This window comes from Megalobrama amblycephala, linkage group LG19 (genome assembly GCF_018812025.1).
Source record: "Megalobrama amblycephala isolate DHTTF-2021 linkage group LG19, ASM1881202v1, whole genome shotgun sequence".
In the NCBI taxonomy this organism is placed as follows: Eukaryota; Metazoa; Chordata; class Actinopteri; order Cypriniformes; family Xenocyprididae; genus Megalobrama; species Megalobrama amblycephala.
This window is the reverse complement of record NC_063062.1, coordinates 32,239,216-32,383,394: the sequence shown is the minus strand read 5'-3', so window position 1 is coordinate 32,383,394 and position 144,179 is coordinate 32,239,216. Positions and strand designations below refer to the sequence as shown.

Below are 144,179 nucleotides of genomic sequence, written 5' to 3'. Positions count from 1 at the left end.
GCGATGCACTGTGTATTCTGACACCTTTCTATCAGAACCAGCATTAACTTCTTGAGCAATTTGAGCTACAGTAGCTCGTCTGTTGGATCGGACCACACGGACCAGCCTTCGCTGAGCCTTGTCCGCCCATGACCCTGTCGCCGGTTCACCACTCTTCCTTCCTTGGACCACTTTTGATAGATACTGACCACTGCAGACCGGGAACACCCCACAAGAGCTGCGGTTTTGGAGATGCTCTGACCCAGTCGTCTAGCCATCTCAATTTGGCCCCATGTCAAACTCGCTCAAATCCTTACGCTTACCCGTTTCTCCTGCTTCTAACACATCAACTTTGAGGACAAAATGTTCACTTGCTGGATATTATGTCCCACCCAAAAACAGGTGCCTTGATAAAGAGATAATCAGTGTTATTCACTTCACCTGTCAGTGCTCATAATGTTATGCCTGATTGGTGTATAGTTGTGCAATGGTATTTTTTACTTTTAGCCCATTTTTACTTTCTATATCTTTAACTCTAATGTTCAACCCCAAAACAATAGGAATGGCAAAATGCATGACTTTTGATTGCAATCGAACTGTGTGATCTATTAAGACACGATAAAACTGTACTACCCTACTGTGCACAACCCTAATTATGAAAATAAATGATATGCAAACAAATTTAAATAACAGGGTTATTGACAGAACATGCCTTAGGGTTACTCTAAGCTAGTAGCAATTAAAAACTTGTGCAAGACTGTAACCAAAAACTTTGGATTAGGGTAAAAGTTTAAGAATCTGCCATTGAAAAATATGTAATATTTGACCAATAGTCTTAATTTTGTGGCAGACTCATTGTATTATGGGCCTGAGGTGAAAAAATACACCTATTAACAAATAGAATGAAATAAAAATGCTGAAATCCCCAGACTCAAATCACACCATTTACTCACAATAACCCTTTTACAGAAAGAGAGAGGCAGAGAGGGCAAACACAGTTTCATCGCAGACACACATACTCTGTGTGGTTTTTCCCTAAAATTGATTCTCCTGTCCAGAAGTGCTTTTAAAATCAGACCAAAATAGTGTGTTTTGTTGTTAATATTTAATTGCTCCACTTACTTAGACTGTGATTAATTATTCACAAGAGAAGCGTATACAAATTAAGTCTCCTGCCAATCAGTGGGCTCCCTAGTGGGATGGGCGATGTTACGCTAAGAAAAAAAAAAAGATCTTCAACGCCCTTTGGCTGGCAGCTGTAGATCATATGTAAATAATAAGGACTCCAGGGCTGTCCTAAAGGAAGCACTGGAAATTTACACACCACCACAGCCATTTTTTATCAGAGCACAACACAATTCCTCTGAGATTGATGTTTCAATTCACTTTTTTATAATCCGCTTGGATGTATTATTTATACATCCAAAATGATTCATATGATACTCTCTCTAATTTAACAACTAGGGTACATGTACCTTGAGTCTGTCATAGCACACGATGAAAAACCACCACACAATGCAAGTGTATAACTGTGACAGCAAGTGACTAAAGAGGTCCTTTTCTGTGCGGATGTCTGATAGAAAGAACAGTGTACAATAGAGGGTATGAATTGATGTCAATTTCCCACCGGGACTGCAACATCCTGCAGCATGACTGGCTTTAATAAGGGAAACTGCGCAAATGGGAGAAAAACAAATGATTATCTTCTTAAATTAAAAGCAGTTGGACTCAACAGTGATCCTTACACTCTAAAAACTATTTCAGGGGACCTTTAGTCATTACTTAAATATATATATTGTTGTGAAATAAAAAAAAAATCAAGTTCTGAAATGCTGTTAGACTTTTTACTTGTAATTGTTATTTTATTGAGCTTGGATGACACAAATTATGCCTATTGATTCGATATACTATCATGACTTGTCATAGTTTAACATTTTCAGTTAATCAAAAAAATGTATTTAATTTTAAGTTCTGTTAATGTAAAATACAATCTGATGACGTGCAAACGTGTTTCATTGTTTTGAGTTGTATGAACACTTCTTTTAATTTAGACGAACTTAAGTTAAGTGAAACTGGGCTGGGATTTATATTTCCCATCATGCTTTGCCCATGGCACTTGAAAGGGAGAGTAAATGCTAAAATTAAGTGTTATATAATGTTTTTTGCACAAGATTAATGGTGAGGAAGATTTAGCAGTAATTAGTTTCTGTTAATGTGGGTTTTTGGAGATTTACCATCATGGTGACAAGCGGTGCATGGTAAGTTCATGTTACTTATATGCGTTTTATTGTGTCCAAAAAGCATCTTCACCTTACTTAAAATATTGTGTTGGATCAACTTAAATAGTTGCATTCATGTTGACAATTATTAAGTTCATGTTACTTAGAAATGTGTTTTTATTGTGGCAAAAAACGTCTTCACCTTACTTAAAACATTATGATGGATCAACTCAAAATATTGCTTTGAATTAATGTAATTCTCCCAATTGGCTTAAGTTAAAAATTCTAGTGGAAAACATTAACATATTTTTTTTTTTTTTTTTTGAACCAATGTTTTATTTTTTAGAGTGTACAACTCACCAACACTGACACTGACATGTGGCCAGGAAACGTGTTTTCTGACATTTTTATGTACCTTATTTCAATGCCGGAAAATGCATAAAGCAAAGCCTGAGAACACAATATCTGCTAGACAACACTATAAATACAATATAGGGAAATCTGGGAAATCAATCCGGATGATCTCTTATATATTTATTATATATCGTCATGTCGTCCAGCCCTAAAACTTGTTACAGCACTAAAGCATTATAGACAAAGTAACATTATGACTTTCTGTAAAGCTGCTTGGAAATGATGTGTATTGTGAAGCGCTAGGCTGTACAAATAAACTTGACGCTTGGTCATATTGACAGGATTTGTTGGTGAAATTAAAGTTACGAGGACATCAATGGATATTTTGATTGTTTCAATATATGTTGTAGAAATTTTTAAAGTTGTCCATAACTGTCAGCTGTTGCCGTCAGGCAGACGATACAGAGTTCGGCGATGTAAACGGAATCTATTTAAAAACTCATTAGCCTAAGTATTCCTGTCCAAACATCCCCCTTTGTAGAAAACAATTCTCATCATAATGGATGTTTTTTAATAAAAAGCTGACAAAAAATTTACAGTTACGCAGGATTGGGCTGTTTTAGAGAAGATGTTGTAGTAAAGTGTTGTTGCCATGCAGTCATTTTACACCTGCTTCACAAATGAGGGTCAATTCAATGCTGGATTTGTGGATATAGCTCTGATTTCTTGTTGAATCTATTTGTAGAGTTGATCCCACAGCTCTTTTCCATTTTAGATGTGTTTTGTGTTTTTTTGTGGCATTCATGCTGAACACCAACTCTGCCACTCAGTCTTTTTGCCACTCAGTGGGTGTAACCGTAGTGACTCCTGCCTACTGTTGTCACGGGTGCACAAGAACAAGATGTAACAGATCCAAGTGCAGCATAAGTATTTATTGGGGAGTCCAGAAACGTAATCCAAGGCAGGCAAGAGGTCAAAATCCAGGTAATCAGTCCACAAAACAACAAGCCAGAGATATAAACAGTGCACGTAACAAATACAACGAACCACAACCAGGGACAGACACAACTGAGATTAAATAGACAAACACTAATTAACAAACACAAAACAGCTGGGTGCAATGATGAATGGTAATTAGTCCAGGGAGTGTATATGGGAAATGTAGTTCATGAAATGAGTGAAACAATGAGTCCGGGAAGGAGTGCCCTCTAGAGGCTGAAGGCACTCTCACAGGTGATCGTGACATTACCCCCTCAAAGGAGCGGCTACCAGACGCTCCACCAGACAAAAAACAAAAACACAACAAAAAAAAAAAAAAAACTCAGGAGGGAGGTGGACAGGAGGAGGATCAGGGGGAGGGATGGTGGGCCAGATCCAGGGTCCCCAACTGATAGCCAGGGTGGTGCTGGAGGAACTGACCAGGCTGGTTCCAGCGGTTCTAGAGTCCTGGCTGGGTGCCAGGGTGGTGCTGGAGGAACTGACCAGGCTGGTGCCAGCGCCTCTGGAATCCTGGCTGAGTGCCAGGGCGGTGCTGGCGAACTGACCAGGCGGGTTCCAACGGTTCCAACGGCCGGGGCAGTGGCAGCAGGGCAGGAAGCCTGGACGACGGTGGCAGGACAGACGGCTTGGTTGACGGCGGCAGGACAGAAGATCTGGGCGGTGGCGGCAGAGCAGAAGGCTTGGACGGCGGCAGGGCAGTAGGCCAAGGGTGCTTCATGGCCATATCAGGGAGAGCGGACAGCTCGGTGACGGCCTCCGTGGCCGTATCAGAGAGAGCGGACAGCTCGGTGACGGCCTCCGTGGCCGTATCAAGGGGAGCGGACAGCTCGGTAACGGTCTCCGTGGCCGTATCAGGGAGAGCGGAGGACTCAGGGACGGCAGCGGGCTCAGACTGGGGCTGCTCTGGGACGGCAGCGTGCCCAGGCTGGGGCTGCTCTGGGACGGCAGCGTGCTCAGGCTGGGGCTGCTCTGGGACGGCAGCGTGCTCAAGCTGGGGCTGCTCTGGGACGGCAGCGTGCTCTGTAGTAGACTCACTGGCTGGAGCGGGCTCTGTAGTAGACTCACTGGCTGGAGCGGGCTCTGTAGTAGACTCACTGGCTGGAGCGGGCTCTGTAGTAGACTCACTGGCTGGAGCGGGCTCTGGAGTGGACTCACTGGCTGGAGCGGGCTCTGTAGTGGACTCACTGGCTGGAGCGGGCTCAGTAGTAGAGCCACTGGCTGGAGCGGGCTCAGTAGTAGAGCCACTGGCTGGAGCGGACTCACTGGCTGGAGCGGACTCACTGGCTGGAGCGGACTCACTGGCTGGAGCGGACTCACTGGCTGGAGCGGGCTCTGGAGTGGACTCACTGACTGGAGCGGGCTCTGGAGTGGACTCACTGACTGGAGCGGGCTCTGGAGTGGACTCACTGGCTGGAGCGGACTCACTGGCTGGAGCGGGCTCTGGAGTGGACTCACTGGCTGGAGCGGACTCACTGACTGAAGCGGGCTCTGGAATGGACTCACTGACTGAAGCGGGCTCTGGAATGGACTCACTGACTGAAGCGGGCTCTGGAGTGGACTCACTGGCTGGAGTGGACTCACTGGCTGGAGTGGACTCACTGGCTGGAGTGGACTCACTGGCTGGAGTGGACTCACTGGCTGGAGTGGACTCACTGGCTGGAGTGGACTCACTGGCTGGAGTGGACTCACTGGCTGGAGTGGACTCACTGGCTGGAGTGGACTCACTGGCTGGAGTGGACTCACTGGCTGGAGTGGACTCACTGGCTGAAGCGGGCTCGGGCTGTTCTGAGTGCATCCTCCAGGCACGCAAGACAGCCAAAATATAAAAAGTGAAGACAGCCCTCCTGGCCATCACGGGACTGACAGGGAGAGCATGCGAGACTGGAGTGGACTCACTGGCTGGAGTGGACTCACTGGCTGGAGTGGACTCACTGGCTGGAGTGGACTCACTGGCTGGAGTGGACTCACTGGCTGGAGTGGACTCACTGGCTGGAGTGGACTCACTGGCTGGAGTGGACTCACTGGCTGGAGTGGACTCACTGGCTGGAGTGGACTCACTGGCTGGAGTGGACTCACTGGCTGGAGTGGACTCACTGGCTGGAGTGGACTCACTGGCTGGAGTGGGCTCTGGAGTGGACTCACTGGCTGGAGCGGGCTCTGGAGTGGACTCACTGGCTGGAGCGGGCTCTGGAGTGGACTCACTGGCTGGAGCGGGCTCTGGAGTGGACTCACTGGCTGGAGCGGGCTCTGGAGTGGACTCACTGGCTGGAGCGGGCTCTGGAGTGGACTCACTGGCTGGAGCGGGCTCTGGAGTGGACTCACTGGCTGGAGCGGGCTCTGGAGTGGACTCACTGGCTGGAGCGGGCTCTGGAGTGGACTCACTGGCTGGAGCGGACTCACTGGCTGGAGTGGACTCACTGGCTGGAGTGGACTCACTGGCTGGAGTGGACTCACTGGCTGGAGTGGACTCACTGGCTGGAGTGGACTCACTGGCTGGAGTGGACTCACTGGCTGGAGCGGGCTCTGGAAAGGCCTCCGGGTTTTGGGGAATGGAAGCCTTCCTCCTCCTCTTCCTCCTTTTAGATGTGGGAAGCGGAGACTCAGTGCCAACCTCCTCTGAGGCCTCTGAAGCGGATTCACGGGCTGGGACGCACTCATGGACTGGAGCAGGCCTTGGAAAGGACACACGGGCTGGAGCGGGCACACGGGCTGGAGCGGGTGCTGGAGGTAGTCGAAGCGGCCCATTCCCACGCAGATGCAGGTAATTGGAGAAATTCCAAAAGTTTAACCCCTTACCAGCTCCATCTCCCACTGCGGCAGAGGTCTATCCAGACAGTTATTAATAGTGTCTTTGAGGACCGTATCAGAGAGACCATACCCCTCCGCCCGTGACCAGAACTTCTGGACGAATGCCCGCACTCCCATTCTCCTCTGGCGGAGAGTCGCCAAAAGGGCCTGAGCCTCCTCAGCCCCCACTGATGACCGGAGTCTCCTGCTGCTGGATCCTTGCATAGTGGTGGTTCGTTCTGTCACGGGTGCACAAGAACAAGATGTAACAGATCCAAGTGCAGCATAAGTATTTATTGGGGAGTCCAGAAACGTAATCCAAGGCAGGCAAGAGGTCAAAATCCAGGTAATCAGTCCACAAACAACAAGCCAGAGATATAAACAGTGCACGTAACAAATACAACGAACCACAACCAGGGACAGACACAACTGAGATTAAATAGACAAACACTAATTAACAAACACAAAACAGCTGGGTGCAATGATGAATGGTAATTAGTCCAGGGAGTGTATATGGGAAATGTAGTTCATGAAATGAGTGAAACAATGAGTCCGGGAAGGAGTGCCCTCTAGAGGCTGAAGGCACTCTCACAGGTGATCGTGACAACTGTCACATCATGTTCGTACATTCTATATAAAACTGTTGCTGCAAAAAGTGTTCCATTCACCAAAACATGTAACATTTCCCTACCCTTAGCCCGATTCACAACAGTAAGCTTGTAATAATGTTTTAATAATGTTACTGGTGGGTTTCTTCGGGAAATTTGAGCATGCAGCCGTTCGTCTTTGCGTCATTACGTCACATCTGTAAACAGAAAGAAGGAGTCCCAGCTAGTAGGCTATATGGCATGGGAGGATGCTGCTGGTAGCGGATCATTTTGAGCCTTTTCTCACAGCAGCTGGCATAATTAAATTTATCATTTTAATGGCAGATTGTAATCCAGAAAGGTCCAAATGACAATCATCAGTGGCAACTGGAGATTCAACCATAGTCAAAGGCAAAAGAATTCGGACTAGAAATTGAAATCTACAAATAACGCTAATACACACTAAATACACAGTCACACAATGTTGATGTTGTTAACATTAACAATTTGAGAACAAAGTATAACAATAATAATACTTTGCATGGTTTGATGTGATCTGAGCTAAGCGATCGTTAGATTTAATCACCATTGGCAGTGCGATTTATTATAATGCTTTTTTCCTCAGTTGGTCAGACATGTTACTTACTTGTTCAGATTATATTTTCCAGTGAAAATTCTTACTTTGGTCATACTTCCCAGATGTAGAATCTCTGATTCTGAAGTACAGTATCCACACCAATGTGGTGACTGACAGCAAAAATTAGATTCATCCGTGCTAAGGAGCCTTACCGATGCACAACCCACGTAAAGATGATAATTCCACAAATAACTGCAATTGCAGTTTTCAAACAGAGATGGCAACAAAGAGGAAAAGCTTATGGACTGCAGCTTTAAAACAGAGCGTTCAAATCAGAGGGCTAAAATCAGGGTAGAAAATTGCCTTTTATTTCTAAATTATGACAAATTTTGATTTGAATTTTTTTACAAACATTATAAGTGCGCCACATGAAACATTCTGAAACAATAAAACAATGCAGTTCATGACCCCTTTAAACATAGTCATTTGTCCAGCCATTTGAAAGACTGGCCCACAAGGACATCACTGGACCCTTGCTGGACCCCCTGTTGTTTGCTTATTGTGCAAACAGGCCTGTGGATGATGCAATCAACATGGTTCTGCACTACATCCTGCAACATCTTGACTTATGTGACGATTCTGTTTGTAGACTTCAGCTTGTCTTTCAACACCAGCATCCCAACACTCCTCCAGACCAAACTAACCCAGCTCTCTATTTCTAGCTCCATCTGTGAGTGGATCACCAGCTTTCCAACAGCTAGGCAACAGCTAGTGAAACTGGGAAAATTCATGTCCAACACCTGTACAATCAACACTGGCACCCCCCCAAGGGTGCGTTCTCTCCCCACTGCTCTTCTCCCTCTTCACCAGTGGTTCCTAACCAATGGTGTGTCAGACAAAGGAGACATGGAAAATGTGCAGTGTTGGGGGGCCTCCAGGAAAGTGGTTGGGATCCACTGCTCTACACCAACAACTGCACTGCAAAAGACCCCTTTGTCAAGCTCCTGAAGTTTGTGGATGACACTACACTCATTGGCCTCATCCAGGACGGTGACGAGTCTGCTTAAGGACAGGAGGTTAAAGAGCAGGCTGTTTGGTACAGTTACAACAACCTGGAGCTGAACACGCTCAAAACTGTGGAGATGATTGTGGTCTTTAGGAGAAACCCCCCAGCACTCCCCCCACTCACCATAATGAACAGCACTGTGGCAACAGTGGAGTCAATCAGGTCTCAGGACCTGAAATGGGACACTCAAATAGGCTCCACTGTGAAAAATGCTCAGCAGAGGTTGCATTTCATTTGCCAGCTGAGGAAGTTCAACCTGCCACAGGAGCAGCTGACACAGTTTTTTTCTGCAGTCACAGAGTCTGTCCTCTGCACTTCTGTAACTGTCTGGTTGGGCTCAGCTAACAAATCAGACCCCAGAAGACAAGAGAGGACAGTCTTAACTGCTGGGAAAATCATTGCCACACCCCTTCCCACTCTCCAAGAGCTGTACTCATTTAAAGAGAGTAGAAGGGCTGGCCAAATCACTCTGGACCCCTCACATCCAGGTCACTTCCTCTTTGAGCTGTTGCCGATTGGTCGGTGCTACAGAGCACCAGAACAGCCAGGCACAAGAATAGTTAATCTACCTCATAAACAGTTAAATGCCCCAATGGGCAATAAACGTGCAATTTTAGCATTGCATTATATAAAAAAATATATAATGTACATAAGCCATGTTTCCACCGCAGGAACTTTTCGGGAACTAGGAACTTTGGGTTTCAACCGCAGGAACCAAGATCTAAATGAAGTTCTGGGTAAAAAATTCCCCCTCGGAAAGCACCTGCTCACTAGGTAGTACTTTTTCAAAGTTCCAGGGGTGGGACTCGTATGCTGAACATGTTGATTGGCTGAGTTCACATTTTGATTAGTTGACTCCACGCAGCATTTTATTTCAACCACCTTTTTTTTAAAAGTTTGTTGCGGTGTGTGCAGTAAGAGTTGTTTGCTATTCGAATCAACAATGGAGTTTGAAAAATACGACAGATGGACTGACGACGAGGTTCAGGCTTTATTAAAGGTGCCCTAGAACTTCTTTTTAACACTCTGAGGTCTGAAAACGCGCCGGCGCGTTTTGCAGGTTTTTTTTCACATTGCAGCAAAACAGACTTAAAATAGTCATTTTTTGTCATAGAGACATAAGTAATATATCAATTGAAACTATAGAATATCTTCTTTTATTTCTATACACTCAGAGTAAAAACACAATGTTGTTCTTTTTGTAAAATAAAGAAAACTAACATGATGTGTGATTTCTCCTCTCCCTCTGAACGAAGTCCAATCTGATAGTTCTCAGAAAATGAACTGTAACTTAGTGAATACTAATCACAGAAAAATTAAACTTATGTCTTAAAAAACGTTAAGATGTCAGGTTTTAAATCATGTAAGCCAAATCGAAAACAAACTATCTGTGTTTATGTAATCTGTATGAAAAGAGAGCCATGTCAGAAGTCCGTGATTCAGCTCATTATCCGCTAATGCGGCCACGCCCACGGAGGGAGCACTATTCAGACGCAAATTCAGAGGCAATACATGCATTCATCGTCTCAATCGTGTATTTGTTGTCTTGAAAAGTGTTTATCTGTATGTAAAAGTCATGGTTAGCGAGCTCTAGAAGACATGCAGTTAGTTCCTGTTTTCTTTTCTTCTATAGATGAATTTTAGATGAGTTTTTGTTTCTTTAGCGCCCTCCGGCTGCAGTATGAATTGGAAACTCCATTCATGGAATAGCCTCTTCTTCTTTTAGATGAATTTGTGGACTAAAAATGCACAGAGAGCGCCCTCCGACTTCAAGGATGAATTGAAAACACCAGCGCTCATAGTAATGACAATGAATATTAAATAAATATAACTCCTCTGTATAGAAAATTGACATAAGCATATGAGAATCCAATGTGCATGCATTTAAACTAAAAGCCTATATTCAGACTCTTTGCATCACAGAAATACATTATATTTTAAAGTATAATATAAAACCATTACTTTATATTGTAATAATATTTTTCTGTATGTTTCATATATCATGATGAGCTTGAGACATCACAGAAGGTTTTTTTCACAGCCTACCTGACTGAAATGCCTCATTAATATGCAAGTCATTTCAGCTCATTACTATCCAATTCTTTTGTCTTCTCAGGTGAGAATGGCCCATTATTCAGTGGTGATTCACGCCTCCATGCATACTGTGTTTCTTGGCAAAAAGTGTCTTACAAAAACTAAATCAATATATTGTTTTATATGAAGGAGTAGGCAGCATAATTTTTACATAATTTTGAAGCAAAAACTCTAGTTTACAACCTCCAATACCCTAAAGTATTGTAAACACAGATTTACTATACTTTTTTTGGCCTTATTTCAGTGACTTAAGTTTTTTGTTTTTTCAGTAACCACGCATAAACATTATTCCTTCAAAAACACAAACATGTACATACATGTTCCTCATATATTATTGTAGCCTAGTTTGTGCTGAATACAGTGTAATGACACTTTTGTCATTTATATTTTTATGAACAACTGAAAAAAGCACAAATGTCAGGGCATGTCAAAACTTCTCCAGGCCTCAAATCAGCCTCAGACTCCAGAGGGTTAAAAGATGTAATATAAGTCTAAGGTGTCCTCTGAATGTGCTGATAGTGCTGCGTGGCTAAAGCTAACATTACACGCTGTTGGAGAGATTTATAAAGAATGAAGTTGTGTTTATGCATTATACAGACTGCAAGTGTTTAAAAATGAAAATAGCAACGACTCTTGTCTCTGTGAATACAGTAATAAACGATGGTAACTTTAACCACATTTAACAGTACATTAGCAACATGCTAACGAAACATTTAGAAAGACAATTCACAAATATCACTAAAAATATCATGTTATCATGTCAGTTATTATTGCTCCATCTGCAATTTTTCGGTATTGTTCTTGCTTGCTTACCTAGTCTGATTCTGCTGTGCACATCCAGACGTCCTGTCCTTGTCTAATGGCTTGATCATGGGCTGGCATATGCAAATATTGGGGGCGTACACCCCGACTGTTACGTAACAGTCGGTGTTATGTTGAGATTCGCCTGTTCTTCGGAGGTCTTTTAAACAAATGAGATTTATATAAGAAGGAGGAAACAATGGAGTTTGAAACTCAGTGTATGTCTTTTCCATGTACTGGACTCTTGTTATTCAACTATGCCAATATAAATTCAATATTTAATTCTAGGGCACCTTTAAGCTTACATGCGGAGGACGAAATCCAGTGGGAACTAGAAAGTTGTGCGCAGTCCTACGTCACCAGACTATCTTCATGGTACTTTGACTGCTATGGAAACGCAGCTAGCAATTGGTCTGGGGGAGAAAAAAAATTTCCTGGGACAAACTGCTATACATTGTCTATTTTTTTATATTGTGTTTTTTATATATTAACTTTTATTCACTTATTTTACTTTTATCTGTCTTGTCGCTGTCATTCTGTCTTTGCACTGGAAGCTTCTGTCACAGAGACAAATTCCTTGTATGTGTAAGCATACTTGGCAATAAAGCTCATTCTGAATTTGATTCTGATATTTAATACTCCAATATTCAATTAAAAACAAAATTTTCAATTTTGATTTCAAAGTGACTTTAAGTAGGCTAAGTTTGTTGTAAATTTTGGGACACTGATTTGCACTCTGATCTAAATGAGTGACCATGCAGTCTGTACAGGGCTAGAGAAAAACAACATAGGCCTACATATTTGATTTATTTTATGACTTCTGCTTTGAATTCACTGCTTGACAAAAAAGACTATGAATAAAGTAAAGAACCAGACTGACATTTTTTAAAGAAAATGTAAGGAGTGCTTGCCCACACCAAAACTGAAGAGAAAAGTTCCAGTAAAGCGTGGGGCATTGAGTGGAGAGAGGGATGTCTAATCCACACTCGTTCCCTTCATAAGCATCACTCATGTCTGACAAATGACCCTCAACGGAGCGCCGGTGGGACAGAGATGTCATCAAACTGCTGTGCTAAATCATGAGCACCATCGCTCACCTTCAAATCTGCAGACCACAGGCTAACGGGAGCTCCGGGGGGAAAGCCCTGGCTTCATGGCATTCACTATTTTAGATAAGAGAAATTAGATTTTTGACCCCTCTAATCTTCCAGGGAAGCGTCTGTTAAAGTGTATCCTTTCCCTCCTGGAGGTAATGATGAACCTGGTCCTTTCATGTGATCTAAAGATAAACTATAGTCATTTATTTCAACAGAGAAACAGAAAGCTCTTAGCTTTGAATCCGGTCTTTTCATTCGAAAATCAAGGGGTTGTATCATATATTTTATTATTTGATTTCTAACTTCTAATAAATGTTCTTTTTGGACTGGTAAAGCATGTAAAGTCAAGTCACATTAATGTATATAGCGCTTTATACACTACAGATTGTTTCAAAGCAGTGATAATGATCAGTGATGCAAATAGAATTCAATTCTGCTGTAAATCAGCTCTAAACAGACATTATTCAGCTGAAGTCAGTTCAGTGTTGATTCAGTTCAGTTCAATTCAGTTCTATCAATTATGAAATGAGTTCAGATCAGTTAAAGGGATAGTTCACTCAAAAATGAAAATTATGTCATCATTTACTCACCCGCTTGTTGTCCCAAAATTGTATGAATTTCTTTCTTCTGCTGAACACAAAAGAAGATACTTCAAAAAATTTTGGTAACCAGACAATTGATGGCACCCATTGACTTCCATTGTATTTTTTTCCTACTATGGAAGTCAATGGGTGCCATCAATTGTTTGGTTACCAACATTCTTTGAAGTATCTTCTTTTGTGTTCAGCAGAAGAAAGAAACTCATACAGGTTTGGAAAAACTTGAGGGTGAGTAAATGATGACAGAATTTTTATTTTTGAGCGAACTATCCCGATCTACAGAAGATATTGTCCTCATTCACTATGAGTCAGTTCAATGTTGATTCAATTCAGTACAATAAGAATCAAAATCAATTATAAAGCAAAAGAAGTTTTGACTTCTGACAGAGTAGATTTAGTTAAGATTTAGTTTAGTTTACTTAAGTTTTAGTTTTTAATATGTGTCGGCAATAAAAAAAATCTTGCCGATACTGCAATAGCTGACGATAATTATATGTTCTGGATGAAAAACAATAAATTCTGATAAATTTTGTAATAAATAGGATAAAAATATAGATAAATCAATTTAAATGCTGAATTTAGAAGAAATATTAAAAGTTAATGCATTAACTAATGAGGCATGCATTTGTTACAGTTTTTATTCATCTTTGTTACCATAGTTAATGCATTAACTAACATTAAATAACATGACCTTATTGTAAATGCACTTTCTTTATGTTCCTGGTCTTATTGTCCATGATTCATTGCTGCAGGTTATTCAAAAAGGAAAAGAAAAAAACTCTTCTCATCAGAATATTAATAATTTGCTCAGACTCTGAAATGACATTCCTTTCCAGCTGACATGAAAAAGTGAAAACATGTAAACCGTTGTTGTGGTTAGATTTTTACAATGACACTGTAAAATTATTAATAAAAAAACATCATCCTGAAAAAAATCTGCTTAAGCATTTAGAACGCCATCTTCATTCTCTCAGTATGCACAGGGGATATAGCAGAGGGATCAAATACAAAATTAAATCTGTGCTTTTGATTAAGACTGAATTAATCATCGCAGGACAGTGGTGAACCATGTGCCAATCAAATTTAAATTCCTTCAAGAGGATGCAAGATATTAAAATTTAATTCAGAAAGGAATGTGTATTTTAAAAACACACTCTGAACCCTACCTTGGAGGGAAAGAAAGAAAGAAAGAAAGAAAGAAAGAAAGAAAGAAAGAAAGAAAGAAAGCCTAAGTAAACAACAATATCATCACTGTACATGTGCAAAGTGAATCAGCCTCCTCTAACTGTGTCCTGTCACATCATGTTATCTCCCAGAATGCCTTCTATATATTGTCAACACTCATAATTAGCCTTGACATTAAGAAACAGGCGGTTCAAGAATCTGTTAAAGGACAAAGAATTGTGTCCTTTAGTAAATATAGCTTCAAACTATTTTTACACACAGAGACCTAATAAACAAGTCAAGACTTAAAGGCATAGGTCACCCACAAATTAATGTTCTGCATCATTTTCTCACCTTAACATAATTTGCATGCTTTCAATGTTACTACAGATTTTTTTTTTTTTTTTTTCAAAAAATCTTTGTGTGTGTGTGTGTGTGTGTTCTGTATGGTTTATGAGGACACAAATGTGTATAATGACATGGGTATTACAACTTAAACATGGTTTAAGAGGACACTTCATGTGTCCTTGTAAACTAAACGTTGTAAACTAATCTGTTTTTTTGTTGTTGTTTTTTTTTATTCAAAAAATGGCTAAAGTTTTCTGTGATGGGTAAGTTTTGGGTATAGGGTTAGTGTAAGAAGATAAAATATATAGTTTGTACAGTATAAAAAAAACATTACGCCTATGGAGAGTTCCCATAAACCACATAAACGTGTGTGTGTGTGTGTGTGTGTTTCAAGTATTCCCTATACTTCACAGGGACAAAATGTCATTTTGGACATTTTTTGTTCCCCGTGAGGAATACAGCCTATAAATCATACAAATGATGTTTAAAAATGTAAAAAATGCATAAAGTTTCTGAGATGGGTAGATTTAGGGGTATGGTTAGGGTTAGGGGATAGAAAATGCTGTGTGGGTCTCAGTTTTCAGTGATCGGCACATGACTAGTGACTGGTCTGTGTGTGTAATGCCACAAACCTGGAAGACCTTCTGAACGTGTATAAGCAGTAGTGTGTTGGTGCAATGTGCATGGTCTGTTTTGGTTTAATTTTTTACTGTTTTTCTGTGTTCTGTGTCCCGTTAGTTTCCTTGGTTTTTAATTAACCCCACACCTGTTCCTTTCTCTGTTAATTATCTCTCTACGTGTATTTAAACCGTGTTCGGTCTGTTCATTGCTCTGTGCCATCAAAATTAACGCGGTTGTGTTATTTCGCAAATTCCTGTGTTCTCCAGAGTATTTCTGAGTTGGATTTAATATTAAAGACTGCTTTTGTTTGATTCCTCGTCTTCATGCGCATCATTACAGCCACCTGTGACAGCTTTTTTTAGAAAGGAAAATTTTAGCTAGTTTAACTATATGAATATTAATGAGGTATTACGGTATGATGCGATAAAGTATATCCCTTTAAAATATCTTACCAGAATTATATTACTATATTATGTTATAACATACTAGAATTATATTATTATATATAAATTCAGATTTATATCAAGTCAGGGGGTAACGCAGATTCTATCTACATTCAAAATTAATCCATATGCCTATAAATAAGATGTGTTCTCATTCTCTCTACAGTGTGTGTATATTCATGTGTGCCCACTCTGCCCATCTCTAGATGCCCACCAGTGCCAGATGGCCAACAAACACAGGCCACACTCTGATGGTGATGCTTGAACTTACTTGTGAGATTTTGCAACCTCTAGTGTTCAGTTATTAACATAAAGCGAGAAATGGATCATTAACCTTTTAAAGAGATGAAAGTGGATTGCTTCTATAAACGCATATGCTCAATTAATTCTAGTTCATTTGAAAGCGCTGACGATGGTTGTGGGCTATATTCAATTTTGGGTCATGCATCAAGAGGTTTTCTAATCCCTGTCTGCGCTGTTGACCCGTAGATGAGGTTTTAGAAGATTACTGGTTCAAAGAGAGAAAATGTTTAGAACAGAAGACTACCAAACTGCTGTAAACACTGAAAAACTGCTGTACTCTTAAAAATAGAATGTGAAACAGTATGAGGTGCTAAAACTTTTACTGTTGTTGCATAAACTCAGTCTGATCATTCGTCACTCTAAAAACAATCAAGCTGAGCACATCATGCAGATTGTGATGGTACTCAGTGGTATAGGGAATGTTCTCAGAACGTTCTGGCAAAGGTTCTCTCAAAGTTATAAACAAACGTTCCTCCAGTAACATTATTAGAATGATCATTAAAAGTTATCTGGTCTTCAATAATGTTCTCAAAAACTTAGCACAAAAAAAATAAAAATATTTACACATTGTTCATGGAAACATTTTACATACTGTACAGAGTAATTATATATATATATATTAAGACTGTCAACGTTAACGTGTTTACGCATGCGAATCGCATTTAACACGAAAAAAAACATTCCACCGCTGTATGACCAGATGATATGAAAACATACAGTGCATTCCAAACAGGATATATCGCCCTCCGAAGTGTACTTAGGAGTGAAAACAATCATGGCCGCCATATTGAAGGGTCGTTCCAAACCGAAGTGCTCAAAACGGGCCACTTCAAAGGGCCCTTCAGAATGAAGGATTTCGAAGGGTACAACTGATGGACACTTCGGGCCCCCATGATCCTTTGCACAGGGAAGTTGTTTGACATCACAGGATAGGTAGCTACAGGAGGCTCAGAGTTCGATTTTACCTATAAATGTATATATAGTATTTTTCTATATTACTGTAATACAAGTTAGATTTGGTACATTATTATGGTCAAAATGACATTGTACTTTAACAAAAATACTTTACAGCTCCCTTTATCAGTCCATTCAAATGTTTCAAATGGTTTCAGCCACCCATTCTTTGTGTTATAATCGATCAGTTAAACATCACAGACCACAGTGCTGAAACTGCCCAATCTTGCAGATTTGCCCAGTACAGCATTGGGAAGATCAAGCCATTCCTATCGGAACATGCTACACAACAGAACAACAACTGGCTCTGCAAGCCTGTACCTAAACTCTCTGCTTCAGACTTATACGCCCTCCAGAAGCTTGCGCTCTGAAAGTGAACAGCATCTTGTGGTGCCATCCCAAAGGAGCACAAACTCACTTTAACTGACATTTACCTGGACTGTTCCCTGCTGGTGGAATAACCTGACTAACTTCAAACTATTAGACTGCTAAAGATGTATCTTTTTTGTGAACAATTGACCTGTTAATACTATCTTTCTGTTTAACTGAAAAAAGACAAGAAAAAGAAAATTACTATGCATACTGTGCTAGACTAAATGGAAATTGTCATTGTACTTATTGTTACTTCCATTGTATTCCTAATTTGTAGTCACTTTGCATAAAATGTAATCATATTTGTATAAAATAACAGCAATATTACAGTATAAATGTATACAGAAATTGTCTTTTAATGTAGATATTTTAATGTAGATGTTCTATATACTAAGCTTGTATTTCCTATAATTAAAGTAACTTGACATACAATGTCTTATGTACAATGACTAATACTGTACATGTGCATGTTCCTTTGATTAAATGTATTTGGTACTATATTTTGTTAATGAAGTTGTGAGTGGTTCTGTAAAAATAAAGATTAATACTGTAAAAATGCAAACATTTGTTTTTGAAATTATGTGCTAATTGCATTTTTATAAATCATTTCTTAGTTATTGTACATGGAAAATCTATATTTTAAAAGTAAATGACTGTAGATGGACAGAGCAGCTTGATAAAATAACTCATAAAAACCTTAAATTTGCAGAGATTAACCTGAAAGTTAGTTGTTTTCTATGTAATTTGACATGATTTATCAGTTTTTTTTCCACGGTTTAATAAATGATTATCAACAGTAATATACTGTAATTCAATTAAGTTTGACTGTAAAGTCTACTCTGTATTTTTACAGTTTTTGCATGTAATTTTGTGAAATGGTTATTTGCTGTAATTTAAGCTCTGCTGCCAGAATTTTTACCGTTTTTTTTTTGTTTTTGTTTTTTTTACAGGATTTTTTTTTTTTTTTACAATGTACCGCACATCCACACAGATACACAGGATTCACAGCTTCTTCAAGGCTGGAGTTGGTCTGAGGTTTGCTTTGAACAGGAAACTTTCCCAAAACATACTGATAACATGTTCTTTTCTCTCAGTGAGAGGTACAGACAGTATTCATCATTATTCTCTAGTGCTTGAAGATGACAAGGAAAATAAATGCTTTAACATACATTGAAGAAGTCATTCAAATAATTTAACAGAAAGATAATTGCTGATTAATAACTTAAAAGATATATACTGAAGCGGCAGTGGATTCCAGAATGCACCCTTCAATATACTGTATATATATATATATATATATATATATATATATATATATATATATATATATATATATATATATATATATATATATATGAGTTATAAAGTCAGAATTGCGAGATATAAACTCGCAATTCTAAAAAAAGTCACTTTTTTTTCTCAGAACTGGACTTTATAACTCACAATTATGAGTTTACAGTATATCTCACAATTCTGAGAAATTAACTCAGAATTGCAAGAAAAAAAATCACAATTGTGAGTTTATATCTCGCAATTCTGAGAAAAGTCAAAATTCTGAGATAAAAGCCACAACTACCTTCTCTTTTTTTTTCAGCGGTGGAAGCAAGCTTCAATATACATATATAATAATAATTATTATTAGACATATAGAGTACTGTGCAAAAGTCTAAAGGCACATTAGTATTTTCTCCCCAAAAAACTGGACATGAAGAATCTCAAAAAACGTACACAGACTAAATCCAGAAGAACTGCCGCAACGTCTCCAAGACACTTAAAGAAACCTGCAAAGCTACCTGAAATATGCAAGTGTACGTAGAACAAAAGCGGTGTTAAACACAAAGGGTGGTCACACCAAATATTGGTTTGATTTAGTTAATAAAAGTTCATTAATAAATGTGGATACAAAGACCTCACTGGATTGTTACAATTAATGGCAAAATAATGTTTAGAAATGTAAACTGATATTTTCTTCTGACACACTACAGCAAAATACATAACTGGCTTAAAACCAAATATATACCAACAAAATATATAACTGGCTTAAAACCTTTTGTGTGTGTGTGTGTGTGTGTGTGTGTGTGTGTGTGTGTGTGTGTGTGTGTGTGTGTGTGTGTGTGTGTGTGTGTGAAAATACTAACGTGCCTAAGACTTTTGCACAGTACTGTATATAAACTAAAGTTTATCCATTGTAAATACCTTTAGCTGGTGGGTGCAAAGTATTCAGTTTTTGGTAAATTCCATGACGATTTTTCTGTGACCAGCTCCAGAGTGACCAGCTCCATGGTTCAGGTAACTAACTGGCAACCTGCACAAGCAAAGATGCGAGATTTTAATAATTTATTTTGAGGGCTTCTGCCACTTAAGTACCTGCTATTGAGAATGTCTATAGACACACTTACGTCTGTGCATCATCAATAAATGTCTTTGTACAGCTGTATTACAGACGCATAGGCAAAATAGCCTTTTAAACAGGTTACTGCGTCTTTAAATGGCTCGAACAGGAAGTGGCGTCAAAGGAAAACGCTCTGCGGAAGTGTTCGTCTCCGTGTGTTTTCTGCGATGTGCGATGTGTGTGATTGAGAGTTTATTGCTTTGATTGTGATGTCGGTGCTCTACATGGATAAATTAAGTCGTGTTTATGCGCGTTATCAGGAGTATGTGAGGACGAACCCGGCGGCCGCGTCTCATCTGGAGAGCACAGTGCGCGCGCTGAGTTACCTGATCGCAGGTGAGAGACTGGATGTCTGTCAAAGTGAAAGTAAACATTCTCTCTGACATCGTGCTAAATTGAAGCTAGATGCATGTTTATTCAGTTTTTGTGGTTTATTCTGCAGTTGTTTGCATTGTGTTGTTATCTTCTGTATTTCTACTTGTTTTTTATTTCAAAAACATTAAAATTCATCGAACGTATGTGGGATGTATACTTTGCATGCGTCGTGCACATTTCTAAAAGTACAAATATTTAATTTTGCCTAATTACCATAAGATATATATTTTAAAAAAATGAGGAAATGTTGTTTAAATAGTTTTAGATTAAGTTTGTCATGCCACAATAGGATACAATAGGACTGATCATGCCAACTGCCCGTTTACTGTTTAATGTATTCTTTATTAGTCAGACGTTTGGACAGACCTACTCATTCTTTATTATTAGCTAATATGTTCCACATTTTATAAGTCATAAAAACTTAAATAACAGAAATTGGAGTATGGAAACTATGACTACAATGTTAAGCAAATCTATTTTTTATGCTTGAACTTCTTCAAAGTATCCAGCCTCTAGATTACAGGTCTAGACAGTTTTAGGTGAATTTCTTTGGTTGCACAGAATTATGACTTCAATGTATTGTTCTCATTACAGGTCGCTTCTCAGACTCTCATGAAATCTCAGAGTTGGGTAGGATTCACTGCTTTATATAATGCTTTTTGTTTTATATTTGTATTAATGTTGATGTATGAGCATGCCCTTCTATAAATTGTGTTGTGTTTTATGTGTTTCTCACTTTGATTTGCAGTCTACTCGGCGTCTAACCTGCTAGTGCTGCTGAATGATGGCATCTTACGGAAGAATCTCTCTCGGACATTGCCTGTGGTAATGCATGTTCCTTATTGAGGTCATATTATACATTAATATATAATTAAAGGTTGTTTTTTTTCTTTGAGGTCATCTTATAATGTTAGTAAAGGGTTTTTTGGTTTAATTTAGCACCTTATCTCTGACTCTAGAAATTAAATGGTCCATTTTTGTTGCTGTGCCTTTAGGAAGAGTCCCTTTCGCACATGATATGGTCCACTCATATTGATACATAAAACGATCCACCTTGAATGACGTTACACAAACATTTAGTCAGGCTGAAAAGTAAACTTCAACTTCTGTTTTACATCAGAATCTTTTAAATGCTCTTTTTGAACTAGAGAGTAAGTTTTGAGTTCTGACAGTAGGGGTGTGCGATACTGACAAAAAATTCTATCAATATTTTCTGGGATTTTGTTTATAAATCTTAAATTGATTTCCAGGGGCATTTGTTTTTTGTTCTAACCTTACTAGATGTATGCATCTTCTTTTATGTAAATTTCTTGCATTTAAAGATGCAATATGTAAGATTTTTGCAGTAAAATATCCAAAAACCACTAGGCCAGTGATATATATTTTATTCACTTGAGCACTTACAATATCCCAAATGTTTGCAACTATTTGTAAATCGTGAGAAAATTGCAATTTTAACCAAGGCTCCGGGACGTGTGAGGAGTTGCCTGTCAATTGTGTCATACCTGCGTTACCCTTGGTTTCCGGTTTTATATTTTATGTAGAAACCATATAAACACCAAAGAAACTTTAATATTTACATGTTTTAATAGACAAGGGAACAACTGGTTTGATATATTTATAGACAGAAAACTAATTATTGTTACAGTATCTCAAAAAAGTGAGTAAACCCTAAGTGATAACAGTTGTATGTTGTTTAACCATGCAAAGCCACATGTCCTATTCATCATGTTCATGTTTTTATCTGCTTGACAGGACCATACAAATGTGTGGATCTTGTATTAGAGCAGGTAAAATTTGGTGCTTTGAGTACAATTCTCTCATACTGACCACTAGATGTTCAACATGGCACCTCATGGCAAAGAACTCTCTGAGGATTTGAGAATTAGAATTGTTGCTCTCCACAAAGATGGCATTGGCTATAAGAAGATTGGTAACGCCATGAAACTGAGTTACAGTACAGTGGCCAGGGTCATAGAGAGAGGTTTTACAAGACGGGTTCCACTCGAAACAGGCCAAAGAAGTTGAATCAAAGAAGTTGAGTCCTTGTGCTGTGCGTCAGGTGCAGAAGCTGGCTTCAAAAAAATGATGCATGAGTGCTGCCAGGGCTGGGCGATACAGCTAAAAAAATTATCATGATATAATGTTTCATATTGATCGGTATCGATAATTATTGAAAAAAAATTAGTAGAAAAAAATGTTTGAATTTAACCAATGCATTTTTAATTAAAGGTGCCCTAGAACTTCTTTTTAAAAGATGTAATATAAGTCTAAGGTGTCCCCTGAATGTGTCTGTGAAGTTTCAGCTCAAAATACCCCATAGATTTTTTTTAAATTCATTTTTTTTTCACTGCCTATTTTGGGGCATAATTAACTATGCACCGATATATAGGTTGCGGCCCCTTTAATTCTTGTGCTCCCCCGCCCCCTGGAGCTCGTGCTTGCCTTGAACAGCATAAACACAGTTCACACAGCTAATATAACCCTCAAAATGGATCTTTACAAGATGTTCGTCATGCATGCTGCTTGCATACATCGGATCACGTAAGTATAGTATTTATTTGGATGTATTACATTTGATTCTGAATGAGTTTGAGGCCATGCTGCGTGGCTAAAGCTAACATTACACACTGTTGGAGAGATTTATAAAGAATGAAGTTGTGTTTATGCATTATACAGACTGCAAGTGTTTAAAAATGAAAATAGCGACGGCTCTCTTGTCTCTGTGAATACAGTAAGAAACGATGGTAACTTTAACCACATTTAACAGTACATTAGCAACATGCTAACGAAACATTTAGAAAGACAATTCACAAATATCACTAAAAATATCATGTTATCATGGATCATGTCAGTTATTATTGCTCCATCTGCCATTTTTCGCTATTGTTCTTGCTTGCTTACCTAGTCTGATGATTCAGCTGTGCACAGATCCAGACGTCCTGCCCTTGTCTAATGGCTTGATCATGGGCTGGCATATGCAAATATTGGGGGCGTACACCCTGACGGTTACGTAACAGTCGGTGTTATGTTGAGATTCGCCTGTTTTCCGGAGGTCTTTTAAACAAATGAGATTTATATAAGAAGGAGGAAACAATGGAGTTTGAAACTCAGTGTATGTCTTTTCCATGTACTGAACTCTTGTTATTCAACTATGCCAATATAAATTCAATATTTAATTCTAGGGCAACTTTAAGGCAAACAACAAATAATTTTTAAAACAAAGCTAAATGTAAGCAAATATTTCTTATTTTATATGAAGATTTAATAAATAAGTGTTAAAGAAACTTGAGGCTGCACAATTCTGGATAAATTGAGAATTTTTTTTCTTAGTTTTGTTTGTTTCAAACCGAGATCACAATTTTACTAGAGGTTCTGACAAAATATTAATTGCTGCAGTCTTTTTAAAAAAAATCTAAATATATTTGAATTCATTATTTAAAAAAAAATCTGTTTGGATGTACGATTCAGTGACGCCCATAAATACTCTTGTTTCATTACTGGATGTGTGTTGAATGAAGATTCAACGTCAAATACATTTTTAATAGTCGCTTATTGCCACCTGGTGGTAACAATGTAATCGACTAATGTGTCATTTCCAGCGCGTTCAAGTTTCTTTCAAACGCTGATTTGCTCTATTTTGATCGATAACATAGACATTAGTATTTATATCTGAACTATAAACTTTTATCTCAGTACTTCTGTGATAATTTGAATATTTGTAACACAGAAATAAAGATACTGTGTGGTTGAAAACACTGTTTGCTGCACATGACAGCTGCTCTCTCAAGACTATCAACTGTTAGACGTAAGAAAACCATGAAACTGCCACACTGACGAGCTGATATGTCCTTTTTTATTCACAATCTCCTCGTCGCCGGCAGGTACAGCACTCATTTTCTTGTGTTTGAGTGTTCTGATCTCACGTGGCGATTGCGCAACACAGTAACTTGTTTGCTGTCGCTCGTAGGGCGTCTGTTTCTGATCCAGCAGGGACGGAGCGAGAGTTGTTCATGCAACCGAACTTCATGTCTGTTTACATTTTAATGCATTTAAGTAAAACTATATCGAGAGTTATATAGAACATTTTTTCTATCATTATCGAATAAGATGTACCGTCGATAAATATCGATACCGTTTTATTGCCCAGGCCTAGCTGCCAGCATTGCTTTAGAGGTTGCAGAAGCGGAAGGTCAGCTTGTCAGTGCTCAGACCATATGCCGCACACTGCAACAAGTCGGTTTGCATGGCCGTCATCCCAGAAAGCCCGCAAACAGTTTGCTGAAGACAACCTGTCCAAGAGCATGAATTACTAGAACCATGTCCTGTGGTCTGATGAGACTAAGATAAACTTGTTTGGCTCAGATGGTGTCCAGCATGTGTGGCGACACCCTGGTGAGGAGTACCAAGAAAATTGTGTCTTGCCTACAGTCAAGCATGGTGGTGGTAGCATCATGGTCTGGGGCTGCCGGCTGTTTCGTTTAGGAACGAAGCAAGTGACACTGTATGAATGGATCATTGAATAACTGATTTGTTCAAAAACGCTGATTCATTCAGGAACTAAACACTGCTGTGTGTTGCTCGGTTTTTAGGCTTTGTATGGGACTATTTCCACGACCAAAATTGAGCAAAAAACAGACAACATTGACCATTTTGTTTCAAAAATCTAACTCGCAATATTATTTTCTTGTTTATGGAACTGTTTTATAAAGTATGATTACATTTGCGATCATATTGATATTCTGTAAAAAAAAAACAGCATGCTTGTGTGGTATTGCCTAACTATATTGAATAAAAATATAAGACAAAAACTCATACAGGAGCTTTTTTGCCCTCATATATTGAATTCTTAGGTCATTATGCATGTTCTTGTTTTTGCAAAGCGAGTGACATACTCGATAATGTCAGCTTCCACATCGTTAAAACAATATCACACACTCCTATCTGACAGTTACATTATGTTTTCATGGTACTTCAAGTTCTTCTATCTATTTAAAGATCCAAGAAACTTTGATTCCTCATAAAATGACTCTTCTAAGGCAGTTTTTTCTCTCAATCAAATCACACTTGCATAAGGGACTGATATGTGCATGTGCAGTTGGCATGGCAACCACCATAAAGTTATCTCCGAATGAGAGTTTTCTATTGTGAAACCTTAGAACAGCACCGTCTGTGTCTGCTTCAAGAGAGAAGATTCAAAGTTGCGGCAAGCTTTATGTGTTCAAAGTCACAGCCCACTGCTTTCTTTGACTACATATTGTCGAAAAATTTATTTCCCAAGTCTTTTGCCCCAACTCTGTCAATGTTCTGCAATAGACTTGTTGTTATACACATTTTCACCCCACTGATGACAGCCTCGTATTGCTCAAGGTGGCTTTGAAATGGGCAGCATGTGAAATACGCCTGACCCCTTCAACAAGCGCAGTCTGCAAAGATCCGTCATTGTTTTTTTCCCTTTATGTTTGTATTTGAGAGACATATTTGGCTTTGCGGGCTCCGTTGGCAGTTGCACAAGAATAAACACATTTAAAGACAGGTACTTTCAGAGCAGCTCAGCCACAGGGACAAGAAGAATGAGTTTGCATTTACAGCCTTGGGCATTTGAACCGTGACCTTAATGGACCTCCTTAGAGGCTGTTTGACTTTATATTGAGTTTGTGGTAGTCCAACTAGTCTCCAGCCAGAGTAAACGGAGTAAAAGTCTAGTCCTCATTCTCATTCTGGCTTATTCTAGTCAAGAACCACCACTTAGACAGGAAGAGAGCGTCTGACTGACATGTAAAGCGCCCAGCCACAGTTCATTTTGTTCCATTTATGGGTGGGTTAAATGTTCTGTAAGCCTTTCGTTCATCTTCGGAACACAATTGAAGATCTTTTTGATGAAATCTGAAAGATTTCTGTCCCTCCATAGACGGCTACGCAACTACCACTTTGACGCTTCAAAAGAGATCGTAAAACTAATCAATATGAATTAAGTGGTTAAGTCCAAATTTTCTGAACGGATTTAAGGCCTTTGCACACTGAGTCCGAAATTTTCGCATGCGTTTTTTCGTATTCGTAATCCTAAAAAATCGTCACGCACAGAGACCTTGCACATTGAGTCCGATGCGTATTAATGAATGCGTTGCGAAAAATATTGCAAAACAATACAAAATGAAGTCTTCAAGCAGTGAGCACGATTTAGTTGTCCTCTCTCTCCTTAAAAAGAGGAAATATTGGGTCCATCCAATTTCGAGATTGCATAGAGAGAAAGGAGATTTCACCTCATCAAGGAGCTGCGTGATTATCCCGAGCGTTTCAAAGTTTACTTCAGGATGTCAGTCGCTCAGTTTGATGCTTTACTACTGGCACAATCGGTCTTTATATTCGGTCTCTTTGTATTCCTCACGTTGTTTGTCTTTAAGTGCTGCTGTTTTGTGCGTAGGCAACGTGGATCAACTTGTCAGATGGCATTCGGGATTTTTGCGTTCGCGCACGGTGGCTCTGAATTGTCAAAACGTCTCTCAAAATGCGTGCCACGGATGCGAAAAACGCAGAAAATCGAACCTGATCCGAATATTTTTTTGACAGACGAAAGTTTCGGAGGCAGTGTGCAAACGTGATTGACATAACGTGACGTCGAATTTATTTTTTAACGTGCGAAAAATTTCGCATGCGAATTTCTGACTCAGTGTGCAAAGATCTTTAGGCTTTTACTCAAACACAAACATTCATCAACTCACACATAATTTATGGTAAACGGAAGCTCAAGCGTGTTCGGTTGACTTGTGTGAACCAGTGAGGTTCATTCTCACGTTATGCGGCACGTTTGAGCTTTCGCAAGATCCAATGAGGTTTGTTCTTGCGCGTCAAGCAGGTTCAGTTGAGCTTCTGTTTATGTTCACTGAACAATGCTTATGTGAATAAAAGTCTAAAATTTGGACTAAACTGCTCAATTCATGTTTTTATAGTTTAACGATCGCTTTATGAACTTTTTGAAGCGTCAAAGTCGTAGTTGCGTAGCTGTCAATGGAGGGACAGAAAGTTCTCAGATTTCATCAAAAATATCCGAAGATGAACAAAGGTCTTACGGGTTTGGAACGACATGAGGGTGAATAATTAATGACAGAATTTTTATTTTTGGGTGAACTAACCCTTTAAGACTTTCGAAACACAAACGATCTTCGAAACACAAATGAAGGTATTTTTAATGAAATCTGAGATTTCTGTCCCGCCACTGAATGTCAATCACCCATAACTCTGACACTTCAAAATGTTCATAAAGAGATTGTAAAAAAAAAAAAAAAAAATCCATACGAATCAAGTTGTTTAAATTCTTAAGTCTTAAGAGATACGATCACTTTATATAATGAACACATTTAATTTAGGCTTTTATTCACACATAAACATTAAGCAAACATGCATAGAGACGCACAACAACAAACCCCAAAACCCTCACGTTAACCAAATTTAAGTTTGCTAAAAAAAAAAAACAGTAAATTTAATGTGTTCATTATATAAAGAGATTGTTTGATTTGTGCCTCTTCAGAAGACTTGGATTAAACTGCTCAATTCATATGGATGTCTTTTACAATCTTTTTATGAATGTTTTGAAGTGCCAGAGTTTTGGGTGAACAGACTTTCAGTGGAAGAACAGAAATCTCTCAGATTTAGTTAAAAATATCTTCATTTGTGTTTCGAAGATGAATGAAAGTCTTATGGGTTTGGAACGACATGAGGGTGAGTAATTTTCATTTTTGGGTGAATTATCACTTTAATCTAAAATGGATTAAAACACAATAATAAAGAACTTTAATAATGAATTTTAATAATGACATGCTAAGGCTGAGACTACAGTACAGCTAACCTCTTTCCTTTTGGACCGTGTGTGTGTGTGTGTGTGTGTGTGTGTGTGTGTAGTCTCTTTCTCAACAGAAGCTGTTAACCTGGTTGTCAGTACTGGAGTATGTGGAGGTTTTCACTGAGATGGGGGCCACCAAGCTGTGGGGGGAGGCTGGACGTTGGCTTGTTATTGTTCTTATTCAGATTGCCAAGTAAGGACCCTGTTTCAGAGGTAGTATGCTTAAAGGAGTAGTTCACCAAAAGGACATATCATCATTTATGCACCGTCGTGTCATTTCATGTATGACTTTCTCTGTTCTGTGGGATGTAAAATGTTTAGCTGAATGTCCTGGGTGCTCTTTTCCATACAAAGAAAGTGAATGAAGACATGCACTCCAAATGAAACTCAAAAGAAGACACAAAAACACTATTAAAGTATCACAGTCCATATGATTCCTTAAGCCGTGCAAAACACAAATATTTAAGTTGTTATTTTATGAATATCCTTCTGCTGTAGCTCTTATTCAGGACAGAAATGTCATGTTCAGTTGAACTAACACTTAATCTGATAATTATCGCTGTGGCCTCATTTCTATTGTCCTATTTCGCCATTCTCTCATGTGTTTTCAGAGCGGTTCTGCGCTGTCTCCTGCTTTTCTGGTACAAATCAGGCATCCAGACATCACCACCTATAATTCCTCTGGACAGGGACTCTCAGCTCTGTAGTCAAGGTGAGATGTCATAGACAAGAACCACAAGCGTATTAATATTTGAAAAAATGTTTGCAAAAATAACTAGAAAACTTCAAGACAAACAATTGACTCAACAAAGGTTTAAAATCCTATTTAACATATTCCTCTGCGTTCAGTCCGGTAAATTCTATTCTTTAACGTCAACTCTGCATTCCGCTACCCGTTCCCAGGTCAAAGTGCCTCTCTTCCCCCGGTATATATGAAACTTTAAATATTACATGTTGAATTTTTAAAACTTTTTTTTTAGGATGGTATGAAACTTGATTATTTATGTGGCATCTGTTATATGAACACAAAAATGATAAATGGTCATTAAAAAAAGTCACTTTTCACTTGATCTTCATGGCCACAATTGACCGCCATAAGAAATTAATAGTAAATATGAAAAATATGAAAATACAATTCTAGTGAGAAGAAATTCAAAAGTAGAAATTTTTCTACAAATTAGCCACAGTGAAGGTCTTTGATCATGTCAATATACAGGGAGTGCAGAATTATTAGGCAAGTTGATTTTCTGATCATATTTTTTTCCCAAGCACATTTTACCAATTCCAATCCACATCAATCTTAATAACTACTATTAATATTGTTTTTAATCATTTATAAGTGATATATAATTGTTCATGAAGGCTGGAAATGAAAAATGCCTTATATTCAGGTGTGCAGAATTATTAGGCAAGTTTTCTTTTACAGGCAAAATGAGCCAAAAAAGAGATTTAACTCAGACTGAAAAGTCAAAAATTATTAAATACTCATGAGAAGGACGCAATACTAATGCAATACTAGAAATTGCAAAGTTAAAGCATGACCAAGGGACAGCAAAATGCTCATTGGGTCAGCGGGGTCAGACAAAAACAGGTGGAAAAGAAAAGACACATGTTAACTGCAAAATAATTAAGAATTAAGGTGAAGAATTAAGTGTGAAACCATCAGGAACCCTTTAGTCTCCAGCGCCACCATTTTCCAGAGCTGCAACCTACCTGGAGTCTCCAGAAGTGCAAGGTGTTAGGATCTCAGAGACTTAGGTTAGCTAAAGAATCCTAAAAAATGACCTGCACTTGATAAGAATCACAAACTGAAGTGTTATAAAATACATGAAGACTGGGTTTTAATAGGGCTTATAGACAGACAGCTTGAGAATGACTCCTGATGGACCAGCACCACATCCTCTTGTACCACTGTTTGAAGAATTTATCCAGAATCTGGCAGTAAGGTGTTTGAGTTCACTTTTAGTCCATCTCTTATCCTGAAATGTCTGTCTTGCAGAGATGGACTAAAAATGATCTTCCAAAACTTACTGCCAGATTCTGGAAGATAAATTCTTCAAACAGTGGTACAAGAGGATGTGGTGCTGGTCCTTCAGGAGTCACTCTCAAGCTGTCGGTTTATAAGGCCTATAAAAACCCAGTCTTCATGTATTTTATAACACTTCAGCTTGTGATTCTTATCAAGTGCGGGTCATTTTTTAGGATTCTTTAGCTATCCTAAGTCTCTGAGATCCTGAGACCTTGCACTTCTGGAGACTCCAGGTAGGTTGCAGTTCTGGAAAATGGTGGCGCTGGAGACTAAAGGGTTCCTGATGGTTTCACACATAATTCTTAATTATTTTGCAGTTAACGTGTCTTTTCTTTTCCACCTGTTTTTGTCTGACCCCGCTGACCCAATGAGCATTTTGCTGTCCCTTGGTCATGCTTTAACTTTGCAATTTCTAGTATTGCATTAGTATTGCGTCCTTCTCATGAGTATTTAATAATTTTTGACTTTTCAGTCTGAGTTAAATCTCTTTTTTGGCTCATTTTGCCTGTAAAAGAAAACTTGCCTAATAATTCTGCACACCTGAATATAAGGCATTTTTCATTTCCAGCCTTCATGAACAATTATATATCACTTATAAATGATTAAAAACAATATTAATAGTAGTTATTAAGATTGATGTGGATTGGAATTGGTAAAATGTGCTTGGGAAAAAAATATGATCAGAAAATCAACTTGCCTAATAATTCTGCACTCCCTGTATATCCAAATGAAAACTTAATAAAAGTAAGTAATTAAGTCTTAAAAATCTCTTATAAGCAACTAGGGAATAGAGTCGGTACTGAAATTTTAAAAATGTGATGCTTTGAGTGCTGTTGAGTGGATTCATAAACACCTGATTGGCCATTGTGTTGACGCGCTCATCAGATATGTCTGTGATTGGCTACAATGATCAAAACTTCAAAAATAAATAAATATAAATATCAAAACATATACAGTACAGTGCAAAAGTTTGGAACCACTAAGATTTTTAATGTTTTTAAAAGAAGTTTCGTCTGCTCACCAAGGCTACATTTATTTAATTAAAAATACAGTAAAAACAGTAATATTGTGAAATATTATTACAATTTAAAATAACTGTTTTCTATTTGAATATATTTCACAAAGTAATTTATTCCTGTGATGGCAAAGCTGAATTTTCAGCATCATTACTCCAGTCTTCAGTGTCACATGATCCTTCAGAAATCATTCTAATATGCTGATCTGCTGCTCAAGAAACATTTAATGTGTACAATTGTACAAAATATTTGTGTACAATATTTTTTTTCAGGATTATTTGATGAATAGAAAGTTCAAAAGAACAGTGTTTATCTGAAATCTAATCTTTTGTAACATTATAAATGTCTTTACTGCCACTTTTGATTGATTTAATGCATCCTTGCTGAATAAAAGTATTCATTTCTTTAATTTCTTTTCAAAAACATAAAAATAAAAATTCTTACTGACCCCAAACTTTTGAACGGTAGTGTATAATGCTACAGAAGCTTTGTATTTCAGATAAATGCTGTTCTTTTGAACTTTCTATTCATCAAGGAATCCTGAAAAAAAAAGTACACAACTGTTTTCAACATTGAAAATAATCATAAATGTTTATTGAGCAGCAAATCAGCATATTAGAATGATTTCTGAAGGATCATGTGACACTGAAGACTGGAGTAACGATGCTGAAAATTCAGCATTGCATCACAGGAATAAATTACTTTGTCAAATATATTTAAATAGTACACAGTTATTTTAAATTGTAATAATATTTCACAATATTACTGTTTTTTACTGTAATTTTTGTTTTAATTGTAATGTTTTTAATTAAATAAATGTAGCCTTGGTGAGCAGACGAAACTTCTTTTAAAAACATTAAAAATCTTAGTGGTTCCAAACTTTTGGACTATATATATATATATATATATATATATATATATATATATATGTCATCAATGACACTCTTCACCGAGCGCTTACACAGATACACACGGGAGGCAGCCGTCCGCTGATAGACACCTGCTTTCAAAGGCTCCTGCTCCCACTTTCAAAACACTTTCAAATTCAAACACTTCCGTGTGCTTTCAAACACTCCCGCACATTGATCATTGTAGCCAATCACAGACATATCCGATGAGCGTGGCAACACAATGGCCAATCAGGTGTTTACGAATCTGCTCGACAGCGTTTAAAGCGTCACATTTTTAAAATTTCAGCTCCAATTGGTACCGAAGTCAGTACTTTTGACTACTCTACTAGGGAATATACCCCATATACTTGCAGAATAAATCCGTTGATGCACAACAAAAAACTCAAGTGATTTTACCTCAACAGAAGATGCGATTTGATAATTAACCAGTGGACCAATTTATGTATTGCGAACCAATCTACTGTATATTGATAGATAGACAGACATTGGATTTTAAATAACTTTGATATATAAATTTAATGTCTGTCTCTTTATCTATCAATGTATATTGGTCCGCAGTATATAAATTGGTCCACTGGTTAATTATCAGATCGTATCATCTGTGTTTTTTTGTTGTGCATCAAGGGATTTATTCAGTAAATGTGTTTCCATTGTAGTTTATGCGCATGTCTTGTTATCTGATAAAAAAAAATTATCCACATCAATTGATTCCATACATTTTTTATGTGCATTTTTAGAATTTATGCCATTTCCATCCAGCTTATATTTAATGCAATATCCCAAAATTCACATAAAAATAGGTGGATGGAAACAAAACTATTGATAAAATCATCACACACATCACGTTCAATGATCTTTGTTACTAAAGCAGAAAGTATGGTTGAATACGCGCATAGTCGAATGCACACCCTTGCAAAGTATAATTCACTCGTACGTGTACACAGGCATTCGACAAATTGCAATACCCTTATGAGTAACACCCATGTAAACATCTTTTGTATTCTTTCATGCTAGAGTTGTACAAATGAAGGTACTTTCTGACCTCTTCACACAATCTCTCATCTGTGTAGGCCTCCATTGTCGCTGTAGCTTACACAAATTCCGGTCTGTTCTGTTTATGCAGTTTTTCTTTGACTACCTTGGGAATCGACAACCCCAGGGCATGGTTACTACCTTGTGGATAAAGTAATTACTGCAAAAAAATTAAATGCGGATGTGCAACCTGCGCGTACAAAAATGCAGCGGTGCGTGTTCAGTACTCTCGTACCATTCTGATGACGAAATTCCCGTCACGCTGTACACTGACCCCTATCGTACGCATAAAAATTGAAGTATACTTTGGCCTTAAGTGTTCCTGAAGCTCAGACAGTAGAGTGCAGTGCTAGCAACGCCAAGGTCATAGGTTTAGTTCCCAAAGAATGCAAGAACTGATCAAATATATGTGAATAAAAGTATGCCAAATGCAAAAATCTAAGTATACTAACACAAAGGTTTCAAACTCAAAAGTCAGAGTTAATTTATTGTTATTTTTCCACTGCATGACAGGCAATGAAACCAACCGAAGTGTCTCTGGAAACCGCCGTGTAGGGTATTTAGCACAGTCACAACAAACAATTAACGCACAACAATAAGTACAAAAACACTCCCACTGATGACAGTAAATAAACAGTGTGTGAGACAATAAGAGCAGTGTATTGCCTGTGCAAGATGAGCTGTCATTGTGTAGTTGAGTGTTGTGTAGGGCTGAGTAAGAGCCTGTAGAGATACTGCAGTTTGCCCTTGAGCGTAACACCGGGAGACCCAAAGGGAACTGTCTGTTCCTGCAGTCAGTGTACGGTGGGTTCTTTATATCGAAAAGTGATTTCCTGCGAACCACTCACACATTGATCTTCCTACACAGAGAACAATACAGAAGAAGGTGACGAGGACACTTCTTTTGTGGGCCAGCGTTCAGGAAGAGTGGTCCGACCACTGGGAAGTGGTAAGACTTGGCAATAGCCATCGCTTCTGTATAGTGTGTCCTTTTTCATTTGATCCTTTTCCAGTGTATGTAAAAGTTCTATGCCCTTATAAAAATGCATTGTCCATTTTTTTGTCCTAGCACCATCATTACAGTCTCGTCTTTGGGGTCTCCCTCGGAAAAAGAACACAAGTAGGAATCAGGAAGAGGAGCTCCACTCAAGTCCGACTCCTCTTGGTCTGCAGGAAACCATCGCTGAGTCCCTGTACATCGCAAGACCGCTTGTACATTGTATCCTTTCTACTAATTGTCTTTTATGACAATTTTCACAACAATATCAGTTAAATATTATCCCGGATAGTTGTGGGAATTAGCTATTGTAAGATTAGTGCTTGCATGTTCGGACTACTACTGATGCTTGGTTTTTAAGTGTTATTTTATGTGACCTGCTACACATTTTCTTTACAGCATGGTCAAACATAATAAATGCTTAAAATATTATGAAATAGAAATACTTCCATAAAAAACGGATGCTCTAATGCAGTGGTTCTCTCTTTTTTTTTTAATCCAAGGCTTTTTTTCAAAACAATATTTGAAGGCCGACACTAGTTTCTGTAAATTACATTTCAGAAGTTTTAAGAGCTGATTGTTTTTCAGGGTTACCACTTTTTAACCAATGGCTTTTCCAGTTATTTGTGGTTTACTGGATTAGGATTAAGGTTAAGGATATTCTAAGTCAGCATGAAACGATAGTTGCAATAATCTTTTCTTCCCTACTGTGACGTATGTCCAAGTGAAAATGCTTCTCAGAGAATAAAAAATTTATTATGTCCATTTATGTCCAAATTTATTATGGGACTTGATTATGTCCATATGGAATTGATTGTATGGTTGTGGTTTGCTATTGGTTGATCTCATGTAATTGACAGGTTGCCCCGCCCTCGTGCCAGTAAACATGTCATCAGAGATGAGATGTCGCTGCAAAGGGGAGGGAAAGATATTTTGATTAAAAATTACGAGAGCACATGAAATGAAAACAAATAATGATTTGCACAGATAAATCAGTTAATAAATACTGTAATATTCCATTAAAAAAAACAGTAATTGTTCATTTTGATTTCATGGTGAATTTAATTTCTACTCAATACAATATTTTAGAATTTGGTATAACTGCAAAAATGTATGTTCATTATAAAATCCATGAAGTTTTAAGATGATCAGTGGTGATGAAATTGTTGGTGACCCATCATCCTTAATATTTGTAAGTGACTAGTCTTGGGATTTGCGGAAAACGTTCCTGGAAGCCTTGGATCATCTCTGGTCTCTTAGAGATAACCAGGTACAGAGTGCTTAAGTTTGCACCTCTCTCTCTCTCTCTCTCTCTCTCTCTCTCTCTCTCTCTCATCCTCTCTCTCTCTTTGCTGTCTTTCTCAGTCTGTGTGTGAAGATTTAAAAAAGTTCAGTCTGATGCTGTTTTCTGTCCAGTTTCAGTCTGTTGAGTGACACCAAGGCGCTGAACCGCAGAGAGCGCGCTGAGATGAGGAGACGGGCCTTCCTTCTCCTCTACTACCTGCTCCGCTCCCCCTTCTATGACCGATACTCTGAGTCAGTGTCTCCTTTATTGCTTCCACTGTTTTGTTCAAATCCTTATGCTTGAGTATTAATCTTTGGTGAGTAACTCAGCATGCACAATTTGTGCTACAAACATGAATGATACCTCAAATTGTGCAGTGCTTGAGAAGAGTTGTTTTCTTGAGTTAAAATTTTCACTTGACAGACAATGAAATTGGTCAAATAAAATCTGATATAGGCTTAGCAACCACTCAGAACACCCTAGCAACCGATTAAGTGTTTGTATCGAACATTTATGGAGCAACAGATTTTGTGTGAAAATAAATCATAAAAGTGGTTTATTTTGTTTAAAAATCATAAATGTATGAGCGCCAGGGCTTACCAGCAAGTGGCAAAAGGCACACAGTATTGATACAAATACTTTAGTTAATTACTTTAATACTAAAATAATGTTTTTAATAATGTCTAAGTTAATACTTGTTTAAAACAATCTTTTTATCAAAGTCAGTTGTATTTTCTGTTTAGTTTGATAAAAGAATTAATTTTTGTTCAAAAAATATACTGTCATTAATATGTTAATATAAAAATATATTTTAATAATACAGAAACTAAATTATTTTAAAAAGTAAAGATTCTAAAAGCATTGAAAGAGATCCGATAATAATTTAATATAGATTTACAGTAGTAAAAATAAATGATATTTTATTATTATATGATTAATATCATATTTGTTTCATTTTAAATATGGTGATTATCAAGATGGACACCCATCTTAATATATGATATTTACCATCTGAATCTAACTATGTCATGTCAACAAATGGAAAAGTCAGCCAGCTGTTTATTATCATGTTAATTATTGTGCCTTTCGCCCCAACAGCAGGTGCACCTTTATTCCAAATATTATACTTTTACATATTCTGTTGCTTTAATTACCTTGAATAAAACTGAAAATCATTAAGAAGACCTTTGTCTCAAAATATACAGAGGGTACAGAAAGTATTCAGACCCCCTTAAATTGTTCACTCTTTGTTATATAGCAGCCATTTGCTAAAATCATTTGTTAATTTTTTTTTCCTCATTAATGTATACACAGCACCCCATATTGACAGAAAAACACAGAATTGTTGAAATTTTTGCAGATTTATTAAAAAAGAAAAACTGAAATATCACATGGTCCTAAGTATTCAGACCCTTTGCTGTGACACTCAAATATTTAACTCAGGTGCTGTCCATTTCTTCTGATCATCCTTGAGATGGTTCTACACCTTCATTTGAGTCCAGCTGTGTTTGATTATACTGATTGGACTTGATTAGGAAAGCCACACACCTGTCTATATAAGACCTTACAGCTCACAGTGCATGTCAGAGCAAATGAGAATCATGAGGTCAAAGGAACTGCCTGAAGAGCTCAGAGACAGAATTGTGGCAAGGCACAGATCTGGCCAAGGTTACAAAAAAAATTCTGCTGCACTTGAGGTTCCTAAGAGCACAGCGGCCTCCATAATCCTTAAATAGAAGACGTTTGGGACGACCAGAACCCTTCCTAGAGCTGGCCGTCCGGCTAAACTGAGCTATCGGGGGAGAAGAGCCTTGGTGAGAGAGGTAAAGAAGAACCCAAAGATCACTGTGGCTGAGCTCCAGAGATGCAGTCGGGAGATGGGAGAAAGTTGTAGAAAGTCAACCATCACTGCAGCCCTCCACCAGTCGGGGCTTTATGGCAGAGTGGCACGACGGAAGCCTCTCCTCAGTGCAAGACACATGAAAGCCCGCATGGAGTTTGCCAAGATGGTGAGAAATAAGATTCTCTGGTCTGATGAGACCAAGATAGAACTTTTTGGCCTTAAATCTACGCGGTATGTGTGGAGAAAACCAGGCACTGCTCATCACCTGTCCAATACAGTCCCAACAGTGAAGCATGGTGGTGGCAGCATCATGCTGTGGGGGTGTTTTTCAGCTGCAGGGACAGGACGACTGATTGCAATCGAGGGAAAGATGAATGCGGCCAAGTACAGGGATATCCTGGACGAAAACCTTCTCCAGAGTGCTCAGGACCTCAGACTGGGCCGAAGGTTTACCTTCCAACAAGACAATGACCCTAAGCACACAGCTAAAATAATGAAGGAGTGGCTTCACAACAACTCCGTGACTGTTCTTGAATGGCCCAGCCAGAGCCCTGACTTAAACCCAATTGAGTATCTCTGGAGAGACCTAAAAATGGCTGTCCACCAGCGTTTACCATCCAACCTGACAGAACTGGAGAGGATCTGCAAGGAGGAATGGCAGAGGATCCCCAAATCCAGGTGTGAATAACTTGTTGCATCTTTCTCAAAAAGACTCATGGCTGTATTAGATCAAAAGGGTGCTTCTACTAAATACTGAGAAAAGGGTCTGAATACTTAGGACCATGTGATATTTCAGTTTTTCTTTTTTAATAAATCTGCAAAAATGTCAACAATTCTGTGTTTTTCTGTCAATATGGGGTGCTGTGTGTACATTAATGAGGAAAAAAAATGAACTTAAATGATTTTAGCAAATGGCTGCAATATAACAAAGAGTGAAAAATTTAAGGGGGTCTGAATACTTTCCGTACCCACTGTATTCAGTCATTTTAGTGATTCTCATGTGCTACTTAAATCTACAAAAAAAATTTTAAAAAACAAAAAAACATCAAATATTCGATCAAATTAGCACAGAATTAACTTTGCGCTGCTGTCCGCAATCGTGTTAAAGATCAGCCAAATTTTCATGTGCATCTTGAAAAGCGGATGTTTTGGAAAGTGCTGTGGCAAAAATGGTTTAGTGATTTAGAGAAAACTAAATAGAAGAAATGAACCGGAGATTTTCAAGTCAAAGAGGGCGGAGCCTCAGAGCCACACCTACTTTTTGCATCGTCGCCATTGAACCAATGATAGTTCATAGGTGTTAACCAGCCAGAGTGAACTTTTCAGGAAAGTTTGCCTTGGCAAGCTGTTTCAAACTCCACACGAACTTTGTTTTGCCCTGAATTTGTCCAAAATGATGTCACACCAGTTATTTCTTCAATTTTGTTTGAAGTATATTGAGGCCTTTAGCCACTTCCTGGCATTCTCACGGCTATATTTTTACCAGAAAATATAAATATGGATTTTTACAAGATTTTATCTGGATTTCACAACACACTATAACTGCATAATGGGGCTTTTTGTTCCCAGATCTAATGTCTCTTTTACACTCACAGGACAAAGATCCTCTTCCTCCTTCGCTTCTTGGCAGATTATGTTCCCGGAGTTGGTTTGGTTGCACGTAAGTAGCATATCCATCTCACCCAATGGATGTTCAATGCTGTCACACTAAAAGCTTTAAAAAAGCTCGGAGATATGTGCTGACTGGATTTCTTTTCCTGTCCTTTCAGGTCCACTGATGGAGTACTTGCCCATTTGGCAGAAGATCTACTTTTATAACTGGGGCTGACATCAGAGTGAATCTTTCACAGGCCTGCGCCGCCAAAATGTTAGTAGAATGAGAGGAAGCCATTTAGAGGATGATACAGCGACACAAGGACTCAAATCACACCTGTGCCAGAACATTACCACATTTATCGAGGAGCTTTGCAGTCAGTGAGTAACAGATGCATTGCTGGCCTCTGAGAATATATATCTGGATAGTGATTTTCCGATTGCTGTTTTTCTTATCTCTTTTAGCTTTCACATAATTTTATGCATCTGAGCCTTTTTCCACCTTTTTTTTTTTTTTTGCACTTACACACATCTGTTCTCAAATGAATTTTCGCCAAACTTCAAGCTCTCTTATCCCGTAATCTATCCCTCAACATTAATGCCTTCATTTTAATTTGGATGTTTATTTCCAGGGAACGGTTTTATTGAACACAATAATTGACTGGCTGAAATGAAATCAATTAGACGGTCTTGTTTTTGTTTGTTTTCTGTCCGGTTCATCCTCAGAGTTTTGAGGAACGGATGGGATGAAGCTGAATCTGATACTTTTTAATTGTAGCTACATTTGCTCATAAAATGGAATAATCCATCAATGATAAATTGTTTCACAGGACTCCAATAAGACTTTGGTACGTAAACCGGCATTATGAGCGTGTTTTTTTTCACTGTGTGAAATAAACTCATTCGAGTCTCTGTTTGAAAGCCCATCATTATTTTGATTGAAAGACCTGAAGCAAAAATAAAAAGCATGACTGTTTTGAAATGCTGAAAGTGTGAAATTGGATAATTGGTTTTGTATATACCTCTGTGCATTTAATAAATCTTTAAATAATAAGAGTCCTCATGCCTCAAGTGTTTTCCATCAGAGAGCAGAATTTATAATGCTGCTAAATGCTACTCGTACACCTATGGGCCATAACTCAAAGCCTGATCGCAGTGTTTTCGTTCAGCTTTTCAAATGAATGTTTGAATTAAACATAAATGTGATGTATGTCCTCCAGATTCACGGAGTCCCAGCAACCCCCTCCCTGTGCTGTAGTATATATGCTCGTGAAAAAATCCCTGAACTACAGTTTCAGCAATGCTGAAGATGATAAACTGCTTCCGGAAGGAAGGCAAAAAAAATTTCCTCATGGACCTGAGTTAGGAACAGCCAAGCTATCCATTATACATCCCTGTGGGGTTAAAAAAGACATCTCTCTTGAATTGTGCCCCTAGATACTCACTAGCTCCCCATTGCAATCTATCTATCTCTTTCCTGCTGTGTGTGTGTATATTTTGGGATTTACCCTGATCCACCAGTGGTTTTGTAAGATCGCACATAACATAGTCATGTATCCCGTTTAACTACTGTATACTGCAATTAGTGTATTCAATTCTAAAGCTTTTTCACCAGCAGCAAAATTACCCTCCATGTGGGGAAGGGATCAATATCTAAATCAATTTAAAAACAATTAAACCTTTATAGAGTTCATTAATCACGCCTAGAATTGATTTTCTGATCAAATGAATTTGGTTTTGTTGTGTTTCCTATAAATTATTTCATTGACACAAATGAATACATGTAAAGTAACACACAGCCTTGTCAGGTATATACAGTGCCTTGCGAAAGTATTCGTACCCCTTCATTTTTTTCACATTTTATTTTGCAGACTTATGCTAAACTGTTTGATATGGGAAAAAGTCATTTAAATCTACACTCCATACACCATAATGACAAAGCAGATTTGTGATAACTTTGTCAATTTATTAAACATAAAAAATAATTGCATTGCATAAGTACTTGTACCCTTTTCTGGGACACTTGAAATTTAGCTCAGGAACATTCCAATTTCACTTGTAGATGTGTGCCTTTCCAAATCATACCCATTCAGTTGAAATTTGCATGAGTTAAATGAGTTCTTAACCTGTGCAAATTCAATTGAATTGGTATGATTTGGAAAAGCACACACCTCTCAATAAAAGGTGAAAATGCATATCAGAGCAAAAACCGAGCCATAAGGTCAAAAGAACTGACTGTAGAGCTCAGAGAAGGATTGGGTCAAGACAGATCTGGGGAAGACTACAAAAAAACAAAACAAAAATTCTGCTGCATTGAAGCTTTACAGAAACACGTAGCCTTAATAACAACTCGGACTCTTCCTAGAGATGGCCTCCTGGCCAAACTGAGCAATCGATGGAGAAGGTCCTTGGTTAGAGTGGGGACAAAGAAGCTGATGGTCACTAGTTGAACTCTATGATCATATGTGGAGATTGGAGAAATTTACAGAAGGACAAACATCACTGCAACACTCCACCAATTTGGGCTTTATGGCAGTGTGGTCAGACTCAAGCCTCTCCTCTGTGAAGACACATGAAAACCCACTTGGAATTTGCAAAACGGCATGTAAAGGACTCTCTCAGACTGTGAGAAACAAGAATCTCCGGTCTGATGAACCTCATTTCCAGGCACTGCTCATCACCTGCACAATACCATCCCAGCAGTAAAGTGTGGTGGGAGCAGCATCGTGCTGTGAGGGTGTTTTTCAGCGGCAGGGACTGGGGACTTGTCAGGGTAGAAGGAAAGCTCAACGCAGCAAAATATAGAGTTAGCCTTAATGAAAACCTAGTCCAGAGCATTCAGAATCTTGGACTGGGCAGAAGGTTCACCTTTCAACAGGACAATGACCCTAAGCACACAGCTAAGACAATACAAGAATGGCTTATGAACAACTCTGTGAATGTCCTCGAGTGGCCCACACAGAGCATGGGCTTGAACCCAATCGAACATCTCTGGAGAAACTGAAAATATCTGTCCACTGACCGTCCCCATTCCAAATGCAGATGTGCAAAGCTTGTCACATCATAACGAAATGACTTGAGGCTGTAAAGAGTAGCCTACTTATGCAAGGTACTTATTTCAGTTTTTCCCTTTTAATTAAGTTGTCACAAATCTGTTTTTGCTTTGTCATTATGGTGTATGTGTAGACTGATGTGGGGAAAAAAGTCATTTATAGTAGTTTAACATAAGATGTGAAAAAAAATGAAGGGGGTACAGAATACTTTCACAAGACATTGTATGTTGTAGATACACTGCTGAATGTTAGAACTAGGCTGTGAGGGTTGTAGAACCAAGTTGCAGAAATGAGAGTCAGTAAATACACAAAGGATTAGTTCACTTTTAAATTAAAATTTCCTGATAATTTACTCACCCCCACGTTATCCAAGATGTCCATGTCTGTCTTTCTTCAGTCGAAAAGAAATTAAGGTTTTTGATGAAAACATTCCAGGGATGCGTTTCCCAAAGCGAACTATGGTCGTAAGTTCCGTCGTTACCAATAGAGTTCAATGGGACTTGCGACCATAGTTCACCAACGATGCTTTCGGGAAACGCACCCCAGGATTTTTCTCCATATAGTGAACTTCAGTGGAGCCCAAAGGGTTGAAGGTCAAAATTACAGTTTACAGTGATCCCAGACGAGAAATAAGGGTCTTATTTAGAGAAACCATCGCTCATTTTCTAAAAAAAAATTAAATAAATAAAAATTTTATAAGCTTTAGCCATAAATGCTCATCTTGAACTAGCTCCCTTCTTCTTCTCTATTTGAATTCCGGCAGTGTAGACACTGCTAAGTGTATTACTGCCCTCCACAGGTCAAAGTTTGAACTAAATTGTCATATTCAATATGCTAGTGCAAGTATATAACAATTAGTTCAAACTTTGACCTGAGGAAGGCAGTAATACACTTAGCAGTGTCTACACTGCCGGAATTCTAATAGAGGAGAAGAAGAAGAAGAAGAAGAAGAGGAGGAAGAAGAGAGCTAGTTCAAGATGAGTATTTATTGTTAAAACATATAGAAGTTTTTTTTTTTTTTTTTTTATATATATAAAATGAGTGATGGTTTCTCTAGATAAGACCCTTATTCCTCATCTGGGATTGTGTAGAACATTTTGAAGCTGCAATGAAACTATAATTTTGACCTTCAACCGTTTGGAGGCCATTGAAGTCCACTATATGGAGAAAAATCCTGGAATGTTTTTGTCAAAAACCTTAATTTCTTTTCGACTGAAGAAAGAAAGACATGAACATCTTGAATAACATGGGGGTGAGTAAATTAGCAGGAAATTTTAATTTGAAAGTGAACTAATCCTTTAATTTCTCTTTAATTAGTCCAGGAAGTAATTCCAAAACTGGAACTACAAATTGTTTCAGAGTCAATGCAAAAATGCCAAAACAGATTCTAGAAGCATCAAAGGGTAAATGAGTTTTTCCCAAAAAAGATAAAAAAAAAAAAAAAAAAAAAAATCCAGGGGAAATAATTAAGGACAACAAAATGCAATTGTCGGAAAATCAAACAAAGCAAATAAATCCAGAGAAAGGCACAAGAGGGATTTACCAAAAAAAAAACGAGAGATTGATCCCATCAAACACTGAGAACAGAGGAACAGAAAAACACACAGGAAGCGAGGCACAGGTGAGAACAATAACACATGATACAATGACAGGAAACTGAAATGAAACACACTGAGGGCCTCTAGTGGCTAAAACTACTCCAAAAACCTAACACTATCTATCTATCTATCTACATATTTTAATAACTTTCGGAAGCTTACATATTGTTGATTTTTATAAAACAACCATATAAACATATATATGGAATATAATATGAAATATATGAACATTTATTTAATTTAATTTGAGCTGGCATTTAACTCCCATTCCACTCATTTTCTCCCTTATTTTTATTTATTTATTTTTTTAAATAAAGTTTCTTTCTAATAAAGAAACAATGGCAAAACTTTTAAAATCTCTTTAAATTTAGCTTTCTGCTTTTCAAATGTTTGATATAGCCTACACATTCTAAATGTAACATTATTACTATGCTAAAGGTAAGCACTGGTATATCCTTTTGTAAATCATAATTAATTTATGCTTTATTTATGGTTACTTTATTCTTTTTAATTAGTGGTGGTAGTTATACTGATACTTTACGGTTGGTAAAGCAGCCTATAAAAACAGTAGTTATGGGCGGAGCAGGAGAAGTACAGGCTTGTTTTGTCTGATAGCCTACAGTACGTGTGTGCGCGAGCTCTAATGTCATAGTAAGTATATTACATGCGTCATTTTGTGACCTTTTTTGCTTTTTACATTAAACGCAGGCTATTAAATAGGAACAAGCTATAATGGTTTTGTAAATCAAGATGAAAATGTCTCTGAGTGCTTGCGTCGTAGTTGCGCTGTTTTAAGTAACTTTGTATCGACGTTAGCAGGGCAAAACCTTTTAAGGTAGATTTGTTAATTTTGTTATATTTTCATGTTTAGTACACTTATGTTTGTTGTGCAGTACGTGCTAAAAGGAGTTCCTCGTCTAATCTGTGGTTGAAACCAGTTCTTCCATGGACTCACAGAGCAGTTTTAACACATTTTGTACATGTTTTTCTTTAGCGTCATATAGTGGGATACGTTTTTTGTGCGGTAATATTATAACTTTCACCTCAGAGAAAAAAAAGTCAGCATAAAATGGGAAAGTTTGGCTTCGTGGTCGGTCATTTGTCGGTTTCCGCTGATTATTCGCTTCATCCTGCGTCTGTCATGACAGCAGCACACACACTTCATGCTGAGACTCAGTAAACTGACACAAACCACAGTTGCACACTGTGCAGCCTGCATATAAAAGGCTTTTGTAATGCTTTATGGCATAACACATTATGATACATTACATATATTCACAATGTTAATGTACGTCTTTATGCACACTAATGTACTATACTTTATGCACCATTTTGAGTATGTGTGCAATAAAACACGATCATTGTTATATTTCATGTGTTACTGTGTTAGGATACGCCACTGACCAATTCTCCACATGTGCAGTCATCATGAATATTAGTAAAGTTTAAAGGGTTAGTTCACCCAAAAATGAAAATTCTGTCATTTATTACTCACCTTCATGCCGTTCCACACCCGTAAGACTCGTTAATCTTCGGAACACAAATGAAGATATTTTTGTTGAAATCCGTTGGCTCAGTGAGACCTCCATAGCCAGCAATGACATTTCCTCTCTCAAGATCCATAAAGGCACTAAAAACATCCAAATCAGTTCATGTGAGTACAGTGGTTCAGTATTAATATTATAAAGCGACGAGAATATTTTTGGTGCACCAAAAAAACAAAATAACAACTTATTTAGTGATGGCCGATTTCAAAACACTGCTTCGTGAAGCTTCGGAGCATTATGAATCAGCGTGTCGAATCAGCTGTTTGGTCGTTATTTCATTGTTTTGGCGCACCAAAAATATTCTCGTCGCTTTATAATATTAATATTGAACTACTATACTCACATGAACTGATTTAAATATGTTTTTAGTACATTAATGGATCTTGAGAGAGGAAATGTCATTGTTATGGAGGCCTCACTGAGTCATCGGATTTCAACAAAAATATCTTAATTTGTGTTCCGAAGATTAATGAAGGTCTTATGGGTGTGGAACGGCATGAGGGTGAGTAATAAATGACAGACTTTTCATTTTTTGGTGAACTAACCCTTTAATGTCATAGTACACAAAAATAATGTACTGTAAAGGCTATTACAGTTAAAATATAGAATGGATTGCAATGTGGCATTAGGAATACCTTTAGAATGCTTTATAAATACAAGTGTCACAGAAAATATTTGCATGTTTTTCCCTCCCATGTGATATTATAAGTACACAGTCTTTCTGGATAAAAAGCTATTGACTTTCACTTGTATTTTCTCTCTCTCACACACACACACACACAGAAGACAGAAAATGAGTGAGGATGTGTATGAGGTCCCTGAGGGGACAGAGTATCGTTATCTAGTGCAGGACGAAGAGGAAGAGATACAGTACGTTCGTCGCCACTACGTCAGTCCATTCCTGGTGGTGTCACGCAGATGCATGTTCCTCATCGGCTGTGGCGTGGTGGGTCTCCTCTCTCTCGCGGGATACCTGGCTTATGTGGCTGAGACTCCGCCTCCATGGGTGGCAGAGGTGAAGACGGAGTGCGGTTGGCTGCGTGGGCGCTGGAAAGGTGGAGCGTACTCTTTCAAGGGCATCCCATACGCTGTACCACCAGTGGGTGAACGTCGTTGGCGACCTCCGGCGAATCTAGTGGAGGCGGGACAGTGTTGGGAAGGTGTGTATGATGCTACTCGATTCCGCAGCATCTGTGCACAGGTGCAACCCCTTCGAAAAGACGGGCAGGTCATGGGACAGGAGGACTGTCTGCATCTCAGCGTGTGGACTCCGAGTCTGCAGCCTGCAAAACCCCTGCCCGTCATGGTGTGGATCCACGGAGGGTACCTCCACATGCTGAGCGGCCAGGAGAAAGGCTACTCCCCTACTGAAGAGCTGGCGGCCCGCACGCAGATGGTGTATGTCAGTCTGAATTACAGGCTCAATGCTTTTGGCTTCATGGCCCTGGAAGTGCTCAGAAAAGGCTCTCCCACCAACTCCTCTGGTAAGGCCCCCGTCCCTGTCCAGTTCATTTATGACTGCTGTCCATCTTGGACACGTTTATTCAATAAACTCCTGACAACATTTCTTCCAAATTTTAAGTAAGAACATTGTTAATTAGAGCATTTATTTGCAGAAAATGACAACTGTGGTTGATTATGATTTCACTTTTTTTTTACTTTAGTTAGTGTGTAATGTTGCTGTTTGAGCATAAACAACATCTGCAAAGTTACGACGCTCAAAGTTCAGTGCAAAGGGAGATATTTTTTTTAAAGAAGTTTCTGTTTAAGGTCTACAACAAGCTTCTTCCCAAGTTAGTAACATCACTAACCCTAAAATTTACATAAACCCTGCCCCCGAGAACACACAACAAAGGAGGTGTGGCCATGTTGGGCTGCTTTAGAGAAGAGGAAGAGTTGTTGTAGTAGAGTGTTGTTGCCATGCCGTTATTTTACGCCGGACTGCTTCACAAACGAGGGTCAATTCAACGCCGGATTTGCACAAAAGATTAACATGACGGCACATGCTAGTCGATGAGTTGAATCAACTCCACAGCAACTACATAAATTTATCCACTAACCATTCAGAAATGTCCAGTTTCATTCTAAAAGTTGTAACTTCTTCCTGAGTCTCTCCATCAGTGTCGACTCCGGTTTGAACAATGTAAGGCTGAACACCGTTACTGACAATCCTCATTTTGGCTGCGTGAGATTCTCCAGCTTTGTTGTTGTTGAGCAACCAAAGTGCGAGATGTTAAAGCTCCGCCCTCTTCTGGAAAGTGGGCCAGGAGAAGCAGCTCATTTGCATTTAAAGGGACACACACAAAAACGGCGTGTTTTTGCTCACACCCAAATAGGGGCAAATTTGACAAGCTATAATAAATGATCTGTGGGGTATTTTGTGCTGACACATTCTGGAGAGACCAGAGACTTTTATTACATCTTGTGAAAAGGGGCATTATAGGTCCCCTTTAAAATAACAAAAAAGATTACACATTTTCAGACCTTGAATAATGCAAAGAAAACAAGTTCATATTCCTTTTTAAACAACATGATACTAATGTTTTAACTTCAGAAGAATTTAGAAATCAGTATGTGGTGGAATAACCCTGATTTTCAATCACAGTTTTAATGCGCCTTGCCATGCCCTCCACCAGCCTTTCACATTGCTGTTGGGTGACTTTATGCCACTCCTGGCACAAAGATTCAAGCAGCTCAGTTTTGTTTGATGGCTTGTGATCTTGTGTCCTTCCTCTTGATCACATTCCAGAGGTTTTCAGTGGAGTTCAGGTCTGGAGATTAGGCTGGACATGACAGGGTCTTGACCTTTATTGGTCTGGCTGTGTGGCATGGAACATTGTCCTGCGGGGAAAACCCAATCTTTTGAGTTGGGGAACATTGTCAGAGCAGTAGGAAGCGATTCTTCTTCCAGGCTAACCTTGTACTGTACGTGACTTGAGTCATGTGTCCTTCAAAAAGACAGATCCAGCCTTACTGAAGAACCCCGAGATCATCAGCAATCCTCCACCTAATTTCCCAGTAGGTGTAAGACACTGTGGGTTGTAGGACTCTTCAGGTCTATGTCTAACCATGAGAGGACCAGGTGTTGGGCTGGACTCATCAGAGAAGATCAAAATCCGGCAGATCTGTATTTGTGAAGGACGTGTGACTCGAGCCACGTACAAGGTTATCCTGGGTAATGTCCTTTTTCACCACAAATTCAGCAAATAAGTTGAAATAATGCGGGCTGATGCCGTCAACAAAAGCATATACCATCGATTACAACCTCAGATTTCGCAGTAGGTCTGTCTTTAAAGATTTATAAGTAATTGTTAAAAATCAATTTCCTTATGGAGTCTGTTAGCTCTCTGCTTGTCACTACAGCATATTGAAATTTTTTCTGTCTGCTGTCAAAGGGAATTATGGCTTCATGGACCAGATCCAAGCACTTCAGTGGGTCCAGCAGAATATCCATAACTTCGGTGGCGATGCAGGGAGAGTTACCATATTTGGTCAAAGTTCAGGTACAAAATACAATGACCCCTAAAAGTATTTGGACACTTAAAATGTCTGATTGTCATTGCGCAATCCCCTGTACGCTTTACTTTTTGAGAATGTGGTATTATAAGGACATATTTCTAAAATTAAATAAGTTAGTAATATATTTCATATATTATATTACATGTTTGTTTTGTCTTTTTTTAAACTTTTATATTGTTACTTTAAAATATCTGAAAAATATTTACTTTCTAATAGGTTAACAGTACATATTTCCTGTTTTTTTTAAATGTTTAAACCTTTAAAATGACATCTAAATTTGTATTTATTTCTAGCTGTTAATAGAATAAAGCCAGTAATTATGATCTAATCTCAATCCCAACCAAAAATAATTAAAGAGTAAAATTAAATCCTGTAAATTTATCAATATCGGGTGGACAATATTATCGGATATCACAATATTTTTTAAGGCGATTATTAACGAGATATTTTTTACATATCGCCCAGCCCTAATTGCTTTAGTGTGTTAGTCAACACATCAAAATAAGTGTACTTGTTTATTTAAAATATATAATTTAATTTTACATTATTGCGAAGTGTACTTGATTGTGTTAAGAAACAGTCATGAACGTGTTCTCTCTTTAAATACACTTAAGTGTCCTTTTATTTCATTAATATATTAATGCAAATACTGTTTAAAAAATACTCTATACTCGTAAGATATAAAATTCATTAGTAGTGCACATTCAAAATAATTAAGTGCACTTCTTTTTCACAAGGGTTAGCTTTCTAGATGTATAAAAAGTATCTCTCTCACTGTGTGATCATGAGGAGGAACTTCGGTTTGGACCTTGATGATGTCTCCACTAGCCAAAGGACTCTTTCATCGTGCGATTGACATGAGCGGCTCGTATGTGTATAATGCTTCCCTGGAGTCAGCAGAAAAAGACAACTTAGAATTCCTGAGGAGAACTGGCTGCAAGGACGCCATCTGCCTGAGAGGACTACACATCACTCAAGTCCTTCAGGTGAGAAATGTATGGCCGAGCTTGTAACCTTCATCAGCAGGGTCATGGCTGACTAACAACAGCCTCAACCTGTTGGCTTCTTCATCCGTAAACCCTCTTTAATAAATCATCAAACCTCAACCGCCTGCCAGAACTCGCTGAACGCTTAATGAATTCCCAATGAACATCAGAGGGTTTCATTTCTCTAAATGGTAGTAATATATCAGAAATGGATCTGTGGTTGAATTAATGTCAGTGATTTGTATCTGACTCAGGCAATCCCGTGGCAGGAGTACCCATCATGGGCAGCCGATGACTTAGTCGATCTTCCAGTCAAAGGTGTATTTGTTGGTCCAGTTGCAGTAGTTGACGGCCATGTTCTCAATGCTCCTCCGTTTGAGACCTGGGAGAAGGGTGGAGCCTATAATGATGTCCCATTTGTGGTTGGAACAACTGAACAGGAGACTGATTATGGGTAACCCGCTTTGTTTTATTTTCAGTTGTCAGTTGAAAATACTGTCAGGAATGTGCGCCATTCAGAATTGAGCTGAGAACGTCTTTAAATTCCAATTGAGTTTATGAATTGGAATTGAGCAAACAGGAAGCAGAATTATAATTTGGATTTTGGGATGAAATTGAAAGAAATATACAAATCTTTTCATTGCACTGTTTAACTATACATTACAATTAATGTGTTCATCACAGATAATGTTTGCGTGAATACTCGCAAAGACAGATTTTTTTTTTTTTTTAAATACTGTAATTCTGTGTATATGTGTATATCTGGATCGCACGGTGTCTGAGGCGTCTTTGTGCGCGCGCTTCGGATCTGTCAGTCAGCATGAGTAAGATCATTTTGTTTACATCAGCATGAGTTTGAAGATGACATTTCATTGGTTCAGACTCATGCCATCGAGAATTTGCTATGAATATTCACAAAGTTGGAATGTTGCACTTTACAACGATACCAAACTTGTGCTGAGGGAAGGGCCGGTCGTCCAGAAGCGAGTCAAAGGAAAGTTACTCCTCTCAGAAAACGTATAAATAAAGATACTTTTAGATGTTTAATTGCTGTTTGGAGCATTGGGATCACTAGAGAAGGGCTTAATAAACTTTTTTTTTTTTTTTTACTCAATTTCGACCAAAATTGACATTTTTCAATTGTTTTGCCTGTAGCTCGAAATTAGCCTGGTTATTATCCTAATATTGCATAATATCTCCTAATATACAGTGGGTACGGAAAGTATTCAGACCCCCTTAAATTTTTCACTGTTTGTTATATTGCAGCCATTTGCTAAAATCATTTAAGTTCATTTTTTTCCTCATTAATGTACACACAGCACCCCATATTGACAGAAAAACACAGAATTGTTGACATTTTTGCAGATTTATTAAAAAAGAAAAACTGAAATATCACATGTTCCTAAGTATTCAGACCCTTTGCTCAGTATTTAGTAGAAGCACCCTTTTGATCTAATACAGCCATGAGTCTTTTTGGGAAAGATGCAACAAGTTTTTCACACCTGGATTTGGGGATCCTCTGCCATTCCTTCTTGCAGCTCCTCTCCAGTTCTGTCAGGTTGGATGGTAAACGTTGGTGGACAGCCATTTTTAGGTCTCTCCAGAGATGCTCAATTGGGTTTAAGTCAGGGCTCTGGCTGGGCCATTCAAGAACAGTCACTGAGTTGTTGTGAAGCCACTCCTTCGTTATTTTAGCTGTGTGCTTAGGGTCATTGTCTTGTTGGAAGGTAAACCTTCGCCCCAGTCTGAGGTCCTGAGCACTCTGGAGAAGGTTTTTGTCCAGGATATCCCTGTACTTGGCCGCATTCATCTTTCCCTCGATTGCAACCAGTCGTCCTGTCCTTGCAGCTGAAAAACACCCCCACAGCATGATGCTGCCACCACCATGCTTCACTGTTGGGACTGTATTGGACAGGTGATGAGCAGTGCCTGGTTTTCTCCACACATACTGCTTAGAATTAAGGCCAAAAAGTTCTATCTTGGTCTCATCAGACCACAGAATCTTATTTCTCACCATCTTGGCAAACTCCATGCGGGCTTTCATGTGTCTTGCACTGAGGAGAGGCTTCCGTCGGGCCACTCTGCCATAAAGCCCCGACTGATGGAGGGCTGCAGTGATGGTTGACTTTCTACAACTTTCTCCCATCTCCCGACTGCATCTCTGGAGCTCAGCCACAGTGATCTTTGGGTTCTTCTTTACCTCTTCTCCCCCAATAGCTCAGTTTGGCCGGACGGCCAGCTCTAGGAAGGGTTCTGGTCGTCCCAAACGTCTTCCATTTAAGGAAGGCCACTGTGCTCTTAGGAACCTTAAGTGCAGCAGAATTTTTTTTGTAACCTTGGCCAGATCTGTGCCTTGCCACATTTCTGTCTCTGAGCTCTTCAGGCAGTTCATTTGACCTCATGATTCTCATTTGCTCTGACATGCACTGTGAGCTGTAAAGTCTAATATAGACAGGTGTGTGGCTTTCCTAATCAAGTCCAATCAGTATAATCAAACACAGCTGGACTCAAATGAAGGTGTAGAACCATCTCAAGGATGATCAGAAGAAATGGACAGCACCTGAGTTAAATGAGTGTCACAGCAAAGGGTCTGAAGACTTAGGACCATGTGATATTTCAGTTTTTTCTTTTTTAATAAATCTGCAAAAATGTCAACAATTCTGTGTTTTTCTGTCAATATGGGGTGCTGTGTGTACATTAATGAGGGAAAAAAAATGAACTTTTGTCATGAAATTTGTATTGAATTTGTATGAAATTCCTCTAATGAAATTCAGTAAATTCCTCTTCCTGTCATTCCTATTTAAATTCTGATTCAGCATCCAGTGGGTGTGGCCAGTTCAGTTTAAATTAATTTTAGAAAGCCAGTTCATTACATTCAGATTTTTCCCAACCATGAAAATTACATTGTGAACATCATATTTTTCATACTCTAGTCCTCCATATAAAAACATCTCTACATGGACATGGGGGGACTATCGGTGGATTGTGACAAGTAAGTTGCTCATAAGAGACGTTTAAAAAAGAACATTATGAATGAGTCTTTATATAAGTGAATGTGTTTTTCCTCACCCATGTCTCTGTTGATTCTTTCACACAGACAAACTGACCCCTTTCGGAAAGAACCTGACCGATCAGGCGCTGAGGCTGTATGATAGCTCAGCACCGTGTCCGACCTCCGATCGGTGTCCAGAGAGGCTCTTCACCACCATGGTCTCTGACATGAAGGCCACCTGCCCCAGGAATGACCTGGCTAAGAGAGCTTCAGGTTCAAATAAATTTTTAATTTCACAATCCACAATTAAAAGGAATTGAGCTTTATCAGCACTCTGAATATTTTATCATTTGTGAGCTCCGCTAAATATTTCATGGTAAGTGGCAGGTAATAAGCAGGATAGCGTACAGTCATTATTGCAAAATAAACTCCTTCAGGATGATACAAGACTCCTCTGCCACTGACTCTACATTATATGTCTTTCATAGTCAGTTGTTTAAATCTAAATCTTTTCAATGATGTTACATGTATTCCAGATGCTTTAAAGAGCCCAGTATACCGTTATCTGGTGACTTACACTCCATCAAAACAGGCAAACGCCTCCAGCTGGCTTCCCTTCCACAGTCGCTTTGCCTTTCATCTTCTAGACAGCCTGGCCTTCTTCAAGGGTCTTGAAATGGTGCTAGGGACCCTGTCACCATCTGATATGAACTTCCAGGAAATGATCACCAAGTATTTTGTGCATTTTGCCAAAGAGGGTAAGATTAATGTGAGATTTCCCATACTAATAACACTTAAAATCTATAGTAAATATAACCTGCTTGATTCTTCATGATTCTAAAATTAGTCAATGTTGTGCTCTATTCACACAAAAAAAGTGATCGAATCTTGTCCATAACGTTCCAAACCTCTTCATAACCTCACAGGTAGGATGCCAGAGGAGTGGCCGGAGTTCCCCTCACACGTCGCCCTGCTGGACAAGAACATTTCTTTTGTGAAAAGCTACTCTAGAGAGAGGTGTGACCTGTGGGAGCAGAACGGCTTCTACTCATACGCCTGGATCAACTGAGCCACATCATCATCATCGGTTGTATCGATCCATCCACTGCATTTTCATCTGAGCAGCGCTTTATTGTGTGATTATACAGTACTGACACATTTAGAAGACTTCGCAGAGTGTGGGGTGAATTTTATGCACAGTTGTTTGCACCTACAGGAAAATTTTCCATATGAAAGCAAAATCGCAGAGATCTCTTCAATGTCTCAATTCTTTCTCCTTGAGAGCAATGAGATTAAATTGAACTCAAATAGAGACTCAGATCTTGCAAATGGGGAAAATGATCCCAGATGAGATCTCAGACTTTCCACTATAACAAAGTCTTCATAGTTAAAGACCACAATATGAATCTGAACATTTCTTATCATATTTTTCCAAGACCAAATTATGGGCTATGTTATAGCTCTTTTTTCTTACTGTATGTCAACGTGTCTTGTTTTATTTTGGGGCAAACATCTAAGACCAAGTTTATAGGGATAAAAGGGGATAAATAGATCAGAATTTACTCACAAAAACAGTCCTTCATATCTTTCTATCTCTCTGTCTGTCTGTTTGTCTGTCTGTCTTTCTATCTATCACCTGAGATGTGAACGTGCAACTTCTGAGTTTAAAGGGTTAGTTCACCCAAAAATTAAAATTATGTCATTAATTACTCACCCTCATGTTGTTCCACACCCATAAGACCATCTTCAGAACACAAATTAAGATATTTTTGATAAAATATGATGGCTCAGTGAGGCCTGCATTGCCAGCAAGATAATTAACACAATCAAACACCCAGAAAGCTACTAAAAACATATTTAAAACAGTTCATGTGACTACAGTGGTTCAACCCTTTATGTTATGAAGCGACAAGAATACTTGTGTGCCAAAAAACAAAATAACTTTATTCAACAATATCTAGTGATAGGCAATTTCAAAACACTTTTTCATGACAAAACAAAAGATTCGTAAAGCTTCGAAGCTTCATGAAGCAGTGTTTTGAAATCGGCCATCACTAGATATTGTTGAATAACGTCGTTATTTTGTTTTTTTGGCGCACAAAAAATATTCTCGTCGCTTCATAACATTAAGGTTGAACCACTGTAGTCACATGAACTGTTTTAAATATGTCTTTCTGGGCATCTGAAAGTGTTAATTATCTTGCCGTCAATGGAGGCCTCACTGAGCCATCGGATTTTATCAAAAATATCTTAATTTGTGTTCTGAAGGTGAACGAAGGTCTAACGGGTGTGGAATGACATGAGGGTGAGTAATTAATGACAGAATTTTCATTTTTGGGTGAACTAACCCTTTAATTTCACTAAAAGCTGAGAAGGGAATTGAATTTACTCAGCGATTCTGAATGTGCATTTGAATGAGAGAATCCGAAGGCTGTTTTAAGCCATAAATCCCCATTATCCAGGTTTTTCCTTGTTTGTTTGTTACACTAATCGGCTCCATTCGTATATTTACCGAATATAGCCAGTCTGTTGCTTTCAAACCTGTTATTCTTTGATTGTGTGACTAAGCAAATCCAAAGCTTTGACATGGATGAGAAACCAGGGACACAATGAGAGTCTACAAAGGGATAATGCGGCTCTCTGATCGCCCTCTTTTAATTTAACTGCTATGCAAATAAGATCGAAGGAGGACTTAGGGTTACATTGATCTTTTGTTTGTATGTTGATGCCGTAGAATGCAATAACAGAAGGTGACATTTATGTGTGTTTTTGTACCTGTGATCAAAGGGTCTTTTACCACTCCTGAACAGACTTTGGAATCAAGGCCTGTGGAATCAGGAACATCACACCACCTGGAGCGCTATCAAACAAAATCTGATCCAGGAACAGTTGTTTTATAATACAGCCCAATTTGCTTGGCATGGCTGAATGAATGGAGAGGTCACAGGTCGCCCTGCCCCTGTACAACAGGATGAAAGGTGTCCGCTGAATGGGAGCACATGAAAGCCCTGACCCTCTTTTTTTTAACCCTATAAAGCCCTGACATATGAAAAAATAGTCCAGGAAAAAAAAAAAAAAAGTTTTTTTTAAAAGGTTAGTTCACCCAAAAATGAAATTTATGTCACTAATTACTTATGTCGTTCCACACCCGTAAGACCTTCATTCATCTTCAGAACACAAATTAAGACTTTTTGATGAAATCAAAGAGGTTTTTTTTTTATCCCCAATAGAAAGCAACATAATTACCACATTCAAGGTCCAGAAAAGTAGTAAAGATATTGTTAAAATAGTCCACGTGACTGCAGTGGTTCAACATTAATGTTATGAAGTGATGAGAATACTTTTTGTGTGCAAAAACACAAGAATAATGACTTTATTCAACAAATTTGTCTCTTCCCTGCCATTCTCCAGCGCTGTTTACGTTGTATAGACAGTGCAGGGCTCAAAAAGTAAGATTAAATTCTGATAGCTTATAATGTAAATCAATGAGATCTTTATTACAGTATAATAGACTACTTACATAAACTCTATAGTTTTTATTTTGGTGGGCAAAACATATGCAATGATGTACAAAATAACATTCTTCTAAAGGCTGTTGTCATATTTGGTTAATTTTAACATGATTCTAAAAATGATGCATGGATAATCAAGTAAAACTAAGTTTCTTCAGTCCAGTAAGTGTTTGTCTTGAAATATTACTAACAATATAAAATGTATTCTTATGGTTGCTTAAAATGAGTAAAAGCTTCAAAGCAAAAAGACACGTCTAACAACCTGAAGGTGGATGATTTTCAATTATACTGAAAGGAATTTATTTGCTCAAATCAGACAACAGAAGGCATGTAGTAGATTGTATACAACAGGGTTTTCAGCAAAGTTGATCATGTTGAAAATTTAGATGCCCTAAAAATGTGCGTATAAAATGATACAGTGGGCTTTATAGGGTTAACGTTGACCAGGCCAGTCCTGTACTGATTTTATTTTTATTAGGTTTAAAGGGTCAACATCTACTCTACTTTGTACTCTGTCTGAATGAACTATATTATTACCACTCTTGTGTGTTTTGCACTTTATCTGTAATCCTTATGTCATAAAATGATTGTGTTGACTGAATCAAAGTCTTAAACAGCTGTTGCGGGGAGGGTTTCATTCATCACCATTCACACAAATCTTAATAGGTTCTTCTCAACAGGCCACAATAAAAAGATTTTATTCCAGGCGGATGTTGGATTGTTGTTGTTTATTTTCAAATTTAGCATTGGGATACAAACGGACAGGCAGACAAATACCATTCACCAGTTCCCAGTCTGGCATAAAACCAAAAGAAAAAAGGAAAGAAAGGCTGTAATGCATGTACTAGAAAACAGTATTGCACATGCACATTACCAGAAAACAGACGACATCACTTCAGAGGGTGAATTTAAAAAAAACAAAAAAAAAAAACATTTTGTCTGCTGTCATTTTATCATCTAAACAGAGGGAGTCTTATTAAATTGTTGATTAAATCACATCACTGTAAACCTCCTCAGTCAGCTTGGTTTCTTGAGCATTTTATCTGTAAATACGACGAGCGAACGCTGGAGATCTGACTCATTGTACAGCACCGTTGTCTTCGGCTTATGCTGGCATGCAAAACAAATACGGTTCAGTTTAAAATCATCTGTCCTGAAACTCAAACTCCCAGGTATCACTCACACAGCCACATCCACAAAAAACCTCAAGAACTCGTCCTTGACATGCGAGAACATATTGCACAATATTACTATTATTTTATCACTTAAAGTCACTCAAACTGTCATAATTACTAATAATAATTATGATAATGCATCAAAATCTAAAAGACTGTGTTTAGGTAATGGGCTCAATTTATAAATACACCATATTGGGTTCCCTTTCCTCGTTTACTGAATGCACTGAGGTCTTCGGAGAGCGTTAAAATACAAAAAGAAAGCCATGAGGACATATTAGCGCTATAAGTTCAGTTATACATTTAATTCCAGACAGAATACTTTCCAAAATTCATAACTATTTGAAATCAAAGACCAGTACATGGCATAGAAAACCGGACTGTTTAAACAGAAAGCACTGCCACTCTGAAAACATACTTTACACTCTGTCCAGTGCATCTAATGTTATCTGAAAATAAAACGAGAGAGTCTTCAAAACGAAATTAAAATACTGTCAGCAAGAGTGTCTACAGTGGTCTGGGGAGAGACAGAGGTCCCAGGTCTTCGTCGTTCTCTCTCGCTCCCTCTCTCTCTCTCTATCTGATGCGTGTTCATGTAGGAAAGACAGACCAGATCCAATCAGCAGTGAGGTGTGTCCTGTTTGATGCAACTTCTATTTCAGTCTAAAGCAGTTCTTTTAGTAAGATCCGTAGCGATCCTGAAACGTGATCGGAGAGAGTCAATACAGCTGATGTAGAAGCGTTCAGAGTCGGCGCGATGTATTGTCAAGAAGACTTGAGATATAAAGCAAATGTATGCATTTACCTGAATGGTGTTCATAACCCCATTAGCCAGCACTGCCATCTTGCCTGCAACAGTCTTCACACCTTGCTTGAACTGGGCGATGTCTGGACCAGAGGGAAGCACGCTATCAAATCCTGATGATCCTACAGGGGGAACACACATGAACGTAACACACAGAGTGAGTGTCACAGTCAAAGTCTCAGTTATATAATACACTATGGCAACGTGGCGAGATAGAGAGGGATGCGTTTACCAGAAGAACGCACACTGCCGTCACCAAACAGGTCAGCAGAGCTGATGGAGGTACTTCCAGCCATGCCCTCAAGACGAGTCTTTGCTTCATACTAGTAGAGAAAAATTATATATTTATATATAAAATATACATTATGCTTATGCTATATATATATATATGCTATAAAATATGTATATAATTTATGTTTTGTGTAACAAATTGTTCTCCTCTGTGTTCAGGTTTGACTGTTGTAAAATTAATGCAAAAACTGACACTTCAAAATCAAAAAAAAAAAAAAAAAAAAAAAAATCTAAACCTTGACAAAAAGTAGGCTTTGAAAATGTCTACGTATAAATCCAAATCCACAACTTAATAAAAATAAGTATTTATGTCTAAAAACACTAGAGAATTTAAAAGCCATTTTATATAGAACTATAAAGGAATCTAGTGGTTAGTCCATGGCATTACAAAAGTTTCTTTTTTTTATTCCCACCAGATGGCACTAATCTACCTGCAAACATTGGATTTTAAATGCCTTGTAAGAATGACAGCTAGTGGTTGAAATGGGTACTGCGGTCCAAATTCAAAATATTGTTCGCCCCGCCCCCTCCTCCTCAGACTTGACACTCTTGCGGGTGGCCAGTTTAAAGACACGCAACAGCTCAATTGACATTGGAAGGCGAGGAGACTTACACACTGTAAGATAATTAGTTGATTTATTGATTTATGATGAGTTGATATCGCGTTTTAATATGCTCCCGTTCATAGAGATTTTTAGATAGATGCTGAGAATTTTTAGGTCGGGTAGAATCTGCGATCTCTGTCCCAGTTTGTTCGCTGGCTGCAATTCGCTGCATGTGTTTTCCGCCAACTGGCAACCCGGGGTGGAGAAATACTATCGGGTAAATTGGCAACGTGCGGTCTTGCACAGACCGAAACAAATACAGAAATTCCGACACGGAATGCAAAATTTCAAAGTAAAATAACTGGCTGTATCAATGGTTTTCAGAGAAACAAATATGTGAACTCAGCATGTTTAATAAATATCTGCAAACACATTATGGTATTTTTATGCTTTAGTACAGTCAAAAACCTACATAGAGCACCTTTAATTTAAAAAACTTAAATATATTAGAAAAAAAGTGTATTATTTTCAACGGGGAAAAATAGCTCATAAAAATTGCATAAATACTGCATAGTATCATATAGGGCTGCACGATTAATCGCATGCTATTCTCACGCGCATTTCGTCAGTAAAGCCGGTTCCCTGATTACCGCTAAATCGCCATCACCTGCTTTCAAATGAAGCGGCATTTAATAGACAGAGCCGTAGGTCACTGAAAAGCCACGCAATATCGCGTTCATATCGCAGATGAATCGCCTGCGATAATGAACGCGATATTGCGTGGCTTGTCCGTGAACTACGGCTCCGTCTATTAAAAGGCGCTCCGTTTAAAAACAGGTGAGGGCGATTTAGCGGTAATCAGGGAACCGGCTTTACTGACGAAATGCGCGTGAGAATAGCATGCGATTAATCGTGCAGCCCTAGTATCATAAAACCCCTCAAAATTCTAAACAAAAATAAAAAAAAAAAGTTACATTTCAAGGCTTTGGTCACTTTTGACCCCAAAGGAGCCTGTCGATTTGACGTGTAATTAATTATGGTTATAAAAAATAAAATAAAAAAAACACGTTAATTTTTAACGCATTTAACACACTTGCCCCACCCCAGACCTACGTAGGTCATCTAACATTTCATAGAGTTGATTGATGACGAATATGCTATGGGGGCAAAAATGCCCCTGTAGGAGTTGTCTTGTCTCATATTTACATCATATGATATAGATAAGATATATCACACGAGTAACAAGCACAATATCACACGAGTGCTGTTTTTGTCCTGAACATCACAAGTGCAAATGCGATACTGATTTTATACAACAGTTCAATAAATCAGAAGTTAATATTGTGATATTTTAGACAATTTTGAAAATATAAAGACAAAGCAGAACGGTTCGTCTCTGAGGAACACAAAGCGGCATTTCATTTCTAAATTCACGATTGAAATTAACTGGGTGAACCCATGATTCAATGGATCATTCATAAAGAGTCGTTTACTTAATTCCTGAATTAATCAGCCGTTTGAATAAACAAATTAATGAACAAATGATTACGAAATTTACCACCACCTACTGGTAGTTTTAGTTTCTTAGAGTATAAATTTCTTTAAAAATAATTTCATATTTTCATATTATTGAAAAAAAAAAAAGAAAGAAAAAAACATTAAAGGTACAGTTCATCCAAAAATGAAAATTCTGTCATTTATTCAACATCATGGTCCAAAAATGTATGTGTAATAAATTCTATGCTGAATCAAAATATTTCTTTCTGAAGCTATTTTTTGTAATATTTTCTATTTGATGCTTTACACAATAATGACTTAAAATTGTCTTTTGAGGGCAATTTCTCAGGCAAATTTGATGTGCGATTAATTGCCACATCATGTAATTAGATTTAGAGAGATATAAAATAAATGATATATGATGAATGTCCAGTGTGGGTCAAAATGAATGGCAACACCACCAGTTAGACTCAATGCACTGAAGGTCTAGTGGGCTCATTGTACCTCTGGGTTACTCTCACGGCCGAAGAACATGTCCGATGAGATTGCTTTAGCATTGGCAAACTTCTGTCGTGCTTCGCTAGACTCTGCGGCTGGCACAGACACCTCAGGCTTCCGTCGGCTGGGCAACCTGAGACGCATTGTGTCGAACAGTCATAAAAACGGCCACAAATCAAGTCACTGACTACTGGATCAGCACATTATTCAGACAGACCAACCTTTCTCCGATTGGCTGGATGCTTGAGATGGTGACCTCACTGTCTTTAGGTTCCTCTTTCTCCAGAGCCCAGGAGGAGAATGATGATCCTCCATCATTGTCCCACCGTGACCCAAAGCTGTCTCCTGATGTGAACGGGTTGTCCTTGTACCTGAGATCACAATGAATGATACAAATTACACAAATGCACACACACACACACACACAAACGTTGTCTACCACAAACATACTTTGGCGGTCCCGAGGCAAAGCCAGGCTCATCAAACATGTCCAGCTTAGAGCGAGAGGAGGATTTGGCTCCCACCGGGGTCTCCTGCTCGATCACTTGCATCTCAGACATCACGGAATGAGACACGGCACTACAGAAAATCAAGGACAAAGTCAGATGAATGTTACAATAAAATGAACATCACATTAACAAAACTAACAAACATACACACATCAGTCAGTATGATGCCGATATGGGTTATTAATCAGCAGAAGGCGAATGATGTCATGCTTGAGGGGAGTGATGTAATTAACGTGACAGTGGTTTAATCAAGGTTGCCGCTGTCTCTTTACCTCCTGTTGCCGAATCCCATGCCCAGCCTCTCTGCCTGTTCCTTCTTTTTCCCCTCTAGGTTCTGCAGTTTCTTCTCCTCCACCTTCCTGTCAATCTCCAGCTCTTTGTAGGCCAGTCGCATCGAGGCCACTCTGCGAGATAAGGGGGAAAGCAATCAGGGGAGGAAAAATGCTAAAGCTATAGCTCTGATTGCACAGTTAGAAGAGGCACCATCCTCCTCAAACATATGGTTGAGCATTATATAGTTTAAAGAGGGCAAAATCTTTAAAAGGTGAAGTATGTAAGATTTTGTTAAAATACATTCTCTTATCCCAGTTTATTGACTACTACTATTAATGGGTTTATTTCACCCCAAAAGTGTAAACATTGAGCCAACCAGGCACCATCTAAATATTGAACGGTCCGCTTAGATCTGTCAATCTCTTTCAGCTCAGCCTATAGCGAGAGCTTGGGGCGTGGCTAATGTAGCAAGCGGAGCCGGTGTTTAGACGCTGTGGGACCACGGCTGATGCACATGAGAAAAGACATTTAGCTTTGGTTGCAAGCCAAAATCTGCTGTATTTAAACCTTCAAAGATTAAACTAGACTAGTTTATTAAGAATCAAGACTTTTAAGGTCAAAAATGCATCAAAGTGAATGGGCAATGGATGCTTTAATACCATACAGCTTCAACATGCACCCGTTCAGAAAGACAAATGTACCAGTTTATGTTGTTTACTTTGATGGGTCTAGTTAGACAGCCTCAAACAGCTGTGGTGTGTCATGTCAAAAGTGTGCCCGGTGCAGATCCATTGGGTGGGTTTATTATAAGCAAGACGCTCAAGTTCGCTCCGTATAGTGTGCACCAACTCAGTTGCATACTCATGACACATAGTAACACAGCTAAAAGTATTCCTAATATGTTGGACCTTTTATTAAAAGTAGCCTATTTTTAAAGTGTTGAAAGATGACTTCACAATCACCGCAAGAGCTGTACGTGATGTATGAGTTGGGGGAGGCGCAACGCGCGAAAGGGAATTTTGCAATATTCTTTGTTTTTTGTAATTCCTCTAGGCGCCACTAGTGAACTACATACTTCACCTTTAAAGAATGATGAAAAAAAAAAATAATTCTCAGGTTTCCAGCATCTGCAAACATGAATTTGTGGCATCTGTAGACTCACAGGGACTCTTCAGCTTGTTTCTTGGCCTCAGCGACCTGCTCCTCTCTCATTTTCTCTGCCACCTGGGCTTGTTTTTCCACCTCAGTGAAGCTCTTGCTGCTCACCTTCTGGGCACCAAGACCCTTTTTAGCACCAAGCTAAAATCCAAATAATAATACAGTGTAAAGACATTTATTTAAAAGTACCACCTGCAAAGATAACCATGAGCACTGAGTTTAAAAGACAGTACATACTTCTACAGATGGTTTACATTTAAAGGGTTAGTTCACCCAAAAATTAAATTTCTGTCATTTATTACTCACCCTCATGTCGTTCCACACCCATAAGACCTTTGTTCATCTTCAAGACGCAAATGAAGACATTTTTGATGAAATCCGAAGGTGTTGTCATTTACAGTTGACGTAATAACTTAAAATATCAAACATCCGTAACATCAAAATTATCTTAAAGGATTAGTCCACTTTTAAATAAACTTTTCCTGATAATTTACTCACTCCCATGTCATCCAAGATGTTCATGTCTTTCTTTCTTCAGTCGAAAAGAAATTAAGGTTTTTGATGAAAACATTCCAGGATTATTCTCCTTATAGTAGACTTGAATGGGCACCGAACAGTTGAAGGTCATAATTAGTTTCACTGCACCTTCAAAGCGTTCTACATGATCCCAGATGAGAAATAAGGGTCTTATCTAGTGAAACCATCGCTCATTTTCTGAAAAAAATTGAAAATTGTTTAAATTTTAACCTTAAATGCTCATCTTGAACTAGCTCTCTTCTTCTTCTTCTCTATTTGAATTACTGCCCTCCACAGGCCAAAGTTTGAACTAATTGTTATATACTATTGAACTAGCATATTGCATATAAAAATTAGTTCAAACTTTGGCCTGTGGAGGGCAGTATTACGCTTAGCAGCATCTATACTGCTGGAATTCAAATAAAGAAGAAGAGAGCTAGTTCAAGATGAGCATTTCTGGTTAAAACTTATATAAATTTCAATTTTTTTCAAAAAATGAGCGATGGTTTCACTAGATAAGAGCCTTATCTCTCATCTGGGATCGTTTTGAACAATTTGAAGGTGCAGTGAAACTAATTTTGACCCTCAACTGTTTGGTGCCTATTCAAGTCTACTATAAGGAGAATAATCCTGGAATGTTTTCATCAAAAACTTTAATTTCTTTTCGACTGAAGAAAGACAGACATGGACATCTTGGATGACATGGGGGTGAGTAAATTATCAGGAAAAGTTTATTTATAAGTGAACTAATCCTTTAATTTGTGTTCCGAAGATGAACGAAGGTCATGAGGGTTAGTACTTAATGACAAAAAATGAAGTATTGCAGCGTTTATTATAAATTATTTATCCGTGCACATTTTTTATTAATTCATGTGCCTTCGTAATCTTTAATCAAAATAACTTCCCCTCCCTTTTGCAGCGACAACTCTTCTCTTTCCTGATGACATGTTTACTGGCACGAGGGCGGGACAACCTGTCACTCACAAGATCGACCAATAGCAAACCACAACCACCCAATCAATTACCTATGGACAAAAAGTCCCGCCCTACATTTTTTCTTTGAGAAGTTTTCTCACTCAGATGTGTGTCACAATAGGGTAGAAAAGACTACTGCGACTTGTGTTTCATGATAACTATAGTTACATATTACATAATAGTACATTTATCCCCCTTTATAAAAAAAAAAAAAAACAGCATAAAAGCAGTACAATAAATACTACTGATTTTATCTAAATTATCACAAAAATAAAGGCATTTAATATTACAGTACCACAATGCTAAAAAAATTTATTCTCATTAATGACAACTACACAATTATTCTTATATATGAAAACATGATAATCCTTAAATTAAAATATAATATCTTATTTGATTTTGAGATGAAATATGTCCTAGACATGTTGACAAGTTGTCAGATTCAATGCTTAATTTTCTTAAAAAAAAAAAAAAAAGTCTCAAAATGAATGGGGAAAAAACAAACATTACATTAGATTAGTTAACTATTATTACAAGATTTAACATTTATATTCTGCCATTATTTGTACACGTCTGCATTGATTATAGGTTTTCTCCTTTAGCTGGAGGCAGCCACAGTTCTAGATTCTGTACAAGTCTGACACCTACTGACAAAACTGAACACCGCAAGATCAGGAAACACTTCCATGAATAGGAACTGACTGACAGAACTGATTGTTCACCTACCCCTTTCTTTGCAGTGACTGGCTTCTTCTTTCCAATGATGGAGGGTTTCATTTCTGAAAACGGACAGCATAATCAGAAAAAAGCAAGAATTTCCTCCTAGATTAATCCAGAGAACAACTTCTCTGCACAAGGATCATTAGTGCATGGCAATAGAAGCCACGGCCAACAATGACCTGAGAAATATCATGCCGGCAAAGCCTGAGGAAAGGCAAGAGGTCTCACCTACACACAATCGATTAGATTATCAGAGCAAGAGTGTGTTGAAAGTGTACATGTGAACACTGTGAACATTCATGCTGTATTAATATTGCAAACTGTACCAATGAGCTACATAAATAAATAGAAAGTTGGGGAGACTGGAAGCTTTGTATGAATGCTGGAATTGGTCTTAAGGTTTAGACCCACTGCATCCTGATCAACAATGAAAAGCCGCTCTAATCTCATTCCAGGGCACAAGTCAATCCAGACCTGAAGTACACATCAGAAATACCACGACATAAGCTCTGTGTCCGAGCTCTTTATGAGATCAGAAAACCCTACATTACACCTTTTTTTTTATCAGTGAGTGACTTTACACACTGGCTAAGAGAAAGTGGAGACTTTCTCTTAGCCACTTGTGTGTTAAATTGCAGAAATGAGTTTGAAGTAAAACAAACATGTGAATTTGTCAAGAATTAAATTAAATTAAAAGGTGGCATCAATAACTAAGGCCAGCTGTCCACCAAAGCATCTTTTCCTAGGCCAGTGTATTTTTCAGATGTTTTCAATGGGAGAGGCACATATTTAAAAACGGCAGCAGCGTGACGTGGCACTGAGCGTCTATTTCATGCTGAGTTCTGTGCACTTATGTTTTATTCTGGTGGCTGAGAGTTGAAAAATGTTCAACATTGGGTAAAACGCAGTCCTCATCACGGTCGTCCAATCACAGTGGACGAGGGGCGGGACAAATACCACACCAACCAATTGTCACGTCCTGCTTCTACAATAACAAAAAGCACAACTATGAAACAATAGAAAAGAAATTAATATTGCTGGTCTCAGAATATAAGAAAAACTATCTGCAAAATCAGATACTAGTAACACTTCTGCAGATATTGCGTATAATAGCAACTGAAAAAATGCTGTGCTGCTGAAGTGTGCAAACACAGCCAGGCATTTTCACTAGAGTGCCTATCGTTGTCAGCCAGCTTAAAACACTTTGGTGGACATGGCCTAAGGGCCACAAAAAGCGGTCCAGTGACAACTTGCTGCATGTTAGGAATATGAATTGACAAATTCTTTGTGAATAAGAATAGTCTAATAGCATATAGATTAGTTCTTGTCGTATGACTAGGGAGATCACGATCTAGCAATTTTTCTAGTTGACTCATTACAGTGATCAATTCCAACCAATGTTCCAGGTTCAAAAGAAGAGAAGCCCAAAGTTTACTTCAGTTTTTATGTGTGCACTAAGGTATATTTACAGTGCATGTGACAAATTTCATCATCATCATCAGGGCTGGGACAATAAATCGATTCGTGATACAAAGAATCTGTAGCGATTCTGATATTTTCCAATGTGTCGCGATTCTCTCTCGAATTGATTCTGAGCTTAGGTTTTAACAGCAGATGGCACTACGTGCTTTAGAAACACCTGTACTCTGCTTGCTTCCAGCTCCTTTACACACACCACTTAAACCTAAAACAATCATTCAGAAAGTTTGAAAAGGTTGAAGCGAATTACAAGGGTGTTCACAGTGTGCTGTGTTTACATTAATCTCGCATCATAAAAGCATTCTGAGCCGAAGTGTATATTTAATTACATTAAGTGTACATTAATGACTCACCCTCATGTCGTTCCAAACCAGTAAGACCTCCGTTCATCTACGGAACACAGTTTAAGATATTTTAGATTTAGTCCGAGAGCTTTCTGTCCCTCCATTGAAAGTGTGTACGGTATACTGTCCATGTCCAGAAAGGTAATAAAAACATCATCAGAGTAGTCCATGTGACATCAGAGGGTCAGTTAGAATTTGTTGAAGCATCGAAAATACATTTTGGTCCAAAAATAACAAAAACTACGACTTTATTCAGCATTGTCTTCTCTTCCGGGTCTGTTGTCAATCCGCGTTCATGACTTTTTCACGACTTCTTCTTCTTTCCTGTTTTACGGGGGTTGGCATCCAGCTTATTGGTGCATTACCGCCCCCTTCTGCTCCGGAGTGTGGTTCACGACTCCACAGTGACGCTGCTGATGTAAGACGCTGCTGACGTGTTATCCGGTGTGCCCGAGCTTCGTTTACAGTCTGAAGGAGACGCACGCTGTATTCAAGCTATTCTACATTGTTTGTATTTTGGTATTGCTATATTTTTTAAAATGGTGCGTAAGTACGCATGTCGCGGATGTCCTAATCGCCAAAAACAACCACGGCGACGTAAAAGTGCAGTACCAACGCCGACAGATGAAAGGATTCAATGGAATCAATTCAATGGAAAGGATTCCGGAAGAGAAGACAATGCTGAATAAAGTCGTAGTTTTTGTTATTTTTGGACCAAAAAGTATTTTCGATGCTTCAAAAACGTCTAACTGACCCACTGATGTCACATGGACTACTTTGATGATGTTTTTATTACCTTTCTGGACATGGACAGTCTACCGTACAAAAACTTTCAATGGAGGGACAGAAAGCTCTCGGACTAAATCTAAAATATCTTAAACTGTGTTCCGAAGATGAACGGAGGTCTTACGGGTTTATAACGACATGAGGGTGAGTCATTAATGACATCATTTTCATTTTTGGGTGAACTAACCTTTTAACATGAATGCACAAGCGCTCGCCAGCGCTCTTCTTTGTGGGCATTTGCGAGTTAAAAACTAGCCTAGAGCACCATCTGCTGTTAAAACTAAGTTCAGAATTGATTCGAGAGAGAAAATATCAGAATCCATCCAGAATCATTGTATCACGAATTGAGATTCGCGAATTGATGTATTGTCCCAGCCCTAATCATCATAGTATGCATGTACTGTATTGCGAGCAGCCATTTATTTCTATACATCCTTGTTTTTTTTTTTTTTGCACTAATTAGGTTGTCCAAATGTTGGCAATAACTAGGGTTACAAAGGGGCTTGAACATTTCCGGTAAATTTTCAGAAACTTTCCAAAAAATCCTGGAAGATTTTCCAAAATTCTGGAAAGTTTCTGGAAACTTTGCAACCCTAGCAATAACAGGCCACATTCAGAAAAGAAATGACATCATCAACTGGATGGCAACAACAATAGACGGCCGTGCTGACAAGCGCTTTGAAAGGCGACGCGCTCGGCTGTACACATACCCTAAGCGTTCATGTCAAAACTGAAGAATATTTTGGGCTTTAAGCTCTATCGACAGCATTTGTTTCATAATGTTGATTAGCACCAAATCTTTAAATAAAATAAATTAAATCGCAGCCAACAATTATGTCAGTGCAATATATACACTGCCCATGATGAAACCCTGAATAGATTTGAAGCGGTAAGAAAATTTATTGTTATTTCATTATTTAAAAGCAGTAAAGACAATTTTTAAAATATGAACAGCTTTGCAGTAATAATATGATAAAGAGAAAGGGGTGGAGCCAAAGCGGCGCGCACACTCAAATTAAGTGTCAGTCAAGCGCAGAACCATGCTGCTTCTTTCTGATCAGCCAATAGGCATTTCAAAATCATTCAAATCACCTTCAGGAGTTTGACACTCTTCAGACGCCAATCTCATTGAGTTCTCTACATTAACAGAATAGACAGCTATTACCAAAGGACAGCAGGGTCTGAATTCATTTGTAAAAGAAGTTGCAGAGCTACATATACTAGCTTGCTATTACACATACAGTAGGTATGATTCTAAAAAGACTTGAGTACATGTGTTTATGTCATTATAATATTGATATAATATGGCGTTTTAGTACCATAGCACTTTTTTGATTTTCATTTCATTATTTGCGGTTGTCCATAAAAAGGTTATATACAGGTCCCAAACAGGTCCTGGAGCTTGACTTGCTTATGGGATTCATTAATGTTTGGTGATATGATCTCAAAAAAAACAATAATTGGGTGGTGAATGATGGAAATGGAAACATGGGGATGTTCTGATGACAATGTACATTCTGCCTGAGCATTTCAACACACAATCCAGCAAACACTCACCTATTGTGGCTTTCGGACTAGTGCTCAGTCCTTCAATGCTCGGACCCTCTTCAGGCTCTGGATCACGTGGACAAGAAATGTTTACATGTAAAAGTAATGACAATGATGTTGTTAAATTCACGTGTTACAGAGTGTAATGCGCTACACTCACGAGTGCTGGTAGACTCTGAACTCTTAGGATTGCTCTGCTCCAGTTGAGGGGAAACCGTTATGGCTCCATTCTGATCTGTTAGGGATGGGGACGCCATGTCCCAACTGTTGGCAGGCTGCAGGTAAGAGAACACAATTATCAATATTTACACATCAAGTCATTGTGCATAAGCAAAACAGAACATTTTCAGTAGTTTGCAAAAACAGAATACGGAATTTAAACTTCACTCACAAAATGCAATTACTGATTAAAGCCGTGTGTCATATTGCTGCACATGAGGAAAGCTTTGTGTTTTACATCTGCCATGTGCACGTTTACAAGACAGCAAACTCTGCGGAAAAAGACTGCAAACTCAGGTTTGATTTGGGTAGTGCTAGAGCCTATATATCCGTCTGTGTAATAACACATTTTCTGGCTAGTTTACTTTAGATTATTATAGTACACAATACTTTCAACCCAAAATGAATAATTAAAGACAAGTTTAAAACGGGTAAATGTTCGATAAATATTTTTGATTCTTAAATTTTCTTTTCTGACATACGCCAATTCTTGTTAAAACACACTAGACATGCTTATTCTGTGCATTTTGAGCATATGAAAACATATTTATTTTGTCCATCAAAAGTGTACTTTAATTTGAGCAAAAATAGACTCGGTGTTGAAACCCCCGCTTCACTGCTGCTCATTTGCACTCACTGGTAAACATGCACGCAAAAAAAAAAAAAAAAAGCGCCGCTTGCGGTGTGAAAAGGCCGTTACAACTATAATTAACAAAATTCCCCTGATAATTTCAGGTTTCCTAGACTGAGGAAATCCTGTTTCTGGCACACACACACACACACACACACACACAAATAAACAAACAGACAGGCAAACTGGTCCCCTCTGATACAACAGTTAGCTAAATGGTCAGTCAAACTCTTTTTCCTTTAGACATAAAAACTGCATCTACTAGTCAAGATGCACAACTCTATGGCTGCATCTGAAATTGCATTCTTCCTTGCTATATAGAAAGAAAAAAACAGTATGTGACAAGAATAGTATGTAGTATATATAGTAGGCAAAGTAGTACCCAGATGACCTACTACTTCCGGCGACGCAACTGATGCTGGTAGGTCACATAATGACAACATTGTGAATATAGTCTGGATTACATTATTACACACATTCATACTATATAGAACACACTTTTTCAATGGTCGCAAAGTAAGTACTTATTCAAAATAAGTACCTACAAAGAGAGCATGCGATTTCGTATGCAGTCTGTGTCCTACCTGTGTGTGCTCGTCAAAGAAGTCAGTCTCTCTCTTCTCTGCAGGTGATGGCTGAGCACAGCCTGAGCTGTCAATCCACAGCTGAATGGTGAGAAGAAAAAAAAAAAAAGGTCAGAAAGCAGAATAAATGTTCTGAATGCAGCTCTCCAGATACACTGGATGTCAGGTGTAGAGAGTCTGGGAAGATAAAGCTAAAGAATACAGCTGAAACGTGGAGTTTGTTCAGTGACTCAAGTTCAAAGTTTATTCAATATCACAAACACAGCAGCTGCATATAAAAAAAAGGTGAAATCCAAATATCTTTTTGCATTACATAACTAAATAGCAACATAGAACTATTAAAATATAAAAAGTCTATTTACAAGTAATAATATAATATTTTTAGAATTTCAAGTGGTTAACAATTAATAGGTTGCACATCTGTTATTATAGCTTCACATTAAATGTGTGTGAACTTTTCAAAGGAAAAAATTATTGACATTTGTTGCTGACATCAAAAAGCATGCATTCAATCAAACTCATCCATGAAAAAATCTGGCTGGGAGGCCCTGCTTTTAGAGCATGTTTACAGCATGACAGTAAAATCTCTTTTAATAACAAATGCTGACAACAAACCCAAGGAGCAAAGTTCACTTTCTAGGCAGTGATAATGCTGGAACAGAATGAGGTCTGTACACTCACATCAGTGCCATACTTGGAGAGTGCAGCGTTGGCAAGCTGTCGAATCTTCTCTCTGTACATCTGAGCAGCACGACTGTTATACTTCGCATTGGTGTCATTGGTGGTACAGCCATGTTGGCGGAAAAACCCCATCTGTGCACAAAGAAGAATGATGTAACAAATACAGTGCACAGCATAAATGAGTGCACCCCCCCTGAAACTTCTGAAAGTCAACAATTACTCAATTACTTAGAAGATATGTTAGGGTTCTTTAGAGATATAATGTTCCAGCAAGTCTGCTTAATCAATTACCAAAGAAGCTTGTCAAAATTATTCAGGAAAATAAGATTTTCTTATCAAGGTGATAAAATGTTGTGTAGCAAAAACGAGTGCACCCTCCTAAAAGTTACTAAATAAAATGAAATAAAAACTTTCTGGTGTAAGTTTAAGGCAATGTTTGATCAACTGGTAAGTATGTTGAACCAAAACATTTAAAGAGAAGTCATTTCTTGACAATTAAAAGTGTTATATAGCCCACTGAAGCATTCTCAGACTTAATGCTGACAACAATGGGACCACTTGGGAGAGAACTGTCAGGAGACTCGTTTCTTAGCACAAAAGAGGACAGTGGTACATGACGATTACCAAATCATTATTTTAAGTGTGAAAATATAGCAAAAGTAACAAAGAAATTCAAAAACAATGGACTTGTGACAAGGCCCCTGAAATAATCAGGCCTTCATTTTAAGCTTTCATTTAGTGATGAGGGATTTTTTTGCTAGACAAAGAGCAGGAGAAATACCAAGCCAGTGTCTCAGAGCCAGCAAAAGCTATGAAAAGAGTGACTGTTTATCTCACAGAGTAAGATGTAGCCTGCAGAAATGACATGCATGGTTGTTGTTCTCACTGGAACTACCTACTGTAGCCAAAGCACAATAAAGTCAGTTAGACATTTCCAAAGCCCATATTTACAAAATATAGATTCTGGGAATCAATACTCTGGCCTCATGAGACCAAATCAATCATTTTGGGTCTAACAGCATCCAAAATGTTATGGTGTTGCTAGAGGAGGAGTACAGTGAGTGCCTGGTTCCCACAGTAAAGTTCAGTGGTAGTAAAGCTCTTATATAGGGATGTATGAGTGCTGAAGGTGTGAGGGAGTTGTGCTTTATCAATGCTGTCATGAATTCTCACACCACTGTGTAATTTAATACACAAACTTGAAACAGAAGATGTTACCCTTTCCTCATTCTCTGCATTGTTGGGCATTTTTTCAGCATGACAATGAAGATATTCATTCTCCCAATGTGAAAAACCTTCTGTGGACATGTATTGCACTCAATCTTATCACTCTTGAGCACCTGTGGGAGATTCTGTAGAGACGAGTTGAGCAACACTCCCTATTAAAGATCAGGGCATTTAAGGAGCTCATCATCCAGGATTTAAACAGGACAGATGTGACAATTTGTCATGAACTTGTACACTCCGTGCCAAGAATGGTCAGAGCAGTATATTCAAAATTATGGAGGGCATACTAAGTACTAGAATATTATACATTTGTTGTATTAAATCTAGGGTGTACTCATTTCTGCAATCCTTAATTTAAACAAAATTGGCTAATTTACTTATTTTATGCCCATTGATGACATATTTCTCAGTTTTTATAATGTACACGTTTAATACATTTTAGTTTTGCCATCTTTCCATGAATTGTATTAGTGATCATAAAGAATATACATCTTTTGTATTTGCTCAGAGGCGGTGTACTCATTTATGCTGTGCACTGTAGCTTCTAAGCTGAATTAAAGGGATAGTTCATCCAAAAATTTAAATTCTGTCATCATTTACTCACCCTCAAGTTTTTCCAAATCTGTATGAATTTCTTCTGCTAAACACAAAAGAAGATATTTTGAAGAATGTCGGTAACCAAACAGTTGATGGACCCCGTTGAATTCCATACTACGGAAGTAGTTTGCTGTTTGGTTACACATATTCTTCAAAATATCTTCATTTGTGTTCAGCAGAAGAAAGAAATTCATACAAGTGAGTAAATGATGACAGAATCTTCATTTGTGGGCAAACTATTCCTTTAAGAGGCTGTTTTAAAAGGTAGAACTGATGCAATTGTGTGCATATTATAGGGTAGGAAAAAGAAGAACTAACCGCGTTGGCATTTCCTCCAACCTGCATACATCTCAGCTGAAACCAGCTCCAGTTGGAATCCAGCTCTGTGGATCTGAAAAGACAATACTCTACCTTCAACTCTTGCCTTGTTATTAACAAATGAATGTGACACTGAGGAACACCACGAATGAATGAAATCTTTAACAGACAATCGAATGACAACATAATTTAATTAAAGAGAGTCAAACCAACCTGATAAAACTCAAGTGCACTCCCAAGGAGCGATGAATCCCAGAACAGTCAATGCACAGAAATACTCCATATGAAATACTGGCCCAACTCGGGTTCTTAGCAGAACAATCAAAGCAGGCCTAGACACAAAACAAACCATTTTATTAAAATCTGTTTCATCAATAAACCACAGCAGTGTTACCCAGCTGTTAAATGGTTGAAATGCACTTGAAAACCGCAGACAGACAGACAAAGGGTTCCAACATCTGTCAAACCATATGTTCATAAAAACTCAGTAATATATACTTTTGGAAAAATCAACAATACTAAGGAATGTACATTTTTTTGAAAGTTGTGGAAGTTAAGTCAATAACAAATATAATGTAAACTACACGCTCCGAACGTACAATAATTCACGATTCCATGCCCCAATATACAGATTTTACAATATGAATGAGTTTGATCCATGTTTGGGACAGTACAGACAGGGAAATCCGTGGTTTTTGAGGTACATAATTACAGGATGAGTCATTTTCCATCGCCACTGCGTCATTCTCATTTAACAGATACAGCCGGTAAACCTGCAATCAACTGATTTCTTTTTAAGACAGCTAATTTAGACCTAATAGCTCGTTAATACAAAGTCATTGGTGTTTGATAGTTTAGTACAGGTTTCTTTTTGGGGTGTGATGTTGACAGTAAACATATATGTGTTGGACGGCACTCAGGCCCCATCAGCACCGGCTTAGCGACAAACAAATGACACGTAATCCCACATGAAACACACATTAGGATGTCTCTGAATAAGTTAGAACGATAATGAAAACAATCACAGATAGGTTTCAATAAGACCTCACGTGTTACCTTGTTTGTAGGTATAGATCGCAAACGTTTAAAAATGGTGTGAATTTCTGTCTTGTTCGGTTCTGACGCCATCTTGCCAACTGAGCAGAGTGAAAACAGAAACCAGAGAAGATTAAAAGACTAGGCGGAAGTGATGTATCTGGAAAATACAGGTCCCATGAGACAAACGCTTTTGAAGACCATTAACAAACTAAATATCACAGAAACGTGAAAATACATTTACTATCCGTCAAAACACATAACAGACAGCTATAATATATAAATATTATATAATATTTATTACAAATATATAACATTACATAAATATATAATATTATATAAATTAGATAATATCATATAATGTAATATTAATATTATATTATTATATAGTATTGTATAATACAAATATATAATTGTATAATATTTATTACAAATATTATATAATATTTGTTACAAATATATAATATTACATAAATATATAATATTAAATAATATGATATAATGTAATATTAATATATTATTATATAGTATTATATAATACAAATATATAATTCTATAATATTTATTACAAATATTATAAAATTATATAATATATAAATAATAATTCAAAAATTAGAAAAATTAATATTGGAAAAAGCTACTTTTAGACATCTACACCTTTAGGCACCTAAAGAAAATTATTAAAAATAAAATATTACAATTTCTTAATATGAATCCAAACGTTCTATATAATGTAAAATTAAAAGTGCAACTTCAAGCCCTAATTTTTTTTTAATAATGCATAAACAATTCATTAAGCACCAAAAAAAAAAAAAAAAAAGGTTTCTGATTACTTAATTTACAGAAATGAATATGAAACTTAACAAATATAATCACAAGAATAATAATGTATGCCTCGTTTTCCAAACTTTTATCATAATGAAACCAAATATTACACGAAGAAAATTGCACCAAAAATTGTCAAATACTTCAAGCTCTGATCATGTGAGGCACTCCACCGGAAGTTGCATCACTTCCTCATAATGCCACTGACGTGTCTGATCGTGAGTTGAGTTGGTTCTGACGGCAGGCAGCGCTGCGCACATTAACTCAAGCGCAGGGCAACTTTGGAGCACTTATTTATTTTTTTACACGTTTTCGTTTTCGTTGAACGCTGTTTGTTCTGTCCTTCGTAGAATTGGGTCCTTTCGTGTTTGGCAAAGATGCTGGACTTCTTCGCCATCTTCAGTAAAGGGGGAATCGTGTTGTGGTGTTTTCAGGGGGCCGGAGTCACTGAATCCTTCACCGGGCCTGTCAACGCTCTCATCCGCTCCGTCATCCTCCAGGTAAAGTCCCTGCACGGCCTGTTGAGGATTCACACCGTCGGATTATTGTTTTGTTCAGTATACAGGCAGCCGCAGGGCAGATATCGCCATCTTAGCCCAGCAAACACATGGGTTGAGCTGTGAGGGTGTCATGTTGGCAGGTTACTATGGGAACTCTGTTGGATGATGTAAAATAGGACGAATATTGAGCTGGACTGCGTTAGGTGGGATCTGAGTCCGAGTTTTGGATAGTACATGTTGGGTAGTCAAATGTGTTGCGTAATACTGCGTGTACCAGCTTAGCCAGAGCTGAATATAGACCCTTTTCGTGTTTAGTTCATAATTATTTTACTACTAATATATAACTACTTAAATGTGTTTCTGTTTGCAGGAGAGGAGTGGGAATAACTCTTTCACCCACAATGCCCTGAGTCTTAAATACAAACTGGACAATGAGTTTGAGCTTGTGTTTGTGGTGAGTGAGTGATTATTTTCCTTTTGTCAGTGCAAATAATGTGATGATCAGATCAGTTGGTGTCCCATGGCTCAACTGTCCTCGTGCCTGATCGTGTGCTTCTGGTGTCCCAGGTGGGTTTTCAAAAGATCCTGACGCTGACGTATGTGGATAAGTTCATAGATGATGTCCAGCTTCACTTCAGAGATCGATACAAGAATGAGCTGGAGCAGAGAGGCCCCCTAAAGTTTCTGCTCAATAATTTTGAATTTGGAGAGGACTTCCACAATCTTCTGAGGTGGGCTAGACCTTTTTCCTGGGAATTTTAAAACAAATATGTATTTTTGTCTGCAAAACTAATTTTACACACTTAAAAGTGTGTGTGTGTGTGTATAATATATATATATATATATATATATCTCATGGTTTCCACACAAATAGGAAGCAACTCAACTGTTGTCATTGATAATAAATAAGGATTGTTTCTTGAGCACCAAATCAGCATGTTAGAATGATTTCTGACAGATCACGTGACATGAAGACTGGAGAAATGATGCTGAAAATTCAGCTTTACCATCGAAGGAATAAATTACATTTTAAAATATATTCAAATAGAAAACCGTTATTTTTACTGTATTTTTCATCAAATAAATACAGCCTTGGAGAGACTTCAGAAACCTTAAAATATCTTACCGACCCCAAACTTTTGAATGGTAGTGTATGCATACAGTTCTTCCAAAGCATGTATTGCCCAAATTATTATACATTTTTAGTTTGCAAGAAAAAAAATGTAAAAACTATTTTGATAATTTAAATAAAAGACCACAATTACAATTTTTGCAGGGAGGCGGAGGACAGCAGCAAAGCCAAGGCCCCCGTCTCAATGAGGACTTTCGACATGTCCCAGAAATCCCAAAAAACTGTGAAGTCTATGATTGAGACAAAGGATGGAGACAAAAGCAAGGAGCAAGGAGGGAAGAAAAGTAAAAATGCCAAAAAGGAAGGTGAGAACTGTGAGAGACGAGTCAGTTGGGAGTAAGTGGCGCTTTCAGTGCTTTATAAGTTTGTTAGTGTGACCGTTCTTTCTTTTTCACCTATTCTCAGGTGTCTCAGGAGGAGATCAGACTAAAGCTGCTTCACAGACTGCCTCCAAAAAGGCTGTGGAGAATGGAAATGATGGTCTGACCGCAGAGGAGATTATTGAGAGGAACCGTGCCAAGTTCATCAGCAAGCAGTTGGGTGGCGGAAAACCAGAGAAGACCAGGTATGAGTTGTGTGAAAAAGCCTGTTTCATTTCAGATAAAGCCCCATCTTTGATCGCACAGGTCACAAGATTTCTAAATGACTTCCACTTTAATCCTCAAGTTTAGTTCTAGACTACATTATTCCATCTGATTACTTTGAAAACAGGAGGTTATAATAAGATATCCTGTTTAAAGTTACATTTTTATTACTTTGTATTGCACAGTAAGTCCCCTAAACCCCCGAAGCCAAAGGGGAAGGAAAAACGGGTGTGGGATATGGGTGGGAGGAACACTGGAGAGCTGGACTACAGTGGAACCAATGGCAACAACTCCAATGACGCACAGAACCAAGACTACGAGGCCTCAGCTGAACCGGTGAGCAGTCCAGCTTTAATGCCCGGGTATATTTCATTTTCTGTGTTCCGCTCCGTTGTGTCCGCACAGCTTTCAAAGTATACTCAGCTGCGGATGACGAATGGACGTGTTCGACACATGCGCAGTGCAGTTGATTTTCTATACTCTACCAGTCATGTCATTGACAGGACATTCGCTCAGAAGGATAGAAAAAGAATAGTAGCGGATCCGCCATTGGATGCAAAGTCATGGGCTTCAAATGTTTCATTTACAGGGTTGTTTAATACTTAAATTAATTGCGGATGAAATTGTCTGTGTTCCTCTTAGCTGATCCAGGTGGATTCCATGAAAGGTGACCTGCGAGGTGTGGATTATGAGTCTTCAGACGACGAGGATGAAGAAGTGGAGGAAGAGGAGCGAATTGTGGTGGCGCAAACTAACAAGAAAGGGTAACATTTTAAAGTCTCTATTATTCTGTCCTTTCAACACTGCCTCACAACATTAAATTTCTTCATCTAAACTTGTTGATTGTGTCTTTGTTTGAATCCTTGGATATGGAGATGCCACATTCTGTGTTTTTTCTCTGCAGAGCTAAAAAGGGTGGTTTTGGGGGAATGTTTGGGATGCTGAAAGGCCTGGTGGGATCGAAGAATCTGACTCAGGAGGACATGGAGCCAGTTCTGGACAAGATGAGGGACCACCTCATTGGTATGACGTCGCTCTTGCTCCGTAGCACCTCATTCAATACGCTTGTTTTTTCAATTTGTTTTTAATTAAATTGTTAAAGGGTTCTTACAGTCATGGACAAACTGGAAATATATTGAGGAATTGTAAGGCCTGGAAAAGTCATGGCAATGAATGAGAATTTTTGATTTTGACTACATATTTCTACTAAAATATTTAATTATCTAGATCAGGAGGACGCAAAGGTGTGCTAGGGAATCTGTGTGAAAGTTTACAGAAAAAATGTTAAAATAAATATATAAAAACACTAAACTAAAAAAAAAAAATATATATATATATATATATATATATATGTATATCATCTAAAAGTAAAGGTTGAAAATGTAGAAAAGTTAAAAAAAAAATTACGATTAGAGTAAAATAAATTGATTTTAATAAAAAATTGTTAAAATACATCTAACAGTACTATAGGTAGAAAAAGTGTAATAAAAATCAGATTAAAATAAATAGATTGATTGAATAAAAATAGATATAAGTATTGATAGTAAATGCATCAAAAAACATTACTATAGATAGAAAAGGCATAATAAAAATTTGATTAAAAGAGTTATAAGAGTAAATAAGAAACTAAAATATATCAAATAAAAATAAATTTGATATAAATACATCTAATAGTACAGAACTATAGGCAGAAAAACATAAAAATTTGATTTAAATAAATAAATGGATTAAATAAAGTTTAAAATAAAGATTTAATATAAAAAATACATCTAAAAGTTTGTGTAGAATATAGGTTGATATTATTTTAATAAAAAGTAAAAATAAAATTGTAATAAATGCATATAACATACATCTAACAGTACAGCATTATAGGTAGAAAAAGAATAATAAAAATATTTAAATAAATAAAATTGATTAATAATTTATTATAAATCAATAATACATCTAAAAGTACAGTATTGTTATATATATATATATATATATATATATATATATATATATATATATATATATATATATATATATATATATATGATAAAGTAAAAAAAAAAAATAGTAAAATAGTTAATTTGATTTAAATAAAACATTAAAAATTTATATAAATAATACAGTAAGACACATAATAAATATATAATTGAAATAAATAATTTAAAGGTACACTATAACTTTTGGCACTCTAGCTGTTAATAAACAGAACTGCATGCGTCTTGTAGCCGGAGCTACTTAATAGCATAATAGAAACAAAATATTTTCCATGTAATATATTATTTTACACATTTAATATTAATGTTTCACAGTATAAATTGGGTCTTAATTCATGAAAATTTAAATTTGAAGATGGGGTCCCTCACTTGAGGATCCTATTTGGGGGGCCGTGGCATCTAAAAGTTTGAAAACCCCTGAGCTAGATATTGCTCTTGTGTAAAATAAAAAGCATTTTTGTTTGTTTCATGAGAGAATTTTGATAATCTCAATTCATTAGTGAATTGGGCCTAATCAAAATGATGCTTGAAGTATCCAGTAATCACAGATATCTAGAAACTGATACACTGTGCGTAACAGCCTATGGTAACTCTTTATTTGTCCATGTTACATGAATAATAACAGTAAATTATGCATAATTACATGCAATTAACCCTAAACCAAGCCCTAACTCTTAAGCAAGTACATGTTGTCACTTAAAATTACTCAGTACTTCTAATTACTTTGTAACAAATAAAGTATAACCCAGCCCACGTTATAACTGGATCAAGCTAGCTACAATTTGAATTTTTCTCTTCTTTCTTCTAGCCAAGAATGTAGCAGCTGAAATAGCCTCCCAGCTCTGTGAGTCTGTGGCCAAGAAACTGGAAGGCAAAGTCATGGGCACTTTCACCAGTAAGTACAGTGCACACCTGCTGAACAGCCCGTCCAAACAAGAGCCTTCCCACAGACATGTGCATGTTCTCACGCCAGTACATCGAGTGCATGCCTTCTCTCTTGCTTTCTGGCCTTCCTGGATTATTTTGCTCTTCTAAATCTTCCTCTGGTTTTCTTCTGTCCAGCTGTGGCCTCTACGGTAAAGCTGGCTCTGCAGGACTCTCTGGTGCAGATCTTGCAGCCCAAGCGCCGTGTGGACATCTTGAGGGACGTGCTGGATGCTCGTTCTCAGCGCAAACCCTTCGTCATCACCTTCTGTGGGGTCAACGGCGTCGGCAAGTCCACCAACCTCGCAAAGGTTTGTTTAAAAAAATAGTGTGCTTGTAGAAATTTATGGTCTGCATGCAATACCTGGAAAATCAGCTTTTGTTGAAAAGTCCTTGAAATTAAAAAGAAATGAGGTTTGAATGTACGAGAAAAAAATACACTACTTGTCGAAAGTTCCGAATAATTGCGTAATTATTCATTAGTAAATATTTTTTTTAATGTCTCTTCTGCTCACCAAGGCTTTAGAGTTGTCAAAAGTACCGACTTTGGTACCTATCGGTACTGAAATTTTAAAAATGTGACACTTTGAGCGCTGTTAAGCGGATTCGTGAACACTTCTGATTGGCCTTTGTGTTGACACGCTCATCAGATATGTCTGTGATTGGCTACAATGATCAACGCATGGCAGCGCTTGAAAGCACACGGAAATGTTTGAATTTGAAAGCGGGAAGCAGGAGCGTTTGAAAGCAGTAAGCAACTACTACTAAAGTAGAAGCAACTACTATCAGTGGACTGGTCCGCGATAGACGCCTGCTTTCAAACGCTCCCGTGTGTATTTCTGTAAGCGCTTGGTGAAAAGCGTCATTGATGACTATTTACAACGTTCTTACAACGTTGATCATTGAAGCCAATCACAGACACATCCGATGAGATGTGAAAACATTGGCCAATCGATCAGAGGTGTTTACGAATCCGCTCAACAGCGCTCAAAGCGTCACATTTTTAATATTTCATTACCAAAGTCGAACTCTAATTTTAATTATAAATACAGTAAAAACAGTAATGTGATATATAATTGCAATTTAAAAGAACAGATTTCTATTTGAATAAATTTTAAAATGTAATTTATTCCTGTGATCAAAGCTGGTGTTTGATGGGCGTTCTGTCGCAATATGGCTGCCGTCGCATCATCCAGGTGGATGCTGCACATTGATGGTTGTTGAGGAGATTCCCCCCCCTTCCATATGTAAAAGCGCTTTGAGTGCCGAGAAAAGCGCTATATAAATGTAACTTATTATTATTATTATTATTAAAGCTGAATTTTCAGCATCATTACTCCAGTATTCAGTGTCACATGATCCTTCAGAAATCATTCTAATATGCTGATTTGCTGCTCCATTATTATTATTATTATTATTATTATTATTATTATTGGTGTTTAGAGATGCACTGATACCAGTTTCAGTATCCGGCTGATGCTGCGCTCGGGTACAATGAGATGACATAATTCTACTCACCCTTCAATGATTGAACATTAAAAGGACATTTAGAAGAGTAAAAGCATCATCAAGAGACCATGAAAAAGTGTGATTCTTTCCACAGCAATAACGCACGGGTTAAATATCACTGTAGTAATACATACACTGTAACATACGTTGCCTTAATCAAAAAATATTCATTAACTTCAGCATTGCATGATACTATTTCAAAGTGATTTCTGTCATTTTGAAAGATAATAAATTGTATTTACCTGTGAAAACAAACCTGGAAAGACAAGAAAACAAGAGATTCATTGTGCATTCCAGTGAATTATTAATGGGAGATATAGTATATTAAATAGGGAGAACAGAACACAAATGTGCAGTGTATGTTGTACAGTGGTACAGCAATCACATGAAGTTTTCAAAAAGTTTTCTGTGCGCAAACATCTGAAGCACACACTGCAAATCTGCTTCTCAGACAGCGCACAAATACCCTATTAAATCAAGTTCTCTTGAATGTCTTGCGCTTGAATTTTCAAATTCTCACAAAATTGTCAAAATGCCTCTTTGGGCTAGTGTCCTTGTGAAACATAGTATGTTATGTCTTAAGTAAACATAAATAGCTGAGAAAGAAATCGCACGTGTAACAGTATGTTGGATACGTGCAGCTCTTAAAGTGACAGCAGCCTAATATTCCGTAATGTTCCAATATACAAATGACAAAGAAAATCACTCGCTGCTCTTGACTGGTTGAGCTCGGCTGGAGCAGCTCTAAATATTCACTGTTTTATTAAATTAAAGATACAATATGATAGAGCAATAATATGAACAGTGCAAGTAATAGTAGCTCCTACAATACATTTTAACAGGCATAATTAGGCATGAAAATATCTGAAGGAAATAGCTGTTTGCTAAGCCAACTAATTTGATCAATATTCTTTTGGTTTTTCTGTCTAATATTTTAAAAAATTAAAAATGCAATGAAAATGCAGGTATTGGTATCGGCAAGCACGAAAAATATTGGTATCTGTGTCGGACTCGTTCTGGAAAAAGTGGTATTGTTGCATCCCTAATTATTAATAATGGTTTTTATTGTTATGAATGTTGAAAAGTAAAAACAGTTGTTATTATTATATTAATATTAACAATAATATTTATTATTATTAATATAATAACAGCTTAATATTTTTGTAAAAAGCAGAATATATATATTTTTTTCCAGGATTCTTTGATGAATATAAAGTTCAATGAACAGCATTTATTTAAATAAAAAAAAAAAAAAAAAATTGCAGCATTATAAATGTCTTTACTGTCACTTTTGATCAATTTAATGCATCCTTGCCAAGTATTAATTTCTTTTTTTAAATTGAATGGTAGTGTATCATGGTTTCAATATTGTTGATAATAATAAATGTTTTTGAGCAGTAAATCAGCATATTGAATATAATATAAAGGTCATGTGACTTTTTTTTTTTTTTTTTTTTTTTTTTTTTTTTTGGGTGCAGATCTCTTATTGGCTGATTGAGAACGGTTTCACAGTGCTCATCGCCGCCTGTGACACGTTCCGCGCGGGTGCCGTGGAGCAGCTGAGGACTCATCAGCGGCGTCTGAACTCTCTGCACCCCCCCGAGAAGCACGGCGGACGCCCGGCCGTACAGCTCTTTGAGAAGGGATACGGCAAGGATGCTGCTGGGATCGCAATGGAAGCTATTGCCTATGGTAAAATCCACATGATTTTACAGAAAATGAAACTTTCCAAGGATTCATTCATTAACGTATCTCTCTCTCTCTACAGCTCGTAACCAGGGTTTTGAAGTGGTGTTGATCGATACAGCTGGCCGTATGCAGGATAACGCCCCTCTGATGACGGCTCTGGCTAAGCTGATTGCGGTCAACACCCCGGACCTGGTCTTGTTCGTGGGAGAAGCACTAGTGGGCAATGAGGCTGTGGATCAGCTGGTAGGTTTTGCTCAGGTGTAATGCCAGATATAGCCTATAGATGGCACTGCTTTATAGTGTATTGCAGTGGACTCCAAACTTGGTCCTGGAGGGCCGCTGTCCTGCAGAGTTTAGCTCCAACTTGATCAACACACCTGCCTGGAAGTAGTCTAGTATGCCTAATTAGATGTTGATTAGCTGGTTCAGGTGTGTTTAATTGGAGTGGGAGCTAAACTCTGCAGGACGAGTTGGAAGACCCCTTGTGTATTGTATTCAAATTGTATATTTCTGGTTAATAACTGAGAAACAAAGTGGTCTTGCACTAGGGAGCAATGTTTTTCACTGAATTATGACTTTGGTGCTTTTACCGCTTTTACTTTTATGACATTGAGAGAGAAAAAAATCTTTTGATACTTACTTTCTTACTTATTCAGCAAGGGTGTATTAAATAGATTAACAGTGACCGTACAGACGTTTATAATGTTACAAAAGATTTCTATTTCAAATAAATGCTATTCTGTTGAACTTGATTCTTTAAAGAATCTTGAAATAAAAATGTATCAGTTTCCACAAAAATATTAAGCAGCAAAAACATTGATAATAATCAGAAATGTTTCTTGAGCAGTAAATCAGCATATTAGAATGGTTCTGAAGGGTCATGTGACACTGAAGATGGGAGCAGTGCTCTTTTAGTATTATTTTGAGATACTTTTATAGTTTTTCTTAATATTTTGAATTAGTTTTTATATTTTCTTTATTTTAAAGTTTAGTCATTTTGTTGGGGTTTTGTCTTTTATTTAGTTTTTTAAATGTCTATATGAAGAAAAAGAAAGAAAGAAAGAAAGAAAGAAAGAAAGAAAGAAAGAAAGAAAGAAAGAAAGAAAGAAAGAAAGAAAGAAAGAAAGAAAGAAAAATGTATTTTTATTGATTTTTATTTCAGTTTTAGTTTTATTTTAGTACATCTAGTTAAACTAAATGAAAATGAGAAGTGTTGCCTTGGCAAATAGCTGAAATAAATACATTTCAGTTAAATTGTAAAAATATTTCACAATATTGCTGTTTTTATTGCATTTTTGATCAAATAAATGCATCCTTGGTGAAAAAAAAAAAAAATCATTTTTTTAAAAATCTACCAGACTATAAACGTATATTTAGATTGGTCCATCTTTACTCCCTCAAGAAAAGTAAGAGATTCCACATGGCAATGTTCTTTATATGTATAATAATGACATTGATAGACTTTAAAAATGAATTAAATTGAACATACACAATGAAAAGTAATGCAAAATAATTCAACCAATTAGAAACAGCATCTGGGCTGCTAAGCCATTTTCAGGTCATCCATGCTAATTACCATTCTGTTGCTTGTTCTGTTTCTATTGTGTATCCATTTGAATGTGGGAAATTGCTGCAAGAAACCAGTCCTGACCTTCATAACAAATATTTCAGGTCTGTTAATGCTCACATTCAGTCAGTAATTCGTGGATGTTTTCTGCATTTTTTTTGTAGGTTAAATTTAATCAAGCCCTGGCTGATCATTCCAAGACTGACAAACCCAGGCTTATCGATGGCATTGTTCTCACCAAGTTTGACACCATCGATGACAAGGTATGAGTGCAGGAATGTTTGAATCCATTTTTCATGGCCCTTCTTAAGTGTTAAGTTCTTGCGAAATGAACTTTGGTTAAGAGAAACTTACCCATGTATCCTGTAGGTGGGCGCTGCCATCTCCATGACCTACATCACGGGTCAGCCCATCGTGTTTGTGGGCACCGGGCAGACGTACAGCGATCTGCGCAGCCTCAACGCCAGGGCTGTGGTCAGCGCGCTCATGAAGGCCTGAGCTTCTGGTGCTCGAGCCACTTTCACGGTTTCGCTACAGCTAGATATGAGACCCGTGACCCCTCTCAGCTTCTTGTGAATGCAAACATGCCTATGTGTTCAAATGATAGGTGTTTTTTTTAGTTTACTACAGGTTTAACTGAAATTCAGTTCATATTTAGGAACCCTCTTGTGTTTTGTTCCAGGGAAAAAAAAGTGTTTGATTCAGTTTAATGAGTGGAAGGAATAACATTTGACTTGATCTCACCTCAGCAACCATTTTTGATTGACATGCAACACAGCCAATCAGAGAGCAGCAGCTACAAATGCCCGGTGGTTTTCATTAAAGATGAGAATGAGATGAGAAAAGTATTTTTCACTTTTCTGCCTCCATTCGCTACGATGAAGTGTTCTCATATTTACTTCCTCGCAAAAAAGATTGAGGTGTTATTCAAATGTTATAAAAAAATATAATATATTCTAAATGTATTTGTCTACTTTTTATTTGATTAATGTAGGTACATTCAGAAGATTGCTCGTCACCCAAACCGTCTCATGAATTCACTACCATAGTGCCTCAGCTCATTACATTCGCAGTTGTTCCCAAAACAATTCTGTACAAATGATGCCTTTTCTCATTCTTCCTTTTTTACTCAGGCTTTTCATGTCACTGGATATGAAAGTTATTAAAAGATATTGAAAGATTTGGTGCTTGAGGTTTGAAGGCCAAGGTCTGAGCGAGGCACCTCAGCAAAGGGTTCTAAAATGCTGCGTATACCAAACTATCTGAATCCCTACAAAGTTACATCTTTGTTTTAATTCATTAGTAACTGTACTGTCATTTTCTTTTCTTTCAGATCCCTTCATGCTTTTATTTTAGAACAAAGTCAGGTCTTAATTCTCCTCATATTAATTTGATTTAGCACAATGGCAAGACTGGAGAGCTTCATCGAGAAGATTTGTTGTACTTTGAGAATGTGTAATATTTCTTAAATAAAGCTGCTATAATAGCCTGTAAAGACTTTTGTTTGGTTCTAGTAGTTTGTTTCCAGTGCAGTACTGGTATTTTCACCACTGCTGAATTCACATTGGGCGTATCATTTCTTAACAAATAATACAAGTAGACATGTCCGTTGCATTGCAAAAACACACGTCCAGCATAAACAGTGTAGTCCGATTCCCTAAATCGTAACTTTTATAGGCCAGTTCTTATGAGTCGGTCTAAAAGAATCATAAACTCACGAATTATCAATTACCGGTGAAATCTGAGACAACATCTGACTCACTGACTGGATGTTCGTGACGGAGCAGTTACACCTTTTTCAAAAAAAAGCTATGGTATAGTGCAAGTTCTGTTTTGTTCAGTATGTAGGTGCTGCAGTTAAAATAATTGGAATCGAAGGACACCAGAGGCAAGTAACAAATGGGTGCGTCCACTGCTTCTATTTGCTTTTCCAGTAATGACAACAACACATTTGGTACCAAACAGATGTTTTATTTTAAAATAGCATATAAATACCTAAAAGACATTTGTGGACAGAGATGTTTCAACAGTGGACCACTGGAGTTAAAATACAAAAGGTTTATAAACGGCTGTTACTGGCCAAGCATTTAAGACTATAAATGGGAACTATCTGCCCAAGTGCAATAAAATGTATTGAAAGTTGTGTGGCTTGAGAGGAATGATGGCATTGTATCATTATCCTCAGTCTCATGACAAGTTCAAGTAGATTCATGGAAGCTGAAATGCTTCTAAGTAAAAGCCTGAGAAATCACAAGCATTTTGATTCACACCCCAGTCACCCTAACAAGGCGTTTTCTGAATTTCCTCCTTCTTATAGGACAGATTTAGTAATAAAAAAATGCCCTGAGTCATATTTCAACCAATTAAAAGAAAAAATATGTGTGTTTACACGTACACACACTACAGGTCAAAAGTTCAGAATTAAGATTTTTGTAATGTTTTAGAAAGATTATACTTTATATTAAGGCTACATTTATTTGATGAAAAACACAGTAAAACTGTAATATTGTGAAATATTGTTACTATTTAAAATAAATGTTTTCTATTTGAATATATGTTAAATTTTAATTTATTTCTGTGATCAAAGCTGAATTTTCAGCATCATTAATCCAGTCTTCTGCATCACATGATCCTTCATAAATTGTTATAATATACTCAATTATTGGTAATTATTAATAATGGTTATTATTATTATTATTATCAATGTTTAAAACAGTGCTGAATATTTTTGTGAAAAATATACTTTTTTCATGATACTTTGATAAATACAAAGTTTACACACAGCATTTATTTGAAATAGAAAACTTTTGTAACATAAATGTCTTTACTGTCACTTTTGATCTATATAATGAATCCTTGCTGAATTAAAGGATCATGTGACGCTGAAGAGTGGCGTGCTGAAAATTCAGCTTTGCCATCATAGGAATAAATTACATTTTAAAATATTACAATTGAAAACATGTTAAATTTCACTGTATACTGCATTTCTGATAAAAATGAAAGAACATGAGAATTCATAAAAAAATTAAAAAAAACTATATTGCACTTTATGTGTGTGTTGGTGAATTTTTGTGGCATATCAGGACACAAATTTGTATAATGACATGGGTATGACATGTGAGTTTAACCACGTTAATGGTCTTTATTCAAAATGCATCTTCTTTTTTCCCTTTTATTTTGGGGTGAAACATGACCAGGACAATTATTTTGTAAGGTTCACACACTATTTATATTTTGCTGGTGCATTTACTGATGTGAAAAATGGGAAGTGAGAAACTACTACATGTTTAAGATCAGACTGGCCCTGAACATCATTCTTTGTCCACACGTCACTTACCACATAAAAAAAAAAATCCACAAATTTCTCCTTCACTCACATGAAGAGTTTCATAAACATTTTCTGAGTTGCAGGAGTTCACAGTTTGCTTGTTGGTGTTTTTACAGACGCCTTTCCTGTGTGAAGCGAACCGGTACTGACGGCGCTCGGTTTAAGTATGAGAAAAGAGTCTGTTGTGCGTGAAGATCTAGTCATACCAGACCCGAGCGGAAGGGGGTGCGGAACTGTGCAGCGGAGCTGTGGGAATGTTCTCAGACTGCCACTTGTGTCACGAGTGGTAGTCTGGGCAGAGAAACAGGAAGAGCTACAATGAAGATCTCATTACAACAGCAAGCATCAGCTGATTTGATCACAGGAAGCCACAGCGCACACGGGGTCAGGTGCAGAAGAGTACAGTGGAAAGGTGTAGCGAGTTTAAAACAACAACAGAAGCCCTTGTGCCGTGTTCAGGTCTATGTTTCTATCCTTCTAGAAGCATGCATTAAAGGAAAGAAAGGGAAAAGAAGAAAAAAGGCGCCGTCATGCTCCAGTCAAATGCCCAAACTGCCTTTAGCATGCAAGCCGGCCAACAACACGAAAGCTGTCCTAACCTTGCAGGAGGTTTTTCTGGGTCGTAAAACCATTTTGACTTTCTTCGCCTTGTGAGATGGGAGATCCTGAATCAAGAAAATGAATGAGTGAAAAATCCCAAACATTGAATGTAACATGTCTAAAAAGTGAAGCCAGAGCTTACCCCAACCATTGGTCACTACGTCCCGGTCCACATCCCGGTTGCAAATCTCATTGGCCAGCCGCTCGAAGTACTCTGGCAGGTCGGAGTATTCGTTGCCGTACGAGATGACCTTAATGCCCTTGTCCAGCATGTTATCTCGAAGCTTTTTGAATTCGCCCACGTCCTCTCGCCGCACCAGCATGAAATGCTCAAGGTCGGACTTGTGTTTGACCGCCTCGAGAAACAGTGCCTGGAAAGTGGTGTCGTCCACCGTCCTCCCGCAGCCCAGGAACACAAAAGACTTGGTTTCGTAGAGTTTCTGGATCTCCCTCTGCAAAAACAATATTATAACTGACGTTATGGACTGATGGCAGATACATTTTAAGGATGACTGAGAAATAACAGTATCCACGATAAGACATTTTACACGACATTTTACAATCTGAACTAACCTTAAATTGTCATAAAAGGTCAAACAATCTGATATTTTAATTGATTTATTAACCTTGACGCAGTCATGACAGTCTGAAGGGGTCTCTATGTGTCACGGGTCTTAGGATCCAATGAGACATGAAACAGGAAATCTCAAAAAAATAGTCCTTTATTGGGACTCAGGAAGATAGCAGATAACTTAAACATGACTAACATAGACGATGACCGACAAAGAGCTGAACCAATCAGGAAGTATTTATACACCAGGGAAATTAGCTAATTAAATGACAACAGGTGAATGAAATGACTAATCAAACGAACTGAGAAACTACGTCAAGACAGACAAACTTAGAACAAAGAAACTGAAAGTCCATAAACATGAAAGTACTCTCCCCTCCCGGAAGGCGTGTCCTCACGCAATAACTGAACACTACGGAGGGAGGGAGCTTTGGAGGTGGATGTGGAGCTGGTGATGGACAGGGACCTGGAGGAGCCGATGGAAAGAGACACCAAGGTGAAGCCAACGGTGGGAGGAACCATAGTGGAGTCTTGACTAATGGGCTAGCGACTGATTGATGGAGGTGGAACTAGGGCGCATGGGGTATCCGGTGGAACAGAGAGGCCAAAGCACCAGGGCAACATCCAATGCCCGGAAGCCCAAGGTGGAGCTGCTGGCTTGCAGGACCAGAGGGAGTGAGGACAACTGAGAAGCTGGAGAGAAGCAGCCCAGTGGAGCCAAAGGGGTGGAGGGTTGAGATGCAGCCGGAGACCCGGAAGTCCGCAGTGGAGGCAGAGTGACGACTGACCAAGGATGATCTGGAGGGACAAGGGAGCCCGGAGAAGTCCTAGGATTGGAGGACCACGGCGGAGTCGAGGAAGCGCAGAGCTGGGGCGAAGCCGACGGGCTGACAGGTAGAGGTGGAGACAAGGGCCTGGAGGCCTGATGTGAAGCTGGGAGTTCAACCACAAGTCGAGCTGGAAGACGGGAGGCCCGAGGCAGAGCCGAAGAGCCGCATGGAGCGAGCGGTGGGGTCAGAGCCGAGGAGCAGGATGACACCAGTTGCTCCGACAGATCCAGGGAACTGGACCAAACCAATGGAGGAGATGAAGGACGGGGAAGTCAGGCAGGGACATCGGCAGTGGTCCACTCCTGGCTCTGGGATGGACTGGGCAGCTTGCTTCAGCTCAGGGAGGACCAGGCCACTGGTTTTGACTTGGGCTCCTTCTCTGCCTCACTGATGCCTCAGGAAGATAGCAGATCACTTAAACACGACTAACATAGATGACGACCGACAAAGAACAGAACCAATCAGGAAGTATTTATACACCAGGGAAATTAGTTAAATAAATGACAACAGGTGAATGAAATGACTAATCAAACGAACAGAGAAACTAGGTGAAGACAGACTAAGAACAAAAAAACTAAGAACAAAGAAAAATGAAAGTCCACAAACATGATACTATGATTTAATCTCCCGTTTTATTTTTTAATTATGCAAGTTAGTCTCACCACATGACTGATTTTGTGTACCAGTTTTTAAAATATTAATAAGCAAATATTACTACATTTTGTTAAATTATTATTTTAATTAAAATTTGATATTAGGACAGTTACATCACTAGGGCTGTGGAGAAAAATCTAAATGCAATTTAAAACTTTTTTTTTTTTTTTGCTGTGCTGGTCTTTAGGGCTGCACAATTTAGCCAAAATACTGGGATTATATATATCAATAATACGGAAGAGGATTAGGGCCAAGCAATAATAAAAAAATAAAAACCATCTTGAGATTAAAGTTGTTAAATTTCGAGAAAAAAGTCGAGATAAAATGTTGAGAATAAAGTCATAATTGAATGATTTTATTCTCAACATTTTATCTCGACTTTTTTCTCGAAATTTAACAACATTTTTCTCATAATTTAATGAATTTGTTCTCGTAATTTAACAACTTTTTTCTCGTAATTTAATGACTTTATTCTCAACATTTTATCTCTGCTTTTTTCTCGAAATTTAACGAGGTTTTTTCTCGTAATTTAACGAGTTTATTCTCAACATTTTATCTCGACTTTTTTCTCGAAATTTAACAAGTTTTTTCTCGTAATTTAATGAGTTTATTCTCAACATTTTATCTCGACTTTTTTCTCGAAATTTAACAAGTTTTTTCTCAAAATTAACAACTTTAATCTCGAGATGGTTTTATTTTTTTATTATTGCTTGGCCCTAATCCTCTTCCATACAATAATATGGTTATTTAATAATAATAATGGTAACACTTTATTTTACAGTGCCATAGTTACACGTTACTACATGTACTTACTATAGTAATAACAGTAAATTATGCATAATTACAAGTAACTAACCCTAAACCAAACCATAAATGTAACTCTATAGTAAGTACATGAAGTTAATTAATAGTACTCAGTACTTATTCGAGTAATTACAATGTAACTACGGCACTGTAAAATAAAGTATAACCATAATATTAAATAAAAATATTAAAATTACTAAATAAAAACAAAATAAGTAATATTACTATTTTAAAATTTCACTGTAAAGGTATTAAAAAAATAATATAATACATTTATTTTATCATTACAACTGTAAAATTTCAGTGCTAACATTTATGGCTGTCTTAAGTTCTACATTTTCAAATGTCATAGTCAGCATGAAAGCAAAATATATATATATATTTTTTTACTTTTTTTAATTATAAATTATTTATCCGTGCACATCGTTATTTTTTTTTTATTTCACGTGCCCTAGTAATCTTTAATCAAATAACTTCCCCTCCCTCTTGCAGCAACAACTCTTCTTCGGGGCGGGATGAACTGTCAGTCACATGAGATCACAGCAGTAGCAAACCACAACCATCCAATCAATTCCCAACAGACAAAATCAAGTCCTGCCCTCCATTTTTTTTTTTCTCATTTGAGAAGCAGTTTCATTTGGATATACATCACAATAGGGAAGAAAAGACAATAACAACTTCCCTTTCATGTCAACTTAAACCCCTTAAATTATTTATGTGGTAAACCACAGGAAAAAGTGCTTCTCTTTTGTTGTTAGGTGCTTCTGATTACAAGGATGGTAAGGATGGTCGGTGCATGTTGAGTTTCCAAATGCACATTAAAGAATTGCAAACTCAGAGCAGATGCAGAGATGGATTTTGTGTGGAGCAGCATTTACTATGTTTCACCCTGTAACACGAAGCGCATATTTTTATTTAACTAAATCACAGCTTTTTTGACTAAAAAAAAAATCTAAATAAATGTTAATTCAAAAAAATAAAACATGCACATCATAGAAGAGGTGTACTCAAATGATTGTATGTATCAATTGTATTTTTTATGCATTTTTAAATAAAATTAACGGATCCAGACAAAAAAAAATTGCATTATGTGACTAACCATAATAACAAATTATTTTACGATGCGTTTATCATCGTCATATAAACTTCACATAATGCTGATAATGATGTCATAACAGTTTGTTCAAGGACTGGACAGTGAGAAACAAAAAGTTCTACAAAAGGGAGTATCTCTTTGAGCCAGAATGCTTTGGTTCACTGTGTCCTCCACCCCAGTGAATTATCAACTTCCAGTGGTGTGACTTCATTTTCTCCTGAGAGGCGAAAACATTTACTCACCATGACTTCTGTGTTCCTCAGAACATTCTGGTAGCCAGCCGGATGCAGTACAATACCGCTGGGGTTGGTGTAAACACCGTGAATATGGAGCACACTTAGTCTTCTCTTCTCCTGAGCCCACTCCAGAACCTGCACACACATGCACACAGCAGCATTTCATACTCCACTGATCCCAATCCAGTTCCCTCTAGGTCCAGCTGCTTTTAATGACTGTGGGTTCTAATCAAGAGGCAATTGATGGAAAAGGTGCATAAACACCCAGCCTAAAGGCCACACTATGGAAAACCACACACGGCCTGATTAATAAAGACACAGAGAACTGAACATGCAGTCACTTGTGTTTCAGAGGGCCCTTCAGGTGAGCTGCTGTAGAGCTCACATGCACTAATGCACTACATGACGCTTGGCCGGGGACCATAAGGCTGATTTTATGGCTAATAGCTGAAGCTTTCACTGCTTTGTGCTGAAGGAGATTTATGGCCAAAAGCAAACAGAGATGAACCCAGTGCCCTGAACATCTGAAGAACATCATATCACAAATTAATTTCATTATTTTTTGTTTAAGCTTAAAGCAACTGATGATCTGACGATAAGTATTTTTGTACAAGTCCTCATGGTCTCTTCTTCAGATGTTTTTTGTATCTGTCAGTGACTGATTTATCTGCGAGGGGAATTCCACTTTGCAATATAAACAATGCAATTCAATCATAGTTAGTCTATGATTGAATTGCATTATTATATGAATTGCACCATATATGATGTTACACTGCCGATGGACTTTGAAATCCCAATGACCTGCCAAAACTTTAAAAAGAATTAGAATTATGATTTACATATGTAAAAACTGCATTGTGAATGATGTAAAAAGCCATATTATCATGAGTAATTTATGTGCCATATTAACATACGTGTGCTATTCACTTGAAATAATATGGTTATCGTCAATATCTATATATTGCAACACCCCTAATTCTTAAATATCATGGTTATCATCAATACCGGTATATAACACCCCTAATATATATATTATATATATATATTTAGATTTTTACTACGATTTTGAAAAAGATCGAACTAAGACCCTACCTAATATCATTGCTTCAAAATAACAAATGCCTTCAGATGTTTAGATTATTAAAGTATCTTCTTTCATTGATTCTACATTTATGCATTGCCCAAATCCAAATTAAAAAGTTAGAGCTTTTCCAAATTCCGTTTTTTCCATTTTTAATTTTTCTGGATTCTTTTTTTCTGTTTTAATTATTTGGACTACATTTTAATGGTTAAATTGAATTTTAGTAATCAAAAAGCATGTCTAATTAATTGAAATCATGACACTTTTTAAATTTAATGACAACTTATTAAAAGTTTAACAAAATTTACATTTTTAGAGCCCTATGAAATATGTTTTTTCTTTTCTTTTTTCAAATTATGTTTTATTTTTTACCAAATTCTGTGATTTGTGTTTTAAGCTTTCTGGATTCCATTTGAATTGTTTTAATAAATTTTAATAATCAAAAAGCATGTCAGATTAATTGAATTCATAAAAACAACAATGTATTAATTTTAGGCCCTACAATAATAGGACCCTCTAAAATGTTTTTGTTTGTTTGTTTTTTTTCCAGAAATTCTGTTTTCTGTGTATTTAAATTTTTCTGGCCATCAAATATTAAAGTATAAAACATTAATTTATCTTTTAATCATATGAAAATTAAAACAAAATTTGTCAAACAAAGTGCTGCACAACATAACTTTACTGTTAACATAAAAACATGGAAGAAAATTTGTGATTATTCCTTAAAAAAAAGTTTTGATAATTTATCATTATTATTAGTTTAAGTATTATTATTACTATTATTATCAGTATTAGTGTTATTATTCTGCATTATACAGTGAATTCTGTTTTTATAACTGGATTCCACGATTCCGTCCGTGCTTTCCGCATCGTGGAAAACGGAAAACATAGGGCCCTAAACATTGTAAGTGCCTAATAATTCATTTTGAACTGTAATGCTAATTACAGTTATATACTGTATACTGTAATATACTGAGTTCATTAGGAAACATAGGAGGTACCTTCTTCTCATCTGTGAGATCCAAAGACTCCAGCTTGGTCCCTTGGTGGGCAGCGTAGATCTCTAACAGGTTGTCAAAGTTGGTGGTGAGGACCAGGGCACCGCTCTCCATCAACTGCAGCACAGAGCGGAGGAGATGCTTCCCAGCGTTCTCCATCTTACACTCCAGGTCATCAAACACCTCATAGAGGCAGTCTTTAAAAAAGGTGGAGCGTACATTTCCCGTCCGCTACAGAGAGCGCGAGAGATAAAAAAAGAAATATGAGATGTTTGGAAAAACAAAACAACTTCAGGAGTACTTAAATAACTCTGGGATTGTACAGCAATGTTACAGAGTGAACCATAGCATGCTTCTAGAAGGGAATATAAACAAAATCTTCTTTGAGGACATTGAAATGTCCTCTATGGAACACATAAAATGAAATGAAGTACTTAATTCATATATTACTACTTGTTCTGTAGTGGTTTGCCCATGTGAACTTCAACCCTGATAATAGGAATCTCATAAGAAACAGAAGTACTTCAGTCATTACAGTGACTTACATTTCAGTAAAGTGTTTATTAGACGCTGTACATGATTTGATTTCAAACACTGTGAAGTATGTGACAGATTGTGAAGAGAGCGCTGAGAACAGAGTAGTTCTGACAGCAGTGCCCTTGTCCTGGTCAGACTCAATCTCATTACACTGAGCTGAATTCATTCTCTGAGCTTGGCCGAGGCACATGGAAAACCAGAGAGAGAGAGGCTGCTATGAATAGCTTGCAGAATCCACTTTCTCAGGAAGAGGCTAATTATCAGCACCTCCGCACCTGCTGCGAACTAATGCCTCTGATCTTAGAGGTGTAGGTGTCTTTCAACTGTTTACACCTGGTATTAACATCCGTCTCGGGCGTCTGATCACATGTGGTCAGCGCTAAATACAGATGTAAATAGGGCTGCCCTCGACTAAAGATGTTTCTAGTCGGTCAAGTAGTCGCTCATTTAAGCGATTAGTCGACTAATCGCACTTGTATAGTAATAAGCCATATAAATCATAATAATGAGCCTTTAATTGCTTTTATATAATGCATAGCCTAATCAGCTCTCAATTGCACATAAAGTTTGCCACAGCGCAGCAGCAAATGTAATGATTATGAATGTGTCATGAAAAAACAGCAAGGAAACTGTTTAAACATTTATTGATAATGTTTTCTGTGTTTTCGGCTGCAGAGATTAAGTCGACGATGTTGAATCGTCATATCCGCAGTAGTTGAAGTGCCTATATGCACATTTCATATGGATTACATAATCTGAGAATATGTTTACCACTTGAATTAATTGACAATTCAAGCTTTCTATAGATATATTTCTCATGTCTGTGAGGCAAATATACACTGAGTTTTGGTTTATTTTTTGACGCGCTCAAGTTCAGAGACCGAGACGACAGAAGGCGCATCCTGTTTGTTTTCTTTATTTTACAAAGACACAAACTTTTTTTTCTGCGACTAACCGGCTAATACATTTTTTGGTCGACCAAGCCTCTTCTAGTCGACTAAATTTTAGTCAACTATTAGGAGGCAGCCGTACATGTAAACCACTCAAACGAGATTTACAGAGCTCCATACAATATAAAAGGACATGTTATGAGTAAAATGACTTCCGTGTTCTGTGAAGAGTTGCCTATGACATCATTTGTTGTGTTGACAATAAAAAGTTTCAGTGGAAAAAAATGAATGAAAATGTTGACACTTGCAAAAGGAGGGCAGATGTACACACACGACAGGATGACTGAAAGGGTTTTAAAAATGTAAAACGCAAGTTTATTCTTTATTGCACTTTAAAAAAAATAGCAGCTGTTTTTTTGTTTGTTTTTGACACATTAGTGTAGTGCATATTTAATTATTGACAGGAATGAAAATGAGTGCTCAATGTATTGTACTCTTGTTTAACAATATACAGATTGCTCATCTGACAAAGCATCTTTCCAAAAATATTTCAGCAAAGAAAAACAAAAGTTTTGAAAGTTGTTGAGTTTTTAAAATTACATGTGATCTAGGATACAGCACATGCCTTTATAAAGACTGTACTGTAAGTCTATCCCTCACAGCCTTGTTTCATCCATGTAAAATTCAATATGTTGTCTGACTAAGGTCCATTGATTTTTTTTTTTTTTTTTTTTGTCTGGAGCCCTGATTTGGGTACCCAATGAAAACTAACAGCATTGAGCAACAAGCACTGAGAAATCACTAAATCATATTTGGAAGGTTTCTGACATTTTTGTGCTTATCAGCATGCAGTAAGTAACTCAAAAGCTTTGATTTCTGAATAAAAAAAACAGTCTGAATGTCTCAGGTATGACTTTCATGCTCAAACATGTGAATGTTTATTTTAACAGACATCCTCCGACTTGCAGCGAACATTACAAAGCAATGCGTAACTACAGCTGAATGGATTATCGTCTAGCCGTGGCATGTTGTTCTGGAGGTGTGAATCCTGGATGCATGTTCAGATTAGCCTCATTTTTTGCGCCGATCTCCAACGGGTCATGTGATCCACTGGGGTCTGCTCTGTTCTGCTCACGTAAGGCTCAAAACTCACACAAATAGGTTAAACCGTTAAAAGACCTGTGGAGATGTGAGACCTTAAAAGGTAGGATAGGCAGTGTTTCAGGACCAAAAAATGTTCATCCAATACAACAAGCTTATGCTACATTTACGCCATGTCGTAACCGTAATCACAAGATGACAACACGTGACGTTCTACCCGGAGCCTCAAACTCAGATTTATGCTTTCTATGGCAACACTATCAACGCCAAAATGAAACTGCAGCAGTCCGGTGGTACAAGTCAGAGCTCTGTAAGCTGTTTACATTCATTATTATTGCAATTATAATGATAAGTTCTTTAAGACATGAGGTAATGCGTCTCTCGTGACACTTCGCAGACTAGCTTGCCATTTCTAGCCTTTCCGAAACTGGCTTTAACTCTAGAACATTGCAGCTAACAATAACAAACACTGAGCTTGGAAATTCACTGGGATGGTGACAGACTGCAGGCTGATGTTTTTCTAGGAGAGTTGTTTTGTTGATGTGGATTGTTCAGTTCCAACCATTCCAGGCAATGAAACATCAGCATTGGTGCTGAAATTCATTACCTAACCCCCTTTCACAGGAATAATGACATCTAAATCCTCTAGCGACACTGGTGGGTTTGGATGTAATTCTTTGGATGATACAGGGGCTTGACAATGAAAAACAGGGATAAATCACTGAGCGCTGTTTTGACGGAGTGTCAAAAACAACACATGTGGCACGTGGCTCTATGCCTCATTCTAGCCGGAAAGAAAGGAACAGACTAATGGTGGACAAACTCAAAGTTGTGCTCTTTCACGCTCTGCCTGGCATTGTGCTCATGATCATCATGTTTATCAGGGCTCAACAATATTTTTCCTCATCCAACATTTTCACTGACCCCACCAAAGAAAATAAAAATCCCCCAAATGAAATTTTAAAGGTGCCCTAGAATTAAATATTGAATTTATATTGGCATAGTTGAATAACAAGAGTTCAGTACATGGAACTCACTGAGTTTCAAACTCTTGTTTCCTCCTTCTTATATAAATCTGTTTAAAAGACCTCCGAAGAAAAGTCGAATCTCAACATAACACCGACTGTTACGTAACAGTCGGGGTGTACGCCCCCAATATTTGCATATGCCAGCCAATGATCGAGGCATTACACAAGGGCAGAACTTCTGGATCTGCACAGCTGAATCATCAGACTAGGTAAGTAAGCAAGAACAATAGCGAAAAATGGCAGATGGAGCAATAATAACTGACATGATCCATGATAACATGATATTTTTAGTGATATTTGTGAATTGTCTTTCTAAATGTTTCGTTATGTTGCTAATGTTCTGTTAAATGTGGTTAAAGTTACCATCGTTTCTTAGTGTATTCACGGAGACAAGAGAGCCGTCGCTATTTTCATTTTTAAACACTTGCAGTCTGTATAATGCATAAACACAACTTCATTCTTTATAAATCTCTCCAACAGTGTGTAATGTTAGCTTTAGCCACGCAGCACTATCAGACTCATTCAGAATCAAATGTAAACATCCAAATAAATACTATACTCACATGATCCGATGTATGCATGCAGCATGCATGACGAACATCTTGTAAAGATCCATTTTGAGGGTTATATTAGCTGTGTGAACTGTTTATGCTGTTCAAGGCAAGCGCGAGCTCCGGGGGAGGGGGAGCACGAGAATTAAAGGGGCCGCAACCTATATATCGGTGCATAGTTAATGATGCCCCAAAATAGGCAGTTAAAAAAATTAATTTAAAAAAATCTATGGGGTATTTTGAGCTGAAACTTCACAGACACATTCAGGGGACACCTTAGACTTATATTACATCTTTTAAAAAGAAGTTCTAGGGCACCTTTAAGTGTTGCTTTACAAATTTACTACCAATTTAGGGTATAAGTCATAAAATCTAGAGCTGGGTGGACAATATAAATTAATCAATTTTAATCAATCTTCATTTTGATGAACTGATATTGATTCCTAAATCCCAAGATCTATGCTAGTGCACCTGCCATCCAATAATCGTAATAATCTTAGTGCTTCGTTACTTTTGCTAAGAAAAATTTTGTCCGTTTTATCAAGAAATTGAAACAAAAAAATTATTTGTTGCACCATTTAATGTTTCGTGACCAATCACTGTAGCCGCATCAGTTCAAGGAGCTGCGTTTAGCACAAGTAAAGCGATCATTTCTTCCACTTTACTACTAGTTAAAGCACAAAATAAACATGAATAAACATTAGAAGGTACATTAAAGGTCCCGTTTTTCGTGGTTTTTTGAAGCTTTGATTGTGTTTATAGCGTGCAATATAACATGTGTTCATGTTTCGCGTGTAAAAAAACACAGTATTTTTCACATAATTTACTTATCTGTATACCGCTGTTTCCACTGTCATAAAAACAGGCTGATGACTTCCTTGTTCTATGAAGTCCCTCCTTCAGAAATACGTAACGAGTTCTGATTGTGCCAGCGGTTCCTGTGTTGTGATTCGACAGCAGTTTAGCGCTCCGTGCCCGGAAAAGTCACGGCTCTTACCATAACGTGGAGATGCACGCGCTCAGTGTTATTGTAAACATGTCTTTAATTTTACCCTATCAATTTGAGCCGGAATCAGACCCGGTGATTGGACTGCGGGATGAAAATAACAGCGTTTCGACGACATGGCGACAAACACACTCTACAAACGCAACTCTTGTGTATTCCTGTGGGCGGAGGTTAGTCAAAAAACTGTTTTAGTGACGTCATTAAAGAAGGAAGTAGAGGGATGTAGTCCAAACTGGCCGTTCGATGTAGGCGACTTCTGTTAAATAAAATATCTTGCTTGGCATTGAACTTTGAGCTTTAAAATTTTACAGATTTTATTTATACTCTAACAACAACATTACACACTAACTAAAGTTTGAAACATGGGATCACGAAGAACGGGACCTTTAAAAGAAACAGTACAACTTACTGAAATGTATTATATCTAACGTAATCGCTAAAACAGAATTTCACCCGTGGGAATACTTCTGGAAGCTCAAACGTGCTGCGTAACACACCAGAATGAACCTCTTAGGTTACGCAGTACGTTTCAGCTTCCGGAAGAGGTTTGTTCTTGAGCTTCTGCTTATGTTCGCTGATCGATGTTTACATGCGAGTAAAAGCCTAAATTAAATCTGTTCTTCATACAAAGCAATCGGGTCTCTTCAGAAAGTTTGGACTAAACCGCTCGATTCAAAAGGAAAAGATTAAGTAAGAAAAATGATTTAAAAAATGGTCTGCTCTTACCGGTGAAAGTTTCTGAATAAGGTCATGGGCAACGTGCACCAGGTTCTTGTCCTCTTGCAGACTTTTCTGGAAGCGGCGGCTCTCCTCCTCCTCAAGCAGATCAAAGTCATTGGCAGCATCTAGCAGCGCCTGGATCAGACCTTTCCAGGAGCGCAGCGCGGGCACCTGAGGAGCTACAGCTGAACTCACCCCCGTGCCGATCACCAGCACCAGCTCAGGGGCACGCTTGGTCTTCAGGCTGGGCAGCAACTTTCTATAGTCAGCAGAGGTGGAGGAAATGTAATCAGGTCTGAGGAAACATGCATATGGATGAAACTACGCTGCAGAGCTGTATGCAAATTCACTTCAAAAATAGGACCTGAAGTAAGAGGAGGACCTTAACTTTCAGAAAAACATCAACGTCATCAGCCATTTTATTTTCTATTCATTATCTCTTTTATGTTTGCGATTATTACAAACTATTGGACATATCACAATACATGTTAAAAACAGTCGTTTTGTGCGATAAACATTAAAGTCAGCATGAAATTAAAATTCTCCCTCTATTCTCCGTCTACGTTCAGCTGTCACTCAGAAAGAGACCATTTAATTTGGGACCAAATGTGGGTTTTCTGTTACTGATAAACTTATATTTCCCATAAAATAAAGAAAAACATTTGTTAAATCATTTTTACTTGCGTAACTGGGCTGACATTTTGAGCTTGATGAATACTGTCAACAACGTAAAAATGAAACTGAAATGAGATTATTTCCTTGTTACCTCTTTGGTGTCACAACACTAAGAATTTTTTTTTGTATTGGAGAAAATCATGCATTAATATGGTCGCACGCAAAATGTATTGAATCAAATACAAGTCAACTGTTGGAAAATGTATTCTGCATAGTGATACAGTCAAGATCTCTGTGAAGAGGGGGATACATGTTTTTGATGTGTTTAAAAGTGAGTCATATAATAGTTTATCTTCTCACAACAACAACAAATTTGATTTGTCTCTCTAATTCTCATACAATCCTATATGCTTTAGGTAATATTGCATAAGTGATTTTCTTCAAAAAATATTAGGTAACAACACTTTACAATAATGTCTCTTGTGTTAAGATTAAAGTATTAAAGGGTTAGTTCACCCAAAAATGGAAATTCTGTCATTTATTACTCACCCTCATGCCTTTCCACACCTGTAAGATCTTTGTTAATCTTCGGAACACAAATTAAGATATTTTTGTTGAAATCCGATGGCTCAGTGAGGCCTCCATAGTAATGACATTTCCTCTCTCAAGATCCATTAATGTACTAAAAACATATTTAAATCGGTTCATGTGAGTACAGTGGTTCAATATTAATATTATAAAGCAACAAGAATTTTTTGGTGTGCCAAAAAAACAAAATAACGACTTGTTTAGTGATGGCCGATTTCAAAACACTGCTTCAGGAAGCATCGGAGCACAAATGAATCAGTGTATCAAATCATGATTTGTATCGTGTGTCAAACTGCTGAAATCACGTGACTTTGGCGCTCCGAAGCTTCCTGAAGCAGTGTTTTGAAATCGGCCATCACTATATAAGTCGTTATTTTGTTTTTTTGGTGCACCAAAAATATTCTCGTCGCTTAATATTAATATTGAACCACTGTACTCACATGAACTGATTTAAATATGTTTTTAGTACATTAATGGATCTTGAGAGAGGAAGTGTCATTGCTGGCTATGAAGGCCTCACGGAGCCATCGGATTTCAACTAAAATATCTTAATTTGTGTTCCGAAGATTAACGAAGGTCTTACAGGTGTGGAACGGCATGAGGGTGAGTAATAAATGACAGAATTTTCATTTTTGGGTGAACTAACCCTTTAACTAACATGAATTAACAATGATCACTACATTTGTTACAAAGATGAATAAATCTTTAATGTTATTTTTTTTTAAATACAGTCGTTCATTGTTCATGTAAGTGCATTAACTAATGTTAACAAATACAACTTTTAATTTTAACAATGCATTAGTAAATATTGAAATTAAAATAAACTAAGATTAACAAATGCTTTAGAAGTATTGTTCATTCTTAGTTAGTGCTAAATAAGCTGACTAATGGTAACTAATGAAATCTTATTGTAAAGTGTTACCGAATATGAAAAAAAAACTTCCTGGTAAAATCATCCTTATCAGGAAGTTCTTTGAAAAACCACATTTGACTGCATTGAATAACATTTGGCTCGCCTTGGGAATGTGCTGGCAGAAAAGCAAGAAACATCTGCTGTTTTCATACCTGGCCTTCTTAGCCACTGTGTCGCCATCCTCAGAGTCAGGGGAAGGACGCTTCTCTGTCTTCACTGTAACAACAGAGGCCATTCGACTCCTACAAAAAAACAAAGATCCATTTAGGAACAAATACTGACCAAAAGTTTACCCCATATATAAACCTGGTGAATTTAAGTTTCATGTTGTTATTAATTAATTTTAAGCAACATCAAGTGTTCATTTAGGAGGTTAATAAAGCTTAATTGTCCTTGACATAGGAGATTTATTCTCCTCTGGAGGAATATTTGCCTGCTCATGTGAGGAACAACCGTGAAGATGCTGCAGTTCTTTGTTGTGCTCACTTCACTCAGGAGCCAGCAGCTGTTAGTTAACACATAGCGCAGTTCTTTCTGTTTTCTCGTTGTTTTTCTTTCATATTCATACCAGACAGACTCGACTGCACATGAAAAGCCTAGAAAATCAATCATAACCTACAACAACAAACTCTGGCCAAAAATCCAACACAGCCTCTTTGAGCTAGCGAGCTAACAGGCTAGCTACATTTGTGATTTATTTCAGCGCGTAATAATTGAATTATTAAGTTATAACAGTTTTTTTTTTTAAATATTTGAGACCAGAATTACGAGTACTACTAACGTAATTCTTATGATATGCCATGTTTGGCTTGATATACCATGTTTTGGGATGTTTTAGCCGGGACGTTTCAACTAAGCGTTCAGTCACCTGTTGCTTTTGGTTCCATATGTGATGCACAGTACAGCTTTAGCATGCAGGCTAAAAATACACTATTTTCTATATGGATATTATTCATTTCAAACTTCAAGAGAAAAAAGAAAAAAAAAACATTTATTAAAATACATCCGGAAATACGAAATAACTGAAAAGGCGAGACAACAACAACAGCAGCAGCATCAGCCTAATGTTACTGAAACAAACAGCATGTCATAAAATGTTCCAGACACACTACTTACCGAGATGAACAAAGAAAATAAGGATCCGAGTATTTAATCTTAAATTTCCTTGAAGCGTTTACTAATGATAAAACAAAACACTAAGGACAAACTCTCTTATTTATCGAACAAACGATAAGTGTCTCTCTATATAAAATCTCAATGCCAGTAGGGTATCAGTGCCAGTCAGCCTTCAGAGTCAAAAACGCTAAAGGCCTTGAAAAATAAAATCAGGTCAGCCTTTAGCGAAGTACCTGTGAAGAGTCTTGGCTCTGCGAATACTCAGGCTGAGCTTTACATGTGTCCGCGCATCACAGCGGATGTGCGCGCCCCCGAGCGCGTGCGTGTGAGTGAAGGTTTAATCCGCCAGAACTGCCACAGTCACTCACTTATACAGGCCTCCAAAACAGGGTTATTATAATTAACTAAAACCATAAAAAAAAAAAAAAAAAACTGTCGTTACATGAAATAAAATAAACTTAACTTGAAATATAAAGTTATTTTATTTCAGCTAATTGCCAAGGCAACATTTCTCATTTTCATTTAGTTTAACTAAAACAAAAATAAAAATGAAAACTATAACATTAAAATGAAAACAAAAATTATTCAAAATATTAATAAACACTATAATAGTAACCTATCTCAATAATAAAATTACTGCTCCAAACCTAGCAGTCTATCAAATTAGTAGTACATTTTCAAAAGCTCTAATTAATCTTTTTGGGGGCATTTTAGACACATTAAATGTTCAGATTGAGCACTATGGGAATGATAGGCTTGTTCAAAGATTTGATGAAGCCTTAAAATGCTGTCTAGTAGCTAATGTTTCTGGACACACTCACTGATTCTATAAATGTGTCCCTGGACCACAAAACCAGTCATAAGTCGCACGGGTATATTTGTAGCAATAGCCAACAATACATTGTATTGGTCAAAATTATCGATTTTTCTTTTATTCCAAAAATCATTAGGATATTAAGTAAAGATCATGTTCCATGAAGATATTTTGTACATTTCCTACCATAAATATATCAAAAATGTATTTTTGTGAGTGGATATGCATTGCTAAGGACTTCCTTCGATTTTCTCAATATTTTGATTTATTTTTTTTAATCTGATTCCAGATTTTCAAATAGTTGCATCTCGGCCAAATATTGTCCTATCCTAACAAACCATACATCAATGGAAATCTTATTTCTTCAGGTGATGTATAAATCTCTATTTCAAAAAATTTACCCTTGTTTTGTGGTCCAGGGTCACGAATGGATAATGACATTTTTCCTAATCATAAGTCTGCATCTAAATAATTTTCATCAGATGTGCCATAAGTTCTACCTATGGGATATGCAATAGACTTTACTGCGTGTCAGAAACAGCATTTAAGTCATTTAAAAAATATGGTCATGCTATGTTTTAATGTGCAGTTGTTACAGTGTAATTAGTATCGAGTAATATTAACTAACAAAATGTACTTACTGCAGGCATAGGTTAATTGTTAGTTGCATAAATAATTTACTGTTACTATAGTAAATATTTTCTATGTGACTTGTATAACTACGGCACATTAAAATACACACTTAAACCTTATTTTAAGGTGTCCTTGTTACAGTCTAATTATATGTTTAAGTACTGACTAAAAACACAATGTTTTAACAGCATATAAGTATATGTTGTTTTAATTAACAACATGTACTTATAGGGTCACGATTAGGATTAGGTTTAGGGTAATAGCATGTAATTATGCATAATTTACTGTTATTACTATGTAACATAAGTAACAAGGACACTGTAAATAAAGTGTTACTAAATAAAGTGTTAAAATATCAACTATGTTACTCACATCAACTATGTGATCCGTTACTGTCAACTGTGTGTGTGTGTTTGTGTGTGTGTGTTGACACCGACAGTAACGGGTCACATAGTTGATTTGAGTAACATAGCTGACCAGACACATTATTGACTACATGAACATTTATTTTATAGCATATCAAAGTATACAATGTTAAAAAACAGCATCTTAAAAGGACATAAACGTAACTTTGTACCTTGTTTCTTCAGGTGGCTGGTCAAATTCAGGGCGGTCTGCTGGAGTAATTATGTTTTCTAGCATTCGCTTTCTTTGTCTTCTTCTCTGTTGTGCTTTTCTCCATTTGTCTCTTTTGCTTTGTTTCTCGCTCTCACTCAACTCTGCGATTGGTTTCACATTTCCTAGTCTTATAAGTCTGTACCATGCCTCTCTCTGCTTTTCTAAATATTGTGCCCTTCTTGAGGGATCAGCATCCCGCCGAGCCCTGTATCTTCGCTGTTTCTCTGCTGCTGACATCTGTCAAAATCATGGAAATGATGGATTGTTACATAATAATGATTCATGGATGAAGATGTGAAGATGCCATTCAAATGTTTGGGGTCAGTAAGACATTTACTATATCTATTTTTTTTTTTAAATGTTTCCATTCATCAGTGAATCCTGAAAAAATGTATCACAGTTTCCACAAAAATATTGAGCATAACATTGATAATAAAAACAATAATAAATGTTTCTAGAGTACAAAATGATTTTTTAAAGACTGGAGTAATGATGCTGAAAAATTAGCTTTGCATCAAAGGAATAAATTACTTTTTTAAAATGTATTCAAATAAAAGTTATTTTAAATTATAACATTTCAAAATATTACTACTGTATTGTATCAAAGAAATGCAGCCTTGGTGAGAATACGAGACTTCTTTCAAAAGAAATTAAAAAATCTTACCAACCCCAAAGTTTTGAACAGTATACTGTTAGTTATATTGTGTTGAACTACGACAAGTATAGGTATATATAAACTCATATAAACAGGTTTAAATATAAAAAAAATATAGTGATTCGTGTCTATGACTAACATGAGTAACTGAGACATTACTGAGTAACATAGTTGACAGGTAACATAGTTGACATTCTTGTCTTATTTGATCCACAAAGCATTTTTTTGTATATTTGGTACATGTACTCTCATTATATGCACTATTATCAATGAAATATTGAAGAAAATCAGAGTCCACTCACCAGTTTCTTTTCAAAATGTCTGCCACTGAAGGCAATGCAATCACGTGATGCAAGTCACATGGTTTTGGGACAAACCATTGCTCAGTTACATGGGGGTGATCTATTAGTAACTTGTGATCTATTTGTAAGTTGACAACAGCAAAGTGAGATATTTTATCATCATTTTGAATCCCAGTCTGTTTGGAAAATGCATTATATATATATGCTCACACACATAAGGATGCTCACACACACACACACACACACACACACACACACACACACACACACACACACACACATATCATATATATATATATATGCATTTTCCAAACAGACTGGGATTCAAAATGCACAATGCATATCTGCATTATTTTATATTGATTCAGTAGTACCCAATAAATAAGTATCTGATAGGAATAATATATTTCTTCTATCATCAAAATGATAAAATATCTCACTTTGATGTTGTCAACTTACAAATATTATATATATATATATATATATATATATATATATATATATATATATATATATATATATATAATATCTGCACTGTTGTACTGCACTGATATATTATATAATAATTTCTAGCATTTGAAAAAATGCAGCTCAATGGCAGATGGCTATAAAAGAGCTCAAGTCTGTAAGTTGCTCTTTTTATAGCAGTTCAGTCTCTGTGAAAGTAGGATATGTTCCTATTCAAATGCTGCCTACCATAATAAAGTTAATGGGCTAATGGCAAGGCTTGCTCTATTTTGGACAGGTCGTGATGTGCCTGCGGTTAATGAAGCGTCAAGATTTATATAGCCTCTTGCGCAGAGACACAAGAGCATCCTTATTTTCAGTACTTTCTACCTCTAGTGTTCTCTCTTTTCACCCACTGGCCATGTATTTGATTGTTTCTCACTGATTGCACATGAAAATCTACATAATGTTGATTAAACAGGTACTGTAATTGTGGTTAGAGGGGTTTGGTGAGCAGAGAGCACAAGGGCCCATAAAGTAAAGCCATAAGTATGACCATGAGTTTACCTTCATAAATCTGCAGTGATTAACTGGGCCTGAGCAGATGCAAAAGTGATGGTCTTAGCAATGCTGGTTTCATTTCTAGGGTATTTGAAGGTTACATGGTTATATTACTTTATTAGAGTGTTTACTAATAGCTGATGGATGACGCCTCAGATTAATAAATGCACAATGGTTTGCATGGCAGAACAACTGTAACACTGCACTTCAGAGATTTTATTACATCAAAAAATCGTGATAAATTATGTCACCATATCCACACGGTCATTTTGTGGGTCATGCTGAAGTGATCGATCACAAACCGAGGAGAGGCCTTATGGTATGTCCAGGTCTGGTATTGCAGCAAAAATCAGGACTGCATTTCCAAGCATCTGATAGGATATTACTTTGGTTAAGATTGACTTTTTCAAATAAACAAACATAGAGCCATTCGATTCACACAAAGTTTTTTGAAAAATATTTCTAGCAAATATCTGATTTTCTGAACAAGATCAGTTTAACATTCAGTAAATACAGGCACTCCAAAAAAATTCTATTATTCAATCATCAATCAATATTAATTGGACAGAGTGAAGGCACTGTGCTTGCTCCTTTTCAGCTCGAATGAAAACAGTACTTGCAAAACATGTCCAAGCTCACATTTCAGTCCGAAAATAAAAAATATATATATTGTTTTAAAACACTATATTTATATATTCTCCCTTTTTCATCATAAGTATAATGTCATACTAGAAAAAAAATCATAAATGGTCTTTAACGGCTTTGTTTTCTTTAAATATTACAGTATATGATTTATTCATTTATTTATTTTGGTTTTAGGATGAAATATGACCCAGACATGTTCTTGAAAGTTTTGATTTGAACTGTATTAGTCACAACATCGAGGAAGAAATGTTTCTGAACATCTGATATGTAGTTGCTTTGATCTCTTTTCAAATCAGCTGAATCTATATAACTCAGTATAGGCTGTCTTATGGTATATTCTGAGCATGACAACACAAGAAAGACTTTGGGTATCTAGGCAGGATGGTGCACAGTGTCTCTCTCTAAACCGAGATTGAACCTTCCCTAAAGTTAGTCTTTCCGATCAGAACGTTCAGCAGCGTTGCCCTTCCCTCTCTGCACTCCTGCTGTGCCTTTTTAATGATGTCATCAAGCCGCAACTCATCCTCTCGGCCAATCAGGTAACCTTTTCCCCCGTAACCATCAGCTACTATGTGATAATCTGCAAGGAGGAGAAGGAATGGAACAGCATGTGATGCAACACCTCACTATGACTGATCAATACACAATATATTCCCTTGGAAAAGAGCTTGATAATTTGATGAAAAATTGGGGTTCGTAAGATTTACTGACGATTGGAAACATTAGCATTGACATTTAAACAAATGCAGTGAACAACAATTTAATGATTGCGCCTCACCTGAAAAGGCAAGACCACAGGCCACGTTGCTCCCCAGCATAGGCACTTGTTCTCTGGAGATCTGACTCCAGCACGCATCATTTCCCACCAGAGCGATCACTGGGGTCTGACATGAGATGACAAGGGAGTTATTATTACAAGTTACCAAGTGAAAAGCAGAAAGCAGACACGATGAAGATGCTTTCGAAGGGATATTCCAGGTTAAACACAAGCTAACTGACAGCATAAATGTTCACAGAATATATTCAAGTAGGTTAAAACAAACAAAGTAATGTTGATAGTTGTGAGCTTACAATGGAGGTCTATGAGGCAAGTGAACAACATGCCACGGATTCTTTTGAAACTTGCATTTGACACATTAACACTAAAAACGCTTAACACTTATTAAAGACCAATTACTTTAAATGTATCTTCCAGGTTAAACTTAAAGGGATAGTTTCCCCAAAAATGAAGGTTCTGTCATCATTTACTTACTCTCATGTTGTTCCAAACCCATAAGACTTTCGTTCATCTTCGTAACACAAATCTTATCGTTTTTGTCCCTCTATTGAAATTCCAAACAACCAAAATTCTTCAAAAAGTTTGTAAAGACATTATAAACGTAATTGATCAGTTTAATCCAATTCTTCTGTAGAGAAGAATCTTCAATGATGGACAGATTTAATTTACTCTTTACTTCACATTTAATTTACAGCTTCTGATAAATAGATAAATATCAACTAAATCAAATCTGTTCATTATATATAGCGATCATGTCTTTTCAGAAGACTTGGTTTAAACTGATCGATTCACATGGATTTATTGTTCTGAAGCGTCAAACTTTTGATAGAATAGACATTAAATGGAGGAACATCTCTTCATTAAAACAAAGGTCTTATGGGTTTGAAACGGCATTGGAGTGTATAATTTTAGGTGAACTATCCTTTTAAGAGAAATGTTGTAAATGTTGTGCATTTTTACAAAACACACGTATTAATACATTCTGAACTCAGTGCTGTAAGTTATAATCAGTGTTGTAAGGGCTTGTTACCTTGTGGCGTGTGAAGGTATCAAATTCAGCCACGCTGTATCCGAGGGAACCATCACCGTAAACGATCCATACCTGTAAACGAGATATTGGCTATGTTTACATGCACAGTTATGTGATTAAGGCTGCATTGTAATTCAGCTGTAGATCTGAGTAAAACATATTTAACAAGAAATAAAAAAGGCGACTTTAAGATCTTACCTCAGACTCAGGTCGACAAAGTTTCGCTCCCAAAGCAAACCCTCCTCCAACACCCAGAGTCCCAAAAGCCCCTGGTGCAAAGAGAAGCCACAAGTCATGATGAACACAAACACTATGAGTGCATATGATAGGTTTGAAAAAAAAAAAAACAGATGGAGATTATTATGGAATTAAATTTGTGCCAAAAAAAGAGAAAGTAGCTTTTCATGAAATTACACAATGAGGAAAGAAGACAAACTCTGAAAATGAACTCAATGGCAAAAATGCAACATGTTATCCAAATAAACAATATTATTTATTCTTAATTTTCAAAGCTTTTTTTTTGGAAATCATGGATTATGAATTTAAGATAACATTTTATTTTGATGGTTTGATGGTTTATTTTGAAAATGCATACTATATATATATATATATATATATATATATATATATATATATATATATATATATATATATATATATATATATATTTTATATTGATTCAGTAGTACACAATAAATAAGTATCTGATAGGAATAATATATTTCTTCTATCATCAAAATGATAAAATATCTCACTTTGCTGTTGTCAACTTATATATATATATATATATATATATACAGTACAGTCCAAAAGTTTGGAACCACTAAGATTTTTAATGTTTTTAAAAGAAGTGTCGTCTGCTCACCAAGGCTACATTTATTTAATTAAAAATACAGTAAAAACAGTAATATTGTGAAATATTATTACAATTTAAAATAACTGTTTTCTATTTGAATATATTTCACAAAGTAATTTATTCCTGTGATGCAAAGCTGAATTTTCAGCATCATTACTCCAGTCTTCAGTGTCACATGATCCTTCAGAAATCATTCTAATATGCTGATCTGCTGCTCAAGAAACATTTAATGTGTACAATTGTACAAAATATTTGTGTACAATATTTTTTTTCAGGATTATTTGATGAATAGAAAGTTCAAAAGAACAGTGTTTATCTGAAATCTAATCTTTTGTAACATTATAAATGTCTTTACTGCCACTTTTGATTGATTTAATGCATCCTTGCTGAATAAAAGTATTCATTTCTTTCATTTCTTTTCAAAAAAATAAAAATAAAAATTCTTACTGACCCCAACTTTTGAACGGTAGTGTATAATGCTACAGAAGCTTTGTATTTCAGATAAATGCTGTTCTTTTGAACTTTCTATTCATCAAGGTATCCTGAAAAAAAAAAAAGTACACAACTGTTTTCAACATTGAAAATAATCATAAATGTTTCTTGAGCAGCAAATCAGCATATTAGAATGATTTCTGAAGGATCATGTGACACTGAAGACTGGAGTAATGATGCTGAAAATTCAGCTTTGCATCACAGGAATAAATTACTTTGTCAATATATTTAAATAGTACACAGTTATTTTAAATTGTAATAATATTTCACAATATTACTGTTTTTTACTGTATTTTTAATTAAATAAATGTAGCCTTGGTGAGCAGACGAAACTTCTTTTAAAAACATTAAAAATCTTAGTGGTTCCAAACTTTTGGACTGTACTGTATATATGTATATATGTAGGTGATATAATTTTAGGTGAACTATCCTAGAAATGTTGTAAATGTTGTGCATTTTTACAAAACACACGTTTTAATACATTCTGAATTCAATGCTCTAAAAGTTATAATCAGTGTTGTAAGGGCTTGTTACCTTGTGACGTGTGAAGGTATCAAATTCAGCCACACTGTATCCGAGTTAGACGTTCTACTAACTCTTAAGTAACTTTGCAACTACATGTCAACTATCGGTTATTAGAGTAAAACGGTGTGCTTAATATCTGCTAACAATTTATTTTGATGGTCCTGCAACAGACATTCTACTGACTATAAGTAACTTTTCAACTACAGTACGTCAACTTTTTCTACAAACCCTAATACCTAACCCTAACCTAACAGTCTACTAACGGTCTACTAATACTCTAATGAGAGTTAGTTGACAAGTTACTTATTGTTAATAGAATACCTAAAGTGGAACGTTGAAATAAAGTGTAACCAAAATCACTGCCACAGTTTTAATTTAAATTTTCAAAGTTTTCGTTGACCAACTTTTTATTCACCATTCTTGCACAAACTTCTTGTGTGGGTGGGCTAAACAGCGCTCTACTCTCATTGGCTCTGACCTGGAAGTAGAGGCTTCAGTGATACGAATTTTGGAGAGTGATCTGAATGTGGTTCTCTGTGCTTTTTACTGGAAATTACTTACTTAGTTTGTATATTAGATAGAATATTTAAAGTTTGGGAAGTCTTATACTGCTGCTTTTTTGAGATGAGCCCTAAGAAGCTGTATGAACATAACCTTCATCCTCAGCTGGAATCTCTAGGCAGCTTGAGGTAAGTATAACAACAAAAATCAATAAAATGATAAAAGATTTATTCCTGTACAGCAGTGGTCTCAAACTGCCAGCCCGCGGGCCATTTACGGTCCGCCCTCCCCCTCTACCCGGCCCGCAACTGATCTCAAAAATAAAACATAATCTGGCCCGCTAAATTATTATTATTATTATTATTATTATTATCTAGTTGCTACCTGTCTGATATGCAAAGAAAAAGTCGCCGTTCTAAGGGGCATTCACATATCGCGTCACATAAGCGGCCGCGCCGCATTCTCCTTCTTTCCAAAGCGCTTTCGCTCCAGTGGCATCTGTCGTTGCTATGCAACCATGAGCCGCGCTCTCAACCGCGTCGCTTCTATTATGAGCGCTCTTGCCCAAATTACAGTAAAAGCACTCGACTTTAAGTCACGAGCATCAATTTAAACCACCGAAACGTGTCCGATGCAACCATTAAACGTTACCGATGCTCAAACGGCATCTTGGACAAATGTGTCTCAGCTGTGTGAGCACAAGCGCTGCCAGGTCTGTCAAGAAACAGAAGAGTGTACAAATGTATTCAGGGATTGTATTTGTTCAGTACCGTGTTGTTCAGTGCAAGATTTTAATGTTATTTAAGCTAACATAAAGTAAGTGAAAATACTTCCACTAAATGTTAAAAACTAATAATGTATGTAGGCTAACAATGAGAGATTTTTATTTTTTGGCAAAATAAAGTTGATATATATATATAGCTCCAGTTTTTTGTTTATTTCTGACCCCTCCACGCCACAAGTGTTGCTGGTTTTGTTCCTAAATTACTAATTTTTTTTATTCCATGCACCTTGTTGAATGTGAGAAGTTGCACCAGACTATTGCAATTAATAGTATTATATTAGTAGTATTATTAGTAGTATTATATTAGTAATAGTATTATATAATTATATTACACTCTGTAACAATGAGAGAGACAGTGCTGTTTACATTTAGTATGGTAAATAAAATATTTATAGTATAATATTTTAGTAGGCCTAATGAAATTGGAAGTAAATGAGAAATATTGCAAAGGAAAGTAAATTTTCTGAAATGTTGCGCTTTCTTGCGCCTGAATGTTAATATGGCCCTCCTATGAGGTGTCAATCACAGAAACGGCCCCCCGCCAATTTGAGTTTGAGACCCCTGCTGTACAGTATGCACCAGTTCTGTCTTTATTTATCCCATTCATTACTTTATAACCTTGTATTTCATAACTTATGTTCTGATGTACTACATGTCATAATTATGGAAGCTTGTTTCCGCCATGAAATAAAAATTAAAAAAGGTAATTGCAACTTTTCATCTCACAATTCGGACTTTTTTCCTTGGAATTGTGAGATATAAAGTCAGAATTGTGAGTCACAGAGTCAGAATTGCATGATATAAACTTGCAATTGCGTGTTATAACGTGCAATTGTGAGAGAAAAATTCTCAGAATTCACAATTCTGATTTTAATATCACGCAATTCTGACTCTATGACTCGCAATTCTGACTTTATAACTAATTTTTATTTTTTTATTTAGTTGCAGAAATAAGCTTCCATACATAAAACATGTTGTTAACCCGGTTAAGAAAATTATTCTTTCTTTATGATTGTTCATACAAAAATAAATACAATATGTTCATTGAATCTTCTTTTATTTTAATGCTACTTGTTATGACCAAAAACAAAGGTAGGCACTGAACTAATTCATGTTATTTTGTGTATAAAATGTCCTCTCCTAAAGAGATACTGATATTATTTTAATATATGGATATGTTTGTTTCAAACAGATAAAATCACTAAGTGTGTGTAATGAAACATAGAATTAATGCTTTAAAAAAAATGTAAATTTACTAGGGGAAAAAAGCTTGAATCAGTCTAAAGGAGTGGTCACACTTTTCATCCCATTGACTTCCATTCTAATGCATACGAATGCTAGAGACCAAAACAGCAAGCTTGTGTGAAGAAGTTTTGTATTTCGGTGTGCTCCAAAGTTCAAGTCTGGTGAACTCTGACCTGCCAATTCGTCTCACGTGAAGACATGTGACCAAATGAAGATCAATAAGTCAGGGTGTGACCTCTTTTTCTTTTTTCCTTTTTTTAAAGATTTATTTTTGGCGACTTTTGCCTATATTGTATTAGGATATTATAGAGTGGACAGGAAACGAGGTGGAAGAGAGGAAAGGGAGGACAGGATCAGGAAAGATCTACTAGCCGGGACTCGAACTCGGATCGCCGACGGGCAACGGCGCTATATGTCAGCACACAGCCCACAAGGCTATCGGCGTCGACACAGTGTGACCTCTTGGCTGAATTAAAAGAACGCACATTTTTGCAGTAAATTGGTGCAGATTGTATATTTTCACTTTTTGGATTTATTTTTATTTATTTGTTATATATTGAATTTATGTTGAATTTAACACATTTTATAGAAATTTTGCGTGCTCGAAGTCTAGTGTTCTAGAAGTTCAGACATAATAAGGGATAAACCTATGCAATCAGATTTTTTGTGGATTCTTTCAGTTGTTCAAATGCTCACAGTCTGATCAAAGACATTAAAATGTGGCTCTACAGTGATGGCTCTGCCTCTAACCTGGGTCCAGCCAGCGGAGCGGGCCCCGTGGTCTCATGATATATGCAGCGCTGCCAACAAAATCTCCCCCATCAGCCACAATGATGCTGTCCTCAGCCAAGAGCTCATCCACATGGTGCAAAACACTCAAAGGGTTCAAATGCCTCTCTGTCTTCTCATCTGCTTTTGCTCTGAGGTCAAAAACATAATTTAAGGGTATTAACATAAAATATGGAGGGATTACTGGCAATTGTTTTTAAATGTTTAACAGGGTTGTATGTGGGGTTGGGCTATGCAGTCAGTGTAGGTCTGCCCTTTTCCACCAGAATGGTTCGTATTCTTAAGCCAGAGCCTGTTTTCGGCCAAGCAAACTTAAGCCTGTCGCGAACCGGCCGCGTGTTTCCACAGACTTGCTACGTGTTGTTTTTGTGACTATAACTGGTCTAAAAACCAATCTTTCCGGCCCAGAACCCCCTTTTCTGCAGTGAAAATGCACAGAATGGTTTGAGAACGGACACAGCTGGAAACCTGCGTAAACGTGTCGGTGGAAAAGGGTCAGTGTCTCCACAGACAATGAATCCAAGCACTGGAGTAAGATCACCTGTTAGTTTTCTCTTTGATGTCATCTGCCTCTTTCAGTTTCTGAGGCCATTCCTCTGGGCACCTGTGTCCCTTCAGGGCTTTAGAGAGACGCAGAAGGAAGGAACCAGCGTCGCCTGAATCAGTTGGGAAAGGAAAGCTTGTTATGTAACACAAATAGCAGTATATGTTATATATCTTTTAAGTTTCAGTTTAGTGAATTGGTTCACTGATTCATTTAAGCCTCTGCTTGTTAAAGGATAAGTTCACTTTCAAATAAAATTTTCCTGATAATTTACTCACCTCCATGTCATCCAAGATGTTCATGTCTTTCTTTCTTCAGTCGAAACGAAATTAAGGTTTTTGATGAAAACATTCCAGGATTACTCTCCTTATAATGGACTTCAATGGCCTCCAAACGGTTGAAGGTCAAAATGATAGTTTCAGTGCAGCTTCAAAGAGCTTTAAACGAAACCAGATGAGTAATAAGGGAAACGATCGGTCATTTTCGAAAAAAATGTAAATGTATATGCTTTATATAAACAAATGATCACCTTCCAAGTGCTTCTACTTCTATTCTACTTACGGAAAAAAATAGAACTGGTGCTGCGTTCATTCCGTAAGTAGAATAAGGAAGGTGTAGGACACACAGTGTAAGCTTTTTGAAGAATACAGAAGTGCGCTTTTGGCAGAAGCACTTGGAAGGTGATCATTTGTTTATATAAAGCATTTTCGAAAATGATGATCGTTTCGCTAGATAAGACCCTCATTCCTCGTCTGGTAACGTTTAAATCCATTTGAAGCTGCACTGAAACTGTCATTTTGACCTTCAACTGTTTGGAGGCCATTGAAGTCCACTATAAGGAGAATAATCCTGGAATGTTTTCATCAAAAACCTTCATTTCTTTTCGACAGAAGAAAGAAAGACATGAACATCTTGGATGACATGGGGGTGAGTAAATTATCAGGAAAATTGTATTTGAAAGTGACTAATCCTTTAAGTCTTCTATTTTCTATCAAAATATTTAGTTAAATGCTGCTGATTATCACAGTTTTTATATTGTGTAGTTATATAAATTATGTGTCTAGTTTTATTAGTGACATTTGATGTAAATGTATTGGCTTTTTGTTTTTTGTGACAAAAAAATTTTTATTACCTGATGTTATGTATTTAAAATATATATATATTTAATATATTTTAATATATACACTACTGTTTAAAAGTTTGGGAACAGTAGGATTTTTTTTATTAATACTTCAGCAAGGATGCATTAAATTGATCAAAAGTGAGAGTAAAGACATTTATAATGTTCTAAAATTTTTCTATGTCTAATAAATGTTGTTCTTTTAAATGTTCTATTCATCAAAGAATCTTGATCAAATGTATCACAGTTTCCTCCAAAATATTAAGCAGCACAACAACATTGATAATAATAATAATAATAAGAAGAAATGTTTCTTTAGCAGCAAATGAGTACTTTTAGAATGATTTCTGAATGATCATGTGACACTGAAGACTGGAGTAATGATGCTGAAAATTCAGCTTTGATCACAGGAATAAATTACATTTTTAAATATATTCAAATAGAAAATGGTTATTTTAAATTGTAATAATGTTCCACAATATTGCTGTTTTTACTGTATTTTTGATTAAATAAATGCAGCCTTGGTGAGCAGAAGTGACTTCTTTCAAAAACATTAAAATATCTTACCGACCCCAAACCTTTGAAAGGTAGTGTATATCTACTAGCTTTGTTGTAACTGTACTATACAAACAAAATAGTCGTTCACCTTGAATGGCCACTGTTGGCTTCCAGAACATGTCTGAGTTCTTTAGTAGCTGACTCTTGTCTCTGTTGACTGCAATGACTTTGCTCCGTCTGTTCAGAACTCTTCCATAACTCAGTCTGAAATCACACACTGTACCTATCCACCAAAACAAATACATTCAGGAATAAGAACTATGCAAAACACACACTTTCCCACTTCCCATGAATGTAAATGTTTTATAAATGTCCATGATTTTACTTTTTATAATTGTATTAATTATCTTTTCCAAGCCTGGAAATCACAATTTTCCAAAACATACAAAGAGCTGTAGACAACACAAATACTGCACATATTCCAACTGTACAGTAGCTGGCGCCGTTTCCCACCTGCCAGCAGTACGAGGTCAGCATCTTTTAAGGCATCTCTCCTGTTCTGTCTAATGTGCAGTGGACTGTTCTTTCCCAGCATCCCTCGGGACATTCCACCCAGGAAGCAGGGAATGCCTAAAGATTCTAAGGCATTTCTGTGAGACACATAAAAAAAATAAAAAAAATCTTGTGACTAAAAATTGACTGAGTTATTGATAATCACGATTTATCAGTCAAAGTCAAAGGCTTTTGATCAATAATGTACATCATTTGCTGTTGTTTTGGACTTTACAAACCAATGCATTTACTTTGATCGATGTATTCCATACTTACAGTACCAATCAAAAGTTTGGACACACATACTGAATTTATGTTTCTTAGGATCTTAAAGTCGGCATGAAACGAAAACTCATCCAAACTATTTTCTAAATGCATATTATAGATCTTATTGTTAATAATTTATTGTGCATGTTTCATTTTTAACAACATTTTGACCATATAATGTTTAAGCAAAATCTCATATCTGAAATTTACCTGACATCATCTGCTGGTGTGGGGGGTAATGTTGCCTGACTGCCTAGAAGTATGACAGGCTTCTTGGCTCTGCTCACCAACTCCACACACCTTTGGACCTGTGAAGAGTAAAGGGTTAAGAGCCATTCAAGTGTAATGTGATCTTATCTTATGTATTTGGGGCAAAAGTCAACATTTCAACATTTCTCCTTCAGCTTTGGGTCTTTTTTCCTGGTGTAGTTCTTGTTATGTGCTATTCTGAGACTGGATGATGATGATGATGATGATGATGATGATAAAGGAATTCTTGAATCATTATCATATAATTAATCAGTTGCATCTACAGAATAACTTCCAATAACAGTTGAAAATATGCCTGCAGAAACAAGGTAGACAAGCTTTACCTCATCCTCTGTGGCAAGAGGGATATGAACAGGAAGTGGGGAGAGATCACGCGTCTCCCAAGCTCCAGCAAACAAGTTTGATAAATGATTCTTGAGATACCTGAGAGATGACAAGAACGACGATAGTTTCAATCATGCTAAAGAAAGGTATTAAAAACTTCTAAATCTCATCACTTGTCATTTAATAACAAGATCAGGTGCAAGAATAATAGTATGTGAATACTGATAAATGTTTGTACCATGCAATGATTTTCCCCATCAGCCCTTTGGGAGTGTTTTTAGGGGCAAACTCTTTTTCCACCACATGGTAAGGGTACAGCGTGTCTATAGGAAACTCTATAAACACTGGACCTGTCAAAGAAATCAAAGAAATAGAATTAAACTCACAGAATTACAAACAGGGCTCATTTACATAGAATTAAATCATGAATCAAACTCACTCGCTTTAAAAATTAGAGATAAAACATGTTTTGAGCCCAACAAAAATGGCATCACCTGTGCTGTAGTAAAATACCTACAAACTCCAGACCAGTGAAAAAGCTGATAATTTGTAGAAAAATGTTATAATTTCTATTAATACAAATAATATTCATTAATACTCTTCAAATTCTTCTTTAAAAAAAAAAGAATAGAACTACACGTTTAGGTAGAAATGTAGTTTTGAAACAATTCCAGTGTCTATGGTGAAATCATAAACTCTTAAATGATGGTAAAAAAAAAATACCATTTTTAAAAATACCACAAGTTTTGACAAAAACTTTTAACAAAACGTTTTTAATTATAAATCTCATATTTCAGCCATTAAACTACTTTTTAAAATGATAAAAGAGATGTCAAAAGAATAAATAATTATATATTTTATTGAATACATTTTTTATTTTATTTATTTTTTGCAATGGTCTGAACAGAAGTGGCAGACAGACTAAATGAAAATGCAAATCCACAGTAGGCGGCAGTTATGGAAAAAGCAGAAATACAGCAGTTACCCCGGTTACCCCGTACACAAAGCAGCACCGCGCTTATAAACACTACTTTATTAGGCATTATTCAACTTCTCTGAAGAGTCAGTTCCCCTCAGAGATAAAATCATATTAAACCACCCCATCCCCCCAATAAACTCCTCCGAATTGCACAAATCACGTGATTAACATTTCAAAAGGAGACAAGAATACAGGTATGGGTAAATTTCAGCGCTGTGTACCTGGTGTGCCAGACTGTGCGACGGCCAAGGCTTTTCTTACAGTGGGAACAATTTCTCTCACGGTCCTCACTGATGCACAGAACTTACAGAGAGGCTTGAAGAGGGACATCTGGTCAATATCCTGTAGCGCCCCTCTACCCTGCAACGATAAATACAACTCTCGTTAAGTTTAAATAAACTTATAATAATGTATATACATTTTAATAATCATTCTAATTCTATGAGATTAAGTTAAGTCCACACCACATCTACAACTATAACTAATACGCAAAAGAACAGTATTGTTGGAATCACTTTTTTTTTCATCTGATGAATGATAAAAACATTGACAGTCAATCAGAATCCAAAGAAGTTTGAGCATTTAAAGTGACAGACTTTAACATAACGTTACTAAGCATTGGTGTGGATGCTAATATCATTCTGTCATGACGACTCTCTGAGTGTTTGGCAATGTTAATATTTTTGGTCTTGGCGGAATGAGAAAGTGAGCAAGTAAGACATGCTGCTGCTGCACAATATGAATACATGAATTACCCATAGCAGATCTATACAGGTGGAGCTGGGGAATGTGAGGGGTTTCTGAAAGCGTGCTGCAAACTACTACAGCAAACACTGACCAAGTATTTGAAAGTTGAGCAGCAAGCTCATTGGCTGCTGATGCAACAGGAACCAATCAGATGTGATTGCTAGCAGATTGAGTTAAGGACCTGTCAGCCTGCGCCATCTAGAGTTTCATGGCAGAACTTTGTATTTATTGTTTGTTTTGTTTATTGTTATTGTTATACTTCCGATTCAATAGGTCCATTAGTAGATGCAGCAAGATGGGAAAGGATTAAACAACATGTCTTATAAGTATCATCAAACTGAAAGTTCTGGTTTTCATAAGCACATATTTTTCATTGTCTGTGACATTTGGGTGGTTCCATAAAACGGATGTCAATTGTAACTAAACTTCTTTGTCATACAGGTTCGGAACAACATGAGGGTAAGGAAATGGTGGCAGGATTGTAATTTCTGTGTGACTTTTCCTTTAATGATTGTTATAATCAAATGCTCACTCTTATGGTTCAAGGCTAGTTCCCTGAGAATCAGAGTTGAGATAATATCTTTTGTTTGCACAAGACACAGAAAGAAAAATGAAGAAAAGATAAGGCAGTTATAGAGGTATAAACCAACCAGAGCAGAGAGATAATACACAGGCGACATGCGCATGAAGTGCACGTGTACGTGTCTCATAATCTATAACACACTTCCTGACCTGCAGGAGAGTAGCAGCAGCACCACCAATCAGAAGCAGCGGTGATTCAGCCATCTGAGCGTTCTTCACTGCAGTCACTGTGTTCGTCAGCCCCGGCCCCGCCGTCACCGCAGCCACACCGACTGTGCCTATATCAGAAAAACAGAAGATTTTAAGCTTCTTCTGCTGCTTTTAACAAGATGTGATGTGTCTGCTTCTGTTTATGATCAGTCTTACCAGAAAGTCTTGCTACGGCATCGGCAGCAAACACAGCTGTGGCCTCATGGCGTGTGTCGACGATACGGATGCCCATTTTCTCACAGGCCACCAGGATGGGCGAGATGTGTCCTCCCACCAACGTGAAGACAAATTTGACCCCATGAGCCCGCAAAACCCCCGCCACACTCTCTCCTCCGTGTCGAGGGCTCTGTCTCTCTGTCTTGGAGTGATGAACATTTAAATCGTAATGAACGAAAGTAGTGACAGATCTCTTCTTTTGTATTGTGATGTGACTGAGAGTAACGGATTATCGTAAATAAAAAATGTAGGGCGGAAATTAGGTTTTATTCATCGGTTTTTGATTGGATGTTGAGATGTGGGTATTGTGTTAAAAAAAGGCAGATGAACGTAAGCTTGCAAGGACGGAGTTTAAGCGGACTTAATGATTGGAGGAGTCCTGCATACGCAGTGTTGGGGGTAACGCATTACAAGTAACTTGAGTTACGTAATCAGATTACTTTTTCAAGTAACTAGGAAAGTAACGCATTACTTTTTCAATTTACAACAAAATATCTAAGTTACTTTTTCAAATAAGTAACGCAAGTTACTTTTTTCACATTTATTGACTGGCAGCTCTCGTGTCCCCATGCTGAGAGAAATAAAGTGCAGAGGGTGTTGTGTGCGCTGTGTGAACATGAGGGTTATTGTAGTTTTAGACTAAATGTGAACATGCATTTACTTATCTCACTTGCACAAAAACATTCAGTATTCCTCAAAATGAATAAAAACAGTGAAATGCAATCTCAGAATTTTTGCAAACCTGTAATAATTAACTATATCCTCCTGAGACCCCCAAATGTTTTTTTTTTTTTTTTTAAATTTAGTATTTTTTCACGTCATTATATTGTTTAGAGCATAAGAAACAAATGAAAAAATAACATTTTTAAAAAATTATATTTTATTCATATGTTATGATATGTCCTCTGTAGTGGACACCAGGACTAAGTTGTTTAAAAAATAAAATGACATGAAATGACATGTATAGGCAAAAACAATGGGATTTTTTTTTTAATCACCAATCAATTTTAGGCTTCAGATTGTTTTTAACCAAACTTTGTATAAAGATGATTCTCAACTATGTTATGAAACATATAATGGAATTAATTGATATACCATTTTACTTTATGCAGTATATGAGGGTAAAATGGCCATACATGGGTTTTCCCATTCAATACAATGTATCTATACACTGTATCTAATTTGCATATTAATGTGTTCTTGGAGCAACATGCAATGAAAAAAGAAGTGTAATAATGGGAGCAATAATTGGCAACATTTTCATAATAATATCTAATAATTAATAGGAATATTGATATATAATTTCTTTCCCTATTCACTTGTTGTGTCTCCTGAAATGCCTGATAAACATGATTTAAGTCCCAGTGTCCTCTACAGTGGACATGTATGAAATCAATGTTCTGTTTCATAACAGAAAGTCATATTTTGATTTGAAACCCCATAACATTTTCCTGAGATGTTGATTTATAATAAACAATTTGAAAATTAATCCGATTTAAATAATCACAAAATATTATCATATTTCCATAAGAGTGCTAATTTTCATTTTTTTAGTCATATTTAAAGACCAAGAAGTTGTTGTTGTAATGGGGAAACCTCTAAAAATCTGGTATCTCTGCAAAGCCCTGAATGTGCTCTTTACAGGACATCCAGACTTAAAACTGTGACATGTATGATGTCAGAGAAAACCACTAAAATATAATGTCCACTACAGAGGACAGAAGTCTATTCCTGGGTCCCAGGAGGATATTAAATTACACAAATATACTTTATGTATTTAATCTCAATTATTAACCAATGTCTTTGCTGCTGATCTTCAATATACCTAATTCAACCATACTAATAAGCAAAAAATACTTTAGATTAGAAAGGTTTGTTTGAGCTGCGCCCTCTACTGTACAGGTGTAAATATGCTTTTCCTTCAGCTTGAGGCTTATTCATTTCACTTTTGGTGTGAAAGGGCCTTTTTGCCAAAAATAGAACTTTTTTGTTGTTATTAAAAAATAAACAAGCCCAGCCCCAGTGAGAAAAAGTAACGCAAAAGTAATGTAACGCATTACTTTTCATAAAAAGTAATGAAGTAACGCAATTAGTTACTTTTTTAGGGAGTAACGCAATATTGTAATGCATTACTTTTAAAAGTAACTTTCCCCAACACTGTGCATACGTAACGTCACCAGAGAGAAGTCTGTCACTTTCACCAAAAGATCCAGTTATGACATTACGAGGTCAAAAAAATGAAACGTACTGTATGCACAAATTAATTGTTCACCATAGGATCTATAACATGCATACAGAAAATCTCTATATACACTTAAAAATAAAAGGTTCTTTTATTTTTATCATTCCATGAAGGTTCCATGAAGAACATTTAACATCCATGGAAACTTTCCATTGCATAAAAGTTTCTTTAAGGTAAAAGGTTATTCAGATTATTACAATATTCTTCACACTTAAAGAGACAGTTCACCAAAAAATGAAAATTCTATCATTTACTTGACCTCATGTTGTTCCAAACCTGTATAAATGTTTTCATTCTGCTGAACACAAAGGAAAATATTTGGAAGTAACCATACTGATCTCGCCCCCCACAGTATTTATTTTTCCAACTATGATAGTAAATGGGGGGCAAGATCTGTTTGGTTACTGACATTCTTCCAAATATCTTATTTTGCATTCAGCAGAACAAAGAAATTATCAAGGGTGAGTAAATGATGACAAAACTTTCTTTTTGAGGTGAACTGAAAGGTTCTTTGTAAAACCAAAACTGGTTCTTCTACTGCATCTCTATGAAAACAAAAAAAATTTATTTTTAAGAGTGTACACTAGAGAAAAAAGACATTTTCTAGAATGTACTGGTTGTTTTTTTTCCATGCAGTTACAAAGAATAAAGCACTTTTTACGTTTAAGAAAAAACACCATAAGAGTAGTGCATAGGACTGAAATTAATATCATGAGAGTTCATGATAGAAGTACTGATGTCTGATTCATGAATTAATCACTTTTTTTGTGTCAGATCTTTCCTAATGAATCAGTTGATCTGCTGAAATTGACTTAAGTCTGATTTTACTGTGTGCTCCTAAGAACTCTGCAAAAGAAGTTAGACAGTTTTTGCAGAGAGACACTCAATAATACTAGTCTTACTTGTTTAATTAATCCTTACAAGCCAAACCATATAATGTTATATACATTTCTGGCAATACAATACAAATGCTTAACTAATGACAAACTGGTCGGATGACAGCAGGTCTGTTCTTATAGCATTATGTTTTGTTGAAAAAATTAAATAATTGTCCAATTCTTGCTGTCTTGTGCAAAACTGAGCTTATTTTTTTGGTAGTTGACAATTCTTGTAATTATTACACATGCAGTTTTTATGGTTTTATAGGACACTAGATAGATATGCATGAGAGCTTCAAACTGTATAACTAGGTGAAAGTCACAGACAGATAGACAGATAGACAGATAGATAGATAGATAGATAGATAGATAGATAGATAGATAGATAGATAGATAGATAGATAGATAGATAGATAGATAGGTGTCATACCTTGTGAAATAGCTGGTAAAGTAATCCCAGTTTATATGACACAAGGATCAAACCCCCAAGGGCAGCACCCAGAGAGCAGCCCAAAACCCCGTAAATGTCCATCGCTCCAGTGGGTCTGTCGGTGGTTTACGAGCTAATGTCCACCTGCCTGTTAGAGACCTGCCCAGCAAATGCAGGAAAACAAATAAAGAACAAGCCGCTTACAATGTCGTGGGCTTCGAAGTTGACTTTTACCCTGCAGTTACAGGACAAACGGCGAGATGGTGGTCAGTAGTTTCAGCAAACTGTCATGTCTGATCCTGCCATGGCCTGGTTAAGGTTAGACAATGTACCTGCCAGCTCTTCCTCCCTTCTGCAGTTGTTGCTGAATCCGATGAATGCACTGAATGGACCGAGTGAGAGTTACGCAATAGGCGGAACTGTCCCGCTGTTTGAGTAATTGTCTCTACTCTACTCCATTCAGCTCTCTACGTTAATTCATTTGAGAATAGCAGTTTGTGCCGCAACATGATTGACAGCGCAGTCATCCAATGGGAGGCTGAAACGTATCTCTGTCACTCTAGTAACGTCACGTTTCCTCCAGGAAACTCATGGCTAGTGCTGTTTTGTTTATTTTTTATTAATGAAGAGTGTTTTGTTGTAATTACGCAGGCATAACATATATTTTCTCATTTGTTTAAAGTTATCACAATAAATGCAGGTCACACTGTACGACATTCAACACCGAAATGACCTTTACTCTGAACTTTGACAGAAGCATTACCTTTATGTACTGCAGGTTACACGTTACACATACATATAAGTGATAATAAAGCATAAAACAAAACGTTTCTTCCAGGATCTTTTTAATTTTCTTGTAAACTTGTGAAATGTCAGCAAACCTCATCAATAAAAAATATATTTTGAAGTCTGAAATATAAGTTTATTATGTCTAGCACCTTATTGTGTTTAGACAATCCTGTTGCAACTAATGTATGTTGTGCTTATGCGTATGATCCGTGATTGATTAGTTAATACAGCTAGTACTGGAGGAATATTAAGGTTAGTAGTAAGAATATAAAGTATATCTATATGCATTTGTAGATTTCAATTACAATGCATATCTTTCCAAGGCTGTTTTCTCACTTCAGTATCACTTACATTCACCAAACACTCCAGTTTTATTCCTATTTATATTCTGAAAGTGTTTACAGAGGGATTTATTCATTTAACATTTGCTTGATTTATACATTTCATAAAAACATGGTGATTTTTGTAGGCTTTTTGGATGTTGACAGTATTTTCTGATTTATGAGACATCCAAAATCATCTGTGTAAAAAACTTAAAATGAAACAAGAATTTTGAACCTGGTTTTATCCAATGTTTAGATTTCTGTTCTGGAAATGTATGCAAATTAGCACAACATTAGATAAGGCATCATTCACATATTTAAACATAACATTTTAGAAAACTTGCGATACAAAACAATTTTCTTTATGTACTGTGATAAATCAAATGGGGATATACTACTACAAAATTTTCACCTGTTGTGTTTTGCCTCAAGTAATTTATGTTCAGATCTACATTGTAAAACTGCAGGTGTGTTTCAAATAAGGGTGCAAAACAGTTGTGTTGATACTTCGATTGTCTTGCCATATTCTGGATTTTCAGCAAAATGGATTGTTTCCGCAGCTTTGAGTTCCTCAAAAACAATAATCTAAATGATCGAAAAAGAAAAGAAAAGATTGACATGTATTACATTTCATAGATTTAAAGGAAGGCAGATTTTGTATTGATTCATGCAGAATAAATTGTCTAGAACCAGTTTATGGCTTCAGCTATACTTCACCACAGTGAAATGTTTATTTGTCTACATAATTACACGCAGCTAGTCACCTCATTATCGCCACTCCTGAGCCAGGGACCGGGGAGATAGAGAGTTTTCTGAGGACCAACCGACCAGTGGCGTCCAAGATTTTGTCCGTTCACAAAAACCACTCCTTTACTCCAGTTCTGCCAACAATGTGAGGAAACATGTCAGTCAAAGATAAAAAGCAAATGTGAAGAAAACAAAATAAAACTGTGTAGAAATTTTCTGAATACTCACCGGCAGCTTCACAAAAGTATCCGTGGGCTGATCCACTACTAGGTTTCCCCTGAAAAACGCAGGGTAGGAGGGCTTCTGACCGACAGACATCCATTTCTGTGACTGCAGTCTAATAAAAATTGAGAGATTCAGTTTTGTCCTATGATTTTAAAAATGTGTACATTATTTACCCTGATATTTTCTTATTTATAATTAGAAATTATTAAGATAAGGCTCATCAAACTTGAGTAAGAAAGCATCTGTCTAGACCGGAGGTCGGCAACCCGCGGCTCTAGAGCCGCATGCGGCTCTTTAGCGCCCCCCTTGTGGCTCCCTGGAGCTTTTTCAAAAATGTATTAAAATGGAAAAAATATATATTTTTTGTTTTCATATGGTTTATGTAGGAGGACAAACATGACACAAACATTCTTAACGTTTTTCAATGCTTTACAAATGTGTATAATAAATATTAAATTTCAACATTTCTGTCAACGAAGATTTGCGTCATAGCCATCGATGTCACTTTCCCGCTGAAAGCGCGCTCCCTCAGCTGGACTGATTGGCAAAAGAACCTGCTGCGTGACTGGATTTAATAGAGGAAACTGCGAAAACGCGAGTAAAAACAAACGAATTACACTAAAGGTTGGACTCGAAAGTGTTTCTTACAACTTGTCAAATAAACCTAATCCATGGATATTGACATGTAGCCAGGAGTCGTGTTTCCTGACATTTATATGTGCCTGATTTGACGCCGAGGAAATACATAAAGCAAATCTGCCTGTGAATATTTTATATAACTACAATATAGGTAACTTAGGTTTAAATCCGCGTAATTAGGCTACTTAACGTTATATCAATGTTATATATATCGTCATATTGTCCATCCCTAAAACATATAGTTTTATAGTATAGTTTTTGTCAGTGTTTATTTTAAAACGCACAATTATGCAGAATATAAGATGGAAAATATTTAATAGATGATTTGTCAACATAATATATAACAATACAATATATATGGAATGATTTTACCTTAAAATCCAACAATTTGACACAAAATGATAACTGCAAATCCATGTTTCTCTGCTGGAGTCCAGCTGTTTCTGTGGATTGCACCGATCCATTTGCTTCTTTTTTCTGTAGCTTTCAGCAGTTTTTAAATATATACCTCGGGAATACCTCATTATGTATTTGTAGCCTATTTAGTCATTTTGATAGTAGGCTAATATAGCTAATATACACTTACAGCCTGTGTTGCCTTCATATAAGGCTTTTAATTTTTTGCGGCTCCAGACAGATTTGTTTTTTGTTTTTTTGGTCCAATATGGCTCTTTGAACATTTTGGGTTGCCGACCCCTGGTCTAGACAATAGTAAGATAATAGTAGAATAATTAGTAGGTTGTAGGCACAGTAGAAATTATATATCTTCAGGTAAGGCCTAAGGTGAGAGATGGAACCAGTTCTTAAACCCCAGATAAGCCAGGAATTTTTACCTTACAATTCTGACTTTTTTCACGGAATTGCGAGTTTATATCTCACAACTCTGACTTTTTCCCTCGATTCTGAGTTTATAGTTGACTTTTTTCCCCAGAATAGCAAGAAAAAAGTCAGAATTGTGAGACAAAAAGTCACAATTATCTTTTTTATTTTTTATTCCGTGGCAGAAACAAGCTTCCATACGCTTTAGACACACAATACAGAAGCAAATACTCAGAATTAACCTGTTTATGAAACTGGTTTTCATATCCAAACAGTACATGGAGAATTTTTTTAGGGGTACATCTTGCAGAGTTATATCTCCAATAAGCCCTGTATGGATGAAAACAATAATGAATTCAAAGTCAAAGTGTTGTTATGGTCACTACATACATTATAATATATCTATTACAATATTGTGACATACAGCTAAACAATGTCAATTTTTTTATTTTTTATTAAATAACTCTTATCACACCTTTCTGCTGGCTGTCCAGAGCTGGACCATAGTTCACTCGCCCACAGTTCTCAACAAGCAAACTCAAGGTCCTCTCACTCTGGAAGAAAAATCAGCGAAACACACAATAATTCATCATAAAATGTAATTAGTGCAAGATTATATGAATACATACTAGGAAAAAGATTGTTGAAAATGAGCTCAAAGTGCTTTAAAATACTACTACTCATAATAATTATTATGCTAGCAACTTTTATAGTTATATTAACTTTTATGTTGTATTATAACCTTGTGTAAAATTTTTATTTACCTAGAGTGCATCATATTTACCTTACTGTGAGGTATTTTAACTCTCTGAGTTCTGTAGTCCAAAACACCAATCAGTTCTCTATCAATAAACACCTTCAAAAGAGATTAGAATTAATTAGAATTTGTTTCTCTCCTTGATTTGATATGTTTGTTATTGTTATCCATTACAACCTTTATAAAATGGAGGCCAAAACAGATAGGAAAAGATCTTACTAGAGCTCTGTCATGAACATGGTTCCTTGAGTTGAGTTCTCCACCTGAATAAATGTCAGTCTGATAGAGCGTGTACCCATAGGACTGACCATTGTTGTGGTTTGCAGGAAGGTTCTCCATGCTGATAGGATCATCAGCTCGGAAATGCTATTGGACAAATGGTGTATAGTCATTTTGAGAACAATTCTTGTCAAATGTTTTCTCCACTTTCTATTTTTTTCCTATAACATGAAACAGCATACGCAAAACCATTTTTCTTTCCTGATGCGATGTATTTCCTAGTGAAATACCTAATGAAATGGAACCTCAGAAGCTCAAACATGCATGCTTGATGTGTGAAAAACCAATGAAGTTTGTGCTCATGAACCAAGCAAGCACAGTTATGTTTCTGTTTAACATATTTGTGTTATGTTATGTTGTGTTTATGTTTTGTTTATGTGAATTCTATTCATCATATAATGTAATTGTTTCTCTTCAGAAGACTTGGATTCAACTTCTCAATTTATATGGATTAAGTTTACAATGTCTTTATAAACTTTTCGAAGATTGAAAATTGCTATTGTTATGTGAATATTGTTTCCATTGAGGGACAAAAAAATATGAGACAATACTTTAAAAAAAAAAATGCCATCTTAATTTGTGTTCCTAAGATGAAAAAAAGTCTTGTGTTTTTGGAACAACATGAAGGTGAGTTTTTCATTTTTGGGTGACTAACCCTTTAAGGGAAAGTAAAGAAGTAAAAGGAAGAATGTTATAGTGGGATACATTGTTCTTACTGTTTCTGCACACTGAAGAGTCTCCCATAGAGAAATGTAATGAGAAACAACCACTGACTCATATGCTCTTCTGCTCTGCACAGCTGGCGGCTCTGATATTGGTTCTTCTGTCATAGATAGAGACAAACAGACACAAAGAGACAAGCAGAGAAGGACGGAGAGATTCAGCTCCATAAATACAATTTTAAAACGGTGGATTCTGCAATCAGGGACCACAGTGTAGAAACGTACTGTTGTAGGTGCTCAGCAGGTTCCTCAAGAGATGATACTTGGTTGTATAATCACCGCTCTCAGTCAAAGGAGCATCATAATCTAAAAGAGACGAGGAAGGGACGATGTTTAAAGGGTTATGAAAATAATGAAAATTCTGTCATTTATTTCTTACCCTCATGCCGTTCCACACCCGTAAGACCTTCGTTAATCTTCAGAACACAAATTAAGATATTTTAGTTGAAATCCGATGGCTCCGTCAGGCCTCCGTAGGGAGCAATGACATTTCCTCTCTCAAGATCCATTAATGTACTAAAAACATATTTAAATCGGTTTATGTGAGTACAGTGGTTCAATATTAATATTATAAAGCGACGAGAATATTTTTGGAGCGCCAAAAAAACTAAATAACGACTTATATAGTGATGGCCGATTTCAAAACACTGCTTCATGAAGCATCGGAGCAAAATGAATCAGCTTGTCGAATCATGATTCAGATCGCGTGTCAAACTGCCAACAGCTGAAATCACATGACTTTGGCGCTCCGAACAGCAGATTCGACACACTGATTCATAACGCTCCGATGCTTCCTGAAGCAGTGTTTTGAAATCGGCCATCACTATATAAGTCGTTATTTAGTTTTTTTTTGGCGCTCCAAAAATATCCTCGTCGCTTTATAATATTAATATTGTACCACTGTACTCACATGAACTGATTTCAATATGTTTTTAGTACCTTTATGGATCTTCAGAGAGGAAGTGTCATTGCTCCCTATGGAGGCCTCACGGAGCCATCGGATTTCAACTAAAATATCTTAATTTGTGTTCTGAAGATTAACGAAGGGCTTACGGGTGTGGAACGACATGAGGGTGAGTAATAAATGACAGAATTTTCATTTTTGGGTGAACTAACCCTTTAAGTGCCAATTGCTTTAAAAACACCGTTACAATACCATTCAAAAGTTTGGGGACAGTAAGATTTTTGATACTCTTATGTTCAACATTTTATTTTATCAAAAATACTGTAAAAACAGTAATACCGTAGCTGCTCGTCTGTGGTTTGTAGGTGCCAAAGTCAGCTGCACCGTTCATGAATCCAAAGTTGGTTCCTCCATGAAACATGTAAAAATTGATGGAGATGCCTCGATCCAGAAGCTCTCGCACTATGGAGATCATTTCTGTCATAACAGAAGAAATGCAGACACAATATGTGTCAAAGCAGAAATTACCACACAGTAAAGTATATACTGACAAGACAAAATGGATCATGCAATGCAAATGGATTGTTTTTCACAAACATACACATATTTATGCATTGTGTCATGCAAAAAGAAGGTTTAGATACAGATTTAAAGGCAATGCCTATTCTAGTCTAGGTGGTTTGTTCTCTCTCGGCCTTGGTAGAACGTCCACATGCCCACTTTGATGAGACAGATCCTTTACCTTGAGCAGCGAAAACATGATGAGGTTCTCCCCAGACATCAAACCACCCAGACCAATACTCCATCACCATCAGCGGCTTCTTTGGCTGCAGCACAGACATGTTCAGATCTCTTTTGTGCAGCCTATATGCTGTAGGTTAGTTTTATAAAATGTTGCTGCACAATTAATTCAGTATTTTATACAATCATGTACTATTTGTAGGAGTTGCATTGTTCATTAAGCCTTATGTCTATCATATATCTGTATAATATAGGAGGTTTTACTTAGGCTGTAAGAAATATAGCATATTTAATTTATTCAAAGTAAATTGATGAATACAACTGCAAATAAGGAAAAATATGAAAACCTAAAATCTAAAATCTTTACTGACCTGCAATTCTGCTAAATGCTGTACATCACCGAATGACAGTCTCTGCAGGTTCACTGTCTGCAAGACTTTTAGAAAGAGAGAGAACAATTCAATTTAATCTGTGGGAGAAGAGCTTTACTTACCTACTGTTCAAAGTTTGGGGTCAGTAAGATTTTTTTTTAAAGAAATGAATAAGCAAGGATGCATTAAATTGATCAAAATTAAAATTTTACATTGTTACAGAAAATCTATTTAAAATAAATGCTGTTCTTTTGAACCTTGCATTCATCAGATATACTGAAAAAAAAAAATGAAAATGTGAAGCAGCACAACTGTTTTCAACATTGATAATTAGAAATGTTTCTTGAGCAGCAAATCAGCATATTAGAATGATTTCTAAAGGATCATGTGACTCTGAAGACTGGAGTAATGATGTTGAAACTTCAGCTTTGACTATTTAATTTTAAAATACATTAAAATAGAAAACATTTTATTTGATAATATTTTTGATAAAATAAATGCAGCCTTGGTGAGCATAAGAGACTTCTGTCAAGAACATTAAACATCTCTCTGACCCCAAACTATTGAACAGTAGAGTAAACACGATGAAATGATCGCACATGTGCAAAATACTATTATAGCACTGTAACTGTAATTAACAATCCCAAAAATATGAACATCCTATGCATATCGCATTATTAACACGCAGTAGGAACACTAAATAAATGAATGCATATCTAAGCGTTACCTCCATCCACCCGTCCGCATTTTAACCCTTCGTGGTTGTCTGATGTCAAAAGAAGCTCAGAGATTCCCCGGGACAGTAACGCCTGTTGATTTTGAGAACAAACTGTGTATGTATAAAAGAAATGGATTACCATATTGAAGAGTAAAAAGATAATGATTGCATTTCATTCCATACCTCTTTGATGAACGACAGGTATTGCTCATCCTTTGCATATGAACCATATTCATTCTCTACTTGAACAGCAATAATAGGGCCTCCATTCTTAAACTGCAGGGAGAGCAAATGTAGGCAGTTTCAATATGATAATTAACAACTGTAATTTATTCAATAATTTCAACAAATAAAAACTGGTAAAACAAAACGTCACCTGGAGGGGTGTGATTCTCGGAATCAGATTATCAAAGTACGAGTTCACAGCACTTGTGAAACCAGGGTAAGTCGTTCTTAATTTCATTTTCTTATCTTGCAGCAGCCAGCTAATTAAAATAAGGTATATATAAAAAAGTATTACCAATGAAAACCTGTCATATTAAGTTTAAAGACTAAAGCAAACAACAAAAGATGCACACACATCCACCACAAAAATATAAAAATAAATCATTTATTTTACCACTAACCTTGGTAAGCCACCCAAATCCCACTCAGCACATATATATGGTCCTGGACGCAGAATCACCCAGAGGCCTAATTCGCCTGCAAGACGAATATACGCCCTTTAAACAAGCAAAAGAGTTCTGATGAGTACAGTGGTGAAAATAGAACATGGCATGAAAAGTTTATTGCTGAGGCAAGCATCAGTGTGGCTCATACATGCCTGTGAGGGGTTTCTGACCCCTGAAAAAAATTCTTATACTGAATGCGAGATTAAACTAACAAGCCATGTATGAAAATCGAAATATCAGAGACTGATTTGGTACAATAACCACCCAGAACACAGATAACCCTCCTAGCATCTCTAATATTTTCTTCTTATTCTTATAGTAATTATAGGTCACACTTTATAGTACTGTAGGTGTCTTTAACTACCACATACTTGTATCAAAACAAAAATTGTTAGGTGCAAAACAAAAACATTTACTGGTAGTGAGGTGGGATATGAGTATGGTTAGGGACAGGACTGGTAGTATGGGTAGGTTTAAAGGTGCTAAAGAGGATCTTTTCGTCGACTGAGAAACCAAAGACTGTTAGTGAGTTTTTGAAACGAGCGCATGCGTAAGAACAACCCCCCTCCTTCACAGCTCATTTCGAGGGAACGCCTCCCAAAACTCGTGCACGAGTATTGGAACACGAGTGTTTACCACCGGCATTCGCTGTGTCGTTTTAGTGGATTCATTATGTCGGACTCACCGCAGGTAACTCATAATCTGCAGTTGTTACTCCTGTCTCCTGACAAAAACATTGCATGCGGCGCCTGTGGAGTGTGGAAAGTTACTGGAGCGCGCAGCCGCGCACGTCTCTCACAATGAACGTCATGGCAGTGATTGACAAGCCAGAGGGCCAATCCGCGCACGTCTCTCACAAGGAACGTCACGGCAGTGATTGACAAGCCAGAGGGCCAATCGTTTACGCGATTGGCTGATGTTTTTAAGGCCCTACCTCGTGCACAGATGATGTATATTAATATTATTACTTTCAGTGCACCTAATAAATAGTCTTTTATCAGTTAGTAAACACAGTTTCAAGTAATATTGCAAAAATGTATAAAACAAAACATCCTCTTTAGCACCTATAAGGGTGGGTTAAGGCGTAAGGGAAGGGTCAACAGTGTAATTCTAGATATGATTACAGAAATTCATTACAGCTGTAATTACATGCAGGTATTAAATATAAGCACGTGGTAAAAACATGTTATGTGCACAATAAGTGCATAGTACCAAATGATTAATTTAAAGGTAGGCACACAGTAGATACTTAATATAAAATAAGCAGGAACCCCAACCAAAAAAAATAAATATATAAATAAAAATAAATAGAAACATCACTTACTCCATATCCAGCTGCTCCTGAAACAGATAAACTCCTCTTTCTGGTTCATGCAGATTCCATGGCACATACCTGACAGACAGAACAAATATGACTCTTCAAGAAGATTTTGAGAGTGAAAAAAACTGTCCTTGAACCCCTGTCATGGTCGTACGTGGTGAGAGTATTGAGACCACAGGCCTTCAGTTTCAGCAGCCGGTCTCTCCAGTATGCCTTTGGGACCCGAAAGTAATGAATGGAGCCTCCCAGGATGAGAAATGGTGCTCCCTCTAAAGTGAAGTGGGTCGAGTCTGCCCTCAGTCCCTCTCTCGCTGACATTCTCTGAAAGAGCCACAACAAGATTAAAAAAAATGACAGAATATTTTATATAAAATACAGCACCTATGTATGTTTACACTGGATCTAAAAACAACAACAGTTTGGTGCAGTTTGTGTAGTTACTGCATTTTGCCTTTGTAGTGTCCCTATTGACATTTTTTTGTAAACAGCAATGTTAAGTGTACTTTAAGAGAGTACACTTTCATGACTGTTTCTTAACACACTTTTAAAAGTGCATTTTGTAATAATGTCAAATAAAAATTTGATTTTAAAGTAAATTTTAAATCATTTCGTTTTAATGATCTTTTGTCCTGCTTTAAAGAAGTACGCTTATTTTGATGTGTTGACTAACATACTAAAGCATGTGTAAAGTACTTGGTTAAAAATTTTAACTGTATTGTGTTACTTGAAATTACATTTAAATCTAAACAGGTCTAAACAGGAATTTCATCATTTCAAAAGTGTAATTACTAATGTATTTAAATACATGACACACAATAAATTATACTATTTACTATATACTAATTTGTCAGTACATTCAGCACAGTTTAACTATATTTCAAAAGATGTACTTTCAGAAGTAATAATGAAATTACATATAAAGACGTACTTAAGCACTCTTAAGTTCAACTGATTGGATTTAATATAAATTTCAACTATGATACATTTAAATTTTATTGTAAATGACATGCAATTAAGTGTCTTAAACAGCATATAATGTCATGCTTAAGTATATTATTTTAAAGCATATTATTTCCCTAATAAGTACTCTTTTAAATGTTTGCTTTTAACAATGGTTAGTAGTAGTAATGTTATTAGAACACTGAGCAATTTGAATCAAACGGCTCTAATTAAAAATAACATATACTACAGATAACAACACAGACGTACAAATTATATATTAGCCAAACGAAGAGTCTTACCTTACATTAACAAAAAAAATCATACAACGCAATTACACTGGCTGTTATTAAGAGAGGAGCACTAATCAAAGCTGTGGCCACTGTACCAGACGGAGCAAAGGGAAATCAATGAAGCAATGTCCAGAATACACTGATACAAAGAGAACAATGCAAGCTTTGTTTTGATGGGCAAACAAACATATAGGTTCAATGTTCAAGGTTCTTTATTTGTCACATGCAAATACATGTGAAATGGTTTTCCTCTAGGTTCTCTCCCACAATGCAACAATAATTACAACTATATATGATCCTTCAGAAATCAAATAAAAAAAATAAATAAATATATATATATATATATATATATATATATATATATATATATATATATATATATATATATATATATATGTTCGGGGTCAGAGGTTTTTTTTTTGGAAAGAAATCTTTTATTCAGCAAGGATGCATTAAATTGATCAAAAGTGACAGTATAGACATTTATAATGTTGCAAAAGCTTTGTATTTCAGATAAATGCTGTTCTTTTAAACTTTTTATTCATTAAATAATCCTGAAAAAATTGTACACATCCGTTTTCAACATTGATAATAATAATAAATGTTTCTTGAGCAGCAAATTGGCATATTAAAATGATTTCTGAAGGATCATGTGACACTGAAGACTGGAGTAATGATGCTGAAAATTCAGCTTTGATCACAGGAATAAATTACATTTTAAAATATATGAAATATATGGATATATAAAACATTGTAATAACATTTATTTACTATTGTTTTACATATTTATTACTGTTTTTGCTGTATTTTGGCTCAAATAAATGAAACATTACAAAATCGTTCAGTCCAAAAACTTTTGACTGGTAGTGTGTGTGTGTATATATATATATATATATATATATATATATATATACACACACTCATCAAATGTCCTCATTCAATAGCCAGATTGCCTATGGATAAAAACTCCTTCTCAGTCTCTCTGTATTAGTTATCAGGATCCGGTAAAACTTCCTTGATGGGAGCAATGACAATAGCTGTGTCCAGGATGGTGAAAGTCTAATTCTTTTGGCACTGGTCCTGCATCTCTAAGTGTAAATGTTTTTAATGCAGGTGAGCGATGTCCTGATGGCTTTCTGTGCTGACCTTACCAGTCTGGACAACGCTTTCTGATCTTGTTCTGTTGTGCTTCCAACCCAGGATATAATACTCCCTGTGAGGTTGTGAATAGGCTCTCCATGGATCCATTATATAAAGTCCTCAGCACTTTTTGGGAAACATTAAACCTGGCCAGCCATCGTAACTTAAAGTTGCATTGATTTGCCCTTGTTACCAGGTGATGTATATGCACTTTCCAGGAAAGATCTTCTGTAAAATACACACAAAGATATTAAAAACTACTCACCCTTTCAACTGTGGCCCCATCAATCATCAAAGAGCTGTAATCACTTGATTCCTCCCACAGTCGACCATCATCTGCTTAGCCTTAGTGACATTCAGAGAGAGATTATTAATATGACACCATGTGGAGAGAGCATCCACTTCCTAATGAGGCCTACCACCACTGTGTCATCGGCAAACTTCACCAGTTTGTTAGAACTGTGTTTAGCCATGCAGTCGCTGGTATAGAGGGAGTAAAGCAGGGGACTGAGGACAGAGCCTTGAGGGGCTCCGAGGTAGAGGGTGCGGGTAGAGGAGGTGTAGTTTCCATGTTAACCACCTGGGAGCATCCTGTTCAAAAAATCCAAGATCCAGTGACAAATATAGGACGACAGCCTTAGAATTTGAAGCTTTTTGCAGAGGTGTAAGGGGACAACACTGGTAAAAGCAGAGCTATTTTCCTGATCCAGATGTGAAAGAGCATAGTGTAAAATGTGGTTAATAGCATCATCTGTAGACCAATTAGGACTATATGCAAACTGTAAAGGGTCCAGACCACTGGGAGAGAGAGGAACAAATATAAGTTTTGAACAATTTTTCAAAGCATTTCATGACTATATATAGAAGTGACGATAATCGTTCAGACAGGCAGGAGTTTTAAGGGTTTTAGGGACCGGGATACTAACTGAAGACTTAAAACTTGTGGGAACAACACCCTGATTAAAAGAAAGATTAAAAATAGTTGTAAAAACTGATGCTGATTGATTAGCACAGAATTTTAATACGCATCCAGGGATATGGTCTGGCCCACATGCTTTCCTGATGTTAACTTTATTATATCCATTTCAGTAATGACCAGATCTTCCTTTTCCCAAAAAACTTTTGTTTTTCCTCATCTGTACTAATATTGCTAACATCTAATCATGAATAAAACATAGTTAAATCATTATCTAAGGTAGCATTGCCATTATTTATAATATAGTCTGCTGTTGTGGTGGTTTGGGGTGGCATACACTACCAGTCAAAAGTTTGGAAACATTACTATTTTTAATGTTTTTGAACAAAGTCTCTTATGCTCATTAAGGCTGCAGTTATTTCATAATAAATACAGAAAAAACAAAAATATTGTGAAATATTATTACAATTTAAAATTATGGTTTTCTATTTTAATATACTTTAAAATATAATTTATTTCTGTGATGCAAAGCTGAATTTTCAGCATCTTTACTCCAATCTTCCGTGTCACATGATCCTTCAGAAATCATTGTAATATGCTGATTTGATATTCACTTATTATCAAAGTTGAAAACAGTTGTATTTCTTAATATTTTTTTTTGGAACCTGTGATGCTTTTTTCAGGATTCATTGATGAATAAAAGGTTAAAAAAAAAACAGCATTTACTCAAAATATAAATATTTTCTAACAATATAAATCTTTACTATCACTTTTTATCAATTAAACACATCCATGCTGAATAAAAGTATTAATTTCTTTAAAAAAAGAAAGAAAGAAAATAAATGACCCCAAACTTTTGAACGGTAGTGTATATTGTCACAAAAGATTTATATTTTTAATAAAAGCTGATATTTTTTAACTTTTTATTCATCAAAGAATCCTGAAAAAGTATCACAGGTTATAAAATAATATTAAGCAGCACAACTGTTTCCAACATTGATAATAAATCAGCACATTACAATGATTTCTGAAGGATCATGTGACACGGAAGACTGGAGTAATGATGCTGAAAATTTGCACCACAGAAATAAATTATATTTTAAAGTATACTATATTAAAATAGAAAACCATAATGTTAAATTGTAGTAATATTTCACAATATTATTGTTTTTTCTGTATTTATTATAAAATAAATGCAGCCTTAATGAGCATAAGAGACTTTGTTCAAAAACATTAAAAACAGTAATGTTTCCAAACTTTAAGGTTTTATAGTTTTGTAAAAGAAAAGTTAGCTATGTTTTTTTAATCCACTCTTTGAAAAAAACTTTTGCCACTTTTGCTTAATTGACCACATGCTGCCACCATGTGGTGTAAACCCAACATCACACAAAAATCAAGTAATCTGTACAAATGTCAAGATATTCACAAACTCAAAGACTGCTTTTTAACAAAACAAAACAAAACCGAACTGTACGACTAAAAAGCAACCATTTCCTTATTTTGCCAACATCACAACAGAATTTGCAGAAACACCCAATATCACTCATAATTCTGAATTTATCTTAGAAATTGACTTAGAAAGTCGCCACTGTAAATCACTGAAACCTTTTCCTGCTCTGAAACAGAAAGAAATCCGATTTGTCTTAGTTTGCTAGATATAGACAGAACAACAACAACAAAAAACTTAGTAAATAATAGAAAATATGTATCAACTGCCCTTACCCTTACTCGATGTGTTGACGTTCACTTTGTAACAGGAAGTCGAGGCGGGACATAACTAAACGCTTTTATAAATAGCCAATAGCGTTTAGCGTACGTCTTGCATTTTATTTCTGCACAGTAAAAATAAATAGCTCGCTTTAAGATTACCTTCTTTATTTCCCGAGGTTTATGAGATCCTGTGTCAGCTCCAGCCCTGGTTCCAGCTCCCTATCCCACTCCAGTCTTGACAACAGTGTAATACACAATCTCAATCTGAGTAGATATATAAACAGGTTGTCAGTCAAATAATGCACAGCACAGCAGAAGAGTTAGACTATATTTCAGTCATTTCAAAGTATTGCTTGTCTCTCATTAAACTATACTTCTAAAAAAATTAATAGGCTATAAATAAAACGAAATCCTCTGCTTAGCTCGTGTTGTAGTTCTCTTGCTGCCTCAGCTCAAGCTGAACGAGTTTCACTGGCTTCGTGAAAGTGATGGACATCGCTACGTTTTTTTGTTTGTTTGGGTTTTTTTGCCATTAAATTAATATTTATATTATATCATAGGCTCTATTTTGTCACTGTCTCTGGCTCTCATTAAAGCGGCGGATGCTCTTCAGCTCACGCGAAGGTCAGAGTTTTTGAGTTCTTAAATCTGATTGGTTGGCATAATCGTTATTGGTTTTTCAATTCCATTACATAGCGTGAATGCAGGAGTTAGGTGGGCTACTGTGACGTAACACTGTGGCCACGCTATAAAATGGAACGCTGATACTAAGTGTGGCGCAGTTGAGTTCAGGAGAAAGATAGAGTGTGATAGAAGTATTAACAGTGATATTAGAGTTGATATTTGCTTGTTAATATTTTATCAATCCAACTGTGATTCATTACGATCCATTGTGAAGATGGCATTTCTGAGCAAAGTTCTTGCTTGCTTTAGCCGCTTGCCTAAACGGCTCTCAACAAGGCAAAGTGTGCAAGAACTTAGCCACAATCATGAAAAGTCCATCCAGAAACCTCCAGAAGATACAGAGGTGGAGATTGAAGAGAGAGACTGTGAGGTATCTTCTGCTGAGATGGAAATATTTGGAGAGAAATTACAGCCGCTTTTCCCAAACACAGTGGCAGAACCACTGATGATTCAGGTGGCACCGCTACATCCTGCTACAGTTGAAGAGGAGCGTCCACCTGAAAGGCGAGGGACAAGAAAGGGTAAGAAGGAGAGGGGAGAGAATTCGAAAACTCCATCCCCCTCAACTGTACAGAATGATTGGATGGAGACATGCAACATGCAGGTGGCACCTTCTGAGGTGGAAACACCTCCATTTACCTCCACCACAGTGGTGAAACCACTGATGATTCAGGTGGCACCCCTACATCCTGCTATGGTAGAAGAGGAGCGTCCCCCCGAAAGGCGAGGGACAAGAAAGAGTAAGAAGGAGAGGGGAGAGAATCCGAAAACTCCACCACCTTCAACTGTACAGAATGATTGGATGGAGACATGCAACATGCAGGTGGCATCTGCTGACGTGGAACCACCTCCATTTACCTCCACCATAGTGGCTGAACCACCCATGATTCAGGTTGCATCGCAACATCCTGGTACAGTTGAGGAGGAGCGACCACCCGAAAGGCGAGGGACAAGAAAGAGTAAGAAGGAGAGGAGAGAGAATTCGAAAACTCCATCCCCCTCAACTATACGGAACGCTTGGATGGAGACATGCAACATGCAGGTCACCCATCCAGAAAATGAAAGGCTGGAAGACGATATAAGGAGAGTGAAAAGAACAAAGATGAAGAGAAAAATTGACCATCCAGAACAATCAACTCCACCACCAACAAAAGTAAAACTGGCTTGGGTAGAAACATCTAATACACAAGTCAGTCATGCACAAAGTACAAAGGCAGAAGAAGATTCAGAGCCTGAAACAATGGTGGAGATACTGACAGTGGCTAAAGAAAAGATAAAGAAGAAGAGAAAGATTGAATATCGGGATGAAATTCCACCACCTGCAACAACAAAACTGGCCTGGATGGAGACGAGTAACACACAAGTCACACACTTGGAGAAAAGAAGGCCAAAAAGAAAAGAAAATGAGCAGGAAGAGAGTATAACTCTCATAGAGTTCATAAAGGAAGATAACAGTCCTGAAGAACACAAGACAAAAGACAGTAAGACAGAGCAGGCAAAAAATACTCCACCAGCTGCAAAGGAAAAATGTGTTCAGATGGGGGGCGATATAAAGGGGGCAAGCAGCCGGCCGTCCCACGTGCAAAAAAAAGAACCAGCGGTTTTTCACATTTATACAATGTCAGAGCTAAAAGCCTATGAAAAGAAAATGAAGAAAAAAATTAAAGAGGAGCGAAAACAGACGCAGTCTGTCAATGAGCCCTCTTTGAAAGACCGTCTTATCAACAGGTTCAAAAAGTACATCTAGTGGATGGTCTAATGCCCTAATGGTTAGAGAGTTAGACTTGTAACTCAAAGGTTGCAGGTTCGAATCTCAATACCAGCAGAAAATGTAGGTGGGGGGAGTGAATGAACAGCACTCTCTTCCACTCTCATTACCCACAGCTGAGGTGCACCTAACCCCTATTCGCTCCCCGGGCACCACAGCACACACATTAACATAACTCTCTCGTCCTTCACTGTCATCGCTCCTCCTCGAGACCGGTGCAGCACGCAGCTGATGCTCATTAACACTTGCCACATACCCCCATCATCCCTTGCAGGTCAGCGGTACCCTTGAGACTGCGCTCTACTCCCCCTTCCTGTCACAGTGGACGCAGCACCTGGGGGTAAATACAGACAAGGCGAGAGAAAAGGAGACAGGAGCAACAGAGATGAGGGAGGACAAGAAAAAAAATTATTGATCCAGTTCTCAAAACGCACTGCCATCCGGCCCTCCGCCAGCTGGGTGAACTGCTCTGCGATGCCTAGTGGCAGTGCTGGATAGCCCTTGGTGGACGGCTTGACACTCCTCCAAAGCCTGGTGGACAGTGACGGCTTGTCCGGGTTCAGGCAGCTGGCAGCGAGTCCCCCGTTCCCTGCTCCCCCCCATCATGGCGGACAGCAGCAGGCTACAGTGAATGGCGGCGACTCCTCCACTTCCTCGTGGACAGCAGTTCATCCGTCCCCCTCGGCAACTCACTCCAGCCTGCCGCCTTGAGCATCAGTGGCGGCAGACTCTGCTCAGCCCTGCTTGATGGCACAGCGGATTCCCCACAGCGGCGAGGGCTCTTTGACAGTGCGTTCCTCCTTCCTCCCAGGTTTCGGCACTCGTGCCACCAGCCTCGCCCTGTTCTCACAGCCCTCAGCCTCATCCTGCTTGCCACAGTTTTAAAAGCATTTTTCTTG

The 144,179-nt window shown here is 37.1% G+C and overlaps 7 protein-coding genes across 17 annotated transcripts; 3 read left to right on the top strand and 4 right to left on the bottom strand.

Moving 5' to 3' along the window:
* Window positions 1–19,867: 19,867 nt before the first annotated feature.
* pex16 (peroxisomal biogenesis factor 16) lies at window positions 19,868–39,736 on the top strand. Its single transcript, XM_048168621.1, has 11 exons — window positions 19,868–20,092; window positions 20,726–20,761; window positions 20,880–20,956; window positions 28,031–28,164; window positions 28,583–28,683; window positions 33,828–33,908; window positions 34,029–34,178; window positions 35,154–35,226; window positions 35,373–35,492; window positions 38,680–38,744; window positions 38,854–39,736. The coding sequence occupies exons 1-11, from the start codon at window positions 19,966–19,968 to the stop codon at window positions 38,910–38,912; spliced, it is 1,023 nt and encodes a 340-aa protein (XP_048024578.1). The 5' UTR covers window positions 19,868–19,965; the 3' UTR covers window positions 38,913–39,736.
* Window positions 39,737–43,853: 4,117 nt separating this feature from the next.
* Window positions 43,854–54,118, top strand: si:ch211-71n6.4 (para-nitrobenzyl esterase). Of its 2 annotated transcripts, none has more exons than XM_048169061.1 (9): window positions 43,854–43,979; window positions 45,659–46,359; window positions 48,271–48,378; window positions 49,184–49,380; window positions 49,635–49,834; window positions 52,314–52,372; window positions 52,478–52,645; window positions 52,909–53,130; window positions 53,299–54,118. In XM_048169061.1, the coding sequence occupies exons 2-9, from the start codon at window positions 45,669–45,671 to the stop codon at window positions 53,439–53,441; spliced, it is 1,788 nt and encodes a 595-aa protein (XP_048025018.1). In that variant the 5' UTR covers window positions 43,854–43,979; window positions 45,659–45,668; the 3' UTR covers window positions 53,442–54,118. The 2 variants fall into 2 exon arrangements, with proteins under 2 accessions (XP_048025018.1, XP_048025019.1); XM_048169062.1 differs by having other exon boundaries at window positions 43,907–43,979; window positions 45,662–46,359.
* A 2,479-nt stretch (window positions 54,119–56,597) lies between these two features.
* arfgap2 (ADP-ribosylation factor GTPase activating protein 2) lies at window positions 56,598–74,471 on the bottom strand. Of its 2 annotated transcripts, XM_048168157.1 has the most exons (17): window positions 74,317–74,471; window positions 73,474–73,592; window positions 73,261–73,333; window positions 71,119–71,250; window positions 70,438–70,518; window positions 69,164–69,278; window positions 69,013–69,069; window positions 68,548–68,592; window positions 64,853–64,905; window positions 62,640–62,776; window positions 61,477–61,608; window positions 61,146–61,274; window positions 60,917–61,066; window positions 60,702–60,828; window positions 58,097–58,187; window positions 57,865–57,986; window positions 56,598–57,757 (listed from the first exon to the last, which is right to left on the bottom strand). In XM_048168157.1, exons 1-17 carry the CDS (start codon window positions 74,386–74,388, stop codon window positions 57,737–57,739), a joined length of 1,656 nt encoding a protein of 551 aa, XP_048024114.1. In that variant the 5' UTR covers window positions 74,389–74,471; the 3' UTR covers window positions 56,598–57,736. The 2 variants fall into 2 exon arrangements, with proteins under 2 accessions (XP_048024114.1, XP_048024115.1); XM_048168158.1 differs by lacking the exon at window positions 68,548–68,592.
* An 835-nt stretch (window positions 74,472–75,306) lies between these two features.
* srpra (SRP receptor subunit alpha) lies at window positions 75,307–86,502 on the top strand. Its single transcript, XM_048167697.1, has 14 exons — window positions 75,307–75,620; window positions 75,991–76,074; window positions 76,188–76,351; window positions 76,897–77,057; window positions 77,158–77,317; window positions 77,522–77,672; window positions 77,979–78,100; window positions 78,241–78,359; window positions 80,127–80,213; window positions 80,381–80,553; window positions 83,230–83,443; window positions 83,520–83,683; window positions 85,172–85,270; window positions 85,377–86,502. Exons 1-14 carry the CDS (start codon window positions 75,498–75,500, stop codon window positions 85,503–85,505), a joined length of 1,950 nt encoding a protein of 649 aa, XP_048023654.1. The 5' UTR covers window positions 75,307–75,497; the 3' UTR covers window positions 85,506–86,502.
* Window positions 86,503–86,957: 455 nt separating this feature from the next.
* Window positions 86,958–107,396, bottom strand: fam118b (family with sequence similarity 118 member B). Of its 4 annotated transcripts, none has more exons than XM_048167699.1 (9): window positions 107,293–107,396; window positions 106,295–106,572; window positions 103,307–103,396; window positions 101,045–101,297; window positions 95,209–95,436; window positions 93,133–93,261; window positions 89,078–89,387; window positions 88,935–89,000; window positions 86,958–88,812 (listed from the first exon to the last, which is right to left on the bottom strand). In XM_048167699.1, exons 2-9 carry the CDS (start codon window positions 106,570–106,572, stop codon window positions 88,805–88,807), a joined length of 1,362 nt encoding a protein of 453 aa, XP_048023656.1. In that variant the 5' UTR covers window positions 107,293–107,396; the 3' UTR covers window positions 86,958–88,804. The 4 variants fall into 4 exon arrangements, with proteins under 4 accessions (XP_048023656.1, XP_048023655.1, XP_048023658.1 ...); XM_048167698.1 differs by having other exon boundaries at window positions 86,958–88,626; XM_048167701.1 differs by lacking the exons at window positions 106,295–106,572; window positions 107,293–107,396 and adding an exon at window positions 104,504–104,644 and having other exon boundaries at window positions 86,958–88,626.
* Window positions 107,397–108,475: 1,079 nt separating this feature from the next.
* On the bottom strand, window positions 108,476–126,249 carry ilvbl (ilvB (bacterial acetolactate synthase)-like). Its single transcript, XM_048168451.1, has 15 exons — window positions 125,805–126,249; window positions 122,195–122,396; window positions 121,979–122,106; window positions 120,721–120,859; window positions 119,759–119,870; window positions 119,520–119,619; window positions 119,137–119,234; window positions 118,621–118,757; window positions 118,256–118,390; window positions 116,487–116,601; window positions 115,907–116,076; window positions 110,952–111,022; window positions 110,754–110,825; window positions 109,724–109,829; window positions 108,476–109,525 (listed from the first exon to the last, which is right to left on the bottom strand). The coding sequence occupies exons 1-15, from the start codon at window positions 125,904–125,906 to the stop codon at window positions 109,347–109,349; spliced, it is 1,866 nt and encodes a 621-aa protein (XP_048024408.1). The 5' UTR covers window positions 125,907–126,249; the 3' UTR covers window positions 108,476–109,346.
* Window positions 126,250–126,516: 267 nt separating this feature from the next.
* On the bottom strand, window positions 126,517–141,119 carry glb1l2 (galactosidase beta 1 like 2). 6 transcript variants are annotated; one of them, XM_048168456.1, is made up of 20 exons: window positions 140,988–141,119; window positions 138,468–138,547; window positions 135,985–136,151; window positions 135,834–135,902; window positions 134,465–134,560; window positions 134,215–134,323; window positions 134,022–134,114; window positions 133,848–133,929; window positions 133,121–133,185; window positions 132,751–132,835; window positions 132,348–132,485; window positions 131,330–131,410; window positions 131,099–131,205; window positions 130,323–130,469; window positions 130,131–130,202; window positions 129,822–129,900; window positions 129,589–129,676; window positions 127,892–128,000; window positions 127,681–127,797; window positions 126,517–127,501 (listed from the first exon to the last, which is right to left on the bottom strand). In XM_048168456.1, exons 2-20 carry the CDS (start codon window positions 138,492–138,494, stop codon window positions 127,391–127,393), a joined length of 1,842 nt encoding a protein of 613 aa, XP_048024413.1. In that variant the 5' UTR covers window positions 138,495–138,547; window positions 140,988–141,119; the 3' UTR covers window positions 126,517–127,390. The 6 variants fall into 6 exon arrangements, with proteins under 6 accessions (XP_048024413.1, XP_048024410.1, XP_048024411.1 ...); XM_048168453.1 differs by having other exon boundaries at window positions 138,468–138,793; window positions 140,988–141,112; XM_048168454.1 differs by lacking the exon at window positions 140,988–141,119 and adding an exon at window positions 140,841–140,898.
* Window positions 141,120–144,179: the final 3,060 nt, after the last annotated feature.

Excerpts from the sequence above, each read along its gene's own strand:
- pex16 (XM_048168621.1), top strand. The coding sequence starts at position 19,966 with ATGTCGGTGCTCTACATGGATAAATTAAGTCGTGTTTATGCGCGTTAT. Across the intron at positions 20,762-20,879 it reads TCATGAAATCTCAGAGTTGG|TCTACTCGGCGTCTAACCTG; the intron begins GTAGGATTCACT and ends TTTGATTTGCAG. Across the intron at positions 34,179-35,153 it reads CGCAAGACCGCTTGTACATT|TGACTAGTCTTGGGATTTGC; the intron begins GTATCCTTTCTA and ends AATATTTGTAAG.
- si:ch211-71n6.4 (XM_048169061.1), top strand. The coding sequence starts at position 45,669 with ATGAGTGAGGATGTGTATGAGGTCCCTGAGGGGACAGAGTATCGTTAT. Across the intron at positions 48,379-49,183 it reads CATATTTGGTCAAAGTTCAG|GAGGAACTTCGGTTTGGACC; the intron begins GTACAAAATACA and ends TGTGATCATGAG. Across the intron at positions 52,646-52,908 it reads CCTGGCTAAGAGAGCTTCAG|ATGCTTTAAAGAGCCCAGTA; the intron begins GTTCAAATAAAT and ends CATGTATTCCAG.
- arfgap2 (XM_048168157.1), bottom strand. The coding sequence starts at position 74,388 with ATGGCGTCAGAACCGAACAAGACAGAAATTCACACCATTTTTAAACGT. Across the intron at positions 73,334-73,473 it reads GTGCACTTGAGTTTTATCAG|ATCCACAGAGCTGGATTCCA; the intron begins GTTGGTTTGACT and ends TTGTCTTTTCAG. Across the intron at positions 61,609-62,639 it reads AAACAAGCTGAAGAGTCCCT|AGTGGCCTCGATGCGACTGG; the intron begins GTGAGTCTACAG and ends CTTATCTCGCAG.
- srpra (XM_048167697.1), top strand. The coding sequence starts at position 75,498 with ATGCTGGACTTCTTCGCCATCTTCAGTAAAGGGGGAATCGTGTTGTGG. Across the intron at positions 76,075-76,187 it reads AGTTTGAGCTTGTGTTTGTG|GTGGGTTTTCAAAAGATCCT; the intron begins GTGAGTGAGTGA and ends CTGGTGTCCCAG. Across the intron at positions 80,554-83,229 it reads AGTCCACCAACCTCGCAAAG|ATCTCTTATTGGCTGATTGA; the intron begins GTTTGTTTAAAA and ends TTTTGGGTGCAG.
- fam118b (XM_048167698.1), bottom strand. The coding sequence starts at position 106,572 with ATGTCAGCAGCAGAGAAACAGCGAAGATACAGGGCTCGGCGGGATGCT. Across the intron at positions 103,397-106,294 it reads CAGCCACCTGAAGAAACAAG|GAGTCGAATGGCCTCTGTTG; the intron begins GTACAAAGTTAC and ends GTTTTTTTGTAG. Across the intron at positions 89,001-89,077 it reads CGTAGTGACCAATGGTTGGG|GATCTCCCATCTCACAAGGC; the intron begins GTAAGCTCTGGC and ends TTCTTGATTCAG.
- ilvbl (XM_048168451.1), bottom strand. The coding sequence starts at position 125,906 with ATGGACATTTACGGGGTTTTGGGCTGCTCTCTGGGTGCTGCCCTTGGG. Across the intron at positions 119,235-119,519 it reads CTCTTGCCACAGAGGATGAG|GTCCAAAGGTGTGTGGAGTT; the intron begins GTAAAGCTTGTC and ends TACTCTTCACAG. Across the intron at positions 116,602-118,255 it reads GCCAACAGTGGCCATTCAAG|GCGACGCTGGTTCCTTCCTT; the intron begins GTGAACGACTAT and ends CAACTGATTCAG.
- glb1l2 (XM_048168456.1), bottom strand. The coding sequence starts at position 138,494 with ATGATTGATGGGGCCACAGTTGAAAGG. Across the intron at positions 133,930-134,021 it reads ACCTGTCGTTCATCAAAGAG|GCGTTACTGTCCCGGGGAAT; the intron begins GTATGGAATGAA and ends CAAAATCAACAG. Across the intron at positions 131,411-132,347 it reads ACCACAGACGAGCAGCTACG|ATTATGATGCTCCTTTGACT; the intron begins GTATTACTGTTT and ends CGTCTCTTTTAG.